Genomic DNA, 144,179 nt, shown 5'->3' with positions numbered 1-144,179 from the left:
TTATTTTATTATTATCATTAAGCTAATTATTAATTTTAATAACCATTAAAAGTAACTTGATTGAAGAGTCATGTGTCTAATCCAATAAATTAATTTGACACGTGTCTAAGTTTGCTAATTTGAGAAGGTGACACCTTGTTAATTCCATAAATTAATTTAAAGCATTTAAAATTCACGAGAAATTTCTAATAAAATGACCCATCAAAAACTGTAGCGTTTCCAAGCTTTCTCTGTACAAGTTTCCAATGTCTAGACTGTGACATATTTAGAAGTTGACCGGAATGAAACGTTTTCTTGAGATAAATCAGCACAAACACGTATTTGACAGAGAATTCTTATAGAAAATACTAGTTTCCGAAATTCTACTTCTATATGGATTTGAAATTTCTGAATAGGAGTTATGAATGTTTTTTAATCATACTTAAAATGTTCATATGTCAGAAAAAAATATTAGGTTATTTATTTCCTGTACTAAACCTTGAATGAGAAGCGTACATTAGTGTATTTTTTCTGCTTTCCCACTAAATTTCTTTCTTACCAAACAAGGAATATATTTGAAGAAATTGACAAAGCTTTGATCGTTAATTTGTAACTAACGAAGTAAATGTAATAATTTAATTAATCATGGTATAGATGCGTATGAATGAAATTTTGCACGTAAGTAGTTTGCATAAAAGGAGAAGTCAGTGAATATTTATGCAACGAATAATGTTTGGTCTTATCAACTTTATATATGGTGCATGGTTGCAAAGAAAGAGTAAAAGACGCGTAAAGTAATAGAGTTACAAAATTATGGTCGAGGACGCATGACTATATAAATATCTCTGGTTTTAGGGTTCTAATAATCATTTCATAATTTCCAAGTTTTTCTGCTACGTTAGCTTTCATAAGGAAAGTAAGCATCGTGCTCGTTGTTTCAAATTCGTATATAGTTGTAACTAACTGTGTCATCCCTTTACCACAATAATAGTGTATATCTTTATTAACTTCTTTTTCATCGTACTTACTTTCTTATGGTTGACTTTTCAATGCAATATTATATTTTAATGATCAATAATTAGTATCCTAAAACTTTCACGTTGACCGGTTTGATTTGGTTAAAAGTAAGTAAAGTTTGACAATTATGTCAATAATGGAAATTGGATAGTACCTCCAACAATTTTACATTAATTACTTTTCCTCAACTCTTACATAAACTATATTTTAAATTTAAAACGAACGATTTATTATTGTATAAAACTATTTTTATAGCATAAAATTTATTCTTAAAAATTTTAAACTGAAGAGAATAAGAAAGAGGTAATATCTAAGAAAACTATGTAAAGAGGTAATGATAAAATGACAATGGCCTGAGAAGGTTGAAAAAGATTGTCTTAATCAAAACTAATTTGAAACTAAAACCAAAAAAAATAAAAACAAAAAAAATAAATTTGTAAAACATAAAAAACCGCTATTAGGTCAATTTATATGAATAGTCTCAAAGCTGGGATAGGGGTTGCTTACTCAATTCAGCTTTTTTTTTCGCATTATTTTTTGTAAATTAAACATGTTGTGAAGGTATAAAACTTCAAATTATATATTGTACCAAAATATAAGAATCAAACTTAATATAAATATTATAATTTATAATAATCAATGCAAGTTAAATTAAAACTACATCCCTACATTTGTGGTACTATTTTGTGTTAATCCTTTTTATAAAATAATTTTACAATTTGTTTGCTACGTAATATATATATATATATATATATATATATATATATATATATATATATATATATATATATATATATATATATATATACACACACACACAAATTTTTCCATATAATATGATTAATTGTTCAGTAATGATAAATATTGATAGAAAAAACGACTCACATTTTCTCTTATCAACTCTAAAAATAATAAAATATTAAATTAAATTATTTCATAAAAATATAAATCAAATTATGTAATAAAAAATTAATTAAAAATAATTGTAGAATGATAATATAAATTTGAAGGGTGCCAATGTATATATATATATATATATATATATATATATATATATATATATATATATATATATTATATCTCAAATTCATATGATATAATATCATGATATTATGAAAAAAATATTAAAATAAAATAAAACTATAAAAATGTTTCAGACATTTACATAAAAATAAGTATAAACAAATAATTTATTTAAGAACTTAAAAAATATTTTATTAATTAAATATATAATTTAAAAAAATAGATTATATGTTGAAATTTTAGCTTTCTTTGTAAAGACATACAATTGTTTGTTTCAGTTTTCGTGAAGGAGCGATTACCCTTTTTTGTCAGCATGCTCTCTTGAAAGAAAGCAGTTCAATTATTCCTGACGAAGATCTTGTCCAAAATGCTTGACTTTACAAAAGTAACTCCATTCTTGAACACTTGCAGCTTAACAAACTATACTTTCTTGAATCGAAAAGCAGGTGGTGAGATATTGCAAGGGTTTACTGCTTGCCGTTAAAGCTATTGGTACATCAGTGAGTAGTCGACCTATTGAATTGTGGCAAAAGATGGTAGAGGAATTGTCTCAAGGTTCCCTCCAAAAGATGTTGGATGTCTTGGAAGATAATTCCATCATCAAAGTAATTGCCCCATAAGCTTTTTGAATTGCCTCAAGAAATTGGAAACTTGGTGAATTTGAAACTCCTAAGGCTGAGTTCCTGTACAGATTTAGAAGGGATACCAAATTCTATTGCAAGACTTTCAAATCTAAGACATATGGACATATCAAACTGCATTAGCCTTACCAGAGGAGTGTGGCAATCTATGTAATCTTAGAAATCTGTACATGACAAGTTGTGAATTGCCAGCCTCAATCGTCAATCTTAAGAATCTAAAGGAAGTGGTATGTGATGAGGAGACGGCTGCTTCATGGGAAGCTTTCAAGCACGTTCTTCCCAATCTAAATATAGATATTCCCCAACTTGATGTTAACTTGAATTGGCTTCATGCAATATTCAGTCGTAATACCTGGTCCATGCAGTTGTTATTATTTATATCTGCAAATAAATACGAAAACCAATAATATAGAGCATGTTTTTTTAAATTATTTAAATATAAAATATCTAAGTTAATCTCTAAAACAAATTTTAACAAAATATTTTATAATACATAATTCTCCACTTATACTATAAAATGTAAGTATAAACTCTATTTATTTCTTTTTGCAAATCATTTTCTCTCTCTCGTATAATTCAATTATAAAATTAAATAATCGCTTTCAACCATCCACAAAAGTGTCCAATAATTTGACCAAGTATAAAATTTGAAGCACATCGATACTCATTGTACTTTATTTTGAACTTAACATCATTATTTAAAGCATAGATTTAAATAAAAGTGGAAGCCTTTTACTTTCTTTACTAAAAGCACATGATACATTGAACACATCAAAATAAACTTACATCTAATAGATCTAATGCAAACTAGAGTACTCTCAATATCTACATCTAGGTCTCAAGAGCTTCAGGAGTATTATTATAACAACTAAGTTATCTTTTCCTTCTTTAAACATTATTCATATGTGTTAACTTAATAATTAATAATCGACTCATAGCTAATCACGACAGTCTCATGGTTGTATAGTGAATATGTTTACACTATCAATTGGTTAAAAATCATTGTAATAAAACAATATGCAAAAATAAATTACATTTATAATTAAGTCATTATAAAAATATTTTTTTCATTTAAAAAAGTTTAAGGTTAAAAATTATGAATTTAGTTTTAATACAAGGTTGAATTAGTATTAAACAACCTTAACACACTAATATGCGACAAGTCTATTTTGTCATTTCTTTTTTCAATTGTGTATTCTCTTATCCTAAATTTAAATTATTATTTAAAATGAGAATTTAATCTGAGTAGAAAAGGCTATAGACTTCTTCACGTAGTGGTTCTAAGAATGATTACACGTACGAGATGAGATGTTTATAATTAGGTGTTGTTAAAATAGGTTAGAACTTGCAAGTTAACTCGATCCACCACAGGTTCGAGAGTTAGGATGGATTTAAAAAATAAATAAATTATATGGGTCAATTTTTAATTCTATTTACTTAGAAACTGGCTTATTTAAAACCCAGCTCACTCGGGTTGAACCCATAGTGAGTAGGATTGACTCACCAACCTACTTAGTTTAATTTATTATTTATTGTTTTATGTTTCTATATTATTAGTTAACATTTTTTTTATTGTATTGTAAATGGAAATAAAGAAAAGATGTTTCAAGATAGCAAAATTTTATAAATTTATCAATTCAAGACTCTAATATTATAAATGGATAAATGCCACAAAAATTATCAATAAATTTATTTATTTGCCTTTTGGATTTGCTCTTGCATTACATCTAAATTGTATATTAATGTTTTTATTTTGAATTGTCATTTTAGAGTGAAATTATTTAAATTTGAATTAGAAAAAAAAATTGTAATTTTTTTTAGATTTAAAAAAAACTTGTAATTAATTGAAGTCAACTCATTTAACCCACTAACTCGTGGTGGGACGAGGTTGGGTTCAATTTTTTTTTGACTCAATAATAATAAATGAGCTGAATTGGATTGCTTACTAAATGATCAGCGGGTCATCGGGTGATCCATTTTTGACAACACTAATTATAACTGTAATTTAAAAATATAATAATATATATTAACGTGATTCAAGAAGACATATTATTAAAATATTAATATGGTTCTTGAAAATAGGAACGAACTGAGTTTTCTTTTATAAAGAGTGTTCCTCCCTCCCTACGTCTTTTTACTTTCTTTTTACACTTTCAAAATTTCAATTTTATTCTTTTTATTAATACGAATTTAAAAAATTATTAAACTTTAATCAACGAATTTTGAATCGGTTTTCAAAAACCAGTTGAGAAACTTTTTTAATTGATTTTCAAAAAATGATTAAAAAAAATTCTTTAACCAACTTTCGAAAATATTAATAATCGATTAAGAAAATTCCTTAACAACCTTTTAAAAGTCGATTTCTTATTTTTTTTTAAATTTTTTTATTTTAATTTATTTTTTCGTTTTTTATATATAATTATTATTATTATTATTATTTTTATTATAATAATAATATTATTATTATAATTATTATTATTATTAAAAAAATGAAATAGTAAATTAAAAAACTTTAACTGACTTTCAAAAATATTAATAAAATTCTTTTTCAAAAATGGGTTAAGATTTCTTTTTAATTTTTATTTTATTTTAGTTTAATTTTTTGTTTTTATACTAAAAATAACAATAATATTATTAATAATAAATTTCCAAAGCCTATTAACATGTTTTTTTAATTTTGTTTTTTAATTTAAAAGTTAACATAGTTCATTAGTAATTAATGAGGTATAACAAACCATTCTAGCAATGACCACTCTCTTTAGCTTTCAGTCCAATTATTTAAACATAAAAAATGAGGAAATGCCTATTATATTTGGTTCTGGTTTTGGTGTGGAAGTTGACTATGTCTCAGAGGCTAATTAACTCGCGAGTATTCAAATTGGATCTGTTAAGTTACTGCAAATATATGTATACACACAGAGACACACGATGAAGCTTACATTATAATACAAAAAGATGATAACTGCGTTGTTGAGAGGTTTGAGAGAGAGATATAGAAAGGGGGTATAATAATTGTTACATGAAGTATTGAATATATCATATGCATAACATGTGTTCGACAATATGTTAGACCCAGAGAGGCATGGAAGGGTTTAGAAAGTTAGGTAGTGGGAGTGTTGTTATGTTTGGTCAAGGAAGAGTCATGGTAAGAGAGAGAAAAAGAGGGTATAAAAATAGGGATGAATTTGAAGGCTGTCCGGGTCCTTCTCGCGTTGAATGCAAAGACATTGTGGTGAGACCAAGAAAAAAGAAAAAGAGACTTGGTCAACATCTCTCTGCATGCATGCAACCTAACTTGTTTCTCTCACCATCTCCTATTCTTGGCTCTTCCTTTTCTTCTCTCTTTCTCCACATTCTTCCAATGCCATCAAAACTTTTCCACCCTCCAACCCTTCATTCTTCTTCTTCCTCTTCTTCTGCACCCTCGTCATTACCTCCTAATTTCTCCTCCGTTCTGGGTCAGCCCCTCTTCAGGGCGCGCACGCCGCCCCTAGTGCCTACCATTCACTATGGCACTAAGTGGTAGGCATTGCTGTATCATCTTCATCGTTTTTGAATTAGCATCCTTCTTTCCTCTCTCTTATGCCGCTTCTGACTTAGAATTGCTCCTCAAAATGAAAGAAAGCTTAGAAAACTACGGTTCCTCCTTGGACTCCTGGAACTCTACCACTCCTCCTTGCACCGATGGCCATGCCAACTGGCGTGGCATTCTTTGCTACGAAGGAAAAGTGTGGGGCGTGAAGCTTGAGAACATGGGGCTCCAAGGCCTCATTGACATCGATTCTTTAAAGGCCTTGCCTTACCTAAGAACCTTGAGTTTCATGAACAATAGTTTGGAGGGTCCATGGCCAGAAATTCACAACTTGGTTGGTCTCAAGTCTATTTACCTTTCCAATAACAAGTTTTCTGGGGAGATTCCTTATAGAGCCTTCGAGGGGTTGAAGTGGTTGAAGAAAGTTTATCTGTCCAACAACCAGTTCTCCGGTTACGTTCCAACTTCGCTCACGGTGTTGCCGAGACTCATAGAGCTCAGGTTGGACGGGAATGAGTTCACTGGTGCCATTCCCCGTTTTCATCCCCTCAACAGATTGAGATTGTTTAATGTTGCTAATAATCAGTTGCAGGGTCAGATTCCTTCCACCGTTAATAGAATGCCGGCTTCTTCCTTTGCTGGTGAGTCACCACAAATTCCAATCTCTCCCTATTCGATTATTACAATATACGTATAACATGCACAAAAATATAGGAACAAGTGAATTTTAAACTTTAACTCAATTTTATATTCTATAAACTCACCATAAAACCGAGGAATCGATTACTAGACACTCAAATTTAGTCGGTTGATACCGAAGAGATGAAGAATAAAAACGTCTAATATAAACGAGATGTAACAGAAAACAAAACAAAGTCAAAAGATGCATGCCTAATGTTTGAAGTGATACAAAGCATTCAATCTAAACTAGTACATGAAATGAGCAGGTAATGAAAGGTTATGTGGAGCCCCATTGGAGTCATGCACCTCGAAGCCCTCCACTGCTAGCGTCGTTGGAGCAGTGGTGGTTGTTTGCCTGGCGGTGCTTGTGATTGGAATAGTAGTGCTCATGATTCACAAAAAACAGAACGGAGCTTGTGCAGCGAAATTGGGGAATCCACCCAGCAGCATCGGCAAAGGGCGTTTGAGGGACGTGGGTGATGAGAGCCGCAGGTCCGCAGGGTCAATGAGCTCCACAGACACCAGAAAAGCTGAACACTTGAGACTCTCTTTTCTGAGAGATGACAGAGAAATGTTTGACCTGCAAGAGTTGCTGAGAGCTTCTGCTGAGATTTTGGGAAGTGGCTGCTTCAGCTCTTCATACAAGGCTGCTTTGGTGAATGGGCCAACAATCGTGGTGAAGAGGTTCAAGCAGATGAACAATGTGGGGAAGGAAGAGTTCCAAGAGCACATGAGAAGGCTAGGGAGGTTGAGTCATCCTAATTTGCTTCCTCCAGTGGCTTACTATTACAGAAGGGAAGAGAAGCTCGTGGTCACAGACTATGTTCGCAATGGAAGTCTCGCTGTTCGCCTTCACGGTATGTATTATCAACTTTTTTCACCCTTTTTTGTTCATGAATTGAAACTCATTAGCACTTCACCATTCCTAAATTGACTCTCTCTTCATTGAAGTCAAGAAGTTGATAGATAGACTTAGAATTTTAGGAAGGGTACATAATCTTAGATACATAATTGGTTTCTTGTTTCAGGGCACCAATCCCTGGGAGAACCAAGCCTTGAATGGCCAATCCGGTTGAAGATTGTGAAAGGCATAGCAAAAGGTCTTGAATATCTATACAGGGACATGCCAAGCCTAATTGCCCCACATGGAAATCTGAAGTCTTCTAATGTTCTGTTGAGCGAATCTTTTGAGCCTCTTCTGACAGACTATGGCCTAGTTCCAATGATAAACCAGGAATTGGCTCAGGACATCATGGTGATATACAAGTCTCCTGAGTATTTGCAACAAGGAAGGATCACAAAGAAGACTGATGTGTGGTGTCTTGGAATACTGATTCTGGAGATCTTAACTGGGAAGTTCCCAGCAAACTTTTTGCAAAAGGGTAAAGGGAGTGAGGTGAGTTTGGCAAGTTGGGTGGATTCAGTGGTGCCAGAAGAGTGGACCAATGCTGTGTTCGATCAAGAAATGGGGACAACTAAGAACAGTGAAGGAGAGATGGAGAAGCTTTTGAAGATTGCTTTGAATTGTTGTGAGGCGGATGTGGATAAGAGGTGGGATTTAAAGGAAGCTGTAGAGAAGATTCTTGAGGTGAAGGAAAGGGACGGTGATCAAGAAATTTTTTTAACTTCTTATGCTAGTGATGCAGAATTGATTTCCTCAACTTGAAAATGTTGAGACCGCCTTAGTTATTGGTTCATTCCTTGATTTTATGTCCTTCTCAGAGACATGAATCAGATATGAATTAGTTTACCTGAGACATCTTCTTCATCTTACTTGTTATCTTTCATGCTGTAATAATCATACTTGCTCAAAAAAAATGGAGGAAAAACTAAATTAATGAAAAACATATCGGCTTCACCTTAAAATTTAACAACCAATGCCCTGCTTGATTGTGTTTCAGAATATGCTTAAATTCATAATGATTAAGCATAAACTTACATAACTATATATCATTAGTGATGAGATTAGTGATGATGTGTATTTTTTATCTTTTAATATTTTTTTAGCAAATTTAACTTCTAAATTTCCTTTTTTTTTTTTGTTTGTTAAGGTTAAACGATCAGCTATCCGCATAACAAGTACACCAATTGTAATAACAAAGTAATAAGTATTTTATGGTTTCGTCTAAATTATTTATGCAACACTTAATAAAATCTATAACTCAATTTGACAATAATGTTTACGAAATAATACTTTGATATTTTTATCAAATAGTTTATACATTAACATAAATTATTTACAATCGTTAAATGATTTAATGCACAAGAAATATATGTTAACAGGTATTTCAAATAAGTTTAAAATATTTTTTAAACTTTTTTGTTTCAATTTTTTTAAACATGTTTTATTTGTTTTTATTTAAAAATAATCTTTTAAAAATTAAAATATTAATGTATATTAAATTATAAAAAATATTAAATTAAATAAATATTTATTAAATTTTAAAAATATGTGAAAATCCGGTTAACATTTTGCTATATATTAAAATAATAATAATATTATGGGTTAAATATATTTTTGGTCCCTTAACTTTCAGCGAAAATTGAAATTAGTCCCCCTTCAAAACTTTGGACTAATTTAGTCCCTAAACTTTAAAAAGTGTGATTTAGTCCTTTAAACCAAATTTTGTTAACTTTATTTGATGTTTCAAACGCATTTCTCAGTGAACATTGAAGCAAAAATGTGTCAAACAGTGTAAACAACTCAAATGCTATCATGAAACGCACTTGAAACATCAAATAAACCTAACAAAATTTAGTTAAAATGACTAAATTCACACATTTCTAAAGTTTGGAGACTAAATTATGCCAAAATTTTGAAGAGGGACTAATTCCAATTTTCACTGAAAGTTAAGGGACAAAAACATATTTAACCCTAATATTATTATATAAAACAAAGAAATAAACTAAAATATAAAAAAATTAAGAAAATTATTTTTAATCAAAGTTAAAGAATTTTCTTAACAAACTAGTTAAGGTTTTTTAGTTTATTTTTTTTGATTTTTATTTAATAATAATTATAATAATAGTAATGATAATAATAATAATAATATTATTATTATAATAAAATTAATTATTATTAATATTATTACTGGTATAAAAAAATAAAACATTAAATTAAAATAAAAAATTTATAAAAAATAATGAGTCTTAATATTTTTTTAATTAACTTTTAAAATTCAGTTAAAAGAAATTTGAAGTGATATTTCAAAAGCTAGTTAAGACTTTATCAACTTTCCAAAATTAATTAAAATCTTAAACGATTTTCATAATTTATAAAAATTTTAACTTATTTTTGAACGTTGATTAATTTTTAATAAAAGATAATTGTTTCGGGTTTGGTGTGACCCTACTAAAACACTCCTAATTGTATTGAAGACCTAGTGGATACTAGAGACTGGACGAACGAACACTGTTTACCGCGTTGCAGGATGAAGACCGGGCAAACTTTGCTCCAAGCGGGCGACCATTGGGAGCTGGAAGAACGTTGAAGACTGGTCGGACGTATCTCGCTCTCCCTCCTCCAAGCCAGGTGGGGGCGTACCTGTTAAAGGTGCTCTGATGCTCAAGTCAGTAAAATGACCGAACAATTATAAAAGATGTCAATAATGCATGTGTATTGTGCACCGTGTGCAGTCTGCCCAAAAATCATACTTGGGACTCTTATTTATACTGGTTGTAATGGACTTTTACCTTTCGTCGGCCTAATGACGGCCCAATCACGCCGTAATCTTCATTAAGGGCTTTAATGAGTTATTATCGTTTGTAATCTGATCATATGACCGGTCAGCCGATATGAGTGGTCAGCTTGAATAGAACCGTTCGGTTTACGAGGTCAAAAAAACATATAGTATACGACCTTTAGGAAGATTGGACTCGGAGAACCGTTCGATTTTGGATGTGTGAGAGACCATACGATACACTGGGAATCATACGGTACAATAATAAAATTGAAATTTTATAGTAAAATAGTGTAAGAAGAAACCCTCTTTTATAAAATGTGTCCGAATATACTTCTTACCCGATAGAGCAGCCCTTCTTTGATTTCTCCGTCAGAAATGTGCTTTACAAAAAGAGAAAGAGAGTTGAAATTTATCTATTCAACTCTTACCTTATAAACATTTAAATCAGTTTTGTTCGACAACCACTCCCTTAACATTTATAGAACGAGATAAGAGAGATAAAACTCAAAATAAGTACAAATTAGTTTTCTTAAATTGTTGAAACCAAACAGCAAATTGCTTAAATAGACTACTTTATATGGTAAATATCTTACATATTTAGATCTATTAATATATTACTGCATACAGATCATCTAACTGTTTTATTATATTTTAGTCTCACAAGTTTATTATAACGAATTTGATTTCAATTTTTAAATTAAAAATAATTTAATATCTCAAATCTTAAAAAAATACACTTTTAATCTTGAACACTAAATTTGAATATTTTAAATGTTTTTTGTAAAACTGTCTTTAATATTTAATCTCTAAACGCACTTTTTAAATTAAAATGACCAAAACTTTTTTTTTTAAAACGGAGCAATTCCAAATTTGATATAAAAAGCATAACTAAACGTAATAATTGTAAGAAAACATGAAAAATATCTAAGAGGGGTGAAAAAATTGAGAGTGATTAGGATACGATGTTGGTACTATCAAAACGAAAACGGCGTCGTTTGAACGAAAGAAGAGGAAGATGGATAAATGAAGAAAACTGAACACCGTCTCCTTCAATACGTTTCTGTTTCTTCAGCTTCTTCTTCTATCGCTGCTTCAATATCTTCTTCTCCTTCTCCCATTTCCATCCAACCATGCTTCATCGCTCACTCCTCTCCAACCATTCGCTTCTTTGTCTTCCTGCTTATCAATCGCCTCTTGCAGAACCTCTCCAACGCCCATCCATTACCTACTATCCAGGTTGCAGGTAAACAATCCTGTCCCTCCATTCTTTTCTTTAAAATACTTTTTCCCTCATACCACTTATTTCATCTTTTATTTTTAATAAGAAGAAGATTCAAGGTTAAACCCTTAAGAGGTTTTTATTTACTTGGGTTTTTTCATACTCGGGTGTCGAAAATTTAATCCATGAAAATTTGACTTAATTGGATTTGGGTGTTGCTCCCTCTACCACTCTAATCCTTCTACACTTCTCTAATATTTTTTTTTATTTCAAAAATATTCGACATTTTTCTATTATTTTTTTTATTCTAAAAATATTTTATTTCTCTTCATTATATTGAACAATTTTTTTCTTTTTCTCTGCATATTAATGGAGCATTCACATGACTCATATTTAAACTTGTGATATATTGCAAAATTTTATTTACATTTTCCCTTAAATAAATTTGATTCAATCTTATTTTCACGGTTCAATCTTACATAAGCACTTGGGGTGGTGAAAGAGCAACACCCATTGGATTTTTGCTGTTAAGTTTTTGATGACTTTTGATATTTGATAATATTTAATATTTTAAAAACAACGATTTCTTGAGTGTAAAATGTAATCAAGAATTAGGATTCATTGAAATTTAATTAGAGATTTATGTCCTGCCCAATCTTTTTCTCATTCTCTAATTTTAACATTGTTTTGAAAATGAAAGGAAAGTGAAAATAACAGGCTCAGAACCCTGAACCAGAATTCATCAATCTACTACCAAGGAAGTAAATGGCAGCCGTAAATCTAATTTTAATAATCATTTGCTAGTTAAACTCGAAAAAACCTAAACTTTGTTGAATGCAATGCAGAAAATTAGGATTTAGACTTACTACAACCAAATTTCACTTAAGGCTAAGACAAGTTAACAAGATTGAAATACGAACAAAGTACTACACAAAATATTTGTAAAGGTAAACCAGAACATCACAAGCAAGAACTCAATCAATTGAACTTGAGCATAAAGAAAAACATAAAGAAAGGCATAAGAAAAATCGTGGTTGTGCGATGCGAGACTTCATTTCTGTTTATGGCTCTCCTTGCCGGTTCTTGAAGAAGGCTGAAGGAAGATGATGTTTGTCATGGAAGTTTGTCGCGGCGATTTCAGAGGCTGTTAGGTGGTCTTTGCGACGACATTGATAGTGAAGATGAACAAAGATGGTGCCGGTGTAATAGTGTGGCGTGGATTAGGGTTAGGTGGTGGCTTTGGGTGGTCTAGCGAGATGAGCATGGTGGTTGGCCGTGACAGCGAGGATGGTTGACAGCAAGACTATGGTGACAGTGTCGCGGCATAACACTTGGCATAGCTTTGCCCCATTTGATTAGGAATTAGGGTTTATTTAAGGGTTAAATATGTTTTTGGTCCCTTAACTTTCAGCGAAAATTAGAATTAGTCCCTCTTCAAAACTTTGGACTAATTTAGTCCCCAAACTTTAAAAATGTGTGAATTTAGTCCTTTTAACCAAATTTTGTTAACTTTATTTGATGTTTCAAGTGTGTTTCATGATAGCATTTGAGTTGTTTACACCGTTTGACACATTTTTGCTTCAATGTTCACTGAGAAATGTGTTTGAAACATCAAATAAAGTTAACAAAATTTGGTTAAAGGGACTAAATTCACACATTTTTAAAGTTTGGAGACTAAATTAGTCCAAAGTTTTGAAAAGGGACTAATTCCAATTTTCGCTAAAAGTTAAGGGACCAAAACCATATTTAACCCTTTATTTAAAATCCACCAACAAACCCTAATTACATTGTACATTTAGAAATCCTTAATTTTAAAATGTTAAATGTTGTCAAAGGTCACGTATAAGGGTATGTGCAAGTCACATTTCAAAAACAGTCTATGTCAACATCACATGTCATAAAAAAATTTAACACTGGTAAGCCAATTTAACGGTAGGAGCCCAATTAAATTAAATTTTGATTATAAAAGACTAAAATGGCGAAACTGATCTAACTGGAAAAACTCATTAAATAAGAATTTAACAAATAGACCAAATTTTATTTGGGAGTTGTTCCCTCCATTACCCCAAGTGCTCCTTACACCTCCTTGTTATTTTTTTTATTTCAAAAATACCCCATGTTAATTTAATTTTATTTACCTTTTCTAAAATTCTAAACCTCCCTACACCCTTCCCTTTTATCTTTATCTGATCGGAGACAAACTACTTCCTCTCTTCATCTGTTCTTAGCGCATACACAGAGAACCGTTCTTAGCGCATACACAGAGATCTGCACCCCTGTTCTCTCTTTGTGCTTAATTACCTCATTCTCCTATTTAACCAAATTAATTTGTTTTTAATTTTGCTCAAATTTTGTCCCCATCCCCTCTATCCGTCTTTTTATCTTTCTATCTATCTATCTTAAATGTCAGTGAGTGTACCCTGCAAAGATTGGCCTAGTCTCCATCACCCAGATCCAAAAATTATCACAATCCCAACCATGACTGCAGAGCTTGGTACACGTATTCTAACCCCATAAACTCTCTCTGCTAATGGGTTGGAGTGGGTTCAACGGTGGTGGTCCATTCATGGTGAGCATGGTGGCTTCTCTGGTCGTCCTTAACACACACGTGTGTTGCCACTAGCATCATGGTATGAGTTCTACTTGACACTTTCTATTTTAGTAAGCCCATTGTGGGTTTCAAAACCCCTCCATTGTTGCTGCAGAGCATGATTCAGTGAGAGGTCTTAGGGCTTTGAAATAGGTGAAACTGGACCAGTTTGTGACTAGAGATGGAGGAATAAAATGGGAAAAGAGTTCTTTGACGATGTTGGACATCCTTGTACGAATGTCGACATCCGTGTAAGAAGGACAAAAGAGGAATGACGAGGTATAGAGGGTAGCATGTAATGGTGGAGGGAGTAACCCTCATTTTATTTTTATTATTTGAAAATTTAAGACTTAAATGCTTACTTCTTTTCTATGTTAAGAAGTAAATTATTGTTTAGTATCCCATTTTAAAAATGAAGACATTAGATCTCTATATTATAAAAATTGTATAAATAAGATCAATGTTAAATTGACAACAACATTAACTTCATGACGATGTAAAATACTCTTTTTCTTTTTCTTTTCTTTGTCTGCTAGCTTTTTTTTCTATTGTTCCGTATTTTCTGTCTCTTAAATAAGACATACGCAAAAGTAAAGCTGACAAATCACGTGTGGTGGTTGCTGCTGATAACGTTTCCACCACTTTTCGTGGAAAAAGTCTTTAATGTTGTTTTTCCTATGAAATTTCCGAAGAGTATCGTGACAAGACAACCATACGATTTCTGCAATAATTGTAGGACACGATTCCGATTAGTTCAATAGTTGGTTGTGTTTTTTATTTCCATTGAATAATTTTTGTCCACCTTACACGCGCCCCATCTTTCGCGGCAGGAACGTACGTTTGAAACGCTCGAAAAGTGATTTATTGCGTTTTAAACATCTTGGACAGCTTCCTCGGTCTAAGGCTGTAATATCTATCAACTTGACTGAAATATAAAAAACAAAAAAATTCTAATATAACGAGAATAGGTGCACTATTTTATTTTGTTATAAAACAGATCAAATATAAGTCATCACATAGATATTATAAAAAAATTGTAAAAAATAAATTATTAAAAAACCATTTTTCAAAAAGTAATAAGAGCGAAACAAAAACCAGGAAATTGAACCTTTCCATTGTTGGTAGTAAAGCACGATGAAATATGAAATGTAAAAAATTAGCCACAGATATTTTAAATGAAAAATGGTAACATAACACCTTTTTATATCTATTTGACAAGAAAAATAAAATAATCATAATAATATAAAATTTTGTATTTTTTCGAAAAAAAAATAAAGATAATGTCAAATAATAAAGGTAAAAATTTAGATGTATTAAATAATATTTTTTATTTTAAACAGTGGGACTAACGTAAATCAAACAAAAGTTTTTTTTTTAATATCTTTTTTTACTAAACAACCTAAATATTATCTCATCATCTCTACGCGTGTTGGCGAAAGTCACTGGAAACGAACGCGAAGAACTCAACGCAGATTCCAGATCCTGCCTGCTTTATATGACTGATAAATAGCGCCTTTCCCGCTCTCATTTTAATTTTTCAATTTCAATAGCTACCAACTTACCGTTGCTTCGCTCCAAATCGCAAATTAAATTATCCCAAAAAGAAGGACTCAAGACGCAAAAACACTACTTCATAGGAGGTTTGAGCAATTTTCTCAAAGGCACAAGTTTTTTCTTTTCGACTTTGATGTCTCAGAGTATATAGATAACTGTCTCAATTTTTCTAAAATTTCAGTTTTATGCAACATCACTGACTTTTGTCTTTCACAACTTGTTCCTTGTTTAATTGAGCAGAGTAAGGAAGCAAAAGATTGGCTATCATGGGAGAGACCGATCAACTTGTTATTTTGACAAGATTTCAAGATGCAATGAGAATGGTCATGGACATAGTCGAAAAGGGTAGGAAGAACAAAAGGAGCAAGCGAATACTTAGGTCAACCCTAAAAAATATGACTCTAGTGGTGCAGGAGATAAAGCAATACAATGAACACTTGAATCCACCCAGAGAAGAAATCATCACTCTTGTCAAAGAAAATGATCCAGGGGAAGATCTTGTGTGCAATTCATGCTCCCGGAGCTTGTGGTGGACCAAATTTCTATCTTGGTTTTCACTCTACGGGGAGGGATTTTTGCATGAGAAGAATGATTTGCTTACTTCGGATGACAAACAAGTTAAGGATATAAAAAATACACTGTACAAGGTGAGAGAGATTATTGAGCTTCTTGATATTGAGAATTTTGAGCAGAAACTTAAAGGAGCTGGAACGCCAATTAAGTGTCCTTATGGTGTTCCTGAAAACCCAGAATTTACTGTTGGCTTCGTTCCAGTGTTGAGCAAGTTGAAGATGGAGGTTCTCCAGGAAGGTGTGTTCACCCTTTTGTTGTCTGGCCTGGGTGGATCTGGTAAAACAACCTTGGCTACAATGCTCTGTAAGGATAAAGAAGTCAAGGGTAAGAGGTCATTCTTCTTTTGTCCTCTCATGGCTGATAAATTGGCTGACTAATTCTTTATAACTTCATTTGTGGATCCCCTAACCAATTCTTCATAAGTCATCTACACTCATAAAGAACTTTGTTTAGAGTGATTGTTATCCCCTAACCAATTCTTCATAACTTCATTTATAGGTCCTCTATCTCACATTAAAAGACAGACGAGAAAAAGTTGTCTGAAAATTTGTTTGTAGTGGTAGATATGCTCTCATCAATGCTTTCATAAATTCACTTATATATCCTTTATCTCATACATACAATTCTCTGTCATAAACTACTAAACTTTCACTAAAGATAGTAGAAGAAGGATGAAAAATGTTCGTTTGAGAATTGCAAACATGTATGAAAGTTTATATGTATCTGATAAAAATTGTGGCAAGCCAAATGTTTTGAATCCCAATTTCTGTGGACTGACGGATCTCTTTGCTTTCACCAGGTAAATTCAAGAACAATATTTTGTTTGTCAATTTCTCCCAAACGCCTAAGTTGAAGAATATCGTAGAGAGATTATTTGAACATTGTGGCTACCACGTGCCTGAGTTTGTAAGTGATGAAGATGCAATTAAACGGTTGGAAATTTTGATGAGGAAAATTGAGGGAAGTCCACTGTTGTTGGTCTTGGATGATGTTTGGCCAGGCTCGGAAGCCCTTGTTGACAAGTTTAAATTCCAGATGTCTGATTATAAAATTTTGGTGATTTCAAGGGTTGCATTTCCTAAATTTGGCACCCAAATCATCTTGAAATCCCTTGTTCATGAAGATGCAATGACCCTTTTCCGTCATCACGCTCTCTTGGAAGAAAACAGTTCAAAATGCAGTTTAAGTATTCCTAACGAAGAAATTGTCCAAAAGGTGCTTATTCTTTACTTTCTGACACATGAGTGTGTATAACTGCCCTTCTTGTCTGAAGTCATTCACTTGAAGTAGACATCTCAAGATAGGAAGGACATAACCTCTTGCAATTAAAATAAAACTTATCGATGAGTTAGAGAGTAGAAAACCCCAAAGCAATATCATGGTAGATATTGCTAGGTACGACCTAGGTACGACCTTTTGTTTACTAACCTTATTTACTTCACTGAAATGCAGGTTGTGAGATATTGCAAGGGTTTACCGCTTGCCATTAAAGTGATTGGTAGATCGCTGAGTCATCAGTCTACTGAGTTGTGGCAAAAGATGGTGGAGGAGTTGTCAAAAGGTCATTGTATACTTGATTCCAACACTGAATTACTTACTTCCCTCCAAAAGATCTTGGATGTATTGGAAGATAATCCCATCATCAAAGAGTGCTTCATGGACCTTGGGTTATTTCCTGAAGATCAAAGAATTCCTCTTCCTGCTCTCATTGACATGTGGGCAGAATTGTACAAATTAGATGATGATGGCATAGAGGCTATGGAAATCATAAAAAAATTGGACTCCATGAATCTGGCTAATCTTTTAGTAGCAAGGTGAGATGACTAGTTGTTTTGCCTTCCCAGCTTCTTTATATACATATAAGGTGAATTTTACTCTAAAATAAACAATTCAATAGCATGTGTAGTTCATGCGAGAATCAATTAGTAACTTGTAAATAGATCAAAATGACCATTTCTCTTGGAGTGAATGTAATCTTCGCACATCATGCAACTCTACATTTTTTTTCTTTAACTCATTCTGAGGTCAGAAGTTGAAATTCGTAATTTTTCTATCTAATAGAGAGCGTGTATTATATAATCTTGTTGGATAATTTCTCCTTTTACTAAAGATTTATTTTTTTCTGCTCGTTTACCAGGAGAAATACAGGTGACTCAGATAATTACTGCTACAATAACCACTTTGTCGTCCTCCATGATCTTCTAAGAGATCTTGCAATTTATCAAAACAACCGGGAACCAATTGAACAGAGAAAGAGAATTATTACTGGCATAAATGAAAATCAAAGTCAATGGTGGCTTGGGGAAAAGCAACAAGGCATGATGTCCCGCTTGTTGTCAAAATATCGCGGATGGTGTGTTAAACAGACTATTCAACAGGTCTCAGCCCTCATATTGTCGCTGTCAACTGGTTAGTTATACCGTTTTTAAATTTTATACTTTTAAATGTTAAAACTGCTAATAAGAAAGTATAATTGATTTGCCGTTGATTACTTTTCCCCAACTGACATCATATGGGTTGGTTTTGCAGATGAAACTTGTGCTTCATATTGGTCCGACATACAACCATCCCAAGCAGAAGTTCTGATTTTAAATCTTCAAACTAAGAAGTACACCTTTCCGGAGTTCATGGAGAAAATGATTAAACTAAAAGTCCTTATCGTGACAAATTATGGTTTTCATCATTCTGAACTAGACAATTTCCAACTACTAGGTTCTGTATCGAACCTGAAAAGAATCAGACTAGAGCGGGTTTCTGTTCCTCACTTGAGCGCATTGAAAAATCTGAAAAAGTTATCTCTCTACATGTGTAGTAACATAAGCCAGGTTTTTGAAAATGGCACCATCCTAGTTTCAGATTCATTTCCAAGTTTATTAGATTTAAACATTGACTATTGCAAGGATATGGTGAGATTGCCTAATGGTATCTGTGACATTTCCTCTCTAAAGAAGCTCAGCATTACTAACTGCCACAAACTTTGTTCTCTGCCCCAAGAAATTGGACAGTTGTTGAATTTGGAACTCCTAAACCTAAGTACCTGTACTGACTTGGAAGAGATACCAGATTCTATTCAAAACCTTTCTAAGCTAAGACTTCTTAACATCTCAAACTGCATAAGCCTTTCAAATTTACCAGAGGACATTGGTAATCTATGTAATCTCAGAAATCTCAATATGACAAGCTGTGCTAGATGTGAACTGCCATATTCAATAACCAATCTTGAGAATTTAAAAGTAGTGGTATGCGATGAGGAGACAGCGGCCTCATGGGAAGCATTCGAAGCTTTGCTTCCCAATCTGAAGGTGGAGGTTCCTCAAGTTGATGTTAACCTAAACTGGCTTCATTCAATAAGCTCCTAACTCCTAGGACCTTGTCTGCTTCATGGAAGGAAACATTTGAAGCTATGCTTCCCAATCCTAAAGTCAGAGAGGTACCTCAAGTTGATGTTAACCTAAATGGCTTACCAATAGCCGCAAGTATTTTATGTATCTTGTATAAAAGTTTCTACACTAGCCCTACTTTTGTCACCAAGTGTGATGTATTTGCATGTTTCTTACAAGTTGCAAACAGCAGATGATAATTGAAAAAGGTAGGAGATTGCGTGTAATGTGTGTGGTTTCATGAATTGACATACTTAGTACTAATACGTGTTGTAAGTTTTCTCACTTCTGAACTTTCATAAAGTATGCATTTTTATCTTAGATTTAAACTTTTATCCCTCGAATTTTTCGTTCTAATTCGATTCCTGACAAATGTTATGTATTCTTTATCCGAAATCCAATGTCGCAATAAAACAAACATTGGAATGGACACGTCTAACGACTTCTTGCAAGGTAGATACATAATCATCTTCACCAACATAAATTTGCTTATATCCATAATCTTGTTTCTTAACTCACAAAATTTTGTTTATTAACGATGCAAAAGCTGGAGTTTCTAGTTTTTAATCGTCGCACAGACAAGGGACAACTTCTCTGTCGTTTATGGAGCAGTTAAGCTTCGGCACATTTCTCATGACAGTACATTGATTAATTATGTTGTAACATACTTTAACATAATCGTTCGTCTCATCCGTAATTCTTTTTTGTCTTGGTCTAGAATAATTTATTGAATAGCTTTATATCTTTCAGATAAACTCAAATGACAAACCTCCAATTCCACAAAATTGGATTGGTATTTGAATTTTACAAAATATTTAAATTCTAATTTTAATAATTAGGAAGATGTTTATGAATATATTTATGTTGTATACGTTTATCATCTCTTTCTATTTTAGTTTATATATTGTAATATTTGAAAAATGAAAAATAACATTAGAGTTATGATACAGCATAAGAAAAATACAGTCAAAGAAATTATGCATGAATAAGAGAAACTTCACCAGTGGCAAACTTGATCTTCTCCACTATGCATGAAAAATGATCACTTCACACATACTTTGTCTTTGGTAGTGCAATGAAATTATGGTGCCTTATTTGAGCTTTTCTTTTGTAGGTGATATGCGTAGGTTTCATCTGATCATCACACCAAAGATACACTATGATCAACAAGAGTAAACTCTTTATCATAGACAAGCTCATCTTCATCAAATATTAAATATTGGCTCTTTTTATCTTCTTTAAGAGTCTCGTGAACTTATCAACAATGGCATTTAAATTTTATGATCTGACATATGGAATTTAAATTTCTCAACAATGGCATCAGATCCAACAACATCAATCGTTTACCTGCATCTTCATCGCTTTGAAACAGGAAACGGCATCTCCAGCTCCAAGTGCAAAGAAGCTCTTGTTGGGAAATTTGAATTTCAAATGTCAGATTATAAAACATTGGTGACTTCAGTATGTGAGTTACTCAACAAATCAAAGTCTTGATCCTCCATCGATTAATGACAGCTTGCAGTTTGTCGAGTAAGTATAACAATTGTTGTCCTTGAGATTATTTGCTTGCAAGCACTGTTTAGAGAATTCACAAAACCCTTAAAACATAATTATTAGAAAATACCTAAAACAGATATAAAAAAAATTATACATTATATTTATAAATTTATTGATTTAAGATTTTAAGTATTTTAGAATATTGAGTTAAGAGTGATATTAATTGAGATATTGATTTTATATTTAATTGATGTTACTATCCTTCCTAAATAAAATCATCAATAAATTTTATAAAAAGTTTGAATTTATATTTATTTTTCGCTTTACGACATGTGCAGGGTTTTATTAATGAGATTGAAAGAACCACCATTGTGTATTTGAGGTCGCTATTGTGTTTTCTTTTAGGCCACTTAATGTTAGTTATAAATGGTGTGGTACATTTTGTCTGTGTGGCTTATTTGAGAAGCATTTAATTCCTTATATAGTATTTGAGATGGTGATTTATCTAGGTGGATTTGAACTTCTCTTTTGTTCTTACGGTCTTCCTTCAAGCACAAAAGTTGGAATTCATGATACAGAACATGTATTTTGTCACTTATGAGAAAAAAAATGCACAAACACTTACAACTATTTTCACCTGTCAACATAAAAACCTATCAACTACGCATACTTCAGAAATGGAAACTTATCCTAATCATACTCACGTGATCCTATGCAAATACTTCTCAATTACTAACAGCGGAAACACAAACATTTTTATTTGTATTTGCATTTTTTAAAATTTTAAAAGAAATAACTTCTTATTAATATTATTATCCTATATGTATCGGCTAATCGATAGAGCTTTCTAGATCGATTATCTAAGTTGAAAGAAAATTGATTGGTGTCGTTTAAATTTAGTTAATCATTCGACTAAACTAAATAGGTAATTAATGTTTAACAGAATTGATTTGGTTGATCTAATTAAAAGTTCATGAAAGAATCTATATATACATATCAAAAGTATGGTAGTTGAAACTTTTACAACGCATTTATTACAATATTAATTGTTAAACCGATTGAATATTGAACTAACTTAATTATCGAAATATCTTTAGTCAGTACATTCAATCAGATGGAGAACTCAGAATAGTAAAGAAAGGAGTTGAGGAGTGAAAAAGACTGCTTGAAGTGACAATCAATCCTATACAATCAAAACATTTTGATATCCATCGTGAGATCAGGTGGAATCCTTTATGTCTACATGATGACTACAAGAAATGTGGTGAACAACCAAGCACAAGAGGAAAACATTTTTAACATGAATACTGAAACCTTTACTTTACTTCAATGTAAACATAATGTCAAAAACATAATCTGAAAGAGAAATAATTATCACTAAAATAAATTTTCATTAAATGTTCTCTTATTTTATTGTCCACAAAATATACATATAAGAAAAATTTACTACTTTTGTAATGCCTCTATACAACTACTAAAATAACATCACATAGTCAATATTTAAAAATAAATAACTCAAATATATATATTTATATATATATATATATATATTTATATATATATATATATATATATATATATATAATAGTTTTATGCAATTAATAAATAATATTACACTCACTCATGACGAGTATGATAAAGTTTTTCAAAAAGAAGAAAGATCACCCTATATATATACTATAGCACCACAATCATTCAAAACTATATCCACAGCTACAATATCATTTGTTCACATCATTAAAGTGATCATTGCAAATAAAGAGAACACATTAACAAAATAATACAAAAGAAAAGGGTAAGCTAATGTGCAAAAAAACATTCATAAAATAGGCATAAAGATGTTATCACACATAACTCATTCATAACAACAATTATATCACTTATAAAGACTCATACTAGACTTAATGATCCAGATACATGTATTGATATCACACTTTGACAAGTTATGCACTTATGGTAGTATCTACTATTTTGCATAGCAATTACCAATGGGTTTCATCGTATCACACACAAGGTTAGTCAGTTCGTTAACATCTTTGACCAAAGTAAAGCTCTTGGACTAGGATCTCCTGCTCCTCTCACCTCATACCTTACCCTTCTCTACTTGAGATTGAATTATTATTAAAGTGATATGATAACTCTCAATATTATATCCAGAGATATCAATACATACACTAATGAAACACCATCATAAAATCTTTTCACGAGATCTATGAAATTATGCCAAACACATATACAATACTCATCACTATTACAATATCATATATAAATAAACACCATAATAATCTTAAACATACTTTATATCTCAAACTAACAAAGAAGAAAAAATTTCAAATATATAAGTTCATTGTATTATATCTTCAAACAAATTAAATAATTAAATTCTATTTATACTTTAACTTTAACTTTTAATATTATACTTTACAATTTTTACTCATTTATAAGTTCATTGAATTAAATAACTCAACAAATTATTCTAATCCAATCAAATAATTTGGGTTACATTTTCTTTCGACTAAATCGAACATGACCAAATTCTATCTCATTCAAGTTCAATAGAGGCTTTTTGCATGCGGAATCAACATGGTCAAAATGAAATAATAATATTAATATAATTTTCATTTAAATTATCTGATTGTTTTCTTAAAATATTAAATTATTCAACTTTTTCAAATACTAAACGGAATAGACTATTTTCGAAAAAGAAATACTACACCCCTACTTTATCTTTGAAGATGTTTCTTCCAACAACCACATAGGTCATCTCATTTGTTATAAAAATATATTCTTTAAAACAGACTTCTTATATTTCAGAATACATTTCGAAAAACTTATTCCAAAACAAATAGAATTGGTTAAGAAAAAAAAAAGTCATGTTCATACCTTATTCTGTATCAAGGCACCTTTTAATCCTCTTGTCACAAGTATTTAATTGTTGAGTAGTATTGAAGTACACAGTAATAAACGAGAAATATACCTACTGAAAAAGAACTGTTTACATGGAATGGAGTGTGTACATAAGCAAGGGCATGAAACATCATTCACCGATCAGCCAATTTAACTAGCTGGGAAACAACGAAAAGGCTAATATGTAAATAATATGTATATAAAATCAATTTCCCAGGAAGCGAGGAAAGGGTAACAATCATTTCTTCCCTCAGCGACCGACACTGAATACATAAATATTATCATGGAGTTTGTATTGTCCAGGCTAATCTACAGAAAATGCGGGCACCACATACTTCTTGATGCTGAAAAAGCCAACCACAATATTCAGATGCTCTCCATTTAATATGCTGTTTTTCAAGCCAAGCCAAGCCAAGATCAAACTATATGGCATACACTATCTCCCCACTGCTATCTATATCAAGCTCAGATTCAGCATCAGATTCAGATTCTAAGTCATAAATTTGCTCCCCCATTAACTGGTCAAAAGTATAGGTCCCAGCTGCTGGTACCGTAGCTTCTGAAATTATCTGCATGATCGTATCAATGCTCTGCATGGGTTGGTCTGGCTCTTCAAATTGATTACTCATTATCCTCTCATCCATCAGATCCGCAGGAAGATTCTTCAGAAACCATTCATGGTTCCAGATTTCAGACATGGTGATTCTCTGTCGTGTAAATATCCAAAGACATGAGATTCAAACAAATGATTTGGATTGACGATAAACTCCTATTGTTACAGTCAGCACAGCCAACTATGTCAAAATACATTCAATATTTTGCCTGTTCTCTATGATCACATTCAGTGCTTCATAGCCCACAACATATTCCTATATTATGATAGACATACAATAAAGCAGGACCAATACAAAATGAAAAAAGCAATACATTGGAATAAATTGAATAAAACTTCATAGGGGAAGAAAAATGCCCGTCAATTACGTCAAAAACATTCAAATGCTAAAAATCCTTTCAAAGTGACAATTAATCTAATGAACAAAATTATCTACATTTGTGTATTGCCCAATTTATTTATTGCTATAGCAGGTCAGTTGTTTGAAATAGAAATTACCTCTGCTGGGTCAAAAACAAAAATCCTTGAAATAAGGTGGCGACACTCTTGAGATATTTGAACACAGTCAGGAATGGCATATTGGACACTAAGAATTCTCTGCAAAGAAGCAGACAGCAATCACAAGTTGACTCAAGCAATCAGAAAATGAGCGCATATCTAAAGATCTTATATACCTGAATTGTCTTCCGAAAGTCCTTTGGTTCATTTGGATCTTCAAAAGGATATGCTCCCACTAGCATCACATATAGGGTCACTCCACACGACCAGACATCTGCAAGCTAATTATAAATGCAAGAGAACATAACACAAGCAACCCATTCAGATACTATTCCACATGAAAACTAGTAAAATTAAAAACAAATTCTTTGATGTTTAAACCAATTTCATACTTGCACCACACTAATGATATTGAAAAGTAAAGGAAGGGGTGCGTTAAAAGGATTAAGACAAAATAGGTCCTGAAGGAGGGCACTTCTCTGGTACCATTGTGAGGAAGATGATACCAAGAAGGAATATAATAAATTCTCTGTTTTGTACGTACATGAGTATTCTTATTTATAATGAAGATACAATAATGACAAAATCAACATTTAATAATGGAAAATATTTGGTAACATATTTCCCTATCAAATCATATCTCTTAACACAATCAAATCATATCTCTAACAGGGTGGATCAATCATTAGTAGACGGTGAGTTAGTACAATTGTTAAGATGTGGATATTGCAGACAAAAACACCTCAAACCAAACTTGAAATTGAAGCTACATTTGTGTAAGTTTATATACTCAATGTTAATTAAAATAAAAAATGATAGGAAATAAGGGAGGGCGAGGTCAGGTGGGAATGATCTCAACTAGATTTGTGATTTAATTCAGAACTTTATATTTCTTATTGTTGTACTGAAAAAACAAAAAATAGAATCCTTTTTTAATCGGAGGGGAATAGAAGGGAGGAGAGGAGAGGCAACAATGAGGGAGCAAAATCCTCTCTCTCCACTTTGTCCTAGAAAATAAGCAGTTCATTAAGTTCTTAGTACATGAATGAATATTACATCCTATTCTCTTAATAGTAGACAAACAGGGCAATGCTGTAAATTGTCACTAAGAAACTACAAAGTACAGATTGGACAAGGGATGCAAGGATACAACAAATTTAGCAATGATAGGAAATAATCCAAACACAAAGCTTAAATTCAGAGTAAACCGATATATTCCAAATATCAGCATGAGTAATTGTAGACAAAAAATATAATTTATCTGATTATTATGATATATTAAAATTTTAAAAGTGACAATTTGCAAAATGCTAGGAAATGATAAAGGTACTTTTAAGTATATGAAATGTGTTTTGACATTTACATGACTATAATTTTGAAGTGTCTGCGTTTCCTTGCTAAGTTAAGTTTCAGGTAGTGTCACAAAGTCCCAAATTAGGGGAGAAACATAAACCAAAAAACTAGAACGACCTTTAGTTAGAGTGCAGACCAAAATGACAATTGGGTTGGGTGAAAAAACTAGACAATATCATTGCTTTACAAGAATTACCCAGCTCATAAAAGATGACAACTTAACAAAATGCTCATTTGATTGTGACAGTAATGGATCTATGTAAAAAGAGAAATACCATGAAATAAAAAGTTAACGCTCTACCTTGCCATCATACTCTTGTTTCAGCAATACTTCTGGAGCAATATATGCAGGAGTCCCCACAGTTGACTTCGGTTGTGAATGTAGCACTGAAGACTATAAATCAAACCACCGATCAGATTTATGAGATATGACAGTCATAATGTTCAGGCACTTACAAGTCAGAAGGAAATTGAAACAACGAAATAAAAGAATGACAGCAAAATTTCAAGGAACTCAGCTTGGATTTTAAATCGAATGCACTCTAGAACACAAGACAGAGATACAAGTTAACAAGAAACAATACCAAAAGCCTGAATGGCCAACTAATCCGTTTTCTCAAGAACCTCAGGAAACACTCTGGTGTTGTGACAAGCTTACAGACTCCTAATTTTAACAATCCAAACCCTAGCTCATGGGAATCCAGAATGGCCAACAAGCTTAACTGAAGAATTTGGTTTATTACAATTCACCATCAGCAATCAAGAAGAAATGTATCCTTTTCAATGTCCCAGATTAGTGAAATAATCTGAGTCATTCCTTTCATCATCATAGTCTAAATCTGAAGAACAGAAGTGACTAAAGAAAAATGAAACAAACACACACACACGTGCAGAAAGTAATTGGAGTTAAATATTATTCAACCTAACAACTCCTAGTAAAATATAAACAGCATGGAACTCACACCTGAAAAGCTAGTGAGAAAACGAAAATCTTACCTTGGAGTACCCAAAATCACATATCTTCAAACGAGGTGCCTGGCTTCCATCCAACAAAGTGTTTTCCAGCTTTAAGTCCCGATGACATACTTGCTTTACGAACAGACATATTACAGAGAAGACTTATATATCAGACACGATGTTCAGAAGACTGATACATTACCTATACTACATTTCAGTCAAGTGTAAACACAATTTAGATTGAACAGTGCAGAAATGGAAAATTGTTCACTTACCATAGCATGGCAATAACTAACCCCGGATATGAGTTGCTGAAAGAAGAACCGAGCCTGAATCATAACAAAGGGTTAGAAACTTACATAAGCACCGTACTTGAAGTACAAATTGATAATGATCAAGTGAAGAATAAGTAAACAAAATAAACAAGAACCTCGTCCTCGGTAAAACGCCCAGCATTGCAGATTCTCTCAAAGAGCTCGCCTCCAGAGGCATATTCCATTACAATCGCCAGATGAGTAGGTGTTAAAATAACCTGTGTGAAATTGTATAAAACATTACAAATAAATGATTGTTCCTCCTGTGAACAATAACAACGGCAAAGTAAAAATACATAAATATCAAGATTTTTAAGAAGACAATCGCAGTTTTGTCATATTGTGGGAAATTGTGGATAAATGTGACTACAATAGCAGCCCCTACCACTCCAAAAACCTTAACAGTGTAGCCATCAACGCGGTCACAGAAAATTGTGGCCGATGTGGCTACAATTGCAGTTGGGGACAGTCGAAAAACCTTAACGTTGAGGCAAAACCACAGTCGCAGACAGTTACTTAAAACCTCGAAAAGTATACTTACCTCTTTAAATCTAACAATATTGGGATGTCTCAAAGACCTGTGGTTAATAATTTCCCTCTTCACATTTTCGTCAATCTGTGAGGCACAATAAAGAAACAATGAGTCCAGCACTTCACAAGCAAGAAACAGCTACTTGCTAAGAGCTAACCAATGGCGTAAAGAATTTATTAAAAGAAAAAGAAAAACAGAAACAAGTAGTACCGAAACAAAAATGGAAACACGAAACATAACAAAAATAGCATCACACGTCAGCAACAACCGAAGAAACAATTAAAGCGAGTCGATCATGTGGATAATTAGTTTTTTCCCTCTCTCCCTTGGCCAAAAGCGTGAAAACAAAAAATTTACCAAAAGAAGGGGCAACAAAGGAACACCACCAACGAAAACACACAAAAAAAAGATCAGAAAAACGTTTTTGCTCATTCATTCGTTGTTCAGACAACCTTATCGCCCCTTTCGATGTACTTGACGGCAACGAGTTCCTTGGTCTGTTTATCCTGCATCAGCCTGGCCACGCCGAAATTTCCGGACCCGATGTCACGGACCAGATCGTAACGGTCACTGTCGTGCATGATCGGCATGTCCATGCCCGGTCCGACCGTCAACGCCGCCCGATCCATCTATAAAAACGAACCGGAAGGAGAAAAAAATATAAAAAGCAACGGCAATAACGGAACCTTTTTTGTTGGCTCTGGAACCGCGCTTAAATCCGAGAATCGGATACGGCTTCGTTTGGAGTAGGATGCAGAACGACAACGACGATTCGCGTAAGAGAAAATAGAAAAGAGGAGAAGACTTTGTGAGCGATGGATGCTTTGTTGGTGAGGGAAAGAGAAGAGAAGGTAATAGAATAGATAAAAAAAATATTAGTGGATTGGGTTGGAATGGAAGCAAGCAACTGCAAATTGGTGGAACCAACCACACAGAAAACGGTGCCGTTTCCCCTCTGTCCGAGATGACGCACCCTCCTCTCCATGCCGCGTAAGCAATGTTGTCGCCTTCTTCTTTTTCTTCATTATTATTATTATTATTACTATTATTCTTTTATTTTATAGATATTTTTTCACACGCAAATATCTTCCACCACAATTTCAGGTCTAAGTTTTTAATGGTACCCAGTTCTTTTTTGTGAATAAACTACGTTTTCTGAGAAGATACTAGAAACTGCTGACACTGGATTCCAACATAACAAATTGTTGTGTTTGTTGTCAAAGACGTGATTTTACTCCAAAATATGCATTTTTGAATGTGAAAGCCAATAATCAAACAGATTAAGACAGTATGTGTGATGTATGAATGAATAGTAGTAGTAAATTTTTTAATATTTATGTTATTTCTATGAGTTATAAGAAGTTATTATAAGAAGTTATTAGCTGAAGATAGATGAGAAAAAAATTGAAATTTGTGGTGATTAGATAGGGTGGGTGTGGGTGTGTTATGGTAGAGTAGAAGGAAGGCAGGGTGAGAGGATGGTCCCCCACAGTTGAAATAGAGAAGAAGAAGGATTGGATTGAAAATGGATTTGGATGGGAAATGGTCAACGTAGAAGAAGTATATAGAAGGAGATGATGGTGATGATGAGAAAGTGATTTTTGGTGCAAAGCAATACAAGATTTGAAGCTTCAGCTTCAACAAGGAGTGATAATTATGATGCTAATTCATTCCACCTTAAAAAGGAAATAAGTAAGCAATGACAAAACTTCTGATGGGTAATCAGAGACAGATTGAGAGATTTCTTGTTCCACATTTTCATATCTTAGTTAGGTCAAGCCATCATCAATATTCAACTCATCCACGAACATACTCAATACCACTTATTTCACTACTACACCTACCCTTAACCACTACTAAAAACAAAACAATATCTCTTTTTCTCCCAACTTACTTTTTCTTTTTTCAACACTCTATCGGAATATTAAGTCACAAACAATTTTATCGTAATGCTTCACGTTCATCACGTCATATTTTAGTATAAACTATCTATTCACATATTATGCATAAATTCGTGCTATTGTTAGAAAGAAATCCCAGACAACTAATTAATTATATGTGGAGTCCTAATAAATTTAACTAAAATTATAGTTAGCATTTATAGTTTAAGTCTTCCTATTTGAAAAATATTTTTTTTCAAGGAATAAATGTCATTGAGTTCCAAATAAATGATTATGGAGAAGTAAGTTCGTGTTTCTTGAATCTCCACTTGAATCTAAGTCATAAAAAAATCATAATTGAAGGTTAGATAAGCAACTAAGATAAAATTACCTTTGAAATATCACAAAGCCTACTCATATAATTTAGTGGAAGACACATGGATTGTGATCAATTGTTGACAGAGAAAATGATATTGTAAAATTTTTTTAAAAAAACAGTATGTAAACGTCAAATATAAAATGCTGCTAATAATTTACAAGTTATGATGGACAATAATGTTGAAATTAGTTAAATTCACCTTCTTTCATTGTGTAATTGATCACAAACGTATTGATGGTGGTATAAGAAATAAGTCATTTTTACTTTGTACAACCCCGATTCCAAGGAAATGGTTTGGACATCCTAGATCTTTAATAGGCAATTTTGACTGCAAAAAACTATTTGAATGAATAATATTAGTTTGTTGGATTTTGAGTTTGTAAAACTATAGTTTAAATTTTTTTTATTCAAAACATTCAACTAAGCTCGAGTAGCATATTTTAGTTCGTATAATATATTTTTAAAGGTTGTCCATATAATCAAAATGTTGCCTATCAATAGAACTAAATGATTGAGATATGTATGATCAAGACATACTTTATGTCCTTTAGAATTAAAAGATCAGAGAAAGTGATGCAAATATACTAAAATTAGTTATGAAATAATTATTTAAAATGCAAGTTTCATTATATTCTCTCTAAATCAGAGAAAGTTAGCAACCAAACATTAAAGAAAGTCATTTGAGTTCTTCTAGCAATCAAATCCATTTTTGTTTTCAGCCACCATGGTTTTATAAATAAGTTTAGGTATTATAAGTGAAACAAAGGAACATGAAAGCAAATATTTTTTAGGTATAATAACGGTTTCACAACCAAAACATATTAAACTAAGATAAAAAAATAGGGTTTTTGGCCTCTGTTAAGAATCGGGACTAAAATATGAATATTTGGCTTCAATTGTGAAACTAAGACACTAAACAAAATAAATAAATAAATAATAATAATAATTTTGGGTTTAGGGCACCAGTTCCAAGGACAACCGTTATTATAGATCTTGTTAAATTTTAAATATTTATCTAATTATTTAAAATATGACAGGTTCTATGACAACGATTGTCCTTGAAATCGGAGTCACATATTATTCCCTACTTTGGTTTTCTAAATAATTGATGTCTTCCACTTTTATTTTAATTTTTTTTAGTGTTAAGGTTTATGTCCTTGGTTGGGTTCAAAACCAAGGCCATAAACTTTTTTCTGCCTCAGTTTTTATCATACTTGTTGTCGAAAGTCGACGTTTTTTTTAATGTGGTTCTATTTCTATGACATCCTACATCATAGGAATCCCAAAAACAAAATTGCGTAATATATAAAATATGTACATTACAAATATTGACCAGAATATATTTTTCAATAAAATAACCATATATATTTCACAAAATCTCAATGTTTTCATATTCTAATGTACATAATATTACAACCTAACACTTACATATCTACAAATATATAATATATTTTGCAAGGGTTTTCTTTGTGAAACTAAGGGATAGATCAGGAAGTGGAACATGAGTCTTGAATCTCTGTATAGAACACAATGAATTCAATTAGTATATATGATTTCCAAACAATGGACAATTTCTTTTTTATTAAATGCAAATATTATCGTTTCTTAACCACTTGTAATATAGACACGAATAGTTGTTGTCATTCAATTCATTACATAGTAATTGCACTCATATGAGTTAGTTTGTTTATTACACTACAATATGTCATTACAATAATATTTAATTAACAAAGATAGCTAGAAAACAATTATAAGAAAGTATTGACCAAATATGCACTCGAATATCCATACAAAACACAGTTGCATTGACCTTTAAGTTACACGAAATGAAAATGATTAAAACTCACAATCAAATATGCACTCGAAGATCAATTATAAAATATTCATGAATTTTAAGACATGTATATTAAAATTTATATACATTAATAAACTACAAAAAAAAGTGATTACTCTTCTTAGAACGATAAAAAATCCCACCATGCAAAAACAATACCTGGACACAAATACAAATAACATATTAGTTTTAGGAACCAAAAGAATGAAGCAAACCTCACCATGAGTAGAATAGAATCGCGCTCACGAACGACAGAGAATGGCACTCACAAGCAGCTCCAGACAAGTCAGGATGGTCGCGAAACAAGAAGACATTGTAGAGGCGCAGTGACGGCAATGGATAGCATAGACAAAGAGAGCAGCGACATAGAGAAAACATAGAAGAAAACTATGAAATATGGTCTGTCATTTCACGAAATTTACTTCTGAAACACATATGACGTCGGGGAATATTTTAATATCTAAGGCAATAAGAACTCTCTGAAAAAAAATAAAAAAGTAATATTTTTATTGATAATTTTGAAATTTGATTCAAACTTTAGGTCTTGATTTACGATACAACCAAAGCTTTTTCAGTCTATGATACTGGTTTTCATAACAACCGAGGTCATAGGTTCTATTCAGAACAACCGAGGTCATAGGTTCTATTCAGAAGTTGAAAATTCAGTTTGCAATGAGTATGTCATGGGTAATTTGTACTTCAATTTATTGTGTTCGGAGAACCGAGAACCAAGGTCATAGATTTTGTCCAAAAAGCTGTCAATTGAAAATTTTGAAATTAACAGTCTCGTAAAACTTTATGGTAGTTGTTCGGTAGAAAATCGAGCCCATAAATCATATCCAAAAAGTTGTTAATTGAAAAGTCTAAAATTAACAATTTCGTATAACCCTTGTTAAAACAACTAATGTCATAAATCATGTTCTGACGTTAAATTTGAAAAGTTATGTTAATATACATCTTTTAGGTTTTAGTTTCTTTCTAACCGATATGGAAAAGTAATTAATAACTTTGATTTTAAACCTAAATTATAAGTTCGCACAAACTGTAAAAATGTCAATTTATCTTTTTGTTTTAGTTTCTTAAAAATCGAAACGTAATAAGATATTTTTGACTAATGTGTTATTTTATAGTCGTAAATTCTCAAAGAAAAACAATGTTATAAGTTTCACTGATATTGTTTATCACCAGAAAAGTTTATATATGTTTTTTCTATTTATTTATATAAAAAAATTAATTGACTTTTCTCGAAATTTGGTACTTTGGTGTGTGTTTTGCGAATTACTATTTCAGTAAAAAAAAACACTCTAGTATATAATTTTATTATAAAAATGATATGTTACAGATTTTAAAAAATAGATTAATATAGATATGGTTTTATAAGTAATACTTAAATATTTTATTATTAAAATTTAAAACTATAAATATTATTTAATTAAAACGAGTTTTATTTTATATTTTTTTTTATCTTTTAAAACTTTTTCTCTAAATCTTCTTATTTTTTTTACGATTTTGACCATGTTTTTTATTTTTTAAAGATCCAACTCTACTATAGTACTATTGGTGTAGAAGAGAACACAATCAACAAACAAAATTTGTAAATATAGTAGAATTACATGTGAAGATTGACTTGTGTGAAGTCTCTGTAGTGTTTTAACTATGCTTTTCAGATAAGCAAAACAAATTTGATTATAGAATTTGGCTTTTGTTTGATAAGAAATTGAATGCAAATTTTCTGAAGTATATGATGATATTTTGTATTGAAATGATGAAAATGAGTGTTTTAGTTGAACTGAAAATGGTTATCTGTGACACACATTAGTTATAATAAAATTGTTCATTTTGCTCCATTAGAAATATATTTTTAACTAAGGTGCTTTTGAATTAAAAAAAAAAACATAGAGTTGTCTAGATAAATAAATTGGATGATTGATAAGCTGTATCTCAGAACTGTGGAACATCAGTGATCCATGACACTATACTCCATTTGAAGTTATAAACGCTAATGAAAATTAAAAATCCAAAGAATATAAGAGGACTATATAACACATCTAAATAAGGAACTACAAGACACTTCTAAATATTATATATTATTGTAAACATTTTTTATTTTAGTATACAATATATTTTATGTATAAAATTTAAACTGAAAACATTGTTAAAAATAAACAACATCATAATCTCATCATTAAATTTTATTTAAAAATATAAAAAAGAATAACTAATAATTTTATTTAAACAACATCATAATCTCATCATTAAATTATCTTTAAATGTTGATAATGAAAATGACTAACCATTCATAAAAGAATAGGAATCAATCCACGGAAAATGTGAGAAATAGATACGGATTAAAAGTGTTTAATAAAAAGGAAATTGGAGATTTGATTGAAAATATTTGAATTATAGGATTCTCAGAGTATCTCGTCCTCTCATTGAATTGACTGTAAAAATTAAATATTTTCTTAATATTTTCTGAACCAATTGAAAACTTTAAAATAATTTAGCTTTTACATATTTATTTTTATATTATAAATGGAATATATAAGATAAAGTGGAGATTCTTACTTATTTTGTCACTCATTTAGCTAGATATTTTTAATATTGTTTCCTTTTCGTTGAATGTTTCATACACTATTTTTCTTTTGATAAAAAAAATTCAATTATTTAAGCTATTGTTTTTTATTATCTTTGTAATTTGTTGTCTTCTATTTATATTTCTATATTGTATTTCAATAACTTTTTGCTAATATCTATTAAGAGATGAGCTTTAAAGCTAACTCAATCCTACAAAATCGATTTATAAGTTGAGGTTTACACAAAGTTGAATTAAGCTTAAAAACCACTTTTTAATAATATTTAAAATAAAACTTTATTGTAATTTAAATTATTAATTTCAAAATACAATTTATATATTTAAATATATGTATTAACTTAGAGTTTTAATTATGATATAATTCACATTTTAAAATATTACTTTGTTTCAAAAATTGTTATTATATAATTAAAATAAATATATATTTTTCTGTAACTAATAACAAAATTAAAATACTAATTGGTAATGAACATTATACATTTAATCAATTCCTCCATCACAGTTTTTTAAATTGAACTATGGTGTTATTTGAGACTTGTTAGAGTGGAAAGCTAACTAGAATCTAATATAGGAATAGGTAGTAGTCTTTCAGTCGTGTTGAGTGGTTTTAAGTGCAAATTAAGGGTAAGAGTAGTGAAAATTTTGAAGGGGTTAGGATTGAATTCGGGAGTTTGGGGTTTGTGTTTGAGGCATTTATGACTTGTTTTAATTTCTGGTTCGCTGAAATTGGTGTTATAAGTAGTAGATTTGAGTTTAGGTAAATTTAAAGTGGTCAAGTTGGGTTTGAGGTAGCTATTTGGAGTTAAAAATGTGTTTTCAGATATCTCTCAGTGCCTAAAAGGTCTTAGGAGTTAGTTAAACTTGTATAAAGGGTAGCAAAGGTCATATTATAGGCATTTTAATTTCTGGTGTGACGTTGAGCGTCCCCTCAACGCTTTTTATGCGCAAGGTTTGATGCTAAGCGCCCCCTGGGAGCCCCTTTCCAATAGCTTTTGGCGCTTGGGCACCCTTTTTCATGCTTTTGGGTTTTCTAGTTTTAGATGGTCCTGTGATTTTTGATGCACTATTTTGGATCTTTTAATGTATGTGTAATGGTTTCATATGGGTTCTATTGTGATACATTAAAGTTGTATGTGTATGTACATATATTGAATGGAAAGTTATGGAAATGAGTTATAAGGAGGAACTTGTTGTTGGAGGTTTCAAGTATTGTTACTATGAATGCAGGGAGCTTAATCTTGAGGGTTATCCTCATACCCTAATGATCATTCATTCTCAAATATAGAGGATTGATACTTGTGGTGAGAGTAGCATGAGGTCTTAGTCTAGGTGCTTCCAGTATGGTCTAAGACGCGGTACAAGCTAACCTTGTGAGTGTGGTAGGGTGAAACCCAATGACAATGGCTTTGCAAAGTAGTAGAGGTCACCACAAGTGCACAACCCGCCATAGCTCGACATTCATACTAAATTTGGATAGTCCAATATAGGTCTTGTCATGTTTAGGATGTTTGGATTGTAATATGTGAATTATGTTTCATGCGTAAAATGTTAATGTATTATATGAAGTGTTTTTGTATATCTAGCTTACCCTTTTTGTTTGTTCATTGTCTGTATGTTCTTTTGATTTTTTCTTGACTATGATCATCTAGTGGGTGTGACCAGAGGGTGATGAGGTGATTGTAGTTCAGGCTTTGGAGGGAGGATCCGCAAACATGTAGTTTTCTATAGACTATATATAGTTTTGTTTCTTTTAACCTGTATAAAGTTACATTTTGTAATTATGTTTTATATAATTATGATGAAACTTTTACTCCTTGTCTTCTTGACTCTTCTATTTTATTAAACATGTGATAACTCTTTTATAGTTTATTATTATATTTTTGGAATGTTACAATTATTTTCTAATACTTTACTTAAAATAACACATCAAATTATATATATATATATAATTTTATTTCTAACATTTTAATAAAATTTTGTAACATGTATGAACATTACATTCTTTTCATAAATTTTATGTTAGTTTTCTTATCAATAATTATCCATGGTTAATATTTTGTTATTGAAAATTTAAACTCATGTGTTTTTCATCTTCTTTTTCAATTTTTACCACTTACTTTTAAAATTATTTTCTGTAAAAACACATGAAAGTTTAAAATTAAATTAAAACATAATTAATTATCATAACATATGTTACACTAACACAATTAATATATAAAATTACATAAGATGTATGTGATCATATAAAATACTTATAATTTGATAATTTTAAAATAATTCATTACTAAAACAAAATTCAAACAAATGCATCTTCCAATAACTGGTAAAATCTGATTAGCATCGTATCTGTTTGTAAATGTTTTCCACCGTTAATAATCTGACATGCATTCACTAATCTGTCAGAAGGAGAAAGGAATCTTCCAATTACTTCCCAATGTAAGGTAAGCATTACATAACGAACAAAATATTATTCTTTTTAAAATTACTAATGTCCTAGTTTATATAAATGAATGAAAATAAAGAAAATTGTACGAAAATAAAATTGGTATTTAATTTAGTGATAAAAATAATAATAAATAAGGAATGAAATATAATTCTTTTTAAAATTACTAATGTCCTAGTTTATATAAATGAATGAAAATAAAGAAAATTGTACGAAAATAAAATTGGTATTTAATTTAGTGATAAAAATAATAATAAATAAGGAATGAAATATATCCTTTTTGCATGTAGAAGGAAAAGTAAAGGCAGAAGCAAAGCAATGGCTGGTAATAGTTGTCCTTTTTGAAATGAATGTATGAAAAGAAGAAGCATCTTCTTATTGTATATAATATATTCATGGTATTTGTGATCGTACAAAAAATAAACAAAACCTGCCAAAAGTCTTATCCCAAAGGAATCCTTATCTCTAACTTCAAACACACCATGAAATACAAGTAATAGGCCCCACCTTTGTATAATATCCCTGTTACCATATCATGGACTATTTCATTTATTTAAATAACATTCTAAAAAAAGGAATACAATTATTTTCATAATTAATATTATAAAAAATAAAACAGTTATTTTAAAAAATATAATAAATAAATTAATATATAATATTTTTTACAAATATACTACAAATGTGAACATTATTTTAATTATTTTAATATTAAAAATATATTATACATATTGTTAAGAAGTGGATTTTAAGCTTAATTCAACTCCACAAATCGCTTTTTAAGGTGAGGTTTGCACCCACTAATATACTATAAATTGACATTATCTCTAGTTGATGTGAGACTTTCAACACATCCTTTCACGTCAAGGTATGTATATCTCAAGAGCGTGAGATTAGACATTAATAGGTGGTCTGATAACAACCGATAGCGGATGGAACAATATATCCAACAAACAACAAATATCGCTATGTTAAAAGTGAACTTTAAGTCTAACTCAACCCATGAAATCGACTTTTAAGGTGATGTTTGTACCCACTAATATACTATAAATTGATTTTTATCTCTAGTGGACGTGGGACTTTCAACCCATATAAAAATATATATATTTTTAATCTTTTAATTTTAAATAAAAATTGAAATTAGTTCTTTAAAACTTTTGATTGATTTAGTCTTTTATTTTTAGAATTATGTATATTCAGTCCTTTTAATTAAATTTTATTAAGTTTATTTAATATTTTAAATGTGTTTTTCAATTAACATGAAAATGTGTTAAACGGTAAATAAATCAAATATTATTATAAAATATGCTTGAAATATTAAATAAACTTAATATAATTTAGTTAAAAAGCTAAATCAATAATTTTTTAAATTAAGAGAATAAATTAGATTAAAATTTTCAGAAGAGACTATTTCCAATTTTATAAGAGATTACAAATATATTTCATTTTATATAAAAAAAAAAACTAGAGTTAGAAGATAGTAGAGTACTTCCACCACTTATGATAGCATGTTTGATTTTAAAAATTGAAATAGAAAATAAGATAAGTTTGTAGGTTATTTGATAAAATATAAAAGACTAAGTTCACGTAAAGTTGCATAACTATTTTTAATAAAAATGAAAAATATAAAATATTTTATCATTCAATACATATTGAACAATTTTTTATTTTATTTTAGAAAGAAGGCTAAATATGTCTATCTCACTATATCTTGATTAATATTCCTCCACCTTATGTGTAAAGAAAATATTTAAGATGAGTTTTGAATATGCAAATGTGAATATATTTTTTGTAGTTTTAATAGAAAAATAGTTATATAGCTGACAATGTAGAAACTTTTAAATTTTTATTTTATCATAAAAAATCTATTAACCTTTATAATAATAACTTTATAAATATTTTCAATAATTCTTGTAATTGACTGAATGAATACATTTTTATATTACATTTCATGGAAGTTAAACTCATATTTTAACAACCCAAACTATGTTTCTAATTGTGCAGCCTTTGAATTGAAAGTGTACAAGTTGTCTTCATGATAAATTATTATTAGATTATATAGCACCACTTATTGTAATAGGTTAAAGAGCCTCAGACGATTCATGTTTGACTCTGGAACAATACAAATTTTCAGACAGTGAACATAATTAATGGTACATCATCCTCAAAGCTTGATATACATACATGACCAAACAACTTATATTTGAGCAAGACAAGAAGCTTATGTTATTCTGGTAACAAAAAAAAGTGCCGTAGGAATAACTTAGCTGATTAAACTATTCTGCTTTTTATTTTGAACCTCTCTCCAAAATTAAATGTAATATATATTTAAATTTGTAAATAATTCGAAATACTTTTATATTATAATATATTGTATCATTATTAAAAATAACCTTTCTTCTATTTCCAAATTTTATAACAATTACTCAAAATTTAATAATTATATTAAAAAATATAAATCTAATTTAATTCCATAAAATTAATTTATAAAATCAAATTTATAATATATATATATATATATATATTCTAAATTAGACTTATTTCTAATTGATATTAAACTTTAATTTATTTTCTCACAATAAAATATATACATATTACACTTTTAAAACAAATTTTAAATTTAATTCTAATATCTGACTTATAAGATAAGATTTATATATTTATATGTATATATTTTAAATTAGTTTTATTTTTAATTAATATTAACTTTCGACCAAATATAATAATTAAAATAATAATAATTAAAATGATAAGTTATTAATAATGAAGAGTAAAATTTAACTCTTAGACACGAAGGAATCTGTTGGTTTTATTTATTTATTTTTCTGCTTTAACAAACAAACTTTTGATCCACTATTTTTTGTGGAATGACAAACAACATAAAAAACAAAAGGAGGAATAGAATCCAACAAGTGGAGTGGTTTGTTACAAAGAAAAGAGAGTGTTTCTTTGTGAAGTGTTTGGTTTCATCATTGAAACAGAGAAATAAATATTCTGGAAGACGGGATTCGGTAGTAGCGGTAGCAACAAGGGACCCAGAAGCATAGAAGAATCCCACCGTTTACACATGGTCTCACTAGCCACGTGTTGTTATGGCATTCAAGCGACAGGATTTTTCTTGGAACAATTGCAGGAATCTTATATTTTATTTGAAAAAAAAAAAAACAAATACTCTGGTTGAAGAAGGACCACCAGAATGAATGGGTTATGGGTTCCCAACAGAACAAAATGTACAACGTCAAAAGAAGCTGGTCACGCTCTCGTTTTAACCTTATTGGAAAATTACTTTAGAATATGAGTCTAAGATAATCATATTGATCCCTCCATTTGTTGTTGCTTTACATATTCATATTCCATTCTAATATTTTAATATTCCATCCTTCTTATTACTTTCGACTTCGAATTTGAGGGACTAGGTTCTTCCATCGATGTAATATCTTTTGCAACTCATTTTTAATTACGCACCAATGAGTGATCAACTCATTAATTCAAGATAAATCAAAATTATAAAGGCACATAAGAGGAGTTAACCGACAACTGTTATAAATAACCAAATCTCTTAATTTTTTATAATGTTTTAATTTTATATATTCTCGAAACTTTCTTTAGAACAAATGTAATTTTTTTATCTATTACTCTAACACTTCTAAATTATTGACAAAAAGTATAAAGGGTTTAATATGCTTTATAAATTCATGATATAAAAAGTAAAATATTTTTTACTAAGAGTAGAAAGTGTTTTTTTCATAAATAACAACAAATTAGGTAAAAATAAATATGGTTGGATTCTTTCCAAGAATATAATATAAAGAAAGATTAAATATTAATTAATATTTCGTATAAGATATTAGTAGAGATGACAATGGATGGGACACGGATAGTGTCTATCCACAACCCAACCCATAAAAAAAATATCGATTCGCAATCTGTTTGCTACCCACACGGGTATCCGTTTAGAAAATATTCGTGGGTATGGTTGTATACTCGCAAAAAATTAAAAATATATATTTTATACATTTTTAAATAAAATTTAAATAAAATTACAAAAAATATATATAATATAATATAAACTAAATATAAATTAAAATTTAATTTTAATTAAATTTAACATAATAAAATATAAATTAATTTTATTTTTAATTAAATTCAATTTTAAAAGATAATTTTTTTTTACGGGTAGTAGGTACTCCGGGACTGATAGTTTAATACCTGCACCTGACCCGTTTAAAAGCATAATTAGTACACTGTTTTCTATTTTAAAATTTTAAAAATGGATTTTTTTTAAGACTTTAAGGTAAGACTAAATTCATAGATCTAATTATATTATATGTCAATTATTATAAAAAAAAATTAAATATAGATTTTATTTTTTAAATAAGGATGTGAAATTAAAATTTATTCATATTCAAAATTTTAATATATTTTAATTTTCAAACTTAAAGTTAAAATAATAATAGATATAATCTTTTTTAACTTAACTATACAACTTATTTTTTATATATTAAACAATCCTGGATTGCATTTGATCAAATAATTGATGAATTAAATATAAATAATTCAAAAATTAATACGAAATATTGTTTAATACGTATTTTTATTATATAATTAAATTAAAAACTATATTTATTATTAAAGTTTATAGTTAAATTAAAAAATATATTTATTATTGAAGTTTGACGACCAAACTTGAATATAAAAATCAATTTTAATTTAATATTTAAATTTAAGAATTAAAAATATATTTAATTCTTATAAAATTATATAATGTCGATTAGGCGAAGATAGAATAATCATATCAGTGCAGAGAGAATAATCATATCATTAGGCATAGAGGTTCATTATTTATTTATTTATGAAGCATTTTTACGTTTGGAATACTATCATATCTTACCCTTGAATGAGGGAAAGAAAATTCAAACCTTTGGCTTTAAGCAGATATCACTTAGTGAGGTGGGTAGAGCCTGATAACATGATTTTTGCCATCATCCAATCATCTCAATGTTGTTATATAAGATTAATGAACTTTCAACATTTGTATAGATTTTCATAAGTTTAAGTGTCGATCATTAGCAGCAGGACTCCATCGCTATCAAATGCTAAAGGTTACATTTCTTTCATTGCTTAGCAAACTTAGAATCATCGGATGTTACATTCCAAGTTTGAATTTATTTTACCTCTCTTGTATTTACCCAATGTTACCAACTATTACATGATTTCTTAAATTATTTATGTATTGATGTATCTCATTTTGTTGAAAATCTAAATGGATTTAAGTCTCATATTAAATAAAAATAAAAAATTAAGTATCATATGACATATAAATTTATTATTTGAAAGTTTAAGTTAGGATAATATCCATTCTTTATGTGTAGATTACATTCATATCTTATTGACATGGCGTATTTCTAATCATTTTTCTTTGAAAAATCATCATTAGTGGTATGAAAATCAAATGTTATGAATGATTTAAATAAGTGTAAAAGAAAGTGAAAATTCTAATTATTTAAATTAATCAAAATCCTTGACTTGGTCTAACAAAATACATTTGCTTAGAAAAGGTCGTAATGTCAAATTAGACAAAGTAGACTACAAAATGTTTTATAGAAAACTTTTTCAAATTGTCCTTCTTTTAATATGTGGATTTAATCGAAATTCAATTTGAGATTATAATATGATACTCAAAAGTGTGCACTTAACCTATAATACAATGTTGCAATGAAATCTTTTTGAAAATATGAAATAAATTTGATAAACGAAAATTATGAGAATACCCGTAGTTGAAATCATAGGCAGATCTATCTACTTCAGTACTTCTTTCCGCACTCATCATTATCTTTTACCTACGACGATGGTTATGGTTCACCTTGCATTTTCTACAACGATGGTTTCACCAAATATGTCGTTGAGGACCTATCTTCCTTCTACAATTTTGCACAAGTAATAAATTCAATTAAAATTCACTATTTACATAAATATTGTTACACAGTCATTCTCATTAAATTTCATAATAATTATTTTATAGGTATTATTAAGATGAAGACAAAGTCATAATTAAAAATCCCTTGCTAACATTTCTCATCAAATACAAGACCGGGTGAAAGAAAAAAAAACCGTGGTCGGTTTTCGAAGTATTCCAAAAACTTATGGTTAGTAGGAAGGAAAATAACATGCCAAACACGAGAGAGAAATTCATCAATTGGTCTTGGTAGAGGTTGCGTGATGCGTTTTTCAAACACTTTCTCACGAAATTCAACTTGACGGTGATAATACAAAGTGTTATTATACTACTATATAAACAATACATGAAATTAGAGCTTTGAATTAAACACATAAATTATAAAAAATGTAAAAAGAAATATTTAAAAACTTTGGCTCGACTATTATTCAACGGCATTCTACATGTGGGTCAAACGTTTGCTCAACTTATACATATAGGTTACAAGCCTATAGTAAGCAAAGAATCTCCCAGAAACCACACCCATTCAAAACTATTTAATTTCATCCAACCAATTGATGTAACACAACCATATTGCATAAGCCGTGATATTGTGGAATCAAAAGATTCTCATCTCAACCACACCATTTGTTTTTCTTGTCATTCTTTTCCAAAAGAAAAGAAAAAAATTATTGTTCTCAAATTATTAACAACCGTTGGGCTTTGTTTTGAGTCACATTACACATTTACACTAATGGGGTTACGCGACGACACGAATGCGATCACTGAATCTTTCTGTCCGGAATCACGATAATATAAATAAATGAATCTCTATCCCCTTCTCCCTCTCCCTTTGTAATAACAATGGTCTGGCACCTGAAGCTTCAGCACGCCACCCCACGCTGAAACTGTGAAATTAGTTAACATTTTTCTTTGTTTTCTACCTACTCTCCAAGATGGAACTGAGCTTGGATTTGAGCTTGGCCTTTGTCCCCGGAAGAACCGTTCGTCAGATTCTTGGCGAGGTTGCTCAGAACGAAGGTGGGTCTCAGAGAATGGCCACGCTTGAGGATTTTCTCCTAAAGTTGGAAGATGAGAAGAGAAAGATCGAGTCTTTCAAACGTGAACTTCCTCTTTGCATGGTCCTCGTGAACGATGGTGGGTTAAGAACTTGTCCTTTTATATAGAATTTTCAAAGTTAACATTTTTTATGTGATTATTGCGCATGTTTTGGTGTGTTGATGATTAATATATTCTTTGGGGGTCTGCAATCTGCGTGAAGCTGTTACTAAATTGAAAGAGGAGATAAACGGAGGTGTGAGAATGCAAGAAGGACCCGTGGTTGAAGAATATATGCCACTTTTGAAAACCAATTCTGAAGGAAGTGAGACTTTAAACATGGGTAAGGAACGCAGTAACATGAAGAATTGGATGAACTCTGTTCGGCTATGGAACGTTGAATCCAAACCGGTAAATTTTTATTTCAGAAATCATTATATATTTCACATGTTCATGGTCACAATCAATTACCACATGATATACGATTAAGATTTTTTGTTTATAAAGGCATTCATAATATTCAATTACGTGTTGAAGATTGAGATGCTGTGTTATCCTATCCTATGCTATGATAGCTTTTAGACCGTAGTTATCCTATACTATAGTTTTTCAGGTAAAAGGATTGTATTTTATAGCAGTTTCTACAGAATTAAGAACAAAAGTTTAATTATTTTTATTTGGTAACGTACAGAGGACTGAAGAGGACGATCGATGTGTCCCCCACAATCCAAATCAACCACAGAATGAGACCAACAAGAGTAGAGGAGCAGCAGCAGCATTAAATGGAAACAATTGTGTCTTAAAAACAGTGATGAGTGAAGACAAGAGGGTGTCACAGGCTCCTAGCCATGGTTTGATGAGACCAGTGTTTGAATCGAATGATAGAAAAGCAGAAAGTAGTAATGAACACGGGTCGTCCTTGATTACAACAAGCACATTAGAGATAAAGGGTCAAGCACAACCTCAGCAGAATCCGAGGAAACAAAGGCGATGCTGGTCACCAGAACTTCATAGGCGATTTGTCGATGCCCTTCAACAATTAGGGGGACCACAAGGTAGATTAAAGTTAGCATTTAAACATAATTAAGAGGGAGAAGGTTTGTTAGAGTGAATGATTCCTTCTTTTGCAAATTAGGGTGGGCTCACAAATTCTTGACCTTATCTGCATAATCAATGGTGGATGATTTTTTTTTTCTTTTTTATTTCTCTATTGAATTCAGAATCTTCCATCAGGAATTGAGAAAAGTTAGTCTTATCTCTATGATTGGTTTGCTTACTGTAGTGGCCACTCCAAAGCAGATTAGAGAACTGATGCAGGTGGTAGGCCTCACAAATGATGAAGTGAAAAGCCATTTGCAGGTGAGTGTTTTATTTAGATTATGTCTGATAAACTTTTGTCAGTGTCAGTGTATGTTAATGAATCAAATTGTTTTCTCTAATTACTAACATGTTTTTGAGCCTAAGTTAATTTTGTGAATTGTGGTTGAATCAGAAGTACAGACTTCATTTTAGAAGACCTCAAGTTTGTTCGGTTGAGGTAGCTAATGGTGGGTTATGCCTTATGGTAAAGGATAAACATGGAGATAATAATAAATCAAAAGGGAACTTATCACAATCTGGCTCTCCACAAGGTCCTCTTTTCTTAGGAGGGTCTGGACGCAACAGCATGGACACAGAAGAAGATGAACAATCAGATTGCCATAATTGGAAAGGTGCTCTTCACCACCAACCAGAAGCTGAACTTCTATGAGCTTCTAAATGAAGAATCAAAGTTTGACAGCATGAAAATAACAGATCTAACACATACAAGGGACCCATCCAATCGATGTTAGAATTATGAGACTTGTAGAGTGAGAGTCAGAGATTTTACACTGTTTCAGAGTTCTCTGCCTTCTGCTTTATGAAGTTTTTGTTATGACTACTATAAATTGTTATTAGGAGTAATTTTATTGAATAAATTTCCTCAGTTTACTACCTTCCAAACTTCCTGCATTAGGTGTAAAAACAAAACGCATACACAAACAACTCAGATTTACCTCTTTGTATTGAATCATGTCATATTTTACTTGATCTGTCAATTATGAAAAGATGGAATTGAAATTCTAATTTAAGAATAGTAATGAATAAAAGAATTTACCTGAATTTCAAGATATTTTGTTACGATTATCGAACAGAGAATTCATAGCATTTCCATTTATGCATTAACTACACATATGTGTAGAAAAGCCATTGGCTGAATCCTAATCCGGCAGTTGGGTGGCTCAGCCTTTTTTCTCTCCGCCTTTATTTGTAGGGTTTTCATTGTCGAATTTTACACAAATGTAATATAATAGTGTTATTTTTATTTCATATTTTTCACTGTATTTTTTATTATAACATTTATTTATTCTTATTTCTCTTCTATTATAAAATTTGTCTGAAAAAGTGAAGTTACAAATATAATTGAATACCCTTTGAAATATTCTTTTGAATTAGTATTATTATTATTTTCTCACGTGATAGTATAATATAAAAAAATGCTATAAACACGTGGTAAAAACTTAAATAAAAAATCATGTGACAAAAAAATATTTATATTAAAACTGTAAATAATTCAATATACATAATTTTAAGTAACTGTAAAAATATGTCTAGTTCTTTCGATGACAAAAATTCCAGGTGTTCAGACGTATTTGTTCCGTGTTTAATTTGTAGATGAGATTGGAGGGGAAGATTTTGTCTGTTTGACTAATCATAGAGATTTAACCGTATGTTTCTGTCGTCGTGTCGTGTATTGCGAAAAAAACGCGTCATTATCGACTCACAAACCTCAAAGTCATATGTAGACACGTGGTTTTCAGCACTTGGTTGTAGTTGGGCATTTTGTCACCACATCAGTTTTAACAGAATAATTTTAAATTTTCATATAATGTTGTTTCTCTAGATAAATTTTCTTGTTTTGTAAAGAAAACTATATTTTCTGATGAAATAAATTAACATCGGTGTAAATTTGTAGTTGATGTGATTGGAAAAAGAAATTTATGTAATTTAATTAATTATTAAAATACTTTTGTAATTATTTTGTTAAAGTTAAGTTCCAAAAAAATTATTTACGGGAGATTTGAAATTTGAAATATTTGATTTAAGTTCAGTAAATATACCTTGTAAAAGTATTTTTCAAATATTTTTCAAGACTTGCATCCTAAATTATCTCTTATTTTCTAATCGAGATGTCTGAAATACTTGTTTCTTCTAGTCGAAAAGAGGAATATATCTATGGGAGACATAATGAAGTTCAAGTTAGTCAAATAACAATAAATGCGATAATAATAACTAATTAATTACCTCTAAACAATTTTATTTATAGTAAATATTAGTTTTATGGGTCCCTTACATGATTAAGTATGATCTATAGAGATAATTATTATGATTAATTTACTTAATAATACTGGTAAAAATGGTTTAGCTTTCTTTAATTTTGTCCATGAAAGATAATTAAGTCGAGATGATCTCGGCTAAGTCGAGATGATCTCGGCTAAGACGAGACTAACATGACATCGTTCTTTGTAAGCTGACATAATATCAGTCTTTTAGACCGTCCTGTTAGGATCGAGATGATCTCAGAACACTTAGTCACCATGATTTTAGAACACCATTGTATGGTTATATTGTTATTATGTGAAGGTTGATATGGTTTTAGATGCACCATTTTATATGAAAATCGAGATGATCTTGGATATAAATATTACACTAACCCCACATGATGGATATGTGAACGAGAACCTTACCAAGATGTGATGTCTGGGAAATAAAATTTCATGTTTTTTGGATACCTCACGGTATAATTATTTCAAAGTCATAATCAATTATGTGAAAAAAAAAATTTAGACTTTTTATCAGTTAAATTTGTTGAATATTGTTCTAAACATAATCATTTCCTGGTAAATGCTCTCATGCAGAGGTACATAAGTTTCAAGTTGTATATAGGAGTAATGGGATAAAATACTAATACTGTATTTCATATTTTCTTAACCTCTTTCTTTCACACGTCTCGTCACTTTGTTCTTTTTCAATCCTTTTATGTTAGAACAAAAAGTGAGGAAGAACAAAATTAAAAGGGGAAAATTGATTTCAAGTTTAAAGATTTAATTTTTAAAACTTTTTTGGCTTTTCAAAAAATAATTTTAATAAACCTTAACATTTATTTTAAGCCTTGATTGCAAATATTAGAATATTATAACTTGCAAACTATAACAAAATAAAGAGAATAAGAAATAGGAAAAGTAACATGAAATTTTTATAATGATTCAAACCAACAAAGGTCTTACATCTAGTTAATCATATCAAAGAGAATATTACAAATTACTATTTTATAAATGATATTACAATTATAATTACATGCAAAATCACAGTTAAAATAATAAACAAATACACTTCTTTTGCAAAACCTATAAAGAATGTCAAAACATCTCTTTTAAGACCATAAGAGATGACAAACCACAATAAATAAAAAACACATATATCGAAAATAAAGGACAGGAGAAATATCTTTATTAAAACACAAGAAATGAAAAACACCTCTCTTGAAATCACAAAAAATGAAAAATGCTTTTCTTAACAAATCTTAAGGGATGAACCAAGTTTACACTAGCAAAAACAACACCTTACTATATAATAATACTCTTAAAGAAACTTAAAAGTCATTACTTAAAAACTAGGTTAAACCAAAACTTATTCAGAGTAATATCTAATTTGAACTCTTCCTACACTTTGAAACTCAAACTTATGTTCAATTTATATAAGAAACATGTTTTTGGCCCATTTGAGAAAAATCTCATTTCATAAAACATTCAAAATAATTTATTATATTATTTATGATAATCAATTATTTCAAAGAGATTTTGAAAAAATGACTTTAATTGGGATAATCGATTATTTTAGTTTAAAAAAATGCTTTTAATCAATTATTAAAAGTTCTTATCGATTATCACATAAAAAAATACTTTTTTATGAGAAGTTCAAAAGTCTCAAAGATGATAATGATGTTTTTGTACAACAAAAGTCTTCCACCTACCATTCAACCTTTTTCTTAGTTTAGAAACATATAAATTTCATTCACATGACTTTAAAAGAATTTTAATAAGTGTTTAGTAAAATTTTTGGTTACAAGCTATTTTTATGACTCCATCTTTTTCTTTATAAACTATCATCATCAGAACTTTCTTTTCTTTTTTATTTAAACCAAGATATTCTTATTCTTAAATCAACTTTTTACTAAATCCCCTACATCCAAGTGTGAACAGTGGATGACCTTTCTCATTCCCTATTCTTTTTTCGTAGTACATTTGTGGAAATAATGTGAAAGCCTCTCACCCTTCTTTTCCATAACCATAGCTCCCTTGTTTCCTTTTTTGCACACATGACTAATGTTGCACTTTCCATCAATGGTTATCACTATTTCGATCTCTAAATCACATTTCCATATTTACAATACCTAAAGACTCCTTCCTCCACAAGTTTGATAAGTTCCTAGTGTAGCATGATTGTTTAGAAACCTTTCTTTGTATATAGCCTCAACTTTCTTAGCAAAACATACAATTTTGCATGCACTGTGAATACAACCTTCATCTTGCAAATTAATTTTTTTGAGGTTGAGTTTGATTTAAATTTCACTTAAAATTTTCAAATTAGATAGTAAGAATCATAAGAGTTGTATGTAGGAAGTTGAGATTTGAGATTAAGTCTCTTTCTTTTTGTATAAGGTAAGGAGGACCATATTCTTTTGTACCATAAATTTTATTTGACATTTTCTTTTTATTTGTTAGATAGAGAGTAAGTGATTTTGGTTCATTGTATTTTTTCGATCCTAGCAACAAAAGATGGTTTGTGACGTGCAAGAACGGAAATTTAAAGGAAAAGAGAACAAAATGATTCACTAGGAGAGGAGATGAGAACAAGATGGTTCGCAATGAAGAAAGACTTCACGAGAAGACCAACAATAGAGAATGTTAGTTTTTGTAATTACAATGGAAACTACAACGGTACAATATTGCGACAAAAGAAATATTTTTTCTAGAAATTTAACTCTAGGTAAAAGAATAAGCTTCAATTATTTTATAACCAAAGTCTATAATTATACGAATAATTTAAAAATTATTATTCTATTTTAAAAGATTATTTTTTTTAAAATGAAATTTATTAAACGAACTTAAATCATGTTTTTGAATTAGTGTGCCAAATGACACCCTTTCCATATAGATAGCTAAATGTTGGCTAGATCTTCGAATTCATATCATATCTAGCATCTTAAAGCTTCCTTTCATTAATCAATTATATGCAAATATGGAAGTGCATACACAGTTTGTATTTGGCATCTCTACAACTTATTGTGATAGCCTAGTATACAAGTCTTCACATGGCATCTTCCTCTAGCAAGTCATTATTGTAAACAAGTCTTTCAACAACGATTTAAAAGGGATTTTAAAAATGGTTTTTTCTCGTTGTTGATAAAGACATTGTTATAAGTTATATAGTTCAACAATGGTTCACCGGATGTTGTCAAAAGAGGTTTCGAAGACAATTTTATCCACAACCGTGGTAACTTCATTTAATAACAATGTGATGGTGTGATGTCTTCGTCATGAAACAATCTTAATAACGGTGGTAGGAAGGCAGGAACAAGACGCAACGATGGTAGACGTGGTGGTAGGAGCGGCGGCAAGCACAAATGGGCGGTGGCAAGCATGACGAGGGGTAGTAGGTGGATTGACAAAGCAAGGGTTATAGCACAAGACGTGAGCAAAGACAACACAAACAGTGAGCATGACTATCAAACAGCGAGCTTAGAATTATAGCCTCAATCCTTTTCAATTTTGCTACCATTCCACATTAAAGAAACATTTGTTTTAGGAACTGAGAGAATAACAAGACTAATTACGTTTTCAGGAAACTCAAGCATCCAGAGCGTTTTCTTAAGAAAATTCTACTCTACTCTGGCTTCACTTTGAATTCCCCTTCTTACTTTTCTATTTCTCCTGTAAATGTTTATGCATTCAATAGACCGATGAGCCAAAAATCTAAAACTGTTTTATTCATCACCTTTGCATTCAGTTTCTCATCAAACATTCATGTTGCAAATGCCTTTTCCACTAACTTCTAAACCCCCAATATTCCAATACATTTTGAAGAAGAACTACAAATTAATCTTAAAAATATATTATAATGACAAAATAGACCGTTACTAATTATCTCTGTCTACTTCTTCTTCTTGGATCAATAACAACTAAAGAATGAAAAAGGAGGATGTTGCAGATCGAATAAAAACCTAAAATCCAGCCGAAACGACATAATGGCTTTGTTCAAGAAGGAGGAGCAATAGTCTTACCCTTAGCGTCAGCTTGAGATGGCAGGCGGCGTGAGGAAGAAGATTCCCAAGCCGGAAAAGGATCCCATGAAGAAAGATCAAAATCAACGGGGGCAGAGAGAGGAGCCTTAAGGTCCACCGTCTTCGCATGCGGATCGGAGGAACACTGCCCAATCATCTTTTGCATAACATCTGGGCCCACGTATTGGGCCAGTTCCCTTTTCGCTTTCTCCAGCTTCTCTTTCAGGATTCCCAGAGTCTCCTCCTGCTCCCATATCAACCCCACGCACCCGTGCACCGGGTCTCTCACACGCGCCTCCGCTTGGTACGCCAGCGCCCTCGCCACCCACTTCCGCAAATCCGGCGACGTCGACCTCAAAATGTTACTGACGTTTCCCCCGCCGAACACATGGTGCACGTACGCGAACCGCTGAATGCTCTCAGCCGGGAAATACGACACCATGACGCAATCCGATCCGCACCTCCGCCGTTGGTACTTGCATGCGCCGCATGGGGTCATGCCTTGTTCTTCTTCTACAACAGCGCTGCTCTAAGAAGAAATAAACAAATCTCATATAAAATTATTAATTTACATTCATATATTTATTTTAGAAAAAGTAAATTATAAATTAAATGTATTTTAAAAACTTTATATTATAAGTTTTGAAGTTATTCTTCGTCTAAAAAGAACTGAAGGTAGCAAATGTCATAAAATAATCGATAACAGCTACAGATTGTATGTACTTTAACATCATTTTGTATATATTTTTTATAATCGGATAAACAGCAAAGAGTTGAAAAAAAAAAGAAAAATGTAAAATAAAGACACGCTGTATGAGAGAGAACTTACTGTAGTGTGAAATGGAGGTTAGGCTAGAGCAAGAGGAAGAGGATTTTCACAACTCTTCTTCATTGTGTTCTTATAGAGTTATTCTTATGTGATGTATAGACTGTAAGTTTTGTCATGATTAGAATATACAAATATTGAATATGGAATTAAATAAGCAATTAATATTCAAAAGGTATAAATAAATATTTATTGCATTATTGAATTTAATAATTTTCACTCATTTTAAGTGTTGAGTTTTTAAACAGTCCATTAATTATAATTCATCTTATACATTTGAAAATAAAAATTATAAATTCAACGTCTCAATAAAGGTAATTAATAAGCTACAACGAATGAATGCTTACATAATTTATATATTTAAATCAAATTCCACACAACATTTCTCCATATGGTGTACCTGACTTTAATTTGGAACCTATTAATAAATTATTTATTTAATATCCATGCAAGTATTTGTCATTAAATATTTAAAGAAAGGAAAAATGAATTGATTAGTCTTAAATAAATTCTCAATACTTCCTTTATTTGATAACTGGTTATTAAAAATAAATTTAGCTTATGTAATATTTATTGTTATCTTATATATCAAGTTTTGAATAAATTAGACATTTTGATATTATGTAATCTTAATGTACTATTCCATTTATATTTTTGAAAAGAATACTAAATATTGAAATAAAAAGAATTGGAAAATTATAAAATTTAAATATTATCAATTAATTCATTGTAATTGTTATACATCCACTTTTTTTATTCTTTTCAAATATCACTATTAAAAAAATATAGATTTTTCCTTGCAGATTTGGCATCGATTATGTTACAACCGAGGCATAAAATGACGCGGTGACATTTTTATAATTATCACAAACATATATGTCTTGGTTCATAGAGAACTGATGCCTAAAGGGTTTATGACCTCGGTTGTTTAGAGAGCCGAGGCCATAAAGACATAAAATAATTGAAATATATTTTTTTTAATTTTTTTATAGGCTTTAGGCAGCAGTTTCTAAAAGAACCAAGGCCGTAGAGCCTTATCGTCTCGATTAATATTACAATCGAGGTAATAACATGTTTTTAGGGTTAAATTTCACAAACAAAGTCTCTTGCACATTTGTAATCTCCTTTGCGCTGCTGCTCTCTCTCAACGCCTTCCAGACCATCATCTTCCATTTCTTTCATTTTTTTCTTTCGTTTTTCGTTAATTAATTGTTTCTCTACCATTGTCTTTCATTTTTACCGATTAATTTTGTGCACATGTGCTCTTTGGAAGTTTATTTCGTTTTGTTTCAGCATAGAAGCCGCCTTCGACCTTTAAGGTTAGTTTCGTTTTAAGTTTTTGATGTTTTCGTTTTGAAAAGTTTGAAAAAATACAATTTTTTTCGTAAAAATAAAAAACAAAGTTTTCTGGGAGATCTGGAAGGATTACTTGGCTACGCTCGCTACCACGGTATCAAAAAATGGTTAACGAGAGTGAAAGTTATAGTCTTTTTTGCAATGCAAATATTTTTTAAACTTCAGATTACAGGTCTGTTTCTGGGTTTGTCTTCTTGTATATATGTTATGGAATGTTTGCAGAAACAAGCAATTTTTTTTTAAAAAAAAGCATACTTTAGACAACGGTTATGGTAAGAACCGAGGCAAAAAATGATATATTGCCTCGGTTTTGGACCTCAACCGAGGTCATAAACCCTTAAATTAATTATTTTTAAGGGTTTACGGCCTCGTTCAAACTAGAACCGAGGCAATAGACCTTTTTTTTTTGCTTTACTACTTTGGGTTTTTGAAGCAAGGTCAAAAGTCTATACTTTTTACCTCGTTTGAATATACCTCGGTTATGTAACCGCGGTCATAAACCCAAAGCAACCGAGGCAATATCCCTTTCTTGCACTAGTGTATTGATTATAATAATGTAGCAAGTTTGAGACCGTAATATTATATGTCCTAAAATGAAGTATAATTAGAATATGCTCAACAGTGTCATATTGTTTGAGTAAAGACTAAAGGTAATTTAAATGTTATAAATCAAAGTATTATTTAAAATCTAAGTATAAGTTAAAAGTCTTACATCAAGTAAAAATGAGAAAGTTTGGTGGTATATAAGAAAAATATGACCCATAAAAATCAAGCCTTAAGATTTTAGATTTTATGTTGAAAGTATTGTCATAGTTTTTATATCAACAACTTATACCTCATAGATGGTTAATCTCCTCCATATAAAAAATTTGGTTTAAATCCTCATATGATCCTTATATTTGTTGAGAAATCTCAAATGGGTTCTCTTGTTGAAAACTGTCTCAATTAGATTCTAAATTTTGTAAAATTGCAATAATTAAGTCATTTCCATTAAGTGGTCAGAAACGACGTTAAGAGATGCTGACGTGTTGCACAATAAATATGTTGATATTAATGGTTTTATTACGTGGAATTAATATTTAAATTAAGATGGTGTATTATTTTTTGACATGGCAAAATGTAATTTATCTTGGTATTCAACTAAAACATAAATAAATATCTCTTGTTGTGGTAAGACCCAACTAAAGTTAGGGTTAATGGAAGTGTATTGAGATAAATGGATGGACAAATATGTCCTATTGTGGGAGAGAATGTTAGGAATCTAAGTAGGAGTTAATATCTTAGTTTATTCTAGATTAGAAATTTCAACATTAATCTTGATGGAACTTTGATTTCCAAACTAAACAATACATTAAACGTAGTAGTTAATCTTAATGATGTTATCTTAATGGATTTGAAGTCAAATTATATTGACGAGATATTTGAGATGGAAAAGTAGTGCTAAAGACAATCCATCACTAGTACAATTTTAGTTTTTTGGATTACGTGATATGTTAAAACAAGAGGAGAATATATTAGCAAATCAACTAATAATATTCTATCTTGGTTGTTTTGTTATTTATAAAGAAAGTAGATATTTCATTTTTTGGGGACTAATATTTATTTTATACATAATTAAGATAATAAATATACAATGGCTTTTAATATTTGCAAACTTGTTACGGTATATATTCTTATCTCAATCTTTCTTAAAGGAATATCAATGAAGTAATTTCAAGTTTTTTAAATAGTTCATTACAGGAGACGAAGATAATAGAATGAATAAGATGAAGCTAAGGTGAATAAACGAATTGGATGAACATCATAAAAGCTTAGCTAATAAAAAAAATCATAAAGCCTTAATTGAAAGCTATATAAATTCAGAGTTACAATTTTGTTTATGAAAAAAATAGATGGATAATATATACTATTGCTTCTAAAAGGGAGAAAAGAAATGAGCTTCCGAATATCTTTAAAATCCTATTTTTATTTTTATTTTTTAAAATGGGCAGCTTAAAACCTTCGTGTAGAAAAAAATTATACGAGGTACTATGAATCTTTCACATACGCTTTAGACATGCCAGAAACTGCAGCCAAAAACAAGAACAGCAGAAGATGGCCTAACACAATCTCATTGATTTCAATATAAAGAAATTAAAAGCCGCTGAAATTTGTGAAACCCTAATGTGATTCAGCAATTTCACACATCTTTATTCTTTATATATTCTAATTGGATAGCCACTTACATAATTAATTCAACATTATTGACCTTGAACTAGATTATTATTATTATTAATAATGACTCATGAGCCAACGTATAAAATAATTTAACATAATTTTTAGTCAGTAGATTTATAAAGTTATCACACACACACACATATATGTATATATATATATATATATATATATATATATATATATATATATATATATATATATATATATATATATATTTTTTTTTTTTTTTTTTTCAAACTTAATTATTTTTACACCATTAAACTCGATTTATACATTAGTATATTTTGAGTGCAACTCCATCCCAAAAATATCTGTTACCAACAACGACAAAACCATCTTAATAAGGCAAAAAAAAAAACTATTTAACAGTCTTACAAAAATACTTAACAATCATAATATAACTATTATTATTTTTGTCACCAATGAAAAACATATAGATGAGGTACCAGGGCACCTTTCACTATACAAAAGTTCAAGAGGAAGATCAACAATACAGAGGAGAAGGTTATATCTTATTTGCAGTGTCACTAGTAAATAGTGAAAATTAAAAAACCTTCCTACTTAATCAGATAACAGCCCATAAAGTAGCTACAAAGGAAAAAAGTCACTGTATATATACATTCGTGTGTACCTGCCATCTATCTGAATTAATTATCTTGAAAATCATGTTATCTAATTAGATGTCCAGCATAAACCTGTTTTATTGAACATACAAAAGGAGTATACGTTGAGAGTCAAATCTATGGATGCCACAGAAGCAGACAAAACCTGTCGAACCGACATGGGTTTTTGCATTTTATTTCATCTTTCGGTTGGCAAGCCATTTTCTCATACTCTCTTTGATACAATTCAAAGCATATAGTAATTTGATTAGGTGAAGGAGGACTATCATATCACGCTGAAATATTGATAAAAATAAAACTGAAACTTTTAGTTACGTCTCCTCTTTTATCACAGGAAAACATAGTATAAATGAAAAACCTTCTTTGAAATGTTCACACTGCTTGGTAACACATTTAATTTTTTTATTTTGGGTAGGATGTTTGATATCTTATGTTTTTCTTTATCTGTCATAAATTCTTTACAAAAATTTGTTTCTTTTTATTTATTGAAGTTTAAGATAGACTTAATTATGTTTTGCCAATTCTGCAATAACTTTAATTTTTAAAATTTATTTATTTTTTATGAAAAGGTCTATATTTGATTTTTTTTTTGCCACTAAAAAGTATTATTATAGAGGAAAGTTAATGAATTAACTATATTAAGGCGAACCAGTCAGTCATATATTGAGGACAGTGATGATATAGTATTAAATAAGGTAATTTTTTCTTATTAGCTAAATGTGGAGCTACAAACTACTCTCATCCCTTCTTGCAATGCACTTTATAACTAATAAATGATTTAAATTAATACACAATATAGATAAATAACATAATCGATCGTGTATACACTTTTAATAAAATCAAGAGCATTTATTATATATATTCCTTAATATTTTTTTAGCTGTCAATTAGTAGACAGATCTCTTAACTCAACAATATTCATTATCTATATATTTTATATAGAGTTGATCTAGCTTGTATTTCATTTTCTATATCTTTTTTGTTAATGAAATTTGGTATAGTATCTTTAAATGAACTTCTCCTAAAGTTATTTTAAGGAAGAAGAAAATACTTAAATATCTTCACAAACTAAAATTAAGTTATAAAAAATAAAAAATAAAAAATAATATCAATTACATAAGAGATTTCTGTATATTAGTTCATTTATAAATTACTGATAGCTTGTGAAAAACTTCAATCCTTCCTTTTCTCGAGGAAGTTCTCACAAGCATACCTACATTCATTAAGTGGAAACATATATCAAGACCATTAAAAGGATGTCTGTCACTTAATTTGCCTCTCAAAGAACATTCAATCCAATACCAGTGTTTTCTAAATGTATTTTAACTTATTATCGCTTATGTTATGAGTTATAAGTAAGACTCTCACTTCAAAAAATCCCACAAGTTATAATAATTTTTTAATTATAATAACAAACAATATATTAAAAATGGTATAGCTTTGGTAGCATTCTTCTTGGCGTGGAAGGAAGGGGAAGCCAAAGAAGACGTGAAAATAAAGAAAAATTAGGATTAAAACTTGGAAAGAAACAAGAAGATTAAAAAACGATGTGTGATTAAGATGATTAATATGTAATGATGTATTGCGATACAAAGAGACAAACATTAAAAAGGGTTTAGATATGAGAGTTGCCATAGTACAAGAAATCTAAGGATTTTTTATGAAGTTAATTATTTTACCAAACATAAAAGAGAGGGAGGGAGAGAAAGAAATTTGTTAATGAAAACTCGTACTAACACATTTAAATTTGTGTTCATTCTGAGGTGAGAGATAAGTAAACCCAAAATCTAAGGAGAAAACCAAATACCTTGTTTGAACTTCGTTGAACCTTAAGAAAGTGAGAAATGGACACCATAACTACTTGACTGAAAAATCAAGCACATTCTTTGTATCCTCACTTTCACACTGTTGCTGCTGATGGGGCTGTCCCTGCTGAGGCGAGAGGAGCAACTGTGATTCAATGAGATGTTGTTCCCCTAGCTGCTGCATTTGGTAAGCGCCAACGTTACCAAAATTTCCAAGAGCCAAAGGAGACAACAATTCTCCTTGAGTCCCAAATCCACCATTACTAGGTTCAAAACCACCAAACACTTTCTGCTCATAGTTTCTAAACATCTGTTGTTGCTGCTCCCTAGTTGCAAGGGCTATCTGCTGAGCTTCTTGAAAATCCTGCTGCTGAGGGTCGCGATCCATCGTCTGGCCACCGCCATGGCCAACCAAAATCTGCTGCGGCGCCATGTTGTTGCCAACATGATTGAACAGAGGTTGATGCGAGGGAGGCACGACAATATCAGCTGATGGCACCATCCCAGGATTGGCCAAGAGAATCTGCATAGTCTGAGGACTCACATAAGTGGACAATTCCTTCTTCGCGCTCTGAAGCTCCATCTGGATTTGGCGGAGCCGTTGCTGTAGTAACGAAATTATTCCCACACAGCCATACACGGGGTCACGCAATCGCGCCTCCGCCTCATACGCCAGCGACTTAACGGCGTCGTCGCGCTGCGCCACGCTGAGCTCGTTCAGCAGCTTCGACACGTTGCTGGCGCCGAACACGCGGTGCACGCACTCGAACCGTTGCGGGTTGTCCGGCGGAAAGTACGGCGCGAACACGCACTCCTGCGTGCACTTCCGGCGCAGAAGCTTGCACGCAGCGCACGGCGAATTCAGCGACGACATCTTCCCTAACCTCCCTTCCTAAATTCACCGTCTATTAGTGTTTCTGAGTCCTAATAAAAGAACCCATGGAAGAAAACACTGAAAAACTTTATTGATCAACTCAACTCGAAAGATCAAGATACAAATGTATATAAACAACAGAAATAGAGAAACCGAAAAGAAACTGCTTTAACAGAAACAGTTTTATACATAAACAAATATCTCCTAATACCGTCAACTGAATAAACCACGTCAATTCATGATTATGGTCATTGGTTTCATAATGGTAATAAGGACAATAGTTTCTGAGATTGTTAATAATTATCACTCAAAAATAGGAATCATTAACGATTATTCATTTCTTCATAATAGATTTCTCAAAGGAAAAGAGAAGATCAAAAGCAAACGGTTATATAAATAGTTACCCTATAACAAGATTAGGTTATTAAAAAGATAGCGTGCAGGCAGTTAAATTGATGAACACCACAATAAACGACGATGAATTGAGATTGATAGGTTTTTCATTTCAGATTCAAGAAATTATTAAAATAATCAGGTGATGAAAATAAAATATGATGACATTTGGGATTTAAAAATTTTCTTGATGAACGATAAAGGCGATGGAGAAAGGAGAATAGAACTTACGGAGCGTGGAAAGAGGATGAAAAGGAGGAATGTGAAGAAGATGAAAGAGGAAGAGATGATTGTAGTTTCTTTAATTTTCAGCGCTACTGCCACAAGCAATCCTTCTTCGACGATGCTATATCATTCCTCATCTCGTCGTTTTGTTGTTTATATATACAACATATACTTTCTTCACAAGATTTCCCTCTCTCTTTAGGGTACGTAACTATTTTCACAACTTTTCACTATTAATTATAAATTAATTTGTTGTAGATTAAAACGGAAAAGATTAATTTTCAGGTCCTTAAATAATATCTATAAAAATTTTCTATCAATTTCTCCCTATCACCTTAAACTCTCTCTCGCATTGTGAGTGAAATCGTTCAACGATATGCTATTTAATCGACTAAATTCATTATATAATCGACTAAGTCATCAACTATTGATTATATAATGTAAATAATCTATTAAGGAAATGTTTTAGGCGTTGAAGTTATTGTCTAATCGATTCAAACTTTTGGTAATTTATTGAATTTCTTTTTTTAACAATTGGTCACTCTATAAATCTCTTAACCAATTTTTCAAATAATCAATTACTCATTTTTCTTTGGATCCTATATATACCTGTATAAAAACCCGAATGGTCCAAGAGACTCAACCAAAACTAAATTATCAAACTTTTTTGCAAGTCATGAAAACATTTTACAAACCCTCGTACGAATACTTTTCCGATACTTGGGCTCAAGGGTCAGTGTACATTCTACCCCTCGATTTGAGGATACAATCCAGAATTCCTAGACCTTAACACCACAAAAATATATATATATATATATATATATATATATATATATATATATATATATATTATAAATAGTCAAAATTTATTAATTAAAAACGTAAAATAAATTGTCAAAAACGACATTTTTTACACAAATTTTTGATAGATCAAAATTTGTCAATAATACTGCACTAAGTAACATTTATCGACAAAATTTCATATTTTTCAATAAAAATTGAGAAAAAATTATGCCAATAAATTTATCAGTAATTATCGAAGAAAAAATTTGACGATAAATTTTTTGAAAAATGCTATTGATTTGGTTCATCTTATTTCTCCTTTCTCCTTTTCCTGTCTTTTAGGGTTTCATTTTTTATATAATGAAAAACTCTATTTGAGAGTGAACCATTCGGTACTTTCTATCCATTTTTCTCCAAACACAACCTTACCTTACGAAAAGGTATTGAACCAAAAGTTCTTCATTAGCGGGGAACCCAAGGGGCAAACTCAATTGTTCGAGAGGGTATTCTTCCCTCTTCTCACCTCTCGACAATGACAAACTAATACCACGAGTGCATCCTCCACCATCGCAGCAACAGTCGCACCATTGTAAACCAGATCACCTTTATAGCACGCGAAAATGTGAGTTCCTCGTGATCCGTAAGAACGACGCCAAAAATCCAGTTAGAGTAGCACCTAAATGTCGTCATCACCAAAGGAAAAGAGAGAGATAGTTGTACAACACTGTCCCAAACCACCATTGGCATTGTCGAGAACCTCTACGACTCATTTAGCAATGCACCATCACCACATGTTCCGCCTGAGCCACTATCGCAAATCCAACACTTGAGCCATCGTCACGGATCCAACATCATGAGTTATGACACCTCACCATGGAAGAAATAGAAGTTGCGCACCTCCAACGCAAACCACCATGAGCGGGAAAATTATTTGAGCAGGAAAATTATTGCTCCTTTTATTGACAAATGTATCCATCGGGAATAAACATTTTAAATTATCGATGAGTTATAATATTTATAATTACTTACATATTTTGTCGACGAAAAATTCATCAATAAATGAAATATGCATTACTAGCGGATTTATCGATGAAAAAGTTCATTGGTAACAAAAATATGTATTATCGACAGAAAGGTTCATTAATAGTCAATTTGTCGGTGAAATCCATTGATCATTAAAAATTCAAAAAATGCCAGAATTAAAATTTATCAACAAATTTAATTTCGTTGATAAAATTTCATCGGTAATTTCAAGAATTTTTGTAGTGCAAAAAGACAAAACATATTCTCACCAAATTAAAGATGTTATTGGTCTTAAACACAATGTTCAGAAGTCAAAGAGAAAACAAGGTCAAGAATGTAACCCTTGAGTTATACTCGTAAACAAGATTACAATATCATTGAATTATGATTAGGCATTCCAAAAAGTAAAAACTCATTATGAATATTATAAGTAGAAAATGTAGGTAAAGTTTTTGCCCTCTCCATTTATTAGATTAATTGAAACTAAACACTTACTTGAGTGAGAGAATATCTTTTGCAAGTAATCTAGAGGCCTGATCATCGTAAATAAATCGAACGATCGGATAACAAAAGACAAAGACAGAGAAGAACTTCGAGAATCAAAGGATTAAGGTAGCTCTTAGTTTAACAATAACAACTGCACGAATTAGAGGGCAAAATAGTATAATTAAATAGTATCCTAAAATTTGCCATATGAAAAAGTTGTTGCATTGATATGAGTGGAATATAGAGGGACATTAAGTAATCTATATAATTTGTATGTTATTATGAAATAACCAACATAGAAAGTGTTTTTTTTTATGAATTAATATATCAAAGTTTAAAAGACTTTTTTTTATCTTGGTAAAAATAGTGAAAATTTACAAATTTTTCATTATGGTTAAATATGTTTTTAGTCTAAACTTGTACATGAAATTGAAATTTATCTATGTTTCCAATTTTGACACATTTTTTCTTTAAACTTTAAAAATGAATGGATATAGCCTCCTAATCCAACTGCATTAAATTTTTTTGACGTGTCAAATGTATTTTAGGATGATATTTGAATTGTTTGTACCATTTTGACACTTTTCTGCTCAAATGTCAACTTGAAACACAATTTAATAAATAAAAAAGTTTAACACTATTAGGTTAAAATGACTATATCCACTCATTTTTAATGTTTGAGGACCAAAACGTATTAAAGTTTGAGAGAGAAATGAATTCCAATTTTTCATGTAAGTTCATGGACTAAAAACATATTTAACCATTTTCCATCATATATTTGTTTCATCAATTTTTTACTAATAGACTTGAAAAGTATGATATAGTTATGTAACTTTTTAGGAGTGAAAGTTACCTAAACCATTTTTGATTTTTACAAGTAAATTTTTTTTATGCTAATAAAAATAAACAAAATTATCAACATTTGAAATGCTTCCACTTATTTTATGATAGTGTTTTTGAAAGGACTTAGTTTCAATCAATAGATTATTAGTATTACTTAAATTAAATTAACTCGATGTGAGTTTTTTTTTTTCATAGGATTAGCAAACACTTATTTTCAATCTAATTATGGTGTTTTTGTTTAAGCTTCTACAAGTAAGATTAATTTGATGTAAAAGTTATTTATGTTGTAAATTAAAGGAAGTCATGGTTGCGGTGGCTCGCGGTTTTGTGGTGGTTCTTGGAATTGCTAGAACGAACAGTTCTTGAAAAACCCGATTATATTGTCTCTAACATTTATAGTACAAAAGCTTTAAATAACACATGTTTTTTTCCCACTCTCGCGTCTCAATCATGCATCTGGAGCATCTGCAACATTTACTCCCGTATAACCAAAAGTTATACGATCATCACAAGACATATACAACAATAAACACAAAAAAATATGGGTAAGCTACCATAACAAAACCAATAATAATAAAATTTGTGCATAGGAAACAAACACAACTTAATAACAAATCAATCATCTATAACGCTATCCTACTAACATCATCATTTATACACCATGATCATCATCAACATCATCATTAATTATATCATGACTATGCCATCAACTTCATCCTCATCAACATCATCTCTAAACACAAAGTCTCCCAACATCATCATGAAAGACCTTGGTCTGTCTCCTGTACCTAACCATACCACATGTAGCTTCCTCATACAGGCTCATAACCATACCACCTGTAGCTTCCCCATACAGGTTCATAATCATACCACTTGTAGCTTCCCCATACATGTTCATAATCATATCACCTGTAGCTTCTCCATACAGGCTCATAAACATCCCACCTGTAGCTTCCCCATACAGGTTCATAATCATCCCACCTGTAGCTTCCCCATACAGGCTCATAAACATACCACTTGTAACTTCTCCATACAGGTTCATAATCATACCACCTGTAGCTTCCCCATACATGCTCATAAACATACCACTTGTAGTTTCTCCATACAGGTTCATAATCATACCACCTGTAGCTTCCCCATATAGGCTCATAAACATACTGATGATTTTTTTACAGTAATTACTAACAAATTTTTTTGTACTTATCAACGACTTTTTTCTTGTATTTATCGATGAATTTTCCTGTCAGTAATTATTGACAAATTTAAGATTTTGTCGATAAATATTACTTACTGCATTATTACTGACAAATTTAGGTTTGTCGATAATCTGTCAAAAAATCATTAACAACAAATTTTTTAAATTTTCAATGAATTTTACTGTTAGTGATACTTTTTTTCCCTGTAGTGGAAAATGAAACAAAGACTCTGTATGAAGTAAGATGATGAATCAATGAATGATGTGTACGAAGGTAACAACAAATGAGATACACTTATTGTAATGAAATGAAAATAGATCAAAATAAATTACATAAACTGAATTATTGTGTCTCAATCTCTTTAATCCTTCGTACACATTATATGTGTAAGATTTCACTTTTCCTATACTTTGATCAATTTTCTGAAATACTTTTCTACTAACTCTTGATTCTACAAGGATATTTGGTGTTTTAAATAATTTCTTACTGTTTCTTGTTGTACTTAGCAAATAGTTATGAATTAAACAATAATAGTTGGAAATGTTTTGCACCATTTTAAAGCTTGATGTTAATCGCATATTATTGTAATAAATTTTCATCCAAATGTTAATGTATTTGTTGTCCTAGGTAGATCTTTTGCTTAGCAATTTTACATTTGCATTTGAGTTTCAAGTATAAGAATACGAGACATTCACACAGTTAATCATACTCTTTCTAATTTTAAAAGAAAAAATGTACTACTCAATAATATATTACAAATAACTTTTATTTAGTGAAGATTTGTGTTCTATTTTGCAAAGATTTTTATCTTCCGTAAATTAATTTTTGAGAGTTTTTCAAACTTTCAGTTTTAGCTATATAAGATATTTTGGACAATTATTTTTTAAGTATTTTTTTATTATAAGCTTCACTTGGAGTTTGATCCAAAAGATTTCAAGCAACTTTATCTCTTGTGAAAATATCCGTATGGTTCTTTTTTATTTATTATATTAATGCACATGTTTTCCCAATTAAGAAACTAACATTAGTGTTAACCATAATTATTTTATGTAAATTGTAAATTAAAATATGATTTCAATATACTAGTTTCTCAGTATATAAAAATGTTCACCACATTTAAAAATGTTTGGTTTTTGAAAAAAAAAATCTTATATCAGTAAAATATACTTCCCGATCTATAATTATTTTCTCAAGATACTTTAAGATATTTTACCTAAATAAACCCATTTCTACTTTAATTATTAAATAAAATTCAATTGAGAATTCAATAACAGTATTACTAAGTTTTATTTTCCTTCTTTATTTTTTCAATTTTGTTAAAAATTTAGAAAAAAAGGATTATGATATTTCATATTGAGAATTTAGTTACCAGAAAATTACATTCTATACGTGAATAATTAATCGGTCCAGTTTTAGCTTTAAAGTAGAAATGAATTTATTTGGACATATTTAATTTAAAATTAGTTTATTTGGAGAAAAATAAATTTCTCAATACCTTAGAGATATTAAAATAAGTTGAAACTCGTAAAATTGTTTGATTCGTCACAAATTCAAGATAGATTGACTTAAAAAAATTAAATATAGATTAAATTAAATTTGATTCACCTAATTATAGATTAAATTAAATTTGATTCACCTAATTAATAGATTTAATGAATTCAAGTCGAGTTAAAAATGAGTTAATATATAATTTATCAATAACCATTTATATTGTTTTTTATATGTTTTTATAATAATTATTTATTATTTTTAATTATATAAGTTAACATTGTGTTTTTTTTAAATAATCAAATGTTAGTGAAAAATATTTGATAATTTATATATTTAATTTATTTATTTTTCAATTGATTAGGTAGTGATGTTTTAATTTTTAATTACTATCTTTATAATAATATTAAATGAAGATTATAATTATATTACTATAAAAGGAAAAAAGTATAGGCAATATATTTTGAATGTTTAACAATAAATATATAAAATGAATTAGAAAAATAAAACATGTTTATAAAATATTTTCCAAGTAAGTAAATGGACTCATTTTTAAATGAATATAATAAGTTAACAATTGAGATGATTCATTTTGACATTTTTATTTTTCTTATGTACATCATAAAATTAAAGATTCTCACTTTCTTCTTAATATATAAGTTTTTAATTTACAATATAAAAATTATTTTTTGGATGAAAAAAAACTTCCATATTATACCATTTAAAAATTATTTTTAACTTACAGATTACAATCAAAATATGTTTACATAAAAAAAATAACAACAATGACAAAGTTTGCAATTAGGAACACGTTATAGAAGACTGAGTAGAGAACAAGGGGATAACATTGGTAATTTGGTCTTTTGATAATTTCAATAGGGTGCACATGAAAAGTATGGAGCGCAGAAAAAAATTATCATCCCCTCATTTAAAAAGTCCAAATAGACCCGAAACCCAAAACCCCTGTACGCTAAACCCCATTACGAGTCGTAGGGAGGGAGGGACACAGACAAAACAATCATGGCGCAATGGTGGCGTTCCGCCGCCGGCCACTACCGTACTATGGCAGCGAGCCGTTGTTCGTCATCTGCTTTCCGGTGCAGCCATTATCATACGATCCAAGCCATCCCAAGGGAGTGCACAGGCAGCAAAGTCTCAGCGAGAGACCGAGTGCAAGGTCGAATACCCGCCGTCCTTTTCTTCCAGAACCTTCTGGAGAAAAATCCCGACAATCGAACAGAATCGAAGAAGTACTTGCTAACCGTCGAGAAGAAGCAGATTAAGGCCATTCTTGACTCCGTCCACGCTCCTACCTTCTGCTCCACTCGCTTTCCGCTCCAGATCCGTGCGGGATCCGGGTCTTCTCATTTGGTCGAATCGGGAACCGTTTTACCTCTCAAGGTTTTCTTCTTTCTTATTTTCTCTTATGATATTTATATTTGGTTTGAGTTTTGAGTTGCAGTTTTTGGTTATGTAGATTCATAGGGACGAAGAGAGTGGGAAGATTCTGAATTTGGTGTTTGTTTGGGCTGAGGACGGAATGAAATTGAAAGTGGATGTGCCTGTTATTTTCAAAGGGGAAGATGTTTGTCCTGGTATTCAGAAAGGTAACTCTTTTTTATTTTATTGCTGTAGAACTTGTAGTTTAGGAATTTATTAGATGGTCTTTTGGTTCATGAGTGATGAAATGTGCAATACATGACGAAATGGCCCTTGTGTGGAGCTCTCTAAGCTGAAGTAATCAATAATCAATACTAATAATCTTTTGTATGCATAATTTGGAGATTGCTTAGCAGAGAGACTACGACTTTACCGAACTGTTTAGTTTTTTAGTTTAATTTTCATCTGAGTACAATTTTTTTTAATAATTTGAACTGATTAGAAGTTATTTTATGTGTGACTTTTGAAGTAGTTATTACAAAAACCATCAATCTTAGTATACATGGTTACGGATGATTGGATGATAGCGCATCCTTTACACTGTCTGTCCCTGTATTTGAATTAAACTATTTTTCCTTTCCTCAATAATTAAGGTAGAAAATATTGCCAAACATTAAACTGGATGTGATTGTGAATTTATATTGATACAATAACAAATTATTATCCAACTAGGTGATGTTGGCTACATGCGTGATGGTTCATTCAGTTTCATTTGTCACGGTTAAAATCCAAACCTTCTGGAATATTATTTAGCTTAAGCCTCCCTTGACAAATTTTTGCAATGTCTGTTTTGTCTCCCTCTCCCTTTTGTCTGCCTAAAATCATGTAATCTACTCTTATGATTGTTGCCTCTTTTTTCCCTTTTTTGTAAATCCCAAACCACATAACTGATTTTTTTGTTATTATTTCCTTACTCGGTGCTTCACCAACTTTTTTTTGTATAAATTATTTTGTATTGTGGTCACAGATCAATCTTAGTGTTCTCAATTTTGTTACTCTCACCTTTCTCTAATGTCGTCCTTTAAAGCCTATCAATTGCTATAGTGTGGCACACTTGAATGCTTAGTCATATGGTAAAACTTACCTTTGAGTCGATAAGTACTTTATGATCAGAAATAACCCTTGATGTCTTTCTTTGTTTGTCATTCCACCTGTTTCCTATGTGTATCGTCCTCATTAATTTTTTTCATCATTTTTTCATATGTCTAGTCATATTCCTCATCTCTTACAAGAAATTGCAAAGTATATATTTTGTTAAATTCCTACTTGATTGAAGACCTTATATTTCAAAGTTTGCCTCCAAAATTCAAGCTTAATGTTTATTTTTACCTTTGATTCCTTGATGATTATATCATTTGGAAAATACACGGGGATGATCTTTTGTATGTCCATGATAAACATACTCTAGACCAGATTAAACAAAGAGAACACTCGGAAATCTTTTGGATTATCCTCACAAGCATTTCAAATGCTTGCCTCTAGGAATTAACCTCCCATGCTGTGAAAACTCGAGAGAGTTGAATACAAGAATATCAGTAGAAAATGCATTCTTTTAGTTTTCTGTCAACGATCAATTACAAGTATCATTGTATAGATGACAAAGCATAGCTCACACCATCTGATACAGAGAGCTAATAACTACTAACTAACTGTTAAACTAACAGAGGAAAATAAAGCTAAGCAATATGTCTGTTAACACAGGCATTTCAAAGGACTTTGTGGCTTGCTTGCTTCCAAGTGTTAGATTATTTTAATGTAATATTGGCTCATGTAATTTATAGAATAAATTTAATGTAAAGTTTTCTAATGTGATGATTATTATATTATAAATGTATTAAAGTTATGGGAATTATGGTATTTTAATAAATATTTCAAAAGGTTACGTTCTTGAACAATGAAAGGCAAGTAACTTGACAGAAGAAAACATCCTACGGGACACATTCTATGTCATCAAGAAAGTCATCAAAGTTAGTAAGAGAAGTGAAAATATCCATCACCTTCAAAGAGACCATTTACAATGGATCCATGAAATTACTCTACTTCATAGGAATCTTAGAATCTATGATTCTCACAAAATTATATTGATAGAAGGGTTTTAAAAAATCTCTTAGACGGTGATGGATATTTTAGCTTTTCTTATTTCCTTTAACGACTTTCTTGATGATATAGAATGTGTCTCATAGGATGTTTTTTCAAGTTACTTGCCTTTTATTGTTCAATAACCTTTTCTTTCATTCACAGAAGAACTGTAATGTAACTCCTAGGTGTCCTCTTGAAATATTTATTAAAATACCATAATATCCTTAATGAAGAGAGAGAATTGATTTTAATGACTCTAAAATAATTCCCATAACTTTAATACATTTATAATCATCACATTAGAAACCTTTGCATTAAAGTTATTCTATAAATTACATGAGCCAATATTAGATTAAAATAATTTAACACCAAGTAAAAAATGGGGGCGAAATAGACATAACTGGTTTGACATTGCTTAATTATTCTAACATCTATAACCAATGGTGATGATTTGTTATAACTTTTTATAATATATGGAATGTTTCTTGTCTGGGGGACTATCCTGTTGATAGATTCATTGCTTCTAGTCTCTTGCAGTTACAGGGAATATATATATTATTGCTTGTTGTTTTGGGCATTTCTTTCTTTGCGAACATTGTAGTTGAAAGTATGTGTATGTTTAAGTATTTTCTTTTGTTCTCATGCTCTCCTGTTTTGCCTGTTGTGGACTGAGAAAAGTAAAAGGCCAGAGGTTACGTGATTGCTATTGCACTGTTTCATCTGCATTTACTGTTTCTTCTTTGAATGGTCATTATTTCCTGAAAATTAATTCCACTTTAGAAAACAAGGAACAAAGTGGAGGAAGAATAGGTGACTATAACTTGTTATTAATTACATTACATCTTTTTGTGAAGTATATATTGAAGATCAGTGTTCAGCCTTCCAGCTTTCAATAGTTGATGACTTTTGCTCGTTATGCCCTGGGAAGACTGCTGTTATGTTTGGTCAATTGACTTACATTCCATGTTTTGTTAAATACGCCGCTGTCTTACTTCTGACATGAACTTTCTTAATTCAGGCTAAATGCTCTGTATATCATTATTTTTGGATGGTGGCAAGGGGCGGTTGCCAATTTTGTCCGATTTAATATCAGTACGAATTTCTAATGTCATAATGCTAACATGGTTGACACTTTTATGCTATTACAGGAGGAATTTTGAACAAAATCAGACCTAGTCTAAAATATCTTGGCCCATCTGAGCACATTCCTTCAAAAATTGTTGTGGATGTGAGCAATCTAGATATTGAAGATAGAATATTCATGCGTGACATTGAGGTCCATCCATCCTTGAAGCTTCTCAGTAAGAATGAAAACATGCCCATATGTAAAGTAGTTCCAACAAGCTTGGGAAACCGAGAACCTATTGTGGAGTGATCACTGAGGATGAGTACAAGCACGTTTCGAAAAATGGAGAAGACATGCGATTTCCAAATAAGCAGAGCTAACATATCAGTTTGGTGATGTTTTCTAGCATTAACGAGTACAAGCACCAGATATTAGAACTATTTTGTATGTTGGACGAAACTGACGTTTCAATATAGTGACTGTTTATTTCTAATGGATTGTTGGTTTCCTGGTCGTAAGAGTTTGATATTGAAGTTCTTGAACATGACCTGGGATATAGTAATTTAAGCACGCATCTGTAAGCACCGTTTGCAAGTGGCATGTCTCTGTGAATGGTATATCGGAAGCACAAGCATAGATTCTCTGAATTTCTCTTATTATTAATAATTGTGTTAATAATCTCAAAAGATAATATTCGGTCTGCATGAGAATTGGTCTCGTTAGATTCTGACGTTGTCTCTTGGTTTTCTGTTGTTTGAGGATTCAACTTTCTTTTTCTTGACTTATTATAACTTTCGTTTAGTCTTTCCTTTTCACTTATAGTATGCAGTTGAAATTCTTCCGGTCAGTATGCAGCTGATGTCAAACTAGTCTTAGATAGGAACCAACAAAATAAATTTGACAAAGTCTTTGAAGATAGGTTCAGTTTGTGAAAGAAAGAGAAAAGAACAACAATGAAATAGAAAGTAAGTCGGTAATAAAATATTTTTTTAAACTTTTTTAAGTAGTTTGCAGATTTTATATTTGCAGATGAAAATTATCATTTACAATAATCACTATTATCATTATTCCTCTACTTTTTTTTTATTTCTATTTTTGTTCTCTGACTATTCCATTTTAGAGAATATTGATTCTTTACAGTATGACCAAAAAACAAACTGTTCATTGGAATAATATTTTTTAAGAAAAATCAAAGAAAAGAAAGCTAAATTTTTTCTTCTTTGGTTGTGTGAAAAAAAAAATATACAATGTCAAATAAAAAAATTAAATAAATAAAAATGTTCTTTTTCTTGTATTAAAAACTTTCTTCTCTTTTTCATATAGGTTAATAGTAACATATGACCACTTTGAAAAGTTTTCTTCTAATGCACTCGTTCAAACAAAGAAAGGTATATTATGCATGTGTTCTATTTATCCTTCCCATAATAATTATGTTTTCTTTGGAAATCTGTTTAAAATCATATATAATATGAAGAAGAAAAAAATATACATAAAATGATAAAGATATCTTAATAAAAAGTTAAAATATAAAAAAAATTAAAAATAGTTTAGTCTGTTAATTTTTATAATCAACCTCTTCTGTGACATTGTTTACCGATACGGATAGAATGCAATTTTGTGGACTCAGTTCTAATCTACTCTTCCCTTTTTAATTCATATAAACCAAACGTGGAAAATGCTCTTTTCCCTTTTTCATCTGTCTGATCCTGTTCCTTTTACAATATTCTTTATAAAATGGAATTTTTTTTCAATATATCTTGATTGTGATCTATGATAAAGATTAGTATCTATTACTATTAAAACCATATTTTTTTAGCAGTGTCCTTTTCAATTTATGTTTCTCTGTTTGATTATTTTCCCTGAATGAATCGAAATACCGAAAGGCAGAAGCATGAAAAGGTGGAGATAAGGTTCGTGAAATTGAGGATAGAAGAAGGGTATTGGTCAAGTTGGGTGACCTTTGACCAATTCAGATCACTACTTCAACCAATCCTCTACTTTCTACTGCTTCAATTATCAAAATCTTTCAATAACTTTTGTGGAATGTTGTTCTTGTAGCAATCATGTTGTTTTGACCATTTTGGCTTACGTGGTGCCCTAATAATGCTTAAAAGCAATGCATTATAACTTTTAGTCAACAATGAAAGCATAGATAAATTTATTAAAAAAACACCTTCGATAAACTTGGGAAAAAAATACTTGAACTTATAATCAAATAATCACTTAAAATTAAGTATAATACTTTACGAACAACATATAAACTCTTTTTAATCATTAAAAGGTTCTATTTTTTTTTTCCTTTTCAATTACTATATCTACTTGACGTATTTTGTTTAATGTTTCTTAACTTAAAAAAATTATAAAGGTTCTTATACATAACAATTATTATCATCCTCTATATTGGTATATCATTTTTACCATTCTAACTATCATCATTATGGCCATATCATCATCACCACCATTTTTATTATTATTAATTATATTACAATATATTATTATCTAATTTTTAGACATTGAATATCAATAGCTATTTTTATAACATATTTATGTTATCGTATTTTAACCACAAAATAAGTTCTTAAAGTATTTGAAGAAAAGAGAGTCATGTTTATTTAATTTAATGTTATGAATCGTGTATTAATATTGTCAAACACCGAAAAAAATGTAGATTATGCCCACCTTCCATCTTAATTATGGTCATGGAGTTGTGGTTAGAGGCTTTTTTTTTTTAATTTTTTTTAATCACAATTAAAAGTTGTCAATACGACCAGTGAAAATATATCACATCAACATGTAATAATTAAACCTAAATAAAATAATTATTTTCCAAAGGATGGATCTGAACAAATCTAACATAGAACAGTGGAAACAGTTGGATAATAGATGCAATTAATGTGTGTATTAAATTAGATGTTATGATTTGATTTATTAAACATTGTATGTTGAGTCAATTACTCAAAGCGAGTACAGAGAATATAAGAATTAATTATTAAATCAACTCTATATAATGTCAATCTATCTAGAAGCGAATTACTATAGAATCGAGAAACGCGCAATCATCGATCAAATAACCTCTCGAAATCAACGTCACTCCTTCTCTTACAATCCGATCCAACAATAATGGAATCAAAATACGGTTTTACTTTTTCATTTTATAAACAAAATATGGTTTTACTTGCCAATAGTCTTCTCAATTCTCACCAACGTCAAACTCCATAAATTAACGTAATTCTTCCTTCAAACATCCTCAAGTCAAGACCCAACCACATTAAAATAATAATAATATTGAAAATTAGTATAATAAAAAATTCAGTAAGTTTGGTGAAAGTTGTTAAGGTTATTTCTATTTACAGAGTGATGAGAAAATAAGTATACACTAATAATGCAGAATGATTTGGTGAAAATGAAGATAGAAATGGAAGTGAAAAGATAGTTATGTTAATTAAGGGAGACGTTGAGTTGTGTTACCTGGCGCGAACATAACTACCGTATCTAAAATAGAACAGTCTTTCTGTTGGTAAAAAAATAAAAGTGTTTTTTGGGAAAAGAATTATTTATATTGTGTCGTGTTCTCTGTTGTGTTGTGGCAACAGAGAGAGAAAGAGATTGGAGAGAGACCTTGACTTAGTTAGAGGGAAGGAAGAAAGAAAAAAAGAAAAGGTGGAACGTATTGACTTTGTGTGGAAGGCCTATGGTTGTCGTTTCTTTCTGGAACCGCTATGGTGCTAAAGCGAACGATGACTGTTGTTAAAGCTTTACATTGCGCTTCCAATAGGATCTCCTCTCTTCGATCCGCATTGTGAGGTCATAGGTTTCTTTGATTCTGTAGATTCACGCAGCCATGCGCTGGTTATCCACGCTTTCCTTCACGCCTTCCGGTTCCTCCTCGTCTTCCTCAGCCGCCTCCGCCGACCACCGCCGGAAGGTGTGGCTGTTCGGTAGTTCATCCAAGAAACGCGCCTGCCATGGCGAGAACGACGCCAGGTGGCACGATGACGATTCACCACCCTTCCCTTCCCCCGGCACACCTCAGCCCTTGCCCCTGCCGGAGCTCGCCGCTTCCTCAGCCGTTCTCCGCAGAGACGGCGAATGTCGTCTTCCCTCGCCCAAGGATGCTGCTACAGCCACCACCTCCACCGGCTGTCGGATGCGGAGGTCGATTTTTTAATTTGTCCTTTCTTTCCTTCAACTAGTTTTATCTGTGGCTTTTCAATTTTTGTTAGGTAATTAATTGCTTAATGAATTCGATTATTACTGCTTGAGATCGTTCCGTGATTTTTTATGTTGCACGTTTGTTGTTGTTTCGGACTGAATCTATGAGATGCGTATATTTTGTACTTGTGAAATGAAACTTTATGACACTGCCTGTGTAAGCTTCTCCTTAAACGCTTACGAGAAAAAAAATTAAATGAATCTGAGTTTATTTGACAAGTTAAAATCTATTTATGCACCTCGATTTTAAAGCAGTTGGATCAGGTACGTTCTGTAAAAGTTAAGTGCATAACTTGATTTAAATTTATGAAAATGATCAATTCATTTTACATTTGTTATTTTTGTTTTTGGAGAAATTATTCAAGCTGAATTGATTATGCATTTGCAGTTTTGTACTGCAACTTCTCCATGCGTTTGTGGAAGAGTTCTCAGTGGTGAGTTTGCTGACCTATTTGACCGAATTTTGTATTGTAACAGTGTTTTTGCTGGCCAAGACACGAGAAAGAATATGGAACAGGCTGAAACTAGGTCATCGAGAATGGTGCATCAAGATTCGTGTGGTTGTTGTGAATGTGCTCGAGAGAATAGTAATACTAATAATAGTAACTTCGCGAGCATCCCTCGTAGGAGCAGTTTTTCAGGTATTCCCTTTGCAAGTCCTTCAATAATGAGTCCACAGAAAACAAAAAATGGTGAATCAGTGCCATATTATTATGCGAGTCCCAAAGGAAATCAGTTCTGGTCTGCACCAGAAATGTCTACCTGTGAAACAGGGTTGCTACCTCCTGCCTTCTTTGATTTATCCGTGTTGGGCACAGAAACTTCTCCCTCTCCCACCTCCCATCAAAGTCCACAGAGGAGAAGTCCCGGGCAACACACCAGAACCTTGAGTGGACCTCTATCTCCTTTACATTCCAAGTTATCACTCGAAATCTCAATGGTGCGCCGTGAAAGTACTGCCCCTCCTGTCAGTGTTCACCCCTTGCCCCTGCCTCCTGGGGCTCCCCTGCCCTCTCCATCGTCAGCTAGTACATTTTCCAATGCTAGATCAGAATCATTGCCAATGAAAAACCAATGGCAGAAAGGGAAACTTATTGGGCGTGGGACATTTGGAAGTGTTTATGTTGCAACCAATAGGTATATCATGTTTCATGTGCATTTTAAGATCTTTTATCTATTTTCTGAGTCTCTTAAAGAGATGTTGTTTCTTGACAGGGAAACCGGTGCATTATGTGCAATGAAGGAAGTGGAAATGTTTCCTGATGATCCAAAATCTGCTGAGTCTATAAAACAGTTAGAGCAGGTTGGTTGTCGTTACTTGTTTGTTACCACTGCCTATTTGTGATCTGTGTAAAATGTACAAACCGCATATGTTTTGTCTCCTTTATTGTGTTATGGTTCATATCTCTTATTAGAACTTTGGAATTTTAGTAAAGAAGTCAGTGCGGTAAATGTCAGTCAGTTTCTTGGGAATAGTAGTTCTCTTTCCAATCCTGAATAAGAACACATTTTAGTCACTTTGGATCTCTTATTACACGAGTACTGGGAACTGTGGCTGCATTATTAATAACATCTTGCAATTCTGCTTTAGCAAATTTACTTCTGAAATGTATTATCTTGAAACTTTTAATAACTAAGGCAACTACTTTGTAATGGTAATTGAAATTAATTTTTTCTCATTGAACAGTACAGATGTCCAGCTCAGATTAACTGGTCTATCATTTTACCTGTGTTTTCTCCTAGCCTTGGCCAATATACATTTTGCAGTGACGACTCCTAAATTTCGTTGTAGTGTCCATTATGCTTAATTACTTTGTGAGGTTGCTTTGTTGTTTTTATGGTTTGGCTATACATTTTACCCTCCCCTCATTAATTATGAAGATATTTTATTCTCTATCCTCTCTATTCTTCTAACTAGTTTATTCTCTTTCTCCAGGAAATTAAAGTTCTTAGCCATCTAAAGCATTCGAACATCGTGCAGTATTTTGGCAGTGAAATAGTAAACAATCTCTTACTTCATAATTAGCCGCTCAAGATTATTCATTTTTTTTGTTACAGCCTTAAAACCTTATAACATCTTTGGAGTATGCGTTTGCAGGTTGAGGGCCGGTTTTATATTTATCTGGAATATGTTCATCCTGGTTCAATTAATAAATACGTCCGTGAACATTGTGGTGCCATAACAGAATCTGTCATTCGGAATTTCACTCGACATATTCTATCTGGATTGGCTTATTTACATAGCAAAAAAACAATTCATAGGTACATTCACAACTCATACCAACTTGAATTCAAAACCTTTATTGATCCACATGCAATTGCTTTGTTCTAGTTGGAAAACGACTTTTCCTAGAATTTTTAATTTATCTTATATTTGAACCTTTGTCACTTTTTTATTTGCTTATATTTTTCTTGTATGCATATAGGGACATCAAAGGGGCTAACTTGCTTGTTGACTCTGCTGGAGTTGTTAAACTTGCTGATTTTGGGATGGCTAAGCATGTGAGTTAGAAGCCTTCCCCTTTAATTCACATTTTCTAGTTTCAGTTCTTTTTCATGCTGAGAGTGGTTCGGTAATTCTGTAGAATCTTTGTATTTCTTCTATTTAATAAGATTATCTGTTTATTGTTGAAAAATCCCAAGAAGAGATTGGCATCAGAAACACAGGCCTTATGTTAAAAAGTTCAAAGTTATTGCTTTTAAAATTCCTTTCTCTCGCTTGAGATGAGCAATCTTGTCTCCCCTTAAAGCAGATTCAGATGTTTCTGAATTTGATTGTATAATAATCAGGTGCTTCATGTATTGTTTTTCAATTTCATTGGTTGAATATGTATCTTCAGGCGCTCTGGTGCTTATTTTGTGCTGTTTAATCTGTTCATGGGGTGTTTCATTAAGTTTATAACTCGGGATCCCTTTATGTCACAGCTAACTGGGTTCGAAGCTAATCTATCTTTGAGGGGAAGTCCGTACTGGATGGCTCCAGAGGTATATTATATATTATTACACTGCACTATCCTGTAATGTCTCGTGCAATTCTTATTAACACTTTTCTCATTCAGCTTTTGCAGGCTGTGATGCAAAAGGATAACAGCCCTGATCTTGCTTTTGCTATTGATATTTGGAGTCTGGGTTGTACCATCATTGAAATGTTCACAGGGAAGCCTCCTTGGAGTGAATATGAAGGAGTAAGCACCTGAAGAAAATTTTACTTTGCCTCTTTCCAACTTTGTGATTCTCAGGCTACTTCAATTCCATACTGATATAGTATTAGTATAAGATTTATCATTGGTAACAGAATCCCAATGGTTTCCAAAACTACTTATTCAAAGATGGATGGTTTTATATCGGTTTATATGAGAATATGGGATTCTGAAGTTTGGTAACGGATGATATGCACCAACTTTTTACTTATTTTGGCAAACCTCAATATGAGCTAAGGCATGAGCCAACTTTTTTCTGTTTTCAGCTTGTGGATTTGGCAGAGATGATGTATGTATACGGGTACTTTATTTTTTAGCTTGTTAAATAATTTTTTTTTTCTAATTATACAGGCTGCAGCTCTGTTTAAGGTTATGAAGGAAACCCCTCCTATTCCTGAAACATTGTCGCCAGAGGGTAAAGATTTCTTGAGGTGCTGCTTTATAAGGAATCCAGCAGAGCGGCCAGCAGCTGCAGTTTTACTAGAACATCGATTTTTGAAAAACTCTCAACAGCCTGATGTTTCATCTCCCACTCAGTTGTATAATGGAACAGGCTTCATGGTGAATACAGTTGTGCCATTTTATATTTGCCGAGTCATTTTATTTGTTTGTTATTAAAATTTTCTTTTGTTGGCAGGACAAACCACGTAGTCCCATCAAACAATTTGAATATAAACATGATCAGTTGTCAATCTCCTGTGCCAAAATTGCCAAGGTTAAAGCAGCTGACAGGCGTGGATTTCTCATTTCTTCGTTGGAAATTTTTCCTGCATCCTTGAACCAATAACGTAATCCTGTTTTTAACACGCGATGACCATTGCCCAATTTCTCTGCGCCATGCTTTTTCTTTGCTGAAGTGGGAATCATCTCACAATAACCACATAGCAGTGGTACCACGGAACTTTTTTCTTCCCTCCACAGCACACCTGGTCTGTGACTTCAAAAGGAAAAAAATGGTCTTTTCAATTGGCCGAGCTGGAGGAAGTTTTGATTATTTATGCCAATGACAGGGGCCCACATTGTAGTACTATAGTTTAAGAGACGCTCATGCAGTGACTTGCAGCGGTTGCCGTCATAGGTTCTCTTTTGCTTAGTTTATCAATGCTAAAAGTCAAGAGCTTCTTCTGTCTGTAAATTATGCCGCTCGAGAATACGGTAGCAGTTTTAGAAAATAATAATATCATTATACTAACTTAGAGTGACGAAGCAATTAACCTCAAAGGTTCATATTTCTTCCTCTCTCTATATTAGGATGAAGTCAAATTTATGTAGACTTAGTGTTCATCCCTCTCTGTTTCATGAGGATTCTAATTTGGTTGCTTATCGTAGATATGTCAATCCACTCCAGAAATGTTGTAATTACGATAAAGACTCTCTCAAAATCTTCAGTTTGGGATTGTAAAAAATGTACTTTCACAGGAGCTGCTACATCTTAATGTCCATAGGACTTAAGAATAAATATTGTTGACCTTCTAGAGTTGTATCTGATGCTCTCTTTCCTGCTACCTCTGCTGAAGAAGATTATCCATAATAGAGGTGGATATAGATTGGATTAAATCGAATGTTTAAAAAAAAAACTAATTTAGATTTTTATAAATCCAATTTTAATAATTAGATTGAATTTTAAATTCAAATTTATATTTTCTAAAATAAAAATAATTTAAATGTTTATAAATAAGTTTGATATCAATTTAAAATTACTATTTTTTTTCAAGATCAGTGTTAAATCCAAAATAATGTAAACCTATTATATATTTTCCAAGAATATCTGTAAATTAAATATCTATTAGAACTATATTCCATTTTTGTGTAATTAATCAATAATTTGAAAAACAAACCATTTTTTAACATTTAGTACATATTTTGTGTAGGATTAGATGGAATATTTGTTATGTTTTTAATAGGCTTAATAGCTTATTTCGTCCGTAAGTTAAGAGATGAATTTTCGTTTAGTATCCGATTTTAAAAATGAAGACATTAAGTCCCAAAATTATAAAAATTGTATGAATAAAATTATGTCCGTTAAATTGATAATAACGACTTAATTTCACGTTTTTTTTTCTATCCTGTGTTCTTTCTGCCAGCATTTTTTCTCTCTTATATGCTCTTCCTGCCAACAGAGTTCATCTTTTCCACCTACACACAGAGAACCTAGAAAACCATACACAAAAAAACCCAAGAACCTACACATAGAAACCCTTCTTCAATCTTCATTCATCAATCTTCATTCATTTGTATTCACGAACACGGTCCAGTTTAATCTTACTCCCCATTCTCTTGTACTCATCCTCTCCAGCAGTGCGACTCTGCCGCTTCTTCAACTCCTCCGCCTTCCTCTCAGCCTCCGCCTGCTCCTCTTCCCACCGTCACCAAATCTCGACTTCATCGCAAATCCAAGCTAAGGATGGTCTCTTCCATCAGGTTTGCCATTAATCCACCGATTGATTTCGACTTTGCACCTCATTCTTCCCTTAGATCTTCTTTCCTTCATCTCTGCCCGATTAGGATCTCATTTACATTCCATTTCATCGATTGAAATCGGATTCTAGCCACTTCCACTGTTTAAATCTTCCTTTGCTCCGTTTAAAAGGTTTTCCTCCGATCAATCTCTCCTTCCTACCGTTTAATCGGTCCATCTTATGGTCTCTGCTTTATTTAGGGTTTTGCACCGATTAAAACATCCCAAATCCTCAACCCCAGAAATTACACCGAATAAACCTTTAATCTAGGGTTCACCATCGCGATTTGTCTTAGGGATTCTGAATGTAGCTCAGATTTGGACGAATTGATTTATCTGGTTGCAGGTTTCTGAACGCGATTTGGATGAAGAAGTCGCTATTGCGTTCTGTGGTGGAAGAGATTGACATCGCGATGTGATTGTGGCAATGAGTTGGGGTAGTTGACGTGGATGAAAAAATTACATTAGGGAGCTTGCCGCCGCTGTCGTACACACCACGACCACCATCCACAATCGTCAACGTTGCTACCGCAAAACTCACCATCGTCGGAACACCACGAGTTCATCTCACCACCACACATCACTGCCATCAACTCACCGCAGAGAATCACCCAGAGCAAAATCCACAACCTCCATTAAATCGCGAAAGCAACCCTCAAATCGCCGCAAGTTCAGAGCGCGAGCCTCCTCCTGCGCGAGCCATCATCTTCCCCACCATGAAACCAGCAAAACAGCGCCACCAACCGCCGCATACAGAATTTTCGTAAAATAGAGATCAAATGTCTTCATTTTAAGTCTTTTTAATATAAGTGCACACCACTTCCTATGGAAACAAATTATGTGTTTTATAAAAGTATATCATTTCAAGATTAAAAAAAGATAACAATTATTATGTTTATTATATTTTAGTAAAAATACTAAAAATAGGGATAAACTATTTTTTTCCACGATTTTGATTTTAATCTTTTTTTTTAACATTTGGTCTAGTTAACTTCATGTCCTTTTAAACGTGATGGAATCAGTCATTAACGCTAATCCACATTATCTTTCGGTTCTTCGTTTTGAGACACCTGACAAATTAATTAATTAAAAAAATTAAAATAAATTTTCAATTCTTTTTCTTCTCTCTCCATTTTCAGCTCTCCTTCATTCAGATCTCCCTTTTCTCTTCTTCTCTTTCATTTCCAAGCCCTGGACTAGGAACACCACAGCAATCGCAGGACTCGGCGTCGGTGGCTCCGCCGCCGAGGAGGCGGGACCGTAGGGAGAGGGTGGAGAGAGGCACGATTCTCGAGAGAAGGGTTTCGTCGAGTAGGGGCTTGCCATTGAGGATGAAGTAGCGGGATTGGTGTGATTGGCGGAAAAGGCGGTGCTTGACATCGGAAAGGGTTCTATGATTGGTCGTGGATTGCACCAGGTTTTGGAGTGATTTTGGATGCATTTGGAATGATTTTCTAGGATTTGTGATGTGGAATTGAGAATTTAAAAAGTGATCGATTGGGGTTTTCCAATTCGCCATCGCCATCCACCGCAGCGCCACCACCACCACTTCGTCGCGTTCCCAATTGGAGTCAGTGCTCGCATCGCTGTTCAGAATGGGCGACTCGCATGACTGTTCTGTGTTTTTTGTTTTTTGTGCATGAATGGTTGTGTTTCGATATTAGTGGGTGATTGATATGAAGGCTGGAGTGGAGTTGTTATGCGTGAGGGTCGTGAGTTGGAGGAATAAGGCGAATGGAGGTTGGTTTGGAGCGTGATTGTTCTGTTTGGTGGGTGTGTGTGTGGAGAAGAAAGACTATGAGCTCGTTGAGAAAGAAGATAAATATGCTTGTTTTGTAATGGATATTTTCGTTAAAATAAACCAAATTTGTGGATGAGAGAAATGGAAGGGAGGAGACGAAAGTTTTATGTGTTGGTCATGAATGGAGGGTGGCTATGCTAGAAATGGAGATCGTGATGGGTGGCTAGCTTGAGAAAGAAGAAGAAGAATTGGAAATTTAATTTAAGTTTTTAAATTAATTAATTTGTTACTTGTCTCAAATGATGTAGATTATCGTTTTCCATATTAGTTGTGAGAATTGATTCTATGAATTTTGAAAAGATACACACTTAACTGCAACAAATTTTGAAATAGAGATTAAAATTAAAATCAAAAGACTAAAAATATAATTAACCTGAAAATATAAAAATAAAAGTTTATATTTATTCAAACTCATCAAATATCATCTAATTCAATAGAAATATTAGTCATAATTTAATGATTGTTTATTAATTAAATCAAAACAGTAAAAATTATTTTTTTACCATTAAACTTCAAAAATTATGTTTTTATATTCGAATTAAAGATAATCAAATTGACATGGCAATGAAAAAAAAATCAACTTAATTGTGTAACTATAAAAAAATATTATACACAAAATAAAGGTTAAAGTTGTTAATCATCTTATTTATATGAATCTTATCCAAAAAAAGAAAAATACTCAAATTATAGACTTAAAATTATATATATATATATATATATATATATATATATATATATATATATATATATATATATATATATATATATATATATGACTTGTTAAAATATCAACTTCATCTGAAAGTTAATGAAGTAAAAGAATTGATTTTACCCTGTGTGTTAAATTCTCGTGTTGATCTAACAGTGTTGATCTAACAGTTAATTAAGTGAAAAAATATATTTTACCGAGACAATACCATTCAATTATTTTTAAACATTGTGAAATTAATTTTTTTAAAACAAACATGTAATTAATGATCCTTACAATTATAGTGAAGACATATATTTTAGCGACTATATGCCAAAATTTAAGACTAACCCAATTGTTAATAAAGTAAGAATTAAAGATTTACATATATAACGCAAAATTAGATATATGTTAGTGTTGAACTCGTTCAAAATAATTAATTTATCTAAATATAGACATTTAATTAAAAATTCCTACGTTCATAACGAAGACATGTGTGTTAGGAACTATATATAAAACATTTTAACTTGACCTAACGATTGATGAGATGAAAATTGAGATTTAACCAAAACACCTTAAAAAAAACATAAAAATTATAAATAAATAAAAATCACAATCAAACAAATTCACAGCTCCTATGTAAAAACAACATATTCATCCAATAATCACATTATCAAAGTCAACTTATCACTTGAAGTAAGATAAATACTTATTATAATTCAAATAGCTTCCCTAACCTCAACACAACTTGTTTAAATTTAAACTTACCATCCAATAAATCAGTTACTTTGAACTAGAAATTCTTTTCGAACTATTAATCGGTGAAAAAGACTTTTTTTCCTTCCAACTACTCAATAATGTTCTTAATTTCTGAAATGGGTGAAAATAGACGAAGAAATTTAGAAAAAGAAGGGAGTATACGAGGCTTGCATATGGAAATGTGGACGAATGAAAGATAGTAACATGAAGATGTGAGTTTTCTCCTCTAACCATCTACTCTCTTTAAATTTCATTATAACATTTTCCTTTATTTTTTTTCTAGTCCATTTTCCTTTATTTTTTTTTTCATCCTTGATCAAAATAAAACACTAAAACAAAAATTTAAAAATAAGTTACGAAGTACGTCATGACTAATTATATTATATACTCTTTACCTAAAATAATCTAAAATGAAAAATGATTAATTGTACCGTATGATCGTCTGGTCCATGGAATGGACCGAATGCTCTACTTCCCCACATGAGCTCCCTTCATTATCGTACGACTGAAAGATGAGACTGAATGGACAGGAAAAAGGAGAGCGGGTGTTAATTATGACCAGTTTAAGACAAAGTACAATTATCACCAATTGGGTCATAATTAGGTCGTGACTATAAATATAGGTAGGAGGTAAGCAGGAAAGTGCATTTAATACAACATTAATACTTGAAATGTCTAATCTTTACTGACTTTGGCATTAGAGAATCCTTTGCAGATAACCTCCCAATTTATCGAACGAATTTACCAAATTGCGATTGGATATCTTGGAGTTGGACATTATTCCCAAATCGTTAGCATCGACCCCACATTCGAAACATTTTGGTGCCCATCGTGGGCTGAAGAATTCAACATAATGATCCTATGGTGACCACTAGGAACATGAGCAACATCACACCCGAGGAATTAGGTGATCATAATGGAGATTATCATAACAATGCAGAGGCAAATGCATGAGATGAAAAATGAGGCAAGAGGAGGAGTTGACAACTTTGAGGCCCGATAATGCGGTCGTCCATCAGGAGCAAATCGATCAACAGTTGATGCCTGATGCATCGAGTTAACATGTCCTTACCAAGCCGATGAGGACTCGTGCAAGACTGCATAAAAGGTAGTACTTGGGCAAGCAAAAGCAACCTCTCAATCCACACGGTCAACACAACCGACTTGTTACCCTTCACCTCGACCATCATGGAGACACGTATGCCCAAATAGTGGATCTCACCTACTTTTGAGGGTCAACTAATCCTGACAACCATTTGAGGATGTTTGTGAACTAAATGGCCTTATACATGGTGAGTGATCTATGTAACACCCCAATTCTGGTTATCACGAATCATAATAAAAATTGAACTATTCTAAATTGTATAAAAATTGAACTATTTTGGAGCAAAAGTAGAAGTCAGGACCGCCTGCTACACGGTCATTTCAATATGATATCAGGAGCATTCACAAGCGGTGAATCTTCATCGTCGGCTTGAAAGCACCACATTTGGGCCTTGAAAATTTGTTCACCCAATAGACAAAAAGCTCAAGTTTATGCCACCCATAACGTTCACGAACGAATACTTATTAGCTCCCGACCTCGAGTAGGATGATCCTATGGTAATAACGATGAAGATAACGTGTTACAAGATTAGTAAATTGTTGATCGGTGAAGGAAGCTCGATCAACATCTTATATTGAAAGACATTACTTAAAATGGAATTGTCATAAGACCTCATTGTACCTTACAATGAGCAAATTGTAGGCTTTGCGGGTGAGAGGATAAATACTCGTAGGTATGTAGACCTGAGGACGAGGCTTAGAGGCGGGCGAGAGGGTAAGGAGTTGTGGGTGAGATACCTCTTGTAACACCCAAATATTTTAAAGGGTATTATTGATAGTAGAGACTAAATTAATTTGATATCTCATATAAACAATCAAACTTTATTTCAATTCCTCCAAAGTACAATACCAAACTTACAAACTTTAAACAATATAGTCTTCACCACTTAACATAAATTTGAAATTTCAACTTATAAGTCTTACACAACATAATTTTCTCAATACAAATTTATTCTTTTTACAAAAATCCCTGAAAGTTTTTCCCCGCATCTCTCTCATCTTTAAGCTTTTTCAACCGCATCTGCAACATTATCTATTCACATATAACATGAGTTATATGATCATAGCACAAACAAATAAGGGTAAGCCAACCATATCATAAAATCATTAAACTTGTAATAAAAATATTTCAATCATGTATTTTTGCAATTGATAAAATATCATTATCCCGATGTCATTAATTCATCATTATCAAAATCATCTTTCTCATTTTCATAAACCTTACAAGTGTACCATGCTTACTCACGAAGCCTTATGGTCAGACCGCTCTCTGCCTGCTTCCTTAAGCCTCACCTGTATACTATGTCTTACTTTCTGAAGCCTTATGGTCAGACCTCTCTCTGCCTGCTTCTATAAAACTTATGAACCATATATTTATGTCAAAGCCTTATGGTCAGACCACTTTCTGCCTGCTTTCATAAACCTCGGGTGTTACTTTGTTCATATCCAGCTCTCATGGTATAAACCGAACATACTACTCCCAGTAGTAAACATCATTTCATAAGTAATGATTTCTCATATCCAATCCAACATTTCATAAAATCAACAAATCATACCCTCTTATCCACCTAACTCAATCATGTTCATTCTTTAATTATAAATTGACAATAACCCATTTTGATGTCAATACCCAAAATAAAGTAAACCCATTGCCAGATATCATACTTCATATTATAAACTCATTTGTTTTTAACAAGTATAACTCAACATATTTTCACCAATCAAAGGTCATAGATCAGCCAAAATACATCAACATGTCTTAGGAACTACATATTAAAATATGGGCTCAATGTAGCGGTAATTATATATGAAGTTTTTACCATGATAACTTTATGCATCTACAATCAACTTGTTTTATTTTATTTTCATCCTAGTAGAGATCTTTCTTTACCCCAATTGGTCACCAGAGAGGACCCAGATGTCTGAACGCATCAAACTCACCTTCGACGCCAGCACATATGACTAGTCACAACTGACTGGACCAGGCCAGGGCTGTTCTATGATCAGGGATGTGCCAACTCAGGTTTTTAAGGTTCCTCTATCCTACCAACAAAGAAAGACCCTCAATAATTAACAATTGATTTATTTAAATTATCTACCCTGTTCTCTTATGCTCTAAATCTGAAATGCCAAATTTTAATAATTTCACTTCCTCTCACAGCAACCTCAAACAGTATCTATACATCTATTTAATACCCATATACAAGCTATTACAAAACCCTTACCCCAGACCTTCCAACAAGATCAATTTCAGCCAACAAACTCATTCAAAATAGATTAAATTCATCACATCACAACATGTACTATTTTACAGTTTTAGTTATAACATCCAATATAATAAAAGTCATAAAACAGTTTCACAGGAGCACACCAGTTCAACATTCACATGCATATATTTTTATAAAATAAATTCATACAAAAATAATTAGCTCCCCTTTACCATCAAATTAATCTTAATATAAATTTCAGGGGAAACAAGAAGTTGAATCTGGCAGAGCCGGTTAGACAACTTCTCATCCTTCCAGAAAGGAGCAATAAAAAATGGATAAAACAATAAAATTTCTGGGGAAACAAGAAGTTGAATCTGGCAGAGCCGGTTAGACAACTTCTCATCCTTCCAAAAATACAATATAAATAAGAAATAAAAAGTATGGGGAAACAAGAAGTTGAATCTGGCAGAGCCGGTTAGACAACTTCTAATCCTTCCAAAAATACAATGTAATTAAATAATAAGAGCAATAACAGGTCTGGGGAAATAAGAATTTGAATCTGGCAGAGCCGGTTAGACAACTTCTAATCCTTCCAAAAATAAAACGAATAAAGAAAACAATAAAAAGTATGGGGAAACAAGAAGTTGAATCTGGCAGAGCCGGTTAGACAACTTCTAATCCATCCAAAAATACAAAAATAAACAATTAATAACATACAAATGGCATAACATAATCAACATCATATTTTACAACTATCACACTTGGATCTAAACGCAGAAGCATATTCTCATTCAAAATTCAAGATCATACAGAAACAAGATACTTCATATTCAAGATTGAAGATCAGACAAGAGCAAAATATTGCATATTCAAGACTCAAGATAATACAAAACGAAATACTCAAGGTTAGCTCCCCTTACCTCTATTACAGACTTAATCTCCTCGTTCTCTGAAAACTTTCAGAATATCCCCTTTGCAAATAGAAATTCTTCCAACTCTCTTCTCTCAAAATTTTTCTAAGTTTCTTGGTGTAAATTTTCAGCCTCCCCCCCTTGGCTATTTATAGCAAAAAAATTTTGCTATTCATTTTAACTATTCATTTTACTATTACAAAAATAATTTTTTATTTACAATTTGATGAATTCTGATCTCTTATGACTCAAAGCTACGTGGAATACTTATCCCTTCCAAAAAATATATATATATATTTACTATTCACTTTTTACTATTCACAATTTACTATTCACTTTTTACTTTTTTTTTCCTAGTATCTGACTTACAAATATTTTCAAGGATCTTACACCTCTTAGTAGAGACTAACATTTTCTACAACGTGTTGATCAAACGACCATGCCTAAACACGTTTGGTGCAATAATCTCCACGTCACATTTAGCAATAAAGTTTCCCTTGATAGTAGGGTGATTTGCATGATCCATCTACTTTTCTTTAAATTTCATTGTAACATTTTCATTTCTTTGTTTTTTTTCCTAGTCCATTTTCCTTTCTTTATTTGTGTTTTCATCCCTGGTCAAAATGAAAACTAGAAATTTAAAAACAAGTTACAAAGTATGTCCTGATTAATTATATTATGTACTTGTTATCTAGAATAATCTAAAATAAAACATTAACAATTGTACTGTATATGATTTACTAGTCATGATATATATTGAATGGTCTACTTTTCGCATGAGTTCCCTTCATGATTGTATGATTGAAAGATGAGACCAAATGATCAGGAAAAAAAAGAGAGATTAATATTAATTATAACCTCTTTAAGACAAAATATAATTATCACCCATTAAATCATAATTATACAGTGACTAATAAAAAATAATTTCGAAATCTATAAATATAAATAAAAGTTAAATATATAAATAATTACGTTTAATACAATATTAATACATAAATAATCAAATATTTAGTAACTTTCACACTAATACAACATTAATACTTGAATAATTGAATCTTGACCCGTCCAAAATAACAATGATAACTTATTTACAATGATAATCCTTTCCAAGCCCGCAAACTCCATTGCTTTCTTTTCTTTGAGGAAATATGGACATGAGTTACTAATGTCTTTTCAAATTTCATCAACACTTCCTTCAATCTAAGAATACCAGTGTACACTTATCTGCATTTCTATATTTCTTTACAATTGAACTAAACCAAATGCAACAAATTAGTTTTAACAGAACTAAAAGATTACTAATTAAACTAGTGTATTTGCTGCTTTTCCTTATTGTTGCGCAGACAAACTGGAGAAGAAAAGGCGATCAGTGACACGTGGAATGGTTAACTGTATAAGTTTTGTCGTTCGCGGCACGAAAACAAAGGAGTTTGAAATTAAAAAGCGGGATTAGGGTTTTGTACTCAACTTCCCTACCTATTTCATCTTCCTCTTTCCATTCTTGCTTTTCTCTCATCTTCACCTTCCCAAAATGGTGAACCCTAAATGCTTCTTGGACATTAGTATCGCTGGCGAGTTAGAGGGTAGAATCGTTATCGAACTTTTTCAGGATGTGGTTCCCAAAACCGCGGAGAATTTCAGGGCCCTTTGCACTGGCGAAAAGGGCATAGGACCCAACACCAATGTCCCCCTTCACTATAAGGTCCTTTATTTTCTTCTTAGACTTATTTTCTTGTTTATTATCGTTCCAATTCTGAAAGGTTATTCTTTTTCTGCTACTGTTAATGCAGGGAGTATGTTTTCACCGTGTGATCAAGGGGTTCATGATCCAAGGTGGCGACATCTCCGCTGGCGACGGCACAGGAGGGGAATCTATATACGGCCTGAAGTTCGAGGATGAAAACTTGGAGCTGAAGCACGAGAGGAAGGGGATGCTTTCCATGGCCAATGCGGGACCCAACACCAACGGTTCTCAGTTCTTCATCACCACCACACGCACCCCTCACTTGGACGGTAAACATGTCGTGTTCGGAAGAGTTGTTAAAGGAATGGGCGTTGTTCGCTCAGCAGAACACATTGTTACTGGCGAAAACGACCGACCCACTCAGACTGTTGTAATCGAGGATTGCGGGGAAATTCCCGAAGGGCAAGATGATGGAGTTGTTAACTTCTTTAAGGATGGTGACACTTATCCGGATTGGCCCGCAGATCTTGATGTCAAACCTGATGAGCTTTCTTGGTGGATGAGTGCTGTGGATTCTATCAAGGCTCTGGGGAATGAGCAGTACAAGGTTAAAGCTTTTGTTTATTGTATCTGTAACTGTTATGATATATTGTAGTAATTATTTGAGTGAAAAGTATATGCATTTGTATTTTAGTCTCCGATCAGATACTCCTGGACAAAATAAATTATTGTTATCTTATCTCAGTTTGACATGTATGCTAAATTTGTAAACTTTTACTAATTATCTTGAAAATCACAACTGTTATAATTGGATGACAGTAAATTTCTTTTATACTAATAATTCTTATATATCAAGCTAATGTCTTACTGTTACTTACCTGTTTCTCTCATAACAGAAGCAAGATTATAAGATGGCATTGAGAAAGTATCGCAAAGCGTTGCGCTATTTGGATGTGTGTTGGGAGAAGGACGACATTGACCAAGGTCAGTGTCTCTGCATTTTGGCTCTGGCTAGTGAAATATATTGGTACTTCTCTGCTTCATCCTTTCTATCTCACGTTTTTGCTCTTTCTTTTTACTATGCAGAGAACAGTGCTTCATTAAGGAAGACAAAATCTCAAATCTTTACCAATAGTTCTGTAAGTAACCAATACTGGCAAGACTAAAAAAATATTATTTAATGTCAAGGACCAGCTCAGTAAAAATCTTAAGATATTTAGCTAGAGGCCCAGGAATGATTTATATCTCTAGCTTTTGCTTATTGATGGGGAATCATTAATGATGCATATTCTCTTAGAACAGGCTGAGTGGTGATTTATTGTTAACTCGAGAGATCAGGCTACTGCCTTGTGAATGCTTGTTTTATTAGTGTGTGCATGCATTTTATATTAAACTTACTCTCAGGTTTTAAGGGTGGGCGATTTGAGAATGGAGATAATAGATATAACCATGAAAATGTATTTAAATTGTTACCTTAGTGGGTCCGGGTCTGCTAGAATCAACCAGAAGCCTTTCAACCCTCTTTATTTACTTTTCCAATGTGTGGCCTTCATAAAATATGTCATGTACTCGGACTCTTCATTCACCTTAAAACTAATGCTCTGTGTCCTGTTGTTTTATTTCTTAGGCTTGTAAATTGAAAATAGGTGATCTACAAGGAGCACTACTGGATTCAGACTTTGCAATGCATGATGGAGATAATGCAAAAGCTCTGTTTCGAAAAGGCCAGGTTAGTTGACATCTTCCAATGAAGATAATAGGCTGATGATGAAAGTTATTGATACTGGCTAGTGAATTGTGTGCTCTGTAGAATGCTTTAATTTTACATTTTGCTTTTAAGTTTGACATAATCCTTCCCAATTATTGCAATTCGGTTTTGATTTTGGCTAATTTGGATTAGATCCATGCTATTAGGTGTTTGGACTGTGTTCACATTCTTATTATGTCTGCTTATGTTAGTTGTTATACCTTTCATTACCTACTACGTAGGGGATAAATAATTCTTGTACTGTGCTAGGTGAACCATTGTCTCATGTTTCATATCTTGTAATTTGTTGTTCATGTTTCGCTTGCTTAATCTCAGGCTTATATGTTACTCAATGACCTGGATTCTGCTGTTGAAAGCTTCAAGAAAGCATTAGAGTTGGAGCCTAATGATGGTAGTTGTCTATTTAAATTCGTTGAGTGTTTATTTCATTCCTTCTTCAGCTCATGTCATGCCAGCTTTGTAAAAAATGGTTATCTTAAAAAATGGATTTGTTGTCAAGAAATGAACATCCCGGGTTCTTGATAAACTTGTTCGGGCTAAGAAGAATTTTCTCATTTAGGACCTTATTTTATTCATACCAGGGTTGAAGTACTTGAAGAGGAGATACAGTACTAAAATGAGATCATGGTGTAGTTGGCTAGCAAACTACTATTTCCATTTCATTATGTTCGTCTTTAGTACCTTTCAGTTTTCAGTATTTTAAAAAGCATCCTGTTTAGGCAAATAAATCTTCTGAATCACATGTTTTCTGCAATCACCTGAGTCTGAATATGAAATCTCTTAAAAGGAAAGTAACAATATTCGTGAGAATGAAATTAATGTTTGCTTTAAAAAAAAGGGATTCTCAATGTTATATATGAAACAAGTAAAAATATAGAGATCCTACTAATCATTAGACCATGACTCTTTGTTTTTAAAGTTTACTGGTATTGTGAAGTTAGCCTATATTTTTTAATTAAGCTTAATCCACTTGTCACTCTGTTTCTCAGGAGGGATTAAAAAGGAGTATGCCACTGCCAGGAAAAAGGTCAGGCATTTCACCTATTTATTTCTTCTATCATGTTACATGCCGTTTATTTCACTGTGACAAAGGAAATTTATTCTGATTATAATTTTTGGTTACAGGTTGCTGATAGACGTGATAGAGAGAAAAAGGCTTATTCTAAAATGTTCAAGTAGAGGTCCTGAAGTAATGGTGCATGCAGCTGAAAAATCAAATGTCTCTGGGGGAATGCCAATTACAGTGCCAACAATTTCTGTTTTTTCTTGTCAGTAGTCTTTGAAAAAAATCTGATATAGTGTATGTTTTCAAATTTATGCTTTCTAGATTGTGAAGTTGTGACAGAGCTATCCATATCTTACTTTTTGTTCTGTCAAACTCTTTGATCATCAACCTCTAACCGGTGATTTTTGTGTAAAAGAGAAAGGCAGATTGAGACATCTCATAACAAGACTTCCCAACAACTCACTTGCCATGTTTTTCTTTGCTTTTATCCTCCAATGGTAAATGGTCAACCAGAAGCATTTCTGGCAGCGTGTTAATATCAAGACAACAAATCAGTAGAATTCCCCTATCAGTTTTATAAAAAAATTGAACTTTTCATCCTTCGATGTAACAGGATGGTTACTTTATTGATCCATTTAAGAAAATATGGAATTATCGACCTAATTTCTTAACTTCCATATAGACATTTTCTTAACTTATACAAAATGGATGATTTTTTCCTTATTATTTTAACATGATTACTAACTGATTTTCTGGACTGTTGTAGTTTTCCCCCTTTAGACTTTGGTAATGATTCCTCAGCAGAGGATTTAGGTGAAACATTTGCCATCACTTCCTCTTCAACAATCGTATCTTGGCCTTTTGTACTCCTTTCTGTATACTGTAGCCCCATTATTTTTCTTTTGTTCATACTCCATGACCTACTGGAATAAATCTTGTTCAATCTTGATAACATTAAATCATGGGTAGCCTCAGCTGCATGTTTCTGCTCCATGTAAACAGAAATACGTGAATTTGTGTGTGAAATCTTTTCTTTGGCTCTTCTTGTTAGGGCATAGTATTTTTCATTTGTAAGCTGGACAACGTCTCTGTGATTTTCTGAAAGCTTGATCTGTTGAAGAGCTTTGGCAGAAGATTCTTCCACGGCATCTAACTCCAGCAGTACAGCTGGAAGAGTGAGCTGCAAAGTTTGAACTGACTGCTTCCTTAGATTCAGGGTTTGCCTCAGTTTTGCTAGTGTTTGCTTTTCTTTGTTTCTCTCGAGTTTGAGCCTTTCCATTTCGTTACGCATGTGGTCCAAAGTTTGATTGGTTTCTTGGATCATCAATTCTGTCTGGAGTTGCTCCTCTCTTATGGATTTGATGCTCTTGTGTATGGTCTTCAGCTGGGATTCCAGCATCTCAGTGGCAGTTTTTGATGCATTTTCACTTAGTTGAGCATCAGCAAGATTGGCTTTCTGTTTTTCAAGTTCGTCTATGAGAGGCTCCGAGTCAAGCCAGGATTGCATGGAACTCTCCTTAGCCCTATTGAGCTCTTCCTTTGCCTTGGCTAGCTCTGCTTTTGCATTCTCCAGAATAATTCCGTGGTTGCCTTTCCCTTCTGGTTCTTTGTACATGACTCTGATGTTCCCTCGTTTGACTTGATGAAACCTTGGATAGGCATAATGTTCAATCATTTTTGGTCTGGAGTGCTATATTTATGGGTTGCAGGGAGTGGCTAAAACTATAATGTGGCGACAATTACATGTTGAAACTAAACTGTCATTTGGGATTTCCAAAGACCGTTGTCGGTACTTTGCATGTTGATGAGATACCTATGAAGCGTATTGTTTATGACGGTTCATTTGTCCTCTATGTTTGTATTTTGCTTGATTGCATATTATGCTTCGTGATGAGGCCAGCGTGCGAGCGTCGTCTTAGCCCAGACCAATTTACCCAAGACGGTTGTAGCAGTCACATTACGTTATAGTACTTTTATATAGTAACTTCATCACCTCGGAATGATTGTGGCTTTTGAGTGAACTTGATCATTAATTAACAATGCTGCCGTAGAGTTTGACGTGACCATAAGGAATAATTGATTTTTGTATGTAACCAGTTCATACTAAATAGTTAGCCCCACAATAATAATAGTTATTACATTTTGTGCCTAGTGAGACGTCAACCCAAAATGTATAGTATATTACAGAGCAATAACAGAAAGGAAGAAACTAGGAACTAAAAAAATGAAAATATATTAAACTAATGTTCTTTCTAACCTAACACATGTTAGCAACGACAAAAGCGAAGCAATTAGGAACTCAAAATATATTGAAACATCAGCGAAGTAACGAGGATAGGAAAGTACAAACAGAACAACCACACTAACGTTCACGCATATACCACGTTCTTTTTCTTCTTTCTTCATCTTAATTTGTGGTTCAAATTCTTGTAGTCGCTTCTTCGCTCAGAATGGCCGTGTCTTCCTCCACCGTTTCCCTTCCCAGGTACGTTCCTTTCTCAATTTTGTTCACATATCACTACTTATCGTGCTTATTATCCATGTGTGTGCACCTTTGTGGGTTTGAAAATTGAAAAGTGAAGGTGAAAACCATATGATGAATTTAATTATCTCTACATTTTGTGCAATTGAATTAACTTATTTGAAGATAATTGGAGGCTGTTTCCAATTTGATATATGTTTCCTCAATTAGTGGTTGTCCACAAACTAATTGGTAAGGTGTTGCTGGTGGTGGTTATAGCTATCCAGATTCAGATTATGCTGAGATTTTTGTGGTTCGTCATGGTAAAACAGCATGGAATTCTGAGGGAAGAGTTCAGGTACTTCATATGAACTTGTTTGAATTGGATCATTTATCACAGTGAGAAATGTGAGGGTTGACCTTTTATTATCCCCAATCCTTTTTTCTATTAGTATATTTGATGCACCTATATGGGTCTAAAATTAAGGAAGAAGAAAGCAATCAAAACAGCAAGTAACAAGTTCTTTACATCGATTTCTAAGACTATGTCTCATCCATGCTTATCAAACTCTCGAGTTAACTCATAAATTCGTACGTGTTTACGTTTCTAGACATGGCTTCCGAGTTAACTTGCAAGTAAATTTGTTTTGTGCATAAACTCGATAAAATCGACTGTGAAATCAGTAAGATTGTGTAGAATCGCAACGAGCTTGAAAATTATATATTTAATGAAATGCATCAAAATTAATGATAATAATCCAAGTATTTATGTTTTATAATATTTATTTTTATGAACAATATAACTATAGATTTTATTTATTTAGTTATATAATCACATGTTTATATAAAATCACGAGTTTACGTAAAATCTCGAATTTGATAACCTTAGTTTCATCTTTATTGCAGTTTGGCGTCAACTAGAAATCACAGGAGTTAAAAAAAGATGAAAAGTTAAATAAATTTTAATATGATGGACAATTTTCGTGTGCCCTGTTTGCGTTCTTAATTTAAATTTTAAAATTTAAACTAACCAAAAAGTTCTTTATGCCTTGTTGTCCAAGGAGAGCATTTTCTTTTTACCTATGTGCTTGCATTTAATATTAGAGGAAATTGTCGATGCTCTAGGCTTTCACAATCTTATCCAACCTTAAATGTTTTATACTTTCACTAAATTTTAAATTAATATGAATGGTAGATTGACTTTTATAATAATTATCTTAAGAATTATAATTATTATAAATTTTTATTAACGATACATACCAATTAAACTCTTAATTATATTTCTATGCTTATTCATTATTTCTTCTTATGTAAGTTTTCTTGCCTTGACCATGTTCAATTTTCACACTAATAGTCATTTATTTATACAGGGACAAGTGGATATTGATTTAAGTGAAAGTGGAAGAAAACAAGCAGTTGCAGTAAGTTGTGCTTATGGGATTCTTTAATTTCTTTATCCAAAACCAAAACTTGATCATTAACTCATTTCTTTGTTTTTTTACCCTAATTAATTCCTGCAAATTTTATTATGAAGGTTGCTAATAGACTATCCAGCGAACCAAAAATCTCTGCTATATATTCTTCTGATCTGCAACGGGCTTATGAAACAGCACAGATAATTGCAGTAAAATGTGGAGGACTAGAGGTTTCAATACACAATAATCATCTTCAAATGTTGCATTTCATTCATTGATATATATTTCAACACCATCAATGTTTCACTAAAAAAATATATTTATAGAAATTGAATTAAGAATCCCTAAATTTAAAATTTAATCGCTAAAATCATTAATTAGAATTTAAAAATAAAAATAGTTAAAAACCTTGATCAATAAATTTGGAGAATATAGTTCAATGACTAGTTCAAATAACCCATTCAATGAAAATAGATTATAATTTGAACTATACTCAATTTCTAAATTGACTTTTAAATTAATTTACATAATAATTCAAACGTTTTTTTTAATCTAAATGAGTTTCTATTTAATAAATTCATTGTAATGTTTGTACAACAAATAGAAACCAAATCCACCTTCCAAAATCATGGTATATACCACCCATCTATGTTCTAACATGATTTAGCTTTGATTGAAAGTATAGGTTGTGAAGGATTTGGACCTACGGGAAAGACACATGGGGGATCTTCAAGGCCTTCGTTATCGAGAATTATCAAAGACTAATCCCATAGCTTATGAGGCTTTGGTGTCAAAGGATGATGAGCGAGAACTCCCTGTAAGTACACCAGAAATCTTTTTGTTAGCATAAAACCCTTTGATTACATGCAACGAAACTTCTAGTTGGATTGGACTACCCACAGATAAAGAAAAGATTTTATAGAACCATGAATGGTTTATTGGATTATGCAAAGAAATGGTGAAATTCATATTATGTATATGCTTTATGAGTACATAACTAGAGTGATGAAGGCCTTACATTTTGCACATGCAGGGTGGTGGAGAAAGTTTTGTTCAACTGTTTGAACGCTGCAAATCTGCATTGCTGAGAATTGGAAGAAAACATAAAGGTTTTGCTAACATTCGACATTGTTTAAGAAAAAGTTCTTTGTTTTTCCCTCTGTAATATGAATGAATTGCAGGGGAACGAGTTGTGGTTGTGACTCATGGTGCATGCATCGAAACACTGTACAAGTGGTCGAATGCAAAAGGAAGCTATGCAGGGAAAATAGACAATACATCAGTCGCTGTTTTTGAGTTGTATGGTGAGCATAATTGGACTTTAAAAATGTGGGGTGATGTTAGCCATCTCACTCAAATGGCTCACACAACTTCTGCTTAGGTTATAACGATTCAAAGCAACTCATGCAGTTTTTGCTACAAATGGTGTTGGGCAATTCATGTTTAGAAAACCAACTATAAATAACCTTTGTATTTTCGGAGTATGCAAATGTATGATCACTGTTAAGGATAAAGATGACAAATTTATATTGTTTTGGGAGAACAATTCATCAATCAACATGGAGTTGTTTGGCTTTTTCATTCTGTGCATCTGTTTAATGTAAGAAAAAGAGAAATGTGCCCTCATTATAATCCCAGCACTTATCTTACATATTTACTATAACCAATTAAAAATGAAAAATGAAACTAAAATGTAATAAATATTAAATTCAAAATAATGGTATACTCTTCTTGGGTAGGATCTCTTTGGTTGGAATAAGAAATTGGTAGTAAACTACGTAAATATAAAAAAATATCACATTATTCGATTTAAAATCAATAATAGTTTATAAACGTTGTATTTCTTTCACATTAATTTAATTACATTAATTCAAATATAATTGATGTGAAATCACAATACAATTACATTATATTACACTAATTTAGATTATCTAAACCAACTATTTTACAGTTACTTTTTATTAAATAATTGTAAAAAGAATCTTGTTGTATTGTTTCATATAAGAAGAAATGTAAACTAGGTTTTAAATGTTGCCTTTCACTTTCATTTTTATTTCATAAATTCTCATCGTTGCATATTTCTTTTCACATCTTTAAACGCCCTTGTGAAATCTTTGTTGTTGTCAATTAACTTCACTGCTCCTTGTCTCTTAAATTGTAGATGAATAAAATACATATATTATTATTTTACAGGTCCTAAAAGGCCTAATAAAGGATCCAAGTTTGTTAAATATGTAGTCGAGTTAAATTTTATATGAGAAATATGAAAAGATACCTATGGTATAAAAAATATCTGAAAAGCAAGACATGCGACAGAACTAAATTTTTTTACTAGAAAGTACAGAAAGAGCCTTGTAGATAAAAAAAATACCTCAAAAACAGAATATATGATGAAGACAAATTTTATCGAAAAGTATTGGAAGAGGTTCGTGAGATGAAAAATACCTTAAGAGTAGCACGGCGATATAATACATGAGTATTTTAAAAAAAGCAAACATATTCTAAGGGAAGTTCGATGAAACTCAGTAAATTTGAGTCTAAGTACTTAGAAAACACTACAAATAGCTTACCAGCATTTGATTATGAAATTATTTGGAAAACAATTCAAGTATTTTATGAGTGTCCGACCAAATATTTACTTACAAAACACTTCAAATATTTTATGAGTTTCTAATCATGAATTTATCTAAAAAAATACTCCAAATAATTTATAGGTGTATGATTATAGACATATTTGGAAACACTCAAAGTATCCTCCGAGTGTTCGATCTAGACTTACTTGGAAACATTTCAAGTACTTTACGAGTGTCTGACTATCAACTTACTTGAAAAACACTCCAAGTACTTTAAGAGTGTCTAACCATGGATTTACTTGGAAAACACTCCAAGTACTTTACGAGTATCCGATCATATACTTACTTGAAAAACATTTCAAATATCGAGTGTCCAACCATGGACTTACTTGGAATACACTCCAAGTAACCATGGATTTATTTGAAAAACACTTCAAGTATCGTAAAGCCTGAAAAATATTTCAAGTACTTGAGTGTCTAATTATGGGCTTACTCAAAAAAATCTAAATATAAATTAAGTATCCAAAAAATGTAACTATATGAGTCCAAAAACATGACTAACTCAAGAAATTTTAAGTATAAATTAAACATCCAAAAGTGTGAGGATATAAGTGCCCGAATACAACTTGGTCATGAGCTAAAAGCAACATACAAAATGTCCAATAGCTAAAAGCAACATATAAAACCAAGTACAACTTGATCAAAAGCTAAAATAACATATAACTTGTTGGTTTAATAACTTTAACCACCAATAAAAGTTGTTAACTTTTGAGTTTGGGGAGACTTGTGTATCTACCCAACCTATATTGAAATATTATTATTTGTCAAGTCCTAAAAGTGTCCAATAAACAAAATATCCATGTGATATATTAACCTTCTTAAAATAAAAGAAAATATAATACTTACGAGATATATCATATTATTTATGATATAAACGAAACATGTTAATAATAATATAACCTATTAATCTATTATTGATATGTCTAAAAAGGTTATAAATACATCCTATCACATAGAGTATAACAATCTCATAATTATTTTTTACTTATATACTAACTCTAAATTTCTTATTGATTTGAGTTTCAGAATTCTTGTAGGTTAAGTGTGACAAAACGAGTCAACTCAGCGTGTTTTGACCTGACCCACTTTTAGCTCATTAAAAACATATCAAGATAGACCAACTCGTTTACAAAACATACAACTCGTCCCGTATCAGGCCATGATCATATACTCGTAAGATAAAATTTCTGTTTTTTGTCATCAACCCTATATTGCCAATGGTGGCGTGAATAATAATAATACCAATATAATATTGTCATTTATTGTACTTTACTAATTACATTCAAACAATTCTCAAAATTAACATATGAGAAATAAAAAAGTGACAACCATGTTCAGGAGATAGTAAAATCCAGTCCCACTCCACAAAAGAGTATGACAAGACCCCAAAAACCAGTACACAAGGTTGTTCCTCTAAATCTTATTTCTTACTAAACTACAACTAAAGTGCTTACTAAACTACAACTAAAGTGCTGCAAATCCCATAAAAGAAAACCAATAAACAATGTAATGAATGCTATATGGTTAGAGATAACAATGGATCGGATCGGGTATAAATAGTGTCTACTCGTTGCTTGATCACAACAAAAAAATCCATCCATTATCAGCTTCGTTACTGGATGTCCATTTAAAAAATACTTGCATGTATCCGTAGAAACCCGCAAATATTTAAAAAATATAGTTTATTTTTAAAATAAAATCTAAATAAAATTACAAAAAGAAAATATAAAATATAAAATATAATATAAATTAAAATTTAATTTTAATTAAATTTAACCTAATAAAATATAAATTAATTTTAATTTTAATTAAATTTAACTTAATAAAATATAAATTAAGTTTTAATTTTAAAGTTTTGTACATAACAGATACTAGGAATGATAATGGGTCGGATTATGAACAAATAGTGCATACTTGTAACTCAATCCACAACAAAAAAGTTCATCCATTACCCACTTCGTTGCCTGCCGGATGTCGGTTTAAAACATACTCGTAGATACCTGTGGATACACACAAATATTTAAAATTATAGTTTATAAATTTTTAAATAAAATTAAAAAAATATAAAATATAATATAAATTAATTTTAATATTAATTAAATTTCACTTAATAAAATATAAATTAATTTTAATATTAATTAAATTTAACTTAATAAAATATAAACTAAATTTTAATTTTAATCTTTTGCATGATTAGTGAGTAAAGGACTTAAGACCTTTTATTTATTGATTTTCATAGACACATAGTTTGTTAGACAAATTTAACACTAATTAAACATTAATCGTATTAAGCGAATATACTCGAAATTTGTACTTAATTTTGTATTTGAAGTAAGTAACTATATTAATAACTGATTTTATTGATATATTTTTTAATCTTCCATGATTTCCATATGCAAAATTATAAACTAAATATTTATCTTTTTAAATTATTAAATAAATACCTTAAAAATGATAATAAAAATACTAATAAAAAATAAAAAAGAAATTCAATTATCAAATATTTACGTCAATGAATATAGAGAAAAAAAAATCAAATAAGCAAAAGACAATAAAACTAAGACAAAAACAAAGAATATTTACATCAATGAATATAGAGAAAAAAATCAAATAAGCAAAAGACAATAAAACTAAAGACAAAAACAAAGAATATTTATGTCAATGAATATAGAGAAAATATCAAATAAGCAAAAAGACAATAAAACTAAGACAAAAAAATAATAAAGAAGGCGAATCTGGTAACTTCCCATTTTTAGAGAAAGAAAAAGACAATTAAACGAACACAGAATCAAAGCGTCAGAACAATAGAGAAAGGACAACTTCGTCACTTTCCATCTTTGTCCTCAGTTTTTAAAACAACATTGTAAAAACAGCTGAAAATGACGGAAAAACTCATTACAGAATTACATTAGGCGATACGAACGAATATTTTTAAAAAACAAAAACATTAAAATATAAATAAACCACTTCTGAATGGAAAAATATGAAATGACAAAACAAAAAAAACCATAAAAAATACCTTAAGGATTTCACGTTATTTTCTTACAGGTATAGATACACTGGACATTGGTAGATGCTTGAAAACACCTTACACTGTTGTAGCAATGTTGTTTTGATTAGTTAGGTAGAGTTTTTCATTAATAGTGTAATTTATGGTATGTGATACATAATTATTAAATAATTTAAAATCACAATTTATTTCAATATTTTTTAAAAAATATTTAGATTTTTGTAACATTATTTATTTAAATTTAGTTATCATATGTATTTATATATAAAGAGATTTTTTTATGTTTATTTTTTTTATTTTTATTTTTTAATTATCATTTTATTTAATTTAATGGTTTTTTATTTAATTATTTTTTAAAAGTAAATAAATAAAATTTATCTATTAAATAAATAAAATTTAGTTATAAAATTAATAAAAACTATCTATCAAGAAAATTTTAAATATTATTTATATTTATTTTTATAATTATAATTTTATTATTTTTTTATAAAAAAGGTGAAAACATCTTATACAATTCATTTTTAGAATCATTAAAATATATTATTTTGTTCTTGGACTTGTGTTTCTTAATATTAGTTTCTGTAAACAATTTTGGAGTAGGAAACTATTCCAATAACCTTTAAAAATATTTTAGTAATGGTAAAATATTTAAGTAATGGTGCAGTGACATAAACATTTATATGATATATATTAAATTGTAGGAATAATAATAATCATTACAGGTAAATTTTTTGTATTTATAAAAAGAGAAAAAATAAAGATATTGTGATGTAAAAAATGAAATGAATGTAAAAAATTGTGTTTGAGGAACAATTATTATTGATAATTTTTTCGCCCTTATCATTGTCAGAATTTGGCTGAACCACGCAGCTTCACTGGTACTCACTCACTTCCTCACAAACTCAGATGCCATGGCCGAGTTTTCCATCAATGACGATTCCCATTCCAGGTTCCTCCTTTTTTTTTTCTCTATCTGTTTTCTTTCTCTTACATATATGCCTATGCTTATGATTCTCAGAACCCAAAATCACTTTTTAATTCAACTTTTCCCAATCTTCTAATTCAGTTTTACATAACCCTTCATTCTCAAACCATTTGGTAACAAACAGCTCCCATCCTGATTATGCGGAAATTGTTGTGGTGCGTCATGGCGAAACAGCTTGGAATGCTACTGCAAAAATCCAGGTGTTTTCTCTCTCTTACCAACAGGGTTTCATGATTTTATTGAATATCGCATTTTAGGTCCTCCAAATAAATGATTTACAAAGGAAAGTAGCATTCTGTGTGAACACTCAATTCTGCACTTCTTTTGGTACGATAGAATCAATAATAACATATGTAATTCATGTTATTTTTATTTCTAATAAAATTGGCACAAAGTATAATAACGTTGTTGTATTTAAAAAGAGATAAATATGGAGTGTCCTTCCTTCATGAACTGCTGTATGTGTTTATGTTAAGAATCATTCATTAATAATCTGGACTAAAAAGAGTCCTAGATCGTCCGACTGTGCTAGATCTTCAAATGTTTTATTTGTAGTTTCTATCATATTTGTGTTGGGTTTATCGAGGAAGAGGTTCACTGGAAAAACACAATATCAATAAAATCTAAGCTCAATCACATAATAAATTAACATTACTCTCTACCTGAAACCTTAAAGCAATGGATTAATGGATCTTTTACTTTTATATAGTTCTCTACTTTCTCATTTATATTCTCATTTCTATTCAATGTGAGACTTGGAATCACACGGTCCCTTCCATATTGGTACGCTCCCCTTCAGTGGAAGCATTCCCAACCATGAGTATTGTGTAGAGAATGATGTCAATCCCTTATGTGGTTGAGCTCATATCTCATTAGTGTTGTTTCTCCCCAATGAACCTCTTCCTCGATAAATCCAACAGTGGTATCAGAGCCGATGATTTGTCTTGGTGACTGATTTAGGCGAGTAGAATGATTCTTGTATCGAAAGTCTTTTTGGAGAAGGGTTCCAGATAAGCGTGTCCCGTTAAGATGAAACGGGGATACAAAGGGTACTCGTGGTTGGGAATGCTTCCACTGGAGGGGGAGTGTACCAATGTGGAAGGGACTTACCCTTGAGGGAGAGATTGTTGGGAATCCAAGTATGAGTCCAAGTTCCACATTGGATAAAAATGAGAAAGTAGAGCACTATATAAAGGTGAAAGACCTATTAATCCATTGTTTTAAGGTTTTGGGTAGAGAGTGGTGTCAATCTCTTATGTGGCTGGACTCAAATCTTATTGGTGTTTGTATCTCTCCAATGAACCTCCTCCTCGATGGACCCAACAATTTGGTAGATGGTCTCCATATATGTTTAGTTCCTACACTTTTTGGTGAAAGTGTGTAAGAGAATTTTTCAGTTTATTAATCAGAAGAACTATTTATGTGTCTTCCTTGTTAGTTGAGGGGTATTTCACTTGTCTCAGTTATAATGATATAATTGTATAACTAGGGCCTTTGTACAATGAGTTATGACTAACATTTGTGTTGTATTTTCAGTGAGAGTTTGCTCTGAGAGAAATGATGAAGTTGTAATCTTTGAGATTAGTGAATTCTCCTATGAATGTAGATGAAAGTTTGTTAACACTTCAATTGAATCATGTTAATTTTTGTGTGTGGTTCTTTCTTGTTCTTCCTCTTATTGTTTACCTTCTACAGTCTATTTGTGGGTTTCTCTTGTTAGCATTATTTTAAATATAAAATAAATATTATAGCATTTTCAGTTCCTATTTTTAAGGAACATAAAGTGGTCCATTAAGCCATTATTTTTATCCTTTTAACTGCATAGAGGTTATGGAGCAGTTATTATTTTTAAACGTAAATCCCATTTATTTTGAAACCTGTGATGGCCAGACTTTATATAAGGGAATGGGTTACTCTCAGTTTTGATCACTAAGCCTACTCCTCTATTCAGAAAAAACACACCATCGAGTTTGAGTGAGTTAAGGTTTAGAAAACAAAGCTGTCGGTGTTTAGATTTACAAAATTGCAATGGCAGGAGGTACGCACATTATTCTTTCATTTTTGCTTCCGCTGTTTTTGATCTGAACATGTTACTGTGACGTTAATATAACGTGTTTAGATCAATTTCATACTCTGCTATTTTTATCATTTGGTATCAGAGCTTTGTTTATTCCTCTGCCTTGCATGTTTTTGTTGATTTGGATTTTTTATTTATTTATGGGTTTTATTATTTTGATTCATTTAATCCAAACAAAATTCCCAAATTAACGTTAAATTGATTACAATTTTTGTAATCTTAAACGGTAAAAGCGAAAAATAAAACTGAAACCTGATGGAGAGGATTCGTCTAAAGCCGATGAACAGTTTCTGTCTGTTCGTTTTTTCTTTCTCTCCCGTTTCAGGACTTCATCTCTTTAATATAAAGAGGAACCCTGTTTCTGCGTTTCAGTTTTTGGGTCATTTCATGACCTGTTACAGCATTGTAATTTTTCATACTGCGTGTCTCCAATTTAATTGCTGGGCTTAGAAATTTTCTCAGCTTTCCCCTCTATAGAATTGCAGTAAAAGGCAATTATTTTGATTGGGATGCGTACATGATCATATTGTTTAAAAGGGTTTCTGTAGTCTATAAACCCTATTCTTTTCTTGATTGTTGTGCGTTGCAATATTATAATGAAAGTGAGGATTAATCCTCTGCTACGTACTAGAGAATTCATAAATTGTACGTACTGGAGAATTCATAATTTTTTTTTTTTTTTAGGTCATTTAATGACCTGATGAATGCTCTGCAGCTTTATTTCGCACGCATACATTAAATGCTAATGCATGCTTTTATGTTTAAATAATAATAATAATATTATTATTTTTATTTAGCATATAATATAAAACACGTTTTATAATAATACGTGTTTATGATACGCAAACATATCATGTTATATATATATATATATATATATATGTTTAAATGTTTTTGGGTTGATAATTATGTATATTTTATAGATATTATTTGTATGTATATATTTCTTGTTATATGTGCAAATAAAATATACATTATTATTACTATATTTGCATATTATGAATTTTATGTAAATATTTATATAATATTAATGTTTTGGTAGTAATATAATTTTAATAAATTAAAGAGTAGCCACAACATCTTTAATTAATTAAAATTGTATATAAAGTTTTGCTACATGAGAAACATTAGTTGTAAATAATTATATTTAATATGATAAAATCTACCCACAGGAATTTTTTCATATTTATATGATTAATTAGGATAAAATATTAAATTATATTTCTTAATTTACCCACAAGAATTAAGAAAAAGGAACATAATTTGATAGTTTTATCATTAAGATAATGAGTTTAATTGAGTAAGACTTTAGCCCACAGGCAAGTTTTATGTTAATAAACTCATTGGAAAAGACATGCTTGCATTGGTAAACATGACATTTATTTTAGTCTCAAATTATATAATAAGCATGTAACTTTGAATTTGCAGTTTCTCAATCTGTGAATTTTTCTCATATCAAGTGTGGTATTCCCGAGTTGAAAGGAGATAGTTATAAGGTTTGGAAGGAAAAAGTTTTTCTTCATTTACGCTGGATGGACATTGACTATGCTATTAGAGAACCAGAACCATCGGGTATTACGGATACTAGCACTCCAGATGCCATTAATCTTTATGAAAAATGGGAGAGGTCAAATCGTCTCTCCGTAACGTTCATAAAAACCAACATTTCCGCTGGGATCCGGGGTTCAGTTGACCAATATGAGAATGTCAAAGATTTACTAAGGGCTATTGATGAGCAGTTTACGACATCTGATAAATCTCCATTTGCTTTTGTCTGTTATGAATCTAATTTGACTAGTTTTAATCATAACACATGGTGGATTGATTCTGGTTCTACAATCCATGTTTCTAATACATTACAAGGTATGCAAAACCTAAGGAGGCCAGTGGGAAGTGAGCAATATATCTACTCAGGTAGTAAGATGAGCTCACATGTGGAGGCCATTGGAACGTGCAACTTAGTTTTAAGTAGTGGTTTTGTTTTGCATTTGGAAAAGACATTTTATGTTCCTTGTTTTTCTAAGAATTTGATTTCTGTTTCAAGACTTATACCTTTGGGTTTTTCTTTTAATTTTTCAAATTCTGGTTTTACCTTAATGAATAAATCTAAAGTTGTTGGTTTTGGTGAATTGTGTGATGGTCTTTATTCCATTATTTTGCAAAACAATGTCGCTTATGATTCTATGCACGTTACTGCTGGGTTAAAAAGATGTGTTATGAATGAGGATTCTTCTGTTTTATGGCACCGTAGATTGGGACATATCTCCATTGAGAGAATTAAGCGATTAGTAAATGAAGGAGTACTTAGTACTTTGGATTTTACTGATTTTGAGACTTGCGTGGATTGCATTAAGGGTAAGCAAACTAACAAGTCCAAAAGAGGTGCTAAGAGAAGTTCAAGTTTACTAGAAATTATTCATACAGATATTTGTTGTCCGGATATGGATGCAAGTAGTCCAAAATACTTTATCACCTTTATAGATGATTACTCACGATACATGTATCTGTACTTACTTCGTTCTAAGGATGAAGCCTTAGATGCCTTTAAAGTTTTTAAGGTTGAAGTAGAGTTACAATGTGGAAAGAAAATTAAGATTGTGAGATCAGATAGAGGTGGAGAGTACTACGGTAGATACACGGAGAATGGACAAGCACCTGGTCCGTTTGCGAAGTTTCTTCAAGAACATGGAATTGTTGCCCAATACACTATGCCTGGTTCTCCAGATCAGAATGGTGTGGCAGAAAGAAGGAACAGAACTTTAATGGACATGGTGAGAAGTATGAGGAGTACTTCAAAACTTCCTCAATTCTTGTGGACTGAAGCACTGAAAACGGCTGTGTATATATTAAATCGAGTTCCAACCAAGGCCGTCTTAAAGACACCGTTTGAGTTATTCAAAGGTTGGAAACCAAGTTTGCGACATATACGCGTTTGGGGATGTCCGTCTGAAGTGAGAATTTATAATCCACAAGAGAAGAAACTAGATCCAAGGACTATTAGTGGGTATTTCATTGGATATGCTGAAAAGTCTAAGGGATATAGATTCTATTGTCCATCGCATAACACTAGGATTATGGAGTCAAGAAATGCAAAATTTCTTGAGAATGACTTGATTAGTGGGAGTGATCAGTTTCCAAACATTGGGAATGAAAGGGGTCACTATGAAGCTCAACCCTCTAGCTCAAGTGATAGATTGGTTGTCATTCACACCCCTCAAACACAACTGGGTGTTAGACAAACAATAATTGAAGCTTCACAACCTGCTGAAAATGACCTTACAAATCAAGTTGCTAATGAGGAACAACAAGATGGTGTTGAACAACCTACTGAACAGTTAATTGAGCAACAATTTTCTCAAGGAAATGATGAGGCAACATTAAGAAGATCTACTAGAGTTAAAAGGCCAGCAATTCCTAGTGATTATGTAGTGTATTTGCAAGAAGTTGACTACAATATTGGAGCTGCAAATGATCCTGAAACGGTTTCACAAGCCATGAGTTCTAAAGAATCAGAACTATGGTATGACGCCATGAAAGATGAGATGGATTCTATGGCATCCAACAAAGTCTGGGATCTCGTTCAGTTGCCTAATGGTGTAAAATCCATTGGATGTAGATGGGTTTTTAAAACCAAGAAAGACTCAAAAGGCAACATTGAGAGACATAAGGCAAGACTTGTTGCCAAAGGGTTCAATCAGAGAGAAGGAATTGACTACACAGAGACTTTTTCTCCTGTATCTAAGAAAGATTCCTTCCGAGTAATTATGGCATTAGTAGCTCATTTTGATTTTGAGTTACATCAAATGGATGTGAAAACAGCATTCCTTAATGGTCATCTGGAAGAAGAGTTTTACATGAAACAACCTGAAGGATTCTCTTCTAAAGACAATGAGCACTTAGTTTGCAAGCTTAATAAATCCATCTATGGATTAAAACAAGCCTCTCGCCAATGGTATCTAAAATTTCATGATGTTATCACTTCATTCGGTTTTGAAGAAAATGTCATGGATCAATGTATATACCAAAAGGTCAGTGGGAGTAAGATTTGTTTCCTTGTATTATATGTGGATGATATTTTGCTTGCAACCAACGATAAGGGTTTGTTGTATGAAGTGAAACAATTTCTCTCAAAGAACTTTGACATGAAGGATATGGGAGAGGCATCTTATGTCATTGGCATTAAGATCCATAGGGAAAGATCTCGAGGCATTTTGGGTTTGTCTCAAGAGACCTATATCAACAAAGTTTTAGAGAGGTTTAACATGAAGAATTGTTCACCAAGTGTAGCTCCCATCGTGAAGGGTGATAAACTCAATTTGAATCAATGTCCAAAAAATGATTTTGAGCGGGAACACATGAAGAATATTCCATATGCTTCAGCTATTGGAAGCCTTATGTATGCTCAGGTTTGCACTAGGCCTGACATTGCATATGTTGTTGGAGTTTTGGGAAGATATCAGAGTAATCCAGGTGTTGACCACTGGAAAGCTGCAAAGAAGGTAATGAGATATCTTCAAGGGACAAAAGATTACATGCTTATATATAGACGAACTGAATGTTTGGAAGTGATTGGCTACTCCGATTCAGACTATGCTGGCTGCGTTGATTCACGAAAATCAACATCTGGTTATATTTTTATGTTAGCTGGTGGAGCTGTATCTTGGAGAAGTGCCAAGCAGACGTTAACTGCCACTTCTACTATGGAAGCTGAGTTCGTTTCTTGTTTTGAGGCTACCTCGCATGGTGTATGGTTAAAGAGTTTCATTTCTGGGCTTAGAGTTGTGGACTCTATTTCTAGGCCATTAAAGTTGTACTGTGACAACTCTGCTGCAGTGTTTATGGCTAAGAACAATAAAAGTGGATGTCGAAGTAAGCACATTGACATCAAATACTTAGCCATTAGAGAACGTGTTAAGGAAAAGAAAGTGGTCATTGAACACATAAGCACTGAGTTGATGATTGCTGATCCTTTAACTAAAGGCATGCCACCAAAGAATTTTAAGGATCATGTAGTGCAAATGGGACTTGGTTCCACGATGTAATTTCATTATCAGTACATTTATTATTTTCAATGAAACTCTTATTCAGTTTGATGTTTTTCTCATATGTTTTTGTGCACATTTATTTTGAGAAGATATCATTTAGTTTTGATCTAGCATAAACATATGGTTTATGCATTAAGTTGAGAGCTAATGTTGAGAGAAATATATATTATGGTACATGGAAGATAACACTCACTATCAGAGGACCTATCGCCATGACTCGTATATATTCTGTCAATTGTTGTGGTTAATAATTGGATAAATGGACCAAGTGGGAGAATGTTAGCATTATTTTAAATATAAAATAAATATTATAGCATTTTCAGTTCCTATTTTTAAGGAACATAAAGTGGTCCATTAAGCCATTATTTTTATCCTTTTAACTGCATAGAGGTTATGGAGCAGTTATTATTTTTAAACGTAAATCCCATTTATTTTGAAACCTGTGATGGCCAGACTTTATATAAGGGAATGGGTTACTCTCAGTTTTGATCACTAAGCCTACTCCTCTATTCAGAAAAAACACACCATCGAGTTTGAGTGAGTTAAGGTTTAGAAAACAAAGCTGTCGGTGTTTAGATTTACAAAATTGCAATGGCAGGAGGTACGCACATTATTCTTTCATTTTTGCTTCCGCTGTTTTTGATCTGAATATGTTACTGTGACGTTAATATAACGTGTTTAGATCAATTTCATACTCTGCTATTTTTATCATCTCTGTCATCATTCTCTGTTTGTGTGGTACACGCCCGAACTACTTCCTTACAGTTTCTCACTTCAATTGGATTTTGGTGACGTTAAGTGTTCACTTGATTTAAGTATCTTTCTTTCTAAATAATTAATATAATTTGTAAAATATTTATTAAATTCATTAGTGTATTCATTAGATACCATCTGTGGTACTATTTTCTGATGACTATTTGTGTTGGGAAGTACTTCAATATAACATGGACGATAAAAAGACAATGTACCATCTCTACAAACACCGGCGAAATATGCAGTGTTCTTCAAAATATGACTTCAAAATAAAATATGGAGTGTTCTTCCAAAAGTTACAAATTTCTGCAGTTGCAGGGAACGATCAAAGTCACATACTTCTTAATAAATTGAAAGATAAAATTATAACTTTTAGAAGGAATATTGTGGGTAACTTGTGGGTGTGTCAGTTATTCAATAATGATGGACCTTAGAAAGGGCAATTAGAATAGCTTATAGCTTTTTATGGCTCCTAGCCTTTCTACATGATATTAGTATCTATCATCTGTGTGTTTTGATTTAATTTTTTTTTTCATGTGCGTTGTTCCTTATATTTGAGGTTCCTTTTGGAATTTTCTGGCCTTGGTATATTCAAATTTCAGTCATGTGTAGGGACACCTGGATGTTGAATTAAATGAAAACGGAAGAGAGCAAGCAGCTGTGGTAAGTTCCACTTTTTGCCTTCCATTTTCAGGGAACACTGTTTTGTTTATGCTTTTGTAACCCTAATTATTGTAAATTTTAAAATTGAGGTGGGTGATAGACTATCCAGGGAAGCTAAGGCCTCTGTTATATATTCCTCTGACTTGCAAAGAGCTTTTGAAACAGCACAGATAATTGCATCCAAGTGCGGAGGGCTAGAGGTTTGAGCTTAAAGGCTTCTTCATGTTTCATATTATTGATTCAATTGTCACAAGTTATAAGTATAATAATTATTTCCATTTTATCATGTTTTACTCTTGAAGTTCATTGACTTTTTTGGTTTATAGGCTTTACAACATTTTTTTGTTTTATCAGTATCTGGACTAGAGATTGACTATTGTTAGCCTTAGTATTAAGAAGTGGACTTTAAGCTTAATTCAACCCCACAAAATCGGCTTGTTCGAGCGTGAGACTAGACATTAATGGGTGGTCTGATAACGGCCCAATAGCGGGTGGAACAACATGCCCAACAAACAACAAATATTGCTAGGATATGCTCTAACATAACTCTGATATCATGTTAAGAAGTAGACATTAAGCCTAACTCAACCTCATGAAACCGACTTGTAAGGTGAGGTTTGCATCCACTTATATATTATAAATTAGTCTTATCTCTAGTCAATGTGAGACTTCCAACACTTAGTTGCAGTCACCTTAGGCTGTAGTGTCTCAGAATACAAAAGTGACTAACTAGAGAGATTGAGTGAAATTATCAACTCTTAGTGGATTGGGATCCCACATGAGTAGAGATATGGTCAAAGTAGTGTTTATAAGGTTTTGAATAGTTCTCATCTTATAAACTGATTTTGTGGAATTATGTAAAGCTCTAACCCAAATTCTAATAACTATGCTTGAAGTGATCTTGTTGTTTCTTCGTGTTAGGATATTTACCCTATTTATTATGATTATATTACGTCAAGGGTTACCCTTTTTATCATGATTATATTGTGTTTAGGATTATCCTATTAATCATGTACTCTCGTATCAATTTATTTTTATAAATAAAAGATTATGAGAGGGATCAATAAAATCCTCTAGAATTATTTTACAGTTTAATTCTCAAGTCTTAGTAACTATGAAGTACACATAGATGAGATATTCTTTTTCTTTACATAGAGTTGACGTTATTGGGTTGAGATAAAGGGATTTCAGTTCTCAAAAATGATAAAGTAAGGCCTCTTCACCCTTGATTTGAAGTGGATTAAATTTGTGTTGTACTTTAGTTCAAATTTAACCCTTATTTTTTCCCTTTACACATTTTCTATCATCAAAAGAGTTAAATCCTAGATAGTAAAGAGATGGAAAAGAGGACATGTCTGAATAATTGAATTCTTGACTAAAATCCGTTTTCTTCTTCTATTTACTAGTTCTAGTGTTAATCAGTTTTTTACTTTACTCATATTTCATACTTGTGATCACCTATTCTTTTTCCTAAATCCTAACATTATTTTCCTTTGGTTGAAATTCTAGGTTGTCAAGGATTCTGACCTACGGGAAAGACACCTGGGGGATCTTCAAGGCCATGTTTATCAAGAAATAGCAAAAACGAGTCCCATAGCTTACAAGGCTTTTATTTCTAAGAATGAAGATCAAGAAATACCAGTAAGTTTCATAGAAACCATCTTGTATGCATGGAATTCCTAATAATGCAGTATATACATTCCTCAAGCTCAGTTGGTCATGTCCTTTAGAATTTGGAAGATGAGTATAACTGATGGTTCCTTGAAATTGCATATTTTTGCCTGTATATGGAGCTCAACATGAAGCTGAAAGATACCATAACGTATGGCAAAATATAATAGGAATGAGAGATTCTTGGTTAGAGAACACAAACTATGGTTGCTTTAAGAATGGTTTGATCATCATTCATTTCAAAAACTCTAGATATACAAAGAGCAAATTGATAGGCTATGCTTGCAAATCTTGGGAAGTCTGTGTTATATTTAGATGTCTGACTTGCTTGTTTATCTATGTTTTACTTGTCTTTTATCGTTACTAAATATTTGCAAATGTCTTGCATGTATCTCGGTATTGCCTTTTGTTAGATACATTAGATATCTTATCATATATCTTCTATCTTTTGTTTATCTATTATTATTTCTTCTCTATCATTATTTATAATTTGGGTTTAGCCTGTATTCTCTTCATTATATAAAATACGTTATGTTTATTTTTTACACAAGGGAGATTACTCTTGTACCTATTTTAACTATATTCAACATGGTATCAGAGTCATGGTTAAGAACATATCCTACTAAGATTTGTTGTTTGTTCGGCCTATTGTGTCACCCACTATTAGAAAATTTGTTATTTGTTGGGCCTATCGTGCCACCTGTTATTGGGCCACTATCGTGTCACACTCGAGATGTATAACCTTGGTGTGAAGAAGGTGTGTTGGAAGTCTCACATCAACCAGAAATAAGACAAATTTAGAGGATATAAATGGTAATAAACCTCATCTTACAAACTGGTTTTGTAGGGTTGCATTAGACTTGAAGTCCACTTCTTTATTGTGGGATTGAATTAGATTTAAAATCCACTTCTTAATATTGTATCAGAGCCATGACTTACAATCTATCTTAGCGAAATTTAATGTTTGTAGAGTCTAAAAAATTATTAAAAAATTCTTTTATGTTTTTAAAAAAATATTTTAGCTTTCCAAAATGTGAAGGAAATATGGGACATGGACAGTCCAGAAGGTTTTGGGCTTTTCCTATTCCAACATCAGCAAAAAAATCTTCCATTAATTAGTATTGAAAATGAAGGAAAAGTCATTATTACTGGAACCATTTTTCGAGCAGTGTAGTTATGGCCATTAGTTCCCCATGACAAGCAGGTTTAGTTTTGATGAATAAAATATGAATTGGTAGAAAGAGTCATAGGTGTGGCTAACCGAACCCACTTTTATATATATCATATAAAAAGGCAAAATGACACCGGCTAAGAAAGCTCCAGCTATTCTATTAAAATTGGAGAGAGTTGAAGAAAGTTGCGGCTGATAAAGAGGGAGATGAGGAGATAACGGACGAAAACCAGATGTGTTTGTCTCGCTCCTCTTACTTGGGGACGTCACTCATGCAACGAGTTCAGCTAAGAAAATCGCATTCTCAGGATAAATGGTAGCGACAGTTCAGCTATTTTGTATTTGGGAAAAATCAGAAAATTATATTTAGGGCAAAATTAGACTCTGCATTTTGTAAATCGCATTCTCATTTGGCTCTGTTTAGTGCTTAGAGTTTGAAATTGCATTCAGTTTCTTAAACCTAATAAGGGATAAATATGTAATTTTATTTTCTTAACCGGTAATGGGTACCCGTGGGTACGGATAGTGTGATACCCGAACGCGATCCGTTAACAAGCGGGTATTAAAATACCCGCTACCCGCGGGTACCTCTTATCCGCAGGTACTAAATACCTGTAACGGATTTTATCCGCGGATACCCGCGGGTACGAGTTTTTTTGCCAATGTGAAGAGTTGTGTTGAAAGTCCCACATCAACTAAAGATTTAGAGTATATAAGTGAGTGCAACCTTACTTTACAAGCTTGTTTTGTGCGGTTGAATTAGGCTTAAAGTCTACTTTCGGATATTATGTTTCCATGGATGGTAACTTGATCTCTTAGAAAAGCAAGAAACAAAGTGTTGTGGCAAGATCTAGTGCAAAATTGTTTAGAGAGTTACAATTTCGAGATGTCACTCAAATGACACTTATATGTGACAATCAGGTTGCACTTTATATTAGTTCTAATCTTGTCTTTCATGAAAGGACCAAATATATTGAGATTGCCTATCATTTCATTCGAGAGAAGATTGTATTTAGAGACATCCAGACAAAGTTCATTAACTCAAGTGCTTAGTTAGCATTTATTTTCACTTAGTGTTTGTGGGGACTGAGAATTGATTATATTTATAACAAACTTGGTACATATGATTTATATGCTCCGGCTTGAGGGAGAGTGTTATTAGATATATTAGATATCTTATCATTTGTCTTCTGTTTACATGTTATTATTTCTTCTTTATCATTATTTGTAATTTGGGCTTAGTTCGTATTTTTTTTATTATAAATACAGTATTCGATTTGTATTTTCTACACAAGGGAGATTACTCTTATATCTATTTTTCACTATATTCAATACCTTTAATTATAAAAGGGCTTCTGATGGTGTCATGACCTCATTTATGATTAAAGAGAGAATTGAGATTATATAAAATAAAGGTTATGTGTGTGTTTTTGGTTCAGTTTATTTTGAAGAAATAATCACTTATTTTTATAAACTCTCCAAGAGAGCTTTTGAAAAATAAGTGATTACTTCTTTTCTAAATTAATCAGTTATCAAGCATGGGCTAATACCTGCTTCTCAATTGAGAAATGTGGATACAAACATACATGTAGGTAACAGCTTCTCATGACATGATGTTTGTCATTCAGATTATAAGTTTGGTTCTGTTTGTTTTCTTTGCTTAGCGAAGTTTTCACACTTCCTGAGGTAGAATCACACTTTCCAGGTCAATCTTTCCTAAAGCAAAAGTTTTCTGCTGTAGGCAAACTCCGTTTGACTCCTGATGCAAACAGACACCTTATGAATATACTGAATGCGTTAAATTTTGCATATACATAACATTGGTCCATACAATTGTGCAGGGTGGTGGAGAAAGTCTTGTTCAACTTTTTGATCGCAGCACATCTGCGTTGCTTAGAATTGGCTTAAAGCATAAAGGTAGGCCACTGGTACATGATGTCATAGCATGGAAATTATGTCTTTTGTAATTAATAGTTGGTTTGATATGAAATCATTTTTGTTCGTGCAATAATGGCAGTATATTACACCCTGTTTTCCAATTGCCACCCACCCAACCTAGCCAGATTGATTTGAGATGCAATAATCTCATTTAGACACATCAACATAGCATGTGTTTTGTAGTTATTGCATCCCTTTTCCAAGTCCATTCACTGCTACATTAGGCTGATTTAGACTTGTTAATTGCAGGGGAGCGAGTAGTCGTTGTCACTCATGGAGGATTCATCAGAGCTCTTTACAAGAGGGCATGTCCACACGGAGGGCCTGGGAAGGTACTCAATACAAGTGTTAGTGTTTTTCACCTATATGGTGAGGACAAATGGACCTTAAAAGTGTGGAGTGATGTCAGTCATCTGAGCAAAACTAGATTTCTAGAGTCTGGTTTTGGGGGTGATAAAAATTCTGGTTAGACCATTTTTTCCCATTAAAGGCCATGATTGTTTCCCATCTGGAGTTAATAAAAGATTAGAGTAGGAGCGGAAATGGATGTATTAAAAATAGTGGTGCACCCCTATTTATATTCTGTATCTTATAGCTTGCAAATGTTTGCTTACCATGGACATGCCTAAACTAATTAATTATTGTGGTGGTGGTGCTTCAATCTCTATCACAGAAGGTTCTCTTGAAATCATTTCGACTGTTCAATGTAGTGAATTTAATGCTACATTTAGCATGCTAATGTTTTTATATACCGGTAATTTTTGTTTTTGTTGCGTTATTGAGTTCTTTGTTTGCATTTGAAATATTACCTGTTTCTTACGTTCATGAGTTTTTATGATTATATACTCTTTAAAGTGTTCAAATGGGTTAAGAGAAAGAGGATTTCTAAATTATCATTAGTTTTTAGTTGTATTCAGATTTTTCTTTTTTTTGAGATGGCACATTATTGTCCAGTTAAAGACTAAATACCGAGAGTTTTGTGACTCGAATTGTGGTTTATCCCTGTTTATAAATTTTAATAGAGCTCAATAAATTTGATGAACTAAGAGCGAATTTGTAATATAATTTATGTAAGCCAAAAATACGATTTTGTGGAAAGATTCAAAGTATAAATTATGGTTTTCAACACAGCATCTATTTAATAGAAAAGCAGTAAAAATTCAATAATCGCATCGGAAAAAAAATGTCATTTAACCTAACTATATTTCTAGCATAAAGATTTCCTTATCCAATTCTAATAAACACTTGCCGTTCTTGATATTCATACTGTATTGAAGTGCTTTTGCATCCGTTTAAAATTTCACATGGAAAACGGAAAAATTTTGTGCACAATTAATTGACTAGATAGATGAAATAACCTAGTAAAAGCATGACAAATTCATAGTATTCCTAACTTTTCATATTACATCCTTAATTTTTTTCTTTCATTCTGGAAAAAGCTCCCTAGAAAATCATCTTCCTGGACTAAACAATTATTTAACTATTGTATGAACTGAAAATTAGAGTAGGTCAAATCTCATCATGTATGAAAATGTGGCTCAACACCCCTTCTAATACTGAGAAGAAGAAGAATGTAAAACAAGGTTTTACATTTTGAATTATCCTTTCCATAATCAAAAGAGTGTTGGTTTCAGTTTATTTGGAGTGAAGAGCAAATTCAAAAAGTGCCGCTTTCAACCAAAAAGAAAAACGTCAAGCACTAGCTGCCAAATTGATAGAAACAATACATATATTTTCGGCTTCTTCATTGTCCTAGAAAAACTAAAAAAGAACTTTATTTTTTACCTTAAACTATAGTAAGGACTTGGTGGTTCACGAGAAATAAACTCTATGAATTTCGTCAGCAGATACGCAAGCTCTTTCAGATCAATTGGGCTCACAAAAGCTTTTCGCAAATAAAATGATTCTGCAGCATTTCGCTGTCCACTTTCTTCATCATTTGGTAAGTACGTGAAGCATTAATTCTCTTCATATTTTCCTCTCATTTCACATTATTTTCTTCTCAAAATAATTTGTCAATACATAAAGCTGCACTTTTAATAAAATAGTTAGGTAGATTAAGGTTGTGTTCGTTTGAGACGATGAATTTGGAAGAGACAGAATGAATAAATTTAATGATATTTGAGAGTAAATTTATTGTTATTTTTTTTAAGAGATCGAGGCGAACGAGGATTTAGAAATAAACTTTGTGAAAACTAGTGTAGGATTTGAGTGATGTGATTAGGGATGACAAAAAAAAAATCAACTAACTGCGGATAAAATCTACAATAGATAATTGGTATTTGCGGATATTTACTATCTGCGGGTTGCAAGTAGTAGTAGATATTTTAATACCCGTTTACAAACGGGTTGGGTACAAGTATTATAGATACCCCTTATCCACAAAAATAAAAATAAAAATTTAATTTATATTTTATTTAATTAAATTAAGTTTAAAATAAAATTAATTTATATTTTTTTATATTAAATTTAACTAAAATTAAATTTTAGTTTATATTTTATTTCATTTATATTAAATTATATATATATTTTTTGTAATTTTACTTAAATTTTATTTTAAAAATGTATAAAATATATATTTTTAAAATATTTACGGTTTAAAAATGTATAAAATATATATTTTTAAAATATTTACAGTTATTTGTGAGTTTTAAAATATCTATGGAATTTTTTGAAACAAATATCCGCGCTCATAACGGGTTGGGTTGCAGTCGGAGTTTTCAATATCGGATCGGATTGTGGGTAGACACTATACATACCCGACCCAATCGGTTGTCATCCCTAAATGTGACAAATAAAAAAAATTAATTTAATTGGTAGAAATTGAAGATATAAAATGATAATTTTTAATACTAAATATAATTTTAAAAATTATTATAAAGAGATAAAAAAATTAATTAATTTTTAACATTAAAATAAATTATTTATTAATAATAATAATATATTATTATTATTATTATTATTATTATTATTATTATTATTATTATTATTATTATTATTATTATTATTATTATTATTATTATTATTATTATTATTATTATTATTATTCGAATACATGGAGTTGGAACTGAATATATTCATTGTGTAACCGAATATGAAGGAAAGAAAAAAAAAGTTATGTATTCTAATACACTTTCTTGGAACTGAATACAAATTGTTGTAACCGAATATAAGGAATGAAATCCATGCATTGTGTGAGTTAAACAAGTCTTGAAATTGAATAAGGATTTAGTGGAATCAGCTCTAGTTCCAAGTTCCACCCCTCTGCAACCTCCACGGACACCACCTTCATCTCCAATCTCTTCAATGGACATGACTTCTCCTTCAACACTCTTAATATAACCTAATATCTTCTCAGGTAAATATGGTAATGGTGAAGGGTTATTTTAAAATTTCGTCCTCAATTCATGGAGATCTAAGCAACTTCAAAGGATTGCAAAACCTCACACATCCCCTAAATTCACGCCTTCACTCGCTCTGCAAACAGTCCAAATGAACACTTGCAATCTTCACACATCCATGTGAACAGTTCTATCCCCTTAAAAGAACACAACATAAGACTTTGGAAAGATAAAAAAGAATAAAAGTGATTATATGGACTTTACAAATTTCATCAACTCTAATCCCACACTTAGATTTTATAAATAGATATGTTGTGAAAATTTGACATTGAGAAGTCATAGATAAATTAATATAAGAGTTAAACAACATTATATTCAACTCAAAACCTTAATATTTATTGTTTTTTATATGTCATTTAATTTTTTTCATTTTTACTTAATGGGAGACTTTCCATTTATACTTAGATTACTAACATTTCAAATGTATCAAAAACGTACATTCATTATTGCAGCCAAGGCCTTATAATACAGTTGGACGTTGGGCTACAATTAACAAACCGTAGTATATCAGATTGTAGTCTATAATAAACATCTTAGACTATGGTTGATAATTCTAACTTATTCATACTGAAATAGACAAAGTTTGCCATAATTAGAGTGTGTTGCAATAACAATGGAAGGACAAAAAAAAGGCTAGTCACAATGTAGCTTAGTGAGAAGCAAAAAAAATGCTCACTTTTTCAATGGTTGGTCATTGCAATGTTGAGTACAAAATGAGTCAATTACTGACTAAAAATGAATAAAGGAGGAAGAAAACGAGAAGAAATCAACACAAACTTGAACGTTGGTGTTTTTAAGCAAAAACGAGGAAGAACAAGGAAAGAAAAAACTACTCATTTTTGCGGTAGGTCACGAAAATATTGAACACAAAGACAAGTTCATTAGAGGCTAAAAGTGGACATAGAAAAAAGAAAACGATATGAATTAACATGAACAAAAGAAAATATTATCTCTTTTATTATGAAGGAGGAAAAGAACAAGTTCAGCTAGACAATAATTGCTTTCATGAGCAAGTAAATAATGAAAAAAATAATCATACTCAGGAATGTATAGACTACGGTCAAGATAAAACCGTGGCATAACTAGAGTTTCTCGTAACATATATTAGTATAAAAAAAACATAGCATATGCTAACAATGAAATTTTGAAAAAAAAACTGTAAAAGTTATGTTACAATTGAAATAAAATCATAATATGTATACTACGGTTTTATTTCAACTCTAACTTATTCTCTCTAACAATTTTTAAAAAAATATCAGTATAGTTTATTTGCCAAAGTCAAATCATATATTTGTACGAATGATACACTTTTCCTGATGTTGATGAAAAAAAGAAGAAAGAAATGAAATCTTAAAATGAATACTGAGAAGGAATTATCTCCATTGCACTTTCATTTTCTCCTTTATTGACATCTCAAATGTATATGTTGTCTGTTTTGAGTTGTGGAGTAAAATGAAGAAGAAAAGAGAGTGCGAGCAAATGCTGGTTGTGTTGTTGTTGGTAATGAATGTATTTATTATTAAGTTTGTTTGATGGTACATGTGTTGTTGGGCAGTGGAGAGTAAGCAACTAAGCATATGGTCATTAATAGTGCGGTGCTTGATTGGTGGCCATTGCTATAACTTGCCAAAAGGGCATAGCATTAGCATCCACTTTTGGGTGTTGCATGGTCATGTTTTCAATTTCATCAAACATTTCTTAGTTGGATCTAAACACTCTGAAAATTCCATTAAGTACAACAATGAAAATATTTACTATTTATTATTTTGTTTAGCAAGATTTTTCTTCAGGCTTTAATAAGGAGAATAGTGTTGAAGTAGGGGAAACAAAAGTACAACAATACCATAATGGTGGTACTTGTGGAATGGCAAGTGGTTAATGGTCATTAGAGAAGGAAACATGCTGAAGACAGGTACAAATATAGTAACTATTTGTTATTTGTTCTATCTAAAAATGTTTGTGTCTTTGATATCCTTCGAAAATAAATTGGTGTTATGCATGGATAATTTTGTTTTATTTTTAGACTTAAATGAAAAATTAATTTTAAAATACAATCTAAATAAAATTGTGTAATAAATATTAATACATATAAAGTTATTTTAAAAAAACTCAAATAAATTACATCACAAAGATATACATTTAAATAAGAATATTTTTAAGAATAAATTTAATTTTATAATTATAAACAAAAATTACAAATTTAAAAAAAATTAAAAATTATATAATTATTAACGTTTTCTTATTAATAACTTTTAAAAAAAAATATATTTTCTTCTGCAAGTATTACGTAAGATAGGAAATTATCCTTCGTTGAAACTTTGATTGATATCCATGTGACAAAAAAACCTTTCAATTCAGCATAAAAAATATTAAAATATGTGGTGACCGTGTTGTTTCTTTTATTTTTTAAATGAAATAATTGTTGGTAAAAGAGAAGATGATGATATTTTCATAATGATAAAAACAAGTCCGCAAAAGATATTGGTATACTTGTTGTTTACTATGTTTGGAAATTAAAACTTTTGTAAAATTTTATTATGAACAAAATATGTGACTTAGTCTAGAGAGTTACAAAGAAGCTTCCACAAGATGACTTTGGAAAATTTTAAATGTTTAAACAACGATAATCGATTAACTATAGCAATAATCGATTACCCAAATTAATTCAGATGTTTTGAAAAAGTCTATGCAATAATCGATATTGATTATCACTTCTGGTAATCGATTATCACATAGAGAAAACAATTTTTAGAAAAGTCTCTATGATAATTGATTATCACATCGATATTTTTTTTTTTGAAATTTTTTTGTGATAATCAATTATTCCTTGAAATAATCGATTATCAGCGACAATTGCGATCAGACGGTTCAATTTCTTAACCTAATTTTTGAAAATAAGAGTCTATATTTTAGCTATACCTAGTTTCAGAAATAACTTTTCACTCAAAGGTTTAGAGTTTTGACTACTAGAGAAACTCTTTGTGTTTGTGAAAAGAGACTTTAAAATACCTAGTGTGGATATAACGATAACTTGCACCAAGTTGGTTATTAGATGATTGAGTGTTGTTATCGTTGTTAGGAGAAAATGTTCATCCTTTGTGAATTCAAAGGAAGTGTTCATTCCTTATGAATTCAAAGGAAGTATTCATTCCTTATGAATTCAAGGAAGGTGTTTCTTCATGTATTGTGTGATTCAAGAGATGTGTCTTCATCCTTTGTGAGACTCATAGAAAGTGTTTTATAAGTCTAAAGTGGTTTGTTTATAGTGATTGGTTAATCCCTCTTTAGAGATTAACTACTGGCTCAATGATTTTTTTAATCCAAACTAGTATAAAATTAATTGTGTTCTCTTTTGCTCTTTGCTTATACTCTTTATTAAGCGGTGATTATTTTAAAAGAATTTAAGTTTAATTGTAAAGACAATTTATGAAAAAGAATTAAAAAAAAATTTATTAAAGAAACTCATTCACTCCTTTTAGTTTTTTTCAAACATAATTATTTTGTTACACGATTCTTACAATAATTTAAAAAAAAAAGACAGTTTGGTGATTAAAAAAATCTGCTTCACTGTGATTTTCATCTTCCTTATAATTTTTTTTTCAACATCAAGTTTTCCATCATCTTTAACCTCCATTCCTCTTCACTCAATGTTCAACCTCCACCTTCATCGAGAAAACAAAACCTCCATTATCATCATCATCTTTATATTCTATTATCACTCAATTCACGTTACATCTCATCACCATCTTCCAACCTTCATCACATTTCATCATCTTCTTCATCATTTTTCTCCAAAAAATATTCCAACATGACCAAACCCTCCATCCCTCCCACTACTCCCACTTATTTGTATTTTTGGTTTGACTCGTTATTATATTTCTTTAGTGGAACTTGATTAACTAGTTTATGTGCATGAGTTTTTAGGTTTTTGTTGCCTTTAGTAATTATTACTACTATTTTATATTATTGTTCCCGAATACAAAATTTTACAAGTTTGGAAAAATTATTTTCACAATATAGAATTTTTTTAGTAATAAATTACTTTTTCTATTAACTAATGATGACACTAAATGTAGTAAAAATAATAGTGTTAACAATATTGAATTAAAATTGAGTTAAAAATGATTTAGTTTCATTTTGGTTAAAAAGATTTAAAAGCTTGAAAATGGAGCCAACCCCTTAATTATTAAGTATTAAGTTTATTAGAATCTGATAACGCTAAAATTATATCTATCAATATAAAATTGTCTGCTCCATTCATTTGTAAACATAATATCAATTAGTTTTGTTGAGGGGTTCACCAATCAAATCAAGGTAGAAACTAATATGACTTATTAGTATATAGAGAATTTAAAGCAAGAATTTTTTTTTTTATTTAATCACAAATACAAACTAAATTTTGTATTTTAAAATTTTGGTTTCGTACTAATACATGGAAACATTCTTTGAACTCTTTAATCATATGGCCTTCTTCTATTCTTTCATGTCATTACGGTGATTAAAGTTTAATTTAATTTAATCTAATTTTTTATTTAAATATATCTAAAATAATTCAGCAGTGTTGTAAACTAAACCAAGCATTAAAAAAATAAACCAACATTTGTTCTAATTAATTCAAATCAAAACTCTTATCATTATATCCTAATTCTTTCCATAGAAAGTCATCTAATAACTTTACCCAATTTATTCCCTTCAAATATTATGCCTTCAGCAGAATTTTGTATATTCTCACCTTTGGGATCACCCAACAAAAATTAAACTGTATATTTTTAAATAAAATAGACAGAGTAAAACTCAACAAACTCCTACCTAAATTATTTAAATTCCTAATTCAATTTAATATCACCAAATCAAGCCAATTAAAATAACTCAAACTATATTTAAATAAAAGCATGTACGAGGTCAATTATTTTCATCTAGTATTAATAGTTTATAAATTTTTTTTCGCATGAACATATTTACAAAGTCAATATAATTTCATTAAATTTACAATATTTGACAGATTACATGTACAGAAATGAAGTGGGCAAAAATGACAATATCTGACTGCTCTTTCAGCTAGTCATTTTCAGCATTATCAATCATCATTATAAGCCATAAGTCAAAACTAGAAATCAAGTGCAGCAAATAACATAATGATATTCTGCAGGACTTTAGCCACTAAGTATCATAATAATCACTGCTATGGCAGTGGATAAAACCTTTTTGGGTTTCTGATATCAGTATCAATTATCTTTCTAAATCAACGCAACAACTGACAACATGAACATCCCTGCAAATCAACAGTGGATAAAGTGAATTGTGCCAAGCATGATTGTGAATCAGTGTCCAGATTTTAACAAAGTCTGCATCTATGATATTTAAAACATGTTGTAATATTACTTACAACTTGTGCATTGTTTTAACCGATCGAGGTTAATTTGTGCCAAGTGGTGATTAGAAGGTGACATGTCACTTATTACATGCCTAACAAACATGGAAGAAATTAATTGAAGACAGTTGAAGTAGAGCTTTTGTTATAATGGAGTGGTATCATTTCATATTCAACAACCATATTAATAAGAACTAAAACAAATCGTGTAATTCATAGAGAGAGCCAACAAATAGCGATTGAAAAAAGAAATGATCAAGTTCTGACTAAGTTGGTCATCAAGTACTGATACAGAAGGGTCAGATTCGTGTGCTGTGTTTGCTTTATCCCTTTGAAAAATCAATATTCAAAGTGTAAAGTAAAAATGAAATTGCAGAGACATGTTTACGTGGGGAACTGAATTATAGTGATGGCATAGTTAGTGGGTAGCAAGAGAATTTCACAGTGAACTTTCAACTGAATCTGTGATGAAGTTTCAATTCAAAACAAAACATAAAAATAATAGTAATGGTGATAATATATATATTAAACCAATTTTTATATCTTCAAAGTTTGGACAGTGATAGTGGGAGCCCAAGGATTCTTCTGTTTACCGTTTCTGATAAAAAGAATGAACCATTCCATATGCAATATCAGTTTCTGACAACAAAAGTATAATAAATTCCATCATCAAAGAAAGTGATTTATCGTTCTTTACCTTTATCTTCAGTGTACGTTCGTTTATGTCTCGTATACTGAACAGATAATCAAAATTTAAGTTTGCTTCGGTTTAAGAGTATCTTCAAATTTCTGCAATCCTCCAACAACATGTGACAAAAACACTTTTCGCCTTATAAATAAATATATAATAAAAGCTTTTAGCATAATAAATCTGCAAAAATATACAGTGAGAGCATTGTGTTATCTATTCACTTTTTTTCAAATCATTCTTTCATTTAAATTTAACTGATTTTTTAAATTTAACCTTTTTTTAATTTAAATATTTTTAAATTAAATAAATAAAGTTTATCTATAAAATAAATAAAAATGATTTCTATTTAAATTAAAAAATTATTTAAATTTATTTTTATAATTGTAATTTCATTATTTTTTATTATTATAAAAAAGATAATACATATACGTATAATTAATGTGTTTTTACTAATATTATATAATGTTAGTACGTTAAAAAACACTCTTAAAACTTGTAATTAAATGTTATTTATTTTAAAATGAATATTGGAAGATTAAAAATAATTATTTTAAATTTTAGGGGATAAAAAATTAAAGGAATATTTTACAATTAGTAAAACCAAATTTGACATATATTTTATAAGACTACCTATATATATATATATATTATATTTTGCATAAAATTATTAAAAATATAATAAATTTATGTAAAAAAAAAGGAAGAGAAAGTATGTGAGTGTGACAGTGTGGGGTTGGAGCTAACAGTTGGGTGAAAAGGAAAAGACAAGAGAGATGACAAGGGACGCATGTCCTTAACATTCCATTTCACGTGCCTTACTCACAATTGGATAGTCTCACATTTATTTCTCATGCATTATTAAAATATTAATATAATAATAATCAAAACAATTATTTCTTTAAAACTCTTTATATATTTACTAATGGTATTAACTGCTTGAATGTTTAAACTTCTTACCTTTTAGCAACGTTTGTACTTTTCTAGTATGATTGTAAAATAAATCATGTATTGGAAGAAACATAACCAAAAATCTTCAATATATTTTTTATCATTATAATTCTTCAAAAATTTATTATCAGAATTTTTAAAAATTCTAAAGTGATATATATATATATATATATATATATATATATATATATATATATATATATATATATATATATATATATATATATATATATATATATTAGTGCTTAGTATTATAGATAATGTCACGCATTCATTCAGATCATATTATTAACGATTATTTTTAAGTAACAGGTAATATGTAGTATGGCTAATATTTATGCTTCATCATTACTAAAGTGGTCATACATATTTTTCTTTTAGAAACTATAGCATTTACATTGATAAAATACTTGTAGAGACTAAAAATATACTTAGCACAAAAAAGAAAAAAAAAACTTTTGTGTTGATTTTATTTAACCAAACGAAGGAAACACATGCAGCTTTCAAAAAGCAAAATCTATGTTTTTGAATTAGATTACCATTACTTGTGGACAAAGCATATCTAGGTGGCTATAGCATTTAATTACTTTGCATTCCCTTCATTTTCAACAAATATTGCCACTATGTATTAATTTAATTTTGTTTAATTAACTTGTAATATGGATCAATTATTGTGGCATACTCCATTCTCTTTCGGTTTGATAAAATAAATAATTAAAACTTAGATAAAGACAAACAATTATTCAAATGATTAACGGATAATGACATAAGACGACAATGAGTTTTCTTTGTCTCCTCTACACCACACCATAAAAAGAATTGGGACTACTTTGTCTTCTTATTGTATCAAACAGGGAGTTATTTTTCCACTGATAAAAATAATTTCCACTCTAATTAGTTTTATTTCTTTTTTTGTAAAAGACAACATTATATCCAAATTATCGTTGTTATTAGTCTATTATTATCATGACTATTATTGTAGATAATCATAATAAATGTGATTAGTAAAGGAAGGAAGAACTATGAAGTCGTCAATTACTTCATTTATTTTTAACCGTTTTGTTTTTTATTCTTAGTTTTTATATATAATTTTTGTAATCTAGAAGTGAAAAAAAATATATTGTATTTTCAATTTCTTGAAGAGGAAATTAGTAAAAATAACACAATTTGACGAATAATAAAGAAAAAAAACGTATTTTGACTTTTGGGTAGATTGTGCCGGCCTTATTTGCTTTTTTCCTTTCGATACACGCCTAATAAGGTCATTTAGAGCCTTAAAAGAATTGGTTAGGTCAAAATTAAATTAAAAGATTAAAAAAATTAAAGATTCTTTTTAGGATTTACTGGGGAGAATTTATCTTTTCTGTTTCTGAAAAGTGACTTCAATTTACGTACCACAATAATAGTATTAATTATCATTGATTGAAATTCACCAATGCTTTTTCGTCAATGAATATTAACCAGAGTCAAATTAATAGTTGTTGACCGTGCTAAAGGTTGAACCATCAACATTATGCATGTTAGTATGGTTTTTATGATAGCAGGTGCGTTTATTTTTACACTAACTTTTTAAAATGCTTATTTATGTATAGTTTCATTTTATAATAATATAGTAAGTAGTTTTTTACTACGTTGAGAATAAATTCTAATATTATCTAAGTTAGGTTTAACTTCATCTTTTATTACTTATTTAAAAGGTAAGGATTTTCATTAGTTATATATTTTTCTAGTTTATGTAACATTTTTTATCTTTTAATGGAATTGAAAGATTATGTGACTATCAGTATTTTACTTAAGAACAACGAGTTTTAAATATATTTTAAAGAATATATATAAAAAAACACATTTGAGAGAAAAAAAACGTAAAGGGTTGAAAAAAATAATAAAGAAAGAATAATTTTCTTATCTCTCATCAAAAAATGTATGGTACAATTTTGTGTCATATTAAGAAAATTAAGAAAAAAAAATAAGAAAATAAATATAGTATTTTTGAACTATAACCAAATTGTTGACTTGTAGCTTATGTCTTGAACAAAAATTGCCAAGTTAGTAGTAGATTCTCTTTAAAAGCGTTTTTATCTTTTTATATTTGTTAAGAAATAAATTTTAGTCTAATTTAACTTTATAAAATCCGATTATAAGATCAGGTATATATTTATATACTATCAAATTATATTATCTTTAGTTGATGTGAGATCCTTAACACCTCCTGGATATCCGATAGTGGTCTAATAACATATTATATGATAAGTCCAATAAAAAAAAATATTGTTAGAATAGGTTAAAACTCACAGCTTTAATATTATGTTAAGAAAAAAACTTTAAAAAAATAACTTAACTCCACAAAACCGACTTTAAAGTGAGGTTTGCATTCACTTATATATTATAAAATTATCTTATCTCTAATCGATGTGGAGTTTCCAACAATATCTCAATCTTAATGAAATACTTTTTTGAACCAATGATTTTAAAATATTGAAGCTTAAGATTTTGGTATGAATGTTTCTCCATACTCACTTAGTGAAAATGGAAAGAAAATAAATGAAACCTGTCTTATGATTTTGGTTTATATTTGCATCTTATGACGACATTGATGGTTCCTGTTGCTTGACTTTTCACTTCCATTCTTAATGCTAGGTCGTGCTTGGAAAGTTGTGGTCTGCATCTCGGCCAGCAAGGGCATTGGTTGCACATAGTAAGTAATAAATATCGTTCTATTCACAAAGACTTGTGCAACACATGACAACTCTCACATTTAATAACTAAATTAGATAATAAATCTCACAACATCAAAGAGTCGGTGTGCAACATGAAATTAACATAGAATATTTATAATTGTCAAAACTAGATTTCATTTATTTCATTATCATACATTCACAAACATCTCAATTCCATATTCAACTTAAAATCAACTCACAAGTTTACTCAAATCTTATGTCTAGTGTCTTTAAGCCTATGACAACTCATCAAAAGTCAATTCCTTGGATCATCAACAAGCAACCATGAATTAAGTTTAGGAGTCTTAAGATTACTAATGAATCATGTTCTATCCATAGATACAAGCTTCATTAGGTATTAAATTTTAGTTTTAGGTTCAAAAGACATTTTTCAACACCTAAAGACAAATTACAAACACCAAGCTTACTCCTACACTAAACCCTTTAGAATTTCACCTATAAAGATCCTCTTTTAAACCAATTTCATAGCTCTGTACCTATGTATATATATGACAACAGATGAAACATGCCACAAACCATATTTCTATTAAATAAATTATTACACAAGTTTTAAATAGCTTAGACACCAACCCCAAACATCAAAATTCACTCAAAAATCACTCCTCTAAAAATTCATCTATTAAAACTCCCAAATAAGACCCAAAAACCAATCTAGACTCTCATATTGCACTACATCAAGATCTAACACCATTTTTCCCACCAATTATAACACCAACTCTACAATTTCAATCAATCAAAACAGATACATTTAATAAGCAACCTCAACAAGGTTCTTTAAATATCAAACAAGGCATATTCCACCAAAATTCATGCAATCATAGTGCCATACAACAAAATTTGAGCAAGCTCAATCCATTTAATTCAATTTAAACATACCAACTCATATTATTAAAGTACTTAATTAAAACTTAAAACAAGATATTTAGTTTTTTTGACATGTTAAACGATCGAGTGATCCTATAAAAAATCTAAAACGGCTTTATCAGCTCAAAGATTTGCACCTACAAACCACAAAATCATGATTAAGATACGCGGTTAGAACCACTGATTAGTAGAGAACCTAAAGAAAAACTTAGGTGATACATGCAGTGAAAAACTGCTCACATGTATTGGAAAACATAAAAACTAGAAAAATTATTAGAAATTAATTTACTCTATTGCAAGAACTGTTTGGCTAGACTAAAAGATCTTGCCGCATGACCCAACTGGTAGAACACCTAAAGAGAAGAAATATATATATATATATATATATATATATATATATATATATATATATATATATATATATATATATATAAACAATTATTTATATTTAATTTAAAATCTAATTAATAGCTACTGTTATATTTATATTTAAAACATTTAAGTAAATTATTATTTTCTTAAATTTGACGACAGGTTCCATTATTTTCGTTAATTAATAAAACACAGCAAAATAGTATTGACTCATGTTCTATGTATTACGGAAACAATGTTTAAAAACAAAATTGATGGTAGAGAAATAAGAAATACTAAATTAAAAACATTTTAATATAATAGACTTATATAAAACAGTCATTATTTTATAAATTAATTGAATATATTACTAAATACAAAATGTTATTTTTTTAGCTACATAAATTTCTAGTCTCTCGAATAATTTTTTTTGTCTAATTTTTAAATTTGAAGTTAACATAATAAATTAAAATTAGACATATAAACAAAATTTCTAACTTAAATCAAGGGATGAAAGTAGTTTTTTTTTCTTCAAATTGCAGCATCTACAAGATCAATTTTAAAATTACAAGAGAAAATAAAAAATATTCTAAATTTGAGAGGCTAATAATATATCTTATTTCTTTTAACAAAACTGCAAATAAAAACATATAAAATAAAAAAAGTATATAATATTTTAGAAAACACTAAAAACATTTGAACACTATTACTATTAACATGGAGTTAAAATTCAATTAAACTCCTATAAAAAAACAAAGGAATTAATATTAATCTTTCTGTCAATTCATTTACAGAAATTTTCTGTGATTAAATTGCTTGTCTTTGACGAATTCCAAATTCAAACCAGAAGGAAAAAAAAAATTGAATAAAATCTGATTAGTGAAATTAGTGGCAGTAGTTTCACTCAATCCTTTCCACATGGATGTTACACAGTGTACCATTCAATGTTCCCACATGCTCTCTTTCTTGCAACTTCAACTCCACCACATCATCAACTTCAACCCTTCCCTAATCCTATCACTGAAATAAAATGTCTTAAATGTACTACTTCAGATCTTTAATCAATAATATTTCTATGCCACTTGTATTGTACATTTATATATATATATATATATATATATATATATATATATATATTTCTTTTACAAATATAAAGTACAATATGTCATATATATTAAAAGGTGTATAAAAATTCTTAAAAATACAATAAGTATATAATTATTGTTATATAAATCTAAATTAAAATCATATATATTAAATATTATTAAAATAAAAAATTATAAATTATTGTTGTCATTTCTGCTTTATAAATTAAATATTTTATTAATAAATATCAATAAAATATTTTAAAATATAAAAAATATATATGTGACCTGATTGACCGCATGATAGGCACGTATTCCTTAAAAACTAATACTGAAAAAATGTAACATCATGTACTTTCTTACAATTGGAAAAAAAAAAATTACAGAACGTAGCCGAAGAAGTTAAGAAGAATAGTTATGGATGTAAGTACGTCACTTCCCATAATAACAATAAGATACAAATTTAATTTGGTTGTTTCCGTTGGGTGCAACAGAAAAGGTGAAACTCCAGTTCTTTATTTCTTATCACTTTCCTCAGATCTCTCTCTTTCTTACTCATCTTCCTTTCTTCTCCCCAAAACCATTTTCATTCTTCAACTCTGTCACCAAAACAACCCAACCCAACCTTAATTCCCACAAAAACGGAACCCATTCATTTCCGAATCTGCTTCAACTCTTCAAGTTCACTCCTTTGACTTTGGGATCATATCACAATGGGTCTCTGCACTTCAAAGCCTCATGCAAATCCCACACTCTCCTCTTCTCCCAATTCCAACCCCCACTTCACAGACACCAATGCCGACGAACAATTACCCAAAAATCCTATTCCTACTCCAAAAAAATCTCCCCTTTTCCCGTTCTACACTCCGAGCCCGGCCCACCACTTTTTCTCCGGCAAGTCTCCGGCGCCGGCGACTCCCCGGCGGTTCTTCAAGCCTCCGTCGCCAGCGAAGCACATTCGGGCCGTGCTGGCCCGCCGTCATGGGTCTGTTAAGCCCAACGAAGCTAGCATCCCGGAAGATGAAGTGGTTGCTCTTGACAAGAACTTCGGATTCTCGAAACAGTTTGAGCAAAAGTTTGAGGTTGGGGACGAGGTTGGACGAGGACACTTTGGTTATACTTGTGCTGCCAAGTTCCTTAAGGGCCAACTCAAAGGCCAACACGTCGCCGTCAAGGTCATCCCTAAAGCCAAGGTTGCTACATAATCATTCTCTGTTTCTGATCTCAAATATCTGTTATAAACTGGATTTGGCTTTAACTCAGTCCAAACCCATTAAGCTAGTTCATGTCCTTGTACTTTTATACGTTGTTTTGGCTGTATTATTAGTCAACGTGGTGTATATAACGATTTGAAGTGAATAATGAGTTGATTTGAATTTATTTAAGATGACAACTGCAATTGCAATTGAGGATGTGAGGAGGGAGGTGAAGATATTGAGGGCTTTGACAGGACATAAAAATCTGATTCAGTTCCACGATGCGTATGAGGATAATGACAATGTCTACATAGTAATGGAGTAGGTTGAATTAATGTGTTATTTTCTTTCTTTTTCTGCTTTTCTTTTCGTGTGGTGAATGTTGTAACTGTTTTTTCTTGCTCTTGTGGTTTTCAGGTTGTGCGAAGGAGGGGAGCTTTTGGACAGAATATTGTCGAGGTATTTGTTAATTAAAATGTTTGTTCCTTTGGATGTGAATTGTTCGGATACTGATGGGGAAAAGGGGATGGATGAAAGTGATTAAAAAGGAAAATGTGTGATTATTTTCCTCTTTGAGAAGTTTGTTTCCATTTGCAGAGGAGGAAAATACACTGAGGAAGATGCTAAAGCTGTCATGATACAAATACTAAATGTTGTTGCGTTTTGCCATCTACAGGGTGTTGTGCATCGTGATCTCAAACCAGAGGTGAAGTTTATTTGCAATTGCTTTTTACGTTTTTAATGTGCATCATAAGATTGAGTTTCATGGCCTACCTGAAAAGGTTGGTGAAAAGAAAAGGCTGGAAATGGGTTGGTAGAGGATAACATAAGGACATGTTATCCGATATCCTACTTAGTGGAATGGTCGTGTTTATGTTTAGTTTGGTTATTTGGCTTTGTCTTATCAAATCTTATCGAGCATGACTTCTAACGACGGGTTATTTCTGGGTCAGAATTTCCTATTCACATCAAAAGAAGAGAACTCTGAGCTGAAGGCCATTGACTTTGGATTGTCTGATTTTGTCAAACCAGGTATTTTCGGAGTCCTTTTATGCATTCTGCCTGTTTTTCAGTCCACTACTGTTTGGGTTAAAATTATAGTTTTTCATCGCCTTACAGATGAAAGGCTTAATGACATTGTTGGTAGTGCATACTACGTGGCTCCTGAAGTTTTGCATAGAGCTTACAGTACAGAGGCTGATGTCTGGAGTGTTGGTGTGATTGCTTATATTTTACTATGTGGCAGTCGTCCATTTTGGGCACGGACTGAATCTGGGATATTCCGTGCCGTATTGAGAGCTACTCCAAGTTTTGATGAACCTCCATGGCCTTCTCTATCAGATGAGGCAAAGGATTTTGTTAAGAGACTTCTAAATAAAGATCCAAGGAAAAGAATGACTGCAGCGCAGGCATTGAGTGAGTTTCTCATCTATCACTTCAGGGTATTCATTTTTCTTGTACTCTATTATGTTCCTTACAGGTTTATACTGCAGGTCATCCATGGATTAAAAATTATAAGGACGTAAAAGTGCCTTTGGATATTCTAGTGTTCAAGCTCATGAAGACATACATGCGTTCCTCCTCTCTACGAAAAGCAGCTTTAAGAGTATGTATATTTCTGAAATTGCTTTAAAATCAGGTTGAGTTGATTGTTGCGTGAATAATCTGAGTAATCAACCAGTAGAATTTTGTTTTGCAATTCCAACTAGATGTACTCAAATTTGGTGAACTGATGAAGTTCTATTTGGAAGTTAGAAGTTAAAGATAGTAAAATATTTTGATAAGCACCCAAGTATTTGAAGAGAACTAAAAACTTGAGTACTCCACCAACAAATCGACGTCTCAACGACTTCCATTCTACGATACTTGGTAACACTTCACTCAACTTCCTCGTTAGTTAAAAGTCATTATAGATAACCTTTCTTAGTGAGTAAATTGGTTCTGATACCACTTGATAATCACTCAAAAACTAGGAAACCCCAGTTGGTGAGAGGAGAGAAACAAATACTCAGTCTTCACCCAACATTCCGTGCTACTTGAGATTCAAACATTCCATAATACCGCAGTTCCTATCAAAAATCTACTTATGCATTGTTTCTATTTATAACTGTCGAGGTAAGACTTAGACATCCATAAGATCTGATTCTCTATCCAAAATCTATATATGTAGAGTTTTCTCTTTAGACCTGCTAGGTGTGTCTTCTCGAGTTTTTTAAGTATTTTTTCGCTCTAATTATTTTCTTTGGTACTGTTCCGGTGTTCCCCATTGCTTTTGTTGATCAAACTTCCTGTATGCTTCCCAATAACTTACTAGCTATATATATGGTGGCCATTGGAACAGGCTTTGTCTAAGACATTGGCTACCGAAGAGCTGCAGCATTTGAAGGAGCAGTTTGCACTTTTAGAGCCAAACAAAACTAACACTATTAGCTTGGAAAATATCAAAGCGGTTGGTTTCTTTCCGGCTCTCTTTTTATACACTATATTAAGAGAATGATGTTTGAAATCTCATAATTTGAGCTGGCCAGGCCTTAATGAAAAATGCAACAGATGCCATGAAGGAATCACGCATTCCAGATTTCCTGGCATCAGTAAGTGGTTTGATTTAGCTTTGGAATGCCTATATATATATATATATGATTCAAATGCTATTTTGTGAATATACTGGTTTGTTGATACAAATTATTCTGTGTGGAAGCTTAATGCATTGCAATATAGAAGGATGGCTTTTGATGAGTTCTGCGCAGCTGCACTTAGTGTTCATCAGCTTGAAGCACTTGACCGGTGGGAGCAACATGCACGCTGTGCCTATGAACTTTTTGAAAAGGATGGAAACAGAGCTATAGTCATTGAGGAACTGGCTTCGGTATGTTTGATTTGACTGTAACGTTAAATAATTTGGATTCTTTATATGGATAATCTTACTGTATCAACTATTTTGTAAATGAAGATATCTAACAGTCTCCCCCTACTTTAGTTTGTTATTTTTTCTAGCAAAATAGTATTCTCTAAATTAGTAAAGGATAAATTAGTAAAGCATACTATGCTACTTTTTTTTATTAGTAATTGTGGTACGTTCTAGTTTGGGTTTGAATTTATCGACAAGCAGTTTCTTTAAGTTAGGAAACACATTTAATTTCTCTGATGTGTGGTTTTGACTAAATAATCAGGAGCTTGGGCTTGGTCCATCTGTCCCTGTTCATGCTGTTCTTCACGACTGGATTAGGCACACTGATGGAAAGTTGAGCTTCCTTGGATTTGTTAAGTTATTGCACGGTCCATCTCGAAGTCTTGCAAAACCTCACTAGCATGTTTAGTGCGATGGAAAGATCAAAACGTTATACTCATGATAATCAACCTGACCAATCAAACTGGTCCACACATCACAGTAAAGGATATCTTCCACTGTTGAATTATACTCAACATAAATCATCTGGGATTCTGTCCCTCGTTTTATACTGGAGCCCCTCTACACTTGAAGCCGGAGTAAAACTTGCTTCTACAGGCATTAAATTATGTTTTCCACTGTAAAGTTGTATTATGTTTAAGGTGGAGAGGTTTTAATGTTTTGTGGTTGTTGTAGATCATCTTACTCTTGATATTCTAACATGTTTTGAGATTCACAACCAAGGGGTATCATTCATGTCCAAGCTCAAACTGAATTCATTGCATTGCTTTTTAGTTGAACGAAATTGCTTTTAGAACTCTAGGTTTCATCTAATGATGCTAACTATTAATAATTTTTTATTAGTTTATGACATGGTGAGATTGAGTGAAAACCTTGAATACTAATGACTTTTTATTATTATAACAGAAAATAATAGCACTGCTTCACCTTATCACTAAGTATAGATTGAGAGAGATTTAAAATATTTTTTAAACTAAAACTTAAACAAACATAATTAAAAATTAAAAGATGAAGATTGTGTTAAAAGAAATATAAACCAAAAAAAATCTATTACCCTTCCATCTTGCTAGGACGTGTCTAATATAATAATAATAAAAAATCAATAATAACAATTGTATAAAAGGTATTAAAAACTAAGAGAACATATAATTAAATATTAAATGACTAGAATTCTGAAAATAAAAATAAAAATTAGGGATTTAATAAAATACAAAAAAAAAATTACGATTAAGTCAGAACTCATTTTACCCAATTTTGTTCTACTAAGCAATCATAATTCTAAACAAATTTATTTTTCATGAGAGAGAAAAAAAATATTATATAGGGTATTCATTTGATTCTTAGTTTCACAATGTGATCCATTTGGAAGGAAACAAGTAAGCAAGTAATCCCATACCTAAAATTGATTGGAAACAGTACTGTACTTTGCAAGGATATGGTCCATATGGAACCCTATGCCTCTAAACATCATGTTTAATTTTTTATCATTAACATAAACATGTAGTTGAAAGTTTTTTATCAGTGAGTAAATTATGTAAGTTTTCTTCTATTTATTTCATAAAGTTACACAAAATTTATTCTTTTTAATAAATGCAATTCATCTAGACCTAAAATTATAAGTTTTATGCGAAATTCATAAAACCATCCTTGTTACGAATATTGGTTCATCGCACAAAATTCACTTCCTAAAAATTAAGCATTTTCTTTTCTAATTTTATTATTATTGGATTAGAAGTTACACATTTTATATGCTACAGTGAGAATATAATGTTAGAAATTTTGTTGGTAGGACAAGTATTTTTATTACAATTAAATTGAAGTAGTTTATCGTAGGGTTACTGTTATTCTATCTGTGATAAACAAAAAAAATTATACATTTTCTTATCTCAAAAGTAGTAGAAACACATAAGAATTTTTTCATTGAAATGAAAAGAAAGAAGATGATGCAATTCTAGTTATTTTAGAAATGTTTAAGATCTTTGACTCATGACCACAAGAAATCAGGTTGATATGTATTATCATCATTGAGATTTATCTTTTTCTTATAAGAAAGCTAAGTTGAGTTCTTCATCTATTTGTATTAAATAATACATAGAAAATAAATTTTTTAGTTGGAAAAAATCATATGATATTGTGAATTCATATATATATATATATATATATATATATATATATATATATATATATATATATATATTATGATATTTTCTCAAAATTTATGAATGAAGTTTCATACTTGAGTTAAGCACTTAAATATTGCATGAGATGAATGATACTCTTCTAGGTCCTTAACAAAAATACGATTCTGTGGACTTTCTTTATATTAATTCGAACTCAGTTTCACTTTTCAAACCTAAAACAGTGGTAAGCCCTTTACCACACCATTTGTTTCAGTCCTTTCACAAAGAATCAACTTGACAAAAGACGATACTTAACTTGAACATTTTGATCGCTTTGCAGTTTCAGAATCATGGTTTTTCTATATATTAATGTATATATATATATATATATATATATATATATATATATATATATATATATATATATATATATATATATATTTATATTTATATATTTATATTTATATTTATATATATTAGCTGGTTCCCATAATTGTAAGTAATTGATGTAGACCATACTCTGATGAGAATGTTAAATATCTTCCTCTTGTTTTGTTCTTCTGCAATAAAGGATTACTGCAATGGTCCCCTCAATGCATTATTTGAGTGTGTTGATGGTTTTATTTTATTCTCAGCTCCAACTCATAAAGCTTTCTCCAATTGCTTTGTACTCAGTCAAACACATTGCATCCTTTCTTCTTCTTTATTTTTGCAAATAGTGTAAAGATGGTCCTAGTTGAATACACACTTTTCATTAACATCTTTTTATCATATTATTTTTTCCTCCTTTGTTCTTATCCCTCTCGTACATTTTTCTGGTACAATTTCTTTTCAAGGTTGTATTCAACTAGAAATTTCATATACTAGTAACTAAATCTTTTTGCATACATTTGTACAATTTTGTTACAGTATCTTTTGACCATAGAAAGGCCTTTGAAGGGAATCAGAGGGCCTAAGGATCGTAACCATTCCATTTTTATGATTCTTTTACTATATTATGTATGAAATATAATATGAATCTCCTAATATTTTAACTCTGTTTTAGATTTAGTACCTTCAATTATAATATTTAATTATAAAGATAATATTTTATCTTTTTTTTCTCATATATAATATAACTTTTTTTACTTATAATAAAATATATTAAATTTCTTATAAATATCATGTGAAATTTAATTATTTCTTTGTTAGACATAACTCTCCTCAAGAAAAGTCTGGATATGCCTCTAATCATTGGCAAAAAAGAACAAAACAAAACAGCCTACATAATGATGTACTGATATTTTTTTTAGTCTTTCAAATATGAATTAATTTGAGGTATTTTTAACCATCAAAATCTTTCAATATATTCTTTTATTTCTCTTTATGAAATAAGCTAATAGTTTAATTTAAATTGTCTATAATAGCTAAAAAACAATCATATATTTATTTATTGCAAATTTTTTCTTTTTACTTTTATTTTAAATAAAAAACTGTGGGGACACTTCTCAAATGCATTGTTTGGTTAATATATATTGTCATTTCTCTATCACCATATATGCTGTGTGTAGGTATATGTTGCCAGAGTTCTAATATTCTATAAACTTGTTGACTTTCTCAAAATTATTTTAAACCGTTCACTCTTAAAAAGAAACTCAATTATTCAAGTTTAGTATGGAAAAGGAAAGAAAGATGGTAATAAAAATCATTATTTTAGTAACAACTATTGTTCACTCCATTATTTTTTTTTTCTTTACCTAATTCAGAATGTGGTATGCATGCAAAGTTAATATATATAGCTTTAGGAAACAGACAAGGTTAGGATCAAAGGTAATACAATTTTTTTTTTAAATTCGTTGCAAAATTGTGTAGACTGATTATTGAGTATCGACATCATAATTCCATAACTCAACTAAAGCTTTATTAGTGTTCTTTTATTGAAATATTTTAAGATTGGGGTTGGTGTATTGTATGCGATTGAAGATCCTCCTACCTTGTCAATAATGATCTCTAAGACAATTAATTGTTTAACACACCTTGCACCTCAACTATCAAATACTATCTACCTTGTACTCAATAGAGATTGTATGTTGATTATTGGATACTAGTTACCTTGTAAAGGATGTAACTGTCTGCTAAAGATCGATGATTGTTCGCCAAAGACCATCATCTATATGTCAAAAGATTAACTACAATACGCTACATATCACCAAGTGTCGGGGTGTTGAGTACCGAGTAGCCCCAACCAAAGACCAAGTATCATCTACTGATGGACGTGCACCTTCAACCATGAGTAAGTGTTATCCTTTGTAACCTGGTGTTGCCTATCAACATTTAACTACGCATGCTGAAGATATTGATGAATCACATAATTTAGCTAAAACTGACTACATATCACCACAGGTAAAATAGTCATTGGGTTAGTGGGCCCATATCCAAGTCCATTCAAGTAAAGGTCCATAGTTATTAATAAGCACAACATTAATCAGGTTGACTTTCACTTTTCATATTAATTACATTTTGACTATTTTTTACTTTGAAAACTAACTTAACCGTCGAAGAATCTTATGTAGATACAACACCAGTTCATCTTGTAAAAAACGAGTACCAGAATGACAAAAGATGATTAATAGACGAAGATCGGATAAAAATAATTTGTAAATAGAAAACTCTTTACAATATACCTCTTTGACTTTATAAGTACATTCTAAATACTTTAAATATTGTTTGATTTAAATTGAAATTTCAAGCAAACATGCTGACGAATGGTAATTCTTTAATGTTGACGATGACATTTCCTTCTTATACATTATTTTTTTTAAAAATTAAGTTTATTTTTGTGTACTAATTTAGCTTTAGGTCCTAACTATTTTTTTTTTAAATTTGAAACTAATTTAGTGAGAAAAGGCTAAGTTTATTTCTTGCTTTCAAATTCAATAATTTTCCTCCAAAAATGTTTTTTTACATGTTACACTGTTTTATTCGAAAACACACTAAGCCAGTAATAAAACATTGAATTATAAACTGTATTTATTCTTTTTCCTATTTTTATAAATTTGTAAAATTAATTTCTTTAATTTTTTTTATCATACGAGAAATTGTTTCATTATGTTTTAAAATTTATTGTTTCAGAGGAGACGACCAAAAAAAATATAATAAGAATCTTCATTGAAAATAAGTTACATCAATTTCAATTAGGATTTTCCTCATATTTCAAATAAACAATTATATGTTCCTATATTTTACAAATTATTTAACATGTAGGTTTGAAGATATTAATAACCAATGTTTTTAAATTCACTCATTGAATCAATCAAGACAATTATTCTAATTTCTGGAGATTAATAATGATCACACCATATCAATAAAGCTATGAGGATAATACAATAATATTAGAAAAAATAATATCGTAATTTTATAATGTTAAAAAACTGAACTCTAAAACATAAATTTATAGATTTTAACATTTAAAATACAAATAAAAATTAAAACAGAACATGTAATATCATATTTAAATTAAATTTTTAATAACACTTTTTTATAATTGTAATAAGTCCATAAGTAGAATAAAATTAAAATAACAAATATTTTAGATCAATTTTTAGCTTTAATAGAAAAATGTAAAATAATTAGTTGTAAAATATCTTTCGTCTAAACTGGTTTAGATCCTTTTTTTTGTTCTTTCACTGATTTTTCTTGAGTTGCTTTTGTGGTTACGTTAAATAAGATATCAAACTATAGTTACCAGTTCGATTTAAGGAAAAAAAAAGACAATTTTTTTAAATAAGTATAGTATGACTTGAAGTATTATTTACAACAAATTTTTCAAAATTTGAGATATAAGGCATACTTGGTTTATTAAATCTTTCCGTGGTATTGTTCTATTTTATCAAAAAAAATTATTTTAATTATTTGTAATTTCATATTTAAATTTCAATCTGAATTATTATAAATATATATTTTTTATATCACTCGAATTCATTGTCAAGCACACACTTGTTAGAATAGGTTAATGCATCTCGTTCGATGGTTTATTCCGATTTACTTTATTTAATTTTTAAAATGATCTTGTTTGACTCGTCTCGTGAAAAATTAAATTACAAAAAATAGTACAACTTGAGTCACCGCAAATCGATGGATTAATCCAGTCATTAAAAAAAATTAACCCTAAAAATAATAAACGTGATATTCATAAAAAAATTCCAACAATATTTTTATAAAAGGAAACTACCAAACAAGTTTCAGAACCATTAAAAACCCACTAAGAAACCCCATTTGAGTGGAAGCCAAGTATCAAGAAGAGAGTTTAGAATTTCAGAAAGTAGAAAACAGGTGGCTGCAGGAGATTGGACGTTCGGTTTTGACGGTAGAAGTAAAACTTAGTTTTCAAAAATCTACGCCACTCTTTGCATGCAACCATTTTCTTCAACCTTCTGAGTTCCATTTTCTCCTCCTTCTCTCTAGATTTCTTCATCTTCTCTCTAAGAAACACTCATTTTCTCTTCTCCGATCACCACTCAGGCACCATTTCTACTCTTCCGGCGTCGAGGGCGTCCGTTTAAACCGATCAGTTTCGGGTTCTGGGCTGGTAAGTTCATCTCTCTCAGCCGAGTGGTTTTTCTGTACATGCAAACTCAGTTTTCGGTTGCATGAGTTTCTTAACCCCTTTTTGAACGTCTTTCTGGTCTTTCATTTGGTTAGTTTCGTAAATCACGATCGTAGTCTTCTAAGAAATTGGTGGTGAGTTATTCTATTCAAACTGTAAGCGTTCGGTCACGTAAGAGGTAATGGAAGCTTATATAATTTGATTTTATGTTCGTTATGAATGGATGCATGTGCGTTGATTTGCTGAATGAATATGAAATATGATTGTTGCTATGTTTTGACTGTATGAAGTATGAATATTTACTATGATATGGATGTATGAAATTATGAAGATAGATGTTGAGAAATGAATTGAAATAAAGAATTCTAAGTATGTAATTCCAAATGAAAATTGATGTTCGTCACTGAAGGTCTTTGACCGTTCGGTTTTCTTGTGGACTCGGTTGGAACTGGATTCTTTCATTTGGATGGAATTCCAGTTGAAGACTGAGCGTTTTCGTTTAGTAATATTTGTATATAAGCGTTCAACCAAGGATATTCGTTCCTTGGTATTCTGTTATAAACTTAAGTATATCTATATGTATTTGTATATATATATGGTTCGTCTTGAACACTACTTAAAAGATATCTTATATTTACCAAGCCTTTATTCTATCATACTAAGTAGTACTCGGTCTTATACCAAGCGCTCGTACTAAGTAAGTGTTAGGTCTTACACCTGGCGCTCGTTCTCCTTCCCGTAATCTATCTTGATAATAAGAGTGTTCGTCCAAACTCAATAGTGTTCGCTCTCTACAGTGCTCGGTCTTCGACTGACATTCGGTTTTCTTGATGTTTAACTCATTAAAAAGCTAAGTATTTATTGACGTTCGGTTTCTTCATATGATTCCGTCAAGTACTATTATTTGATTGTCCTATAGTGTCTGTCTCCATTGGTTTCGGCCTAGAGTCTTGGTACTCGGCCTAGGCTTTACGGTGTTTGGTTTGGACTCTCAAGAGTCAGTTCATTTAATTGGCTCACTTGGTCAATAACGTTCGAAATTAGTCTCTGAAAAGTATTATTGTCGGTTCCTTTCACAACCAGTGAGTAACTCTCTTGATTTTGATTTGTTTTGAATCGGAGACATCTTAGTCTCACTCCAAGTGTTCGATCTTATTCTGGATTAAAAACTAACGTTCGGTATTTGGTATCCTAAGGGATCTTTATTCAAGTTGGTTCAGTTGTGGTTTTAATAATGAAAGATGATGGAATATGATATGGATGAAATGACTTTGGTTATGAATGAGTATTCCGGGGAGGAATATCTCATGAATATATATTGGAATTGGTAAAGTATGAATGTGGGCATGCTAAGCTGACAGTTCATCCTAATATTCCGTGATTACTCGTTCTCACGTAGAAAAGGGTAAGTCATGTGTGGGAATGACAGGAGGTCCTAGTCCTTATGGTTAATTTGGACGGAACAGACTAACCTTGGGTGGCAGCTGTTGAGGGTATCCCAGTTACTACATCACTCGGGTGCACGAACGTTGTAGCTACATAGAATTCA

At 31.1% G+C, this 144,179-nt stretch overlaps 12 protein-coding genes across 18 annotated transcripts; 9 read left to right on the top strand and 3 right to left on the bottom strand.

Annotated features, from left to right (window-relative positions):
* The first annotated feature begins 6,097 nt into the window (after positions 1-6,097).
* LOC108322651 (pollen receptor-like kinase 1) lies at positions 6,098-8,720 on the top strand. The gene is made up of 3 exons (XM_017554804.2): positions 6,098-6,833; positions 7,140-7,730; positions 7,902-8,720. Exons 1-3 carry the CDS (start codon positions 6,170-6,172, stop codon positions 8,537-8,539), a joined length of 1,893 nt encoding a protein of 630 aa, XP_017410293.1. The 5' UTR covers positions 6,098-6,169; the 3' UTR covers positions 8,540-8,720.
* Positions 8,721-15,771: 7,051 nt separating this feature from the next.
* On the top strand, positions 15,772-20,193 carry LOC108322674 (probable disease resistance protein At5g66900). 2 transcript variants are annotated; one of them, XM_017554836.2, is made up of 6 exons: positions 15,772-16,005; positions 16,160-16,816; positions 17,292-17,707; positions 17,945-18,306; positions 18,630-18,901; positions 19,022-20,193. In XM_017554836.2, exons 2-6 carry the CDS (start codon positions 16,186-16,188, stop codon positions 19,849-19,851), a joined length of 2,511 nt encoding a protein of 836 aa, XP_017410325.1. In that variant the 5' UTR covers positions 15,772-16,005; positions 16,160-16,185; the 3' UTR covers positions 19,852-20,193. The 2 variants fall into 2 exon arrangements, with proteins under 2 accessions (XP_017410325.1, XP_017410326.1); XM_017554837.2 differs by having other exon boundaries at positions 15,773-16,026.
* Positions 20,194-24,330: 4,137 nt separating this feature from the next.
* On the bottom strand, positions 24,331-29,423 carry LOC108322673 (serine/threonine-protein kinase SAPK10). Its single transcript, XM_017554834.2, has 9 exons — positions 28,996-29,423; positions 28,553-28,627; positions 28,128-28,229; positions 27,973-28,026; positions 27,737-27,829; positions 27,042-27,134; positions 25,564-25,668; positions 25,388-25,486; positions 24,331-24,983 (listed from the first exon to the last, which is right to left on the bottom strand). The coding sequence occupies exons 1-9, from the start codon at positions 29,170-29,172 to the stop codon at positions 24,699-24,701; spliced, it is 1,083 nt and encodes a 360-aa protein (XP_017410323.1). The 5' UTR covers positions 29,173-29,423; the 3' UTR covers positions 24,331-24,698.
* Positions 29,424-44,260: 14,837 nt separating this feature from the next.
* Positions 44,261-46,646, top strand: LOC108322654 (transcription factor HHO5). The gene is made up of 5 exons (XM_017554808.2): positions 44,261-44,762; positions 44,887-45,074; positions 45,355-45,718; positions 45,946-46,022; positions 46,156-46,646. Exons 1-5 carry the CDS (start codon positions 44,561-44,563, stop codon positions 46,411-46,413), a joined length of 1,089 nt encoding a protein of 362 aa, XP_017410297.1. The 5' UTR covers positions 44,261-44,560; the 3' UTR covers positions 46,414-46,646.
* A 5,060-nt stretch (positions 46,647-51,706) lies between these two features.
* LOC108322665 (LOB domain-containing protein 25) lies at positions 51,707-52,933 on the bottom strand. Of its 2 annotated transcripts, none has more exons than XM_017554825.1 (2): positions 52,856-52,933; positions 51,707-52,555 (listed from the first exon to the last, which is right to left on the bottom strand). In XM_017554825.1, exon 2 carries the CDS (start codon positions 52,523-52,525, stop codon positions 52,001-52,003), a length of 525 nt encoding a protein of 174 aa, XP_017410314.1. In that variant the 5' UTR covers positions 52,526-52,555; positions 52,856-52,933; the 3' UTR covers positions 51,707-52,000. The 2 variants fall into 2 exon arrangements, with proteins under 2 accessions (XP_017410314.1, XP_017410315.1); XM_017554826.1 differs by having other exon boundaries at positions 51,707-52,550; positions 52,856-52,886.
* A 5,705-nt stretch (positions 52,934-58,638) lies between these two features.
* On the bottom strand, positions 58,639-60,450 carry LOC108322663 (LOB domain-containing protein 36). 2 transcript variants are annotated; one of them, XM_017554820.2, is made up of 2 exons: positions 60,352-60,450; positions 58,639-59,805 (listed from the first exon to the last, which is right to left on the bottom strand). In XM_017554820.2, exon 2 carries the CDS (start codon positions 59,725-59,727, stop codon positions 58,906-58,908), a length of 822 nt encoding a protein of 273 aa, XP_017410309.1. In that variant the 5' UTR covers positions 59,728-59,805; positions 60,352-60,450; the 3' UTR covers positions 58,639-58,905. The 2 variants fall into 2 exon arrangements, with proteins under 2 accessions (XP_017410309.1, XP_017410308.1); XM_017554819.2 differs by having other exon boundaries at positions 58,640-59,777.
* Positions 60,451-67,112: 6,662 nt separating this feature from the next.
* Positions 67,113-71,366, top strand: LOC108322645 (uncharacterized). The gene is made up of 3 exons (XM_017554795.2): positions 67,113-67,565; positions 67,642-67,771; positions 70,832-71,366. The coding sequence occupies exons 1-3, from the start codon at positions 67,185-67,187 to the stop codon at positions 71,056-71,058; spliced, it is 738 nt and encodes a 245-aa protein (XP_017410284.1). The 5' UTR covers positions 67,113-67,184; the 3' UTR covers positions 71,059-71,366.
* A 2,963-nt stretch (positions 71,367-74,329) lies between these two features.
* LOC108322677 (mitogen-activated protein kinase kinase kinase 5) lies at positions 74,330-79,663 on the top strand. Its single transcript, XM_052869319.1, has 10 exons — positions 74,330-74,904; positions 75,439-76,098; positions 76,177-76,264; positions 76,898-76,960; positions 77,060-77,223; positions 77,388-77,463; positions 77,887-77,946; positions 78,021-78,146; positions 78,513-78,722; positions 78,799-79,663. The coding sequence occupies exons 1-10, from the start codon at positions 74,591-74,593 to the stop codon at positions 78,946-78,948; spliced, it is 1,911 nt and encodes a 636-aa protein (XP_052725279.1). The 5' UTR covers positions 74,330-74,590; the 3' UTR covers positions 78,949-79,663.
* A 9,840-nt stretch (positions 79,664-89,503) lies between these two features.
* Positions 89,504-93,008, top strand: LOC108322644 (peptidyl-prolyl cis-trans isomerase CYP40). The gene is made up of 8 exons (XM_017554794.2): positions 89,504-89,794; positions 89,883-90,383; positions 90,673-90,760; positions 90,863-90,915; positions 91,404-91,505; positions 91,860-91,935; positions 92,534-92,571; positions 92,670-93,008. Exons 1-8 carry the CDS (start codon positions 89,624-89,626, stop codon positions 92,721-92,723), a joined length of 1,083 nt encoding a protein of 360 aa, XP_017410283.1. The 5' UTR covers positions 89,504-89,623; the 3' UTR covers positions 92,724-93,008.
* A 1,527-nt stretch (positions 93,009-94,535) lies between these two features.
* On the top strand, positions 94,536-97,998 carry LOC108322667 (phosphoglycerate mutase-like protein 4). 2 transcript variants are annotated; one of them, XM_017554828.2, is made up of 7 exons: positions 94,536-95,035; positions 95,291-95,369; positions 96,382-96,432; positions 96,546-96,656; positions 97,112-97,243; positions 97,460-97,535; positions 97,608-97,995. In XM_017554828.2, exons 1-7 carry the CDS (start codon positions 95,001-95,003, stop codon positions 97,805-97,807), a joined length of 684 nt encoding a protein of 227 aa, XP_017410317.1. In that variant the 5' UTR covers positions 94,536-95,000; the 3' UTR covers positions 97,808-97,995. The 2 variants fall into 2 exon arrangements, with proteins under 2 accessions (XP_017410317.1, XP_052727330.1); XM_052871370.1 differs by lacking the exon at positions 96,546-96,656 and having other exon boundaries at positions 97,608-97,998.
* Positions 97,999-102,881: 4,883 nt separating this feature from the next.
* Positions 102,882-117,063, top strand: LOC108322676 (phosphoglycerate mutase-like protein 4). Of its 2 annotated transcripts, none has more exons than XM_017554840.2 (7): positions 102,882-103,018; positions 103,179-103,254; positions 111,542-111,592; positions 111,682-111,792; positions 113,102-113,233; positions 116,276-116,351; positions 116,622-117,063. In XM_017554840.2, exons 1-7 carry the CDS (start codon positions 102,981-102,983, stop codon positions 116,840-116,842), a joined length of 705 nt encoding a protein of 234 aa, XP_017410329.1. In that variant the 5' UTR covers positions 102,882-102,980; the 3' UTR covers positions 116,843-117,063. The 2 variants fall into 2 exon arrangements, with proteins under 2 accessions (XP_017410329.1, XP_017410328.1); XM_017554839.2 differs by having other exon boundaries at positions 102,901-103,018; positions 103,136-103,254.
* Positions 117,064-132,292: 15,229 nt separating this feature from the next.
* On the top strand, positions 132,293-136,643 carry LOC108322678 (CDPK-related kinase 5). 2 transcript variants are annotated; one of them, XM_017554844.2, is made up of 11 exons: positions 132,294-133,014; positions 133,208-133,338; positions 133,435-133,476; positions 133,615-133,723; positions 133,971-134,049; positions 134,137-134,433; positions 134,511-134,623; positions 135,359-135,466; positions 135,546-135,608; positions 135,716-135,883; positions 136,188-136,643. In XM_017554844.2, exons 1-11 carry the CDS (start codon positions 132,535-132,537, stop codon positions 136,323-136,325), a joined length of 1,728 nt encoding a protein of 575 aa, XP_017410333.1. In that variant the 5' UTR covers positions 132,294-132,534; the 3' UTR covers positions 136,326-136,643. The 2 variants fall into 2 exon arrangements, with proteins under 2 accessions (XP_017410332.1, XP_017410333.1); XM_017554843.2 differs by having other exon boundaries at positions 132,293-133,014; positions 133,971-134,433.
* The last annotated feature ends 7,536 nt before the right edge of the window (positions 136,644-144,179 follow it).

The sequence above is a fragment of the Vigna angularis genome, chromosome 1 (genome assembly GCF_016808095.1).
Source record: "Vigna angularis cultivar LongXiaoDou No.4 chromosome 1, ASM1680809v1, whole genome shotgun sequence".
Taxonomy (NCBI): domain Eukaryota; kingdom Viridiplantae; phylum Streptophyta; class Magnoliopsida; order Fabales; family Fabaceae; genus Vigna; species Vigna angularis.
Note: the sequence above shows the minus strand (reverse complement) of the source record. Positions and strands in the feature narration are given on the sequence as shown.

Excerpts from the sequence above, each read along its gene's own strand:
- LOC108322673 (XM_017554834.2), bottom strand. The coding sequence starts at position 29,172 with ATGGATCGGGCGGCGTTGACGGTCGGACCGGGCATGGACATGCCGATC. Across the intron at positions 27,135-27,736 it reads GTGATTTTGGGTACTCCAAG|TCTTCAGTGCTACATTCACA; the intron begins GTAAGATTTTCG and ends TTTGATTTATAG. Across the intron at positions 25,669-27,041 it reads AACAAGAGTATGATGGCAAG|CTTGCAGATGTCTGGTCGTG; the intron begins GTAGAGCGTTAA and ends ATTTATAATTAG.
- LOC108322676 (XM_017554839.2), top strand. The coding sequence starts at position 102,976 with ATGCCATGGCCGAGTTTTCCATCAATGACGATTCCCATTCCAG. Across the intron at positions 103,255-111,541 it reads ATGCTACTGCAAAAATCCAG|GGACACCTGGATGTTGAATT; the intron begins GTGTTTTCTCTC and ends AGTCATGTGTAG. Across the intron at positions 113,234-116,275 it reads ATGAAGATCAAGAAATACCA|GGTGGTGGAGAAAGTCTTGT; the intron begins GTAAGTTTCATA and ends ACAATTGTGCAG.
- LOC108322677 (XM_052869319.1), top strand. The coding sequence starts at position 74,591 with ATGCGCTGGTTATCCACGCTTTCCTTCACGCCTTCCGGTTCCTCCTCG. Across the intron at positions 77,464-77,886 it reads ATTTTGGGATGGCTAAGCAT|CTAACTGGGTTCGAAGCTAA; the intron begins GTGAGTTAGAAG and ends TTTATGTCACAG. Across the intron at positions 77,947-78,020 it reads CGTACTGGATGGCTCCAGAG|CTTTTGCAGGCTGTGATGCA; the intron begins GTATATTATATA and ends TTTCTCATTCAG.
- LOC108322665 (XM_017554825.1), bottom strand. The coding sequence starts at position 52,525 with ATGACCCCATGCGGCGCATGCAAGTACCAACGGCGGAGGTGCGGATCG.
- LOC108322645 (XM_017554795.2), top strand. The coding sequence starts at position 67,185 with ATGGCGCAATGGTGGCGTTCCGCCGCCGGCCACTACCGTACTATGGCA. Across the intron at positions 67,566-67,641 it reads GAACCGTTTTACCTCTCAAG|ATTCATAGGGACGAAGAGAG; the intron begins GTTTTCTTCTTT and ends TTGGTTATGTAG. Across the intron at positions 67,772-70,831 it reads TTGTCCTGGTATTCAGAAAG|GAGGAATTTTGAACAAAATC; the intron begins GTAACTCTTTTT and ends ATGCTATTACAG.
- LOC108322674 (XM_017554836.2), top strand. The coding sequence starts at position 16,186 with ATGGGAGAGACCGATCAACTTGTTATTTTGACAAGATTTCAAGATGCA. Across the intron at positions 18,307-18,629 it reads GCTAATCTTTTAGTAGCAAG|GAGAAATACAGGTGACTCAG; the intron begins GTGAGATGACTA and ends CTCGTTTACCAG. Across the intron at positions 18,902-19,021 it reads CATATTGTCGCTGTCAACTG|ATGAAACTTGTGCTTCATAT; the intron begins GTTAGTTATACC and ends TTGGTTTTGCAG.
- LOC108322651 (XM_017554804.2), top strand. The coding sequence starts at position 6,170 with ATGGCACTAAGTGGTAGGCATTGCTGTATCATCTTCATCGTTTTTGAA. Across the intron at positions 6,834-7,139 it reads GCCGGCTTCTTCCTTTGCTG|GTAATGAAAGGTTATGTGGA; the intron begins GTGAGTCACCAC and ends TGAAATGAGCAG. Across the intron at positions 7,731-7,901 it reads TCTCGCTGTTCGCCTTCACG|GGCACCAATCCCTGGGAGAA; the intron begins GTATGTATTATC and ends TTCTTGTTTCAG.
- LOC108322667 (XM_017554828.2), top strand. The coding sequence starts at position 95,001 with ATGGCCGTGTCTTCCTCCACCGTTTCCCTTCCCAG. Across the intron at positions 95,370-96,381 it reads ATTCTGAGGGAAGAGTTCAG|GGACAAGTGGATATTGATTT; the intron begins GTACTTCATATG and ends TTATTTATACAG. Across the intron at positions 97,536-97,607 it reads AATTGGAAGAAAACATAAAG|GGGAACGAGTTGTGGTTGTG; the intron begins GTTTTGCTAACA and ends AATGAATTGCAG.
- LOC108322644 (XM_017554794.2), top strand. The coding sequence starts at position 89,624 with ATGGTGAACCCTAAATGCTTCTTGGACATTAGTATCGCTGGCGAGTTA. Across the intron at positions 90,916-91,403 it reads AAATCTTTACCAATAGTTCT|GCTTGTAAATTGAAAATAGG; the intron begins GTAAGTAACCAA and ends TTTATTTCTTAG. Across the intron at positions 92,572-92,669 it reads ATGCCACTGCCAGGAAAAAG|GTTGCTGATAGACGTGATAG; the intron begins GTCAGGCATTTC and ends TTTTGGTTACAG.
- LOC108322654 (XM_017554808.2), top strand. The coding sequence starts at position 44,561 with ATGGAACTGAGCTTGGATTTGAGCTTGGCCTTTGTCCCCGGAAGAACC. Across the intron at positions 45,075-45,354 it reads GGAACGTTGAATCCAAACCG|AGGACTGAAGAGGACGATCG; the intron begins GTAAATTTTTAT and ends GGTAACGTACAG. Across the intron at positions 45,719-45,945 it reads ACAATTAGGGGGACCACAAG|TGGCCACTCCAAAGCAGATT; the intron begins GTAGATTAAAGT and ends TGCTTACTGTAG.
- LOC108322678 (XM_017554843.2), top strand. The coding sequence starts at position 132,535 with ATGGGTCTCTGCACTTCAAAGCCTCATGCAAATCCCACACTCTCCTCT. Across the intron at positions 134,434-134,510 it reads GACTGCAGCGCAGGCATTGA|GTCATCCATGGATTAAAAAT; the intron begins GTGAGTTTCTCA and ends TTTATACTGCAG. Across the intron at positions 135,609-135,715 it reads TTCCAGATTTCCTGGCATCA|CTTAATGCATTGCAATATAG; the intron begins GTAAGTGGTTTG and ends TCTGTGTGGAAG.
- LOC108322663 (XM_017554820.2), bottom strand. The coding sequence starts at position 59,727 with ATGTCGTCGCTGAATTCGCCGTGCGCTGCGTGCAAGCTTCTGCGCCGG.